This window comes from Bactrocera tryoni, chromosome 5 (genome assembly GCF_016617805.1).
Source record: "Bactrocera tryoni isolate S06 chromosome 5, CSIRO_BtryS06_freeze2, whole genome shotgun sequence".
Lineage (NCBI taxonomy): Eukaryota > Metazoa > Arthropoda > Insecta > Diptera > Tephritidae > Bactrocera > Bactrocera tryoni.
This window is the reverse complement of record NC_052503.1, coordinates 2,067,285-2,211,463: the sequence shown is the minus strand read 5'-3', so window position 1 is coordinate 2,211,463 and position 144,179 is coordinate 2,067,285. Positions and strand designations below refer to the sequence as shown.

General features: G+C 36.0%; 1 protein-coding gene across 3 annotated transcripts; it reads right to left on the bottom strand.

Annotated features, from left to right (window-relative positions):
• Positions 1-39,216: 39,216 nt before the first annotated feature.
• LOC120778481 (connectin) lies at positions 39,217-125,447 on the bottom strand. 3 transcript variants are annotated; one of them, XM_040110297.1, is made up of 5 exons: positions 125,344-125,447; positions 122,849-123,336; positions 79,946-81,113; positions 76,556-76,772; positions 39,217-41,251 (listed from the first exon to the last, which is right to left on the bottom strand). In XM_040110297.1, the coding sequence occupies exons 3-5, from the start codon at positions 80,894-80,896 to the stop codon at positions 40,260-40,262; spliced, it is 2,160 nt and encodes a 719-aa protein (XP_039966231.1). In that variant the 5' UTR covers positions 80,897-81,113; positions 122,849-123,336; positions 125,344-125,447; the 3' UTR covers positions 39,217-40,259. The 3 variants fall into 3 exon arrangements, with proteins under 3 accessions (XP_039966231.1, XP_039966232.1, XP_039966233.1); XM_040110298.1 differs by lacking the exon at positions 125,344-125,447 and adding an exon at positions 125,076-125,104; XM_040110299.1 differs by lacking the exons at positions 122,849-123,336; positions 125,344-125,447 and adding an exon at positions 81,428-81,462.
• Between the last annotated feature and the right edge of the window lie 18,732 nt (positions 125,448-144,179).

Here is a 144,179-nt window from a genome sequence, read left to right as displayed (position 1 = left end):
CTAATATCGGTCGGTTTTCTATATCTATAATCCCTTTTCGGTTTGTATGTCTGACAATAAATGCACAAAACTGGAAATGATGGATATCCACTCCATCGTCGTCGGCAGAACAATCAGCATTCAATTTAGAAGAGTGAATATCTAAGTTGACGACACATGAATTGTACCCACTATTGCTTAATTCACATTCAAAACGCATATCAATGTTGAGTATTGCAGTTTGGTGAAGCAACATGGGGGTTATTGGTCTTGAACGGTAAGGTAATTACAATTGCTGGAACATGTTAATCACTGGATTGAAAATGATGTTCGCACACTTTTCGCGATAAACATTTCGATATCTGTCGTTAAATCCACGTCAATAATTATTAGAAATGTTTCAATTCCGGTTGATACTTCCGGTGGTTTGATATCAATTTCATCTGCCGTTTATCAACTCACGAAAGATGAACTCAGCACGAATGTTCGGACATTGGACAAATTATCGTAACTATGATTCCTTAAGTGCACGCGCAATGTTAGCTGACAAAAATACCGAAGTTGTTGACTTAAACTTAAAGAATCAAAGTCAAATTCTGGGAGACTTGCGCTCATACAAATCGATTGATCGTCTTGACATTGGAAAGGCTTGGTGTGCCACCGCATCATTTCTGTCTCAAAGTACGATCTGTCGTTATTATTATAGTTCACAATCTTCATGCGCCGAAACTGTGTAATGGAGCCCGACGAAGGAAGCAGAATGGTTGATTCTACGAATTTCCTAGAGTTCTAACGATTGGCCATTTCAGTTCAAAGGTATTTCGTTTCCAGTGAAAATTGAATTTGAGATGACAATCAACAGGACACAAGGATAGTCGCATAGTGTGTGGCATATATTTGGAAACGCCATGTTTTTCACACGGCCAGATATACGAGGTATGTTCACGGGTTGGAAAACCATCTTTTCTGTACACAGGAACAGAAACCAAAAAATGTTTTTATCAAGCTGCGTTACATTGAAAAAAAAAAATGAAATGATAAATTCAACTTTAGTTTCATTTCAAAACATATAATTCACGCAGAACAACGGCTGCGGGGCCAGCTAGTATTAAATATAAACGCTAAATACACTTATATATTGAAAACTGGTTTGACAGCTATACCAGCAGGACATTCTACACTTCTAAACGAATACATATCTAATAGGTATATATGGCACATGTACAAGTTAATGCTGCGAAATCTACAAGTTTTATCGGTTTTAGAATGACCACTTCTAAAGCTGATATATAGGCACAGATACTCGTATACTTCCATATAAATATACATACTTATTTGTTGAAACAAAAACACGTTGAAATGAGCGATTTCAATTAAATCAGCACTGCTTTGTCGTGTCGCTCGTTGGCATGAGTATTCGCATGAAAAGCAAAAGTTGCAAGCCATTAGTCATTCCACATAGATACTATGTATACAGTGCATGTGTGGGGATGTGTACTGCAAAATTAAATATAACAACAAGAAGAACAAATCCAAACAAAAAACCGCATAAGTCAATAACACCGTTGGTATGTGTGGGTGTTGGAGCACACACCTATTTGTTGTACGAAATTTCACCACACCGAACGAACGTGCAAACTATGCCTGTTGCAAGCGTCCTTATTTGTATTGTCACGGCCGATAAATATTTGCTTCCAGCACCAATTGGCAATTAAATAATGGCAAATAAAATGGACAAATTGAAATAATGGGAAATCTGTGAAATGCAATTGATTTTACCACGTAATTGCTTTGGGATTGCATGATGAGTGTGAAAAAGTAACAAAAATGATAGGCGAAATGCTCAATTTCGCTTCACCAATGCAAATATGTTTGAACGCATATATATATGAGTATTTGGTATTTGTAATGGAATAAGGATCATATGTACATATATTCATTTGGTTAGATAGCACAAATGTCTCAATAATCGAACGGTATTCGGTTTCGCTGTAACAATTTGAGTGAACATTCGGCTATTTGTCAGAGATCAGCATTAGCGTCATACACGGGCGTTTGGTCAATGTCGCTAACCTAAGAGTACCATGTGTTAAAAATCTAAAAATAGTGTAGTTGTATTGTAATTTAGACTATGTAGATGATCTTCTCTCTTTCAAAATTTTTCTCTCTTCAAAAATTTAATTAATTTTTTCAAAGTCAGATTTTTCTCCTTTACTTGCTGTAATTCTTCTGACAGTAAACAAGTACCTCCAATCTCATTCGTGTTCTCTCACAAATATTGTCGACGCTTGCACTCATCCGTTGTAAATCACCCATCCAAAAGATATTTCAAAGCAATAAATCTGGGCATTCATTTGCAAATTGAATTCGAAAGTCAGTAACGCATAAATTACCTAACTAAGTAAGTAAGCAACTGTTTACATTTCAATTAAACTTTTGACAAACTCAACCTACGGACCATGTACGCGCAGCGGGGTCTGTCTGTCGGCAGAAAATCGGAAAATTCCACAGTACTCTGGGAGACGAAGCGAAGCGATGCGCAACTTTTGTCATCACTCATTCGCACCCAGCGTAGGACAATGGCGGCCTCGTTGCAGGTATGGATGGCAGCGGAAGGGCGCACGCCTTCAAAAGTACGCAAAGTATGCCTCTCTGTGTATATGCGTGTGTGTGTGCCTGCAAGATTTTCGTTAGTTTTGCATTTTTAACTTTTAACTTTAACATAATTTCAGTCACTAATTGTCTTTGTACTCCACTAACGCGCCACAAGCTTGTTATGCGAGCACAAGCGCCAGGCGCTGCCAGACAGACAATGTCCCGATGAAAGACGCCAAGAAGTTGCTTCCTCCGTGTAAGAAAAATGAAAACAGCAAAAATTGGAATCTCAGTTTGTTCGCAACAAGAATTTCTATTGTCATTGGCTTATTTGTCAAAAGCGTTCCAGTGTTGATGTTGGTCGTACTAGCTGTTGGCGTGAACAATAAATATTGTGCAACAATTTGTTGCTCGTTAACTTAAGTTAAAGTAAAGTTTCCGTCTTGTTTTCGTGTGGCAGGTAACGGTGACGATTAAGGTAGAATTTTCAGGTGAAGCGATAGTGATTTAAAGTTAAACTTTTTAATTGACTGGAAGGGATGACAGCCATTTGTCGACGTTTTTTGTCCGAATAGAAGAGTGAGGCGTTGTACCTGCAAGTAGTTAATAAGCTTAAAGGTGTTGAATTTAGCAAATGACTAGAAACTCAATTGTCTTCCGCATTCTCAACCGTAAGGTTTGTCGGCATGAGCTTCTTTTTATAAGAAATTTTCATGATCTGCTATCTTCTTTGCTTAAGGATCAAGAAAAGATTTAGAAACGTTTTTTTTTTTTAATATGATTTAAAGAGAAGAAATCGGCACAAGAGCACAATAAGTAAGAAATTAGTTAAAATATTGAAAATATCATTTTAATATTTATACTTACTCTCATAAAAATTTTTAAAATAATGCCAATTAGAAATGAAATTGTGTTTATCGGTCAGATCAAGATATCATGAAACCAAAGCAGGAAAGCAACTACAGCACTTTAGACGTGTAAAAGGATGGTGGGGCCCAATTGTAAGGCCGGGTATGACTTATGGTATATTGGTATGGTGGCCAAGAGCAGCTACTATGTGCATGAGAAGAACTATTGGATATTTTTGGTAATAGAGAAGCAGACGAAATAAGTAAAGCAAGTACCACTATATTATTAGACTCCGATTAAGAGGGAGAATTTAAGACTCTGGTTACTTGTAGATATTTAATCGGCCAACATGATAAAGTTATTGCTAAGACTTGGTGGATACAATCTCTAGCTTGCTCAACAAGTAGCCAAACGTTGCATAAATGGAATATAGACCGCACATGTCGGGTTTTATAATATAAAAGGAGTGATATACACCCTGTCCAGAAAGCATCGGGAATTCTTCATTTAAATCTCCTGCTTAAGCGGGATACTTTCTTGATAGGGTGTATGAACTGTAGAGTGCTAACAGTCCACTGTATTATTGTAAAAGCTGTCAAGAGGTAGAAGACGAAGAAACTATTTAACATCTTCAATGCGAATGCAATGTTTTATACTGGCAACTGTCGATCGAGGGTTTCTTGGCGATACCTTAAAAGTCTTAGTTTACAAATAAAACTTTTTGTATTGACGCACTTCATCTGACAAACAGGATGAGTCACAGAGGAAGAGGTAGTTTTAGTCCCGTTGGCTTCTCCTTAGGGCCTATAGCGGCTCCATATCCGCGGTTTTGACAAATGAGTTGCTTTTTGAGGAGAAAGAGACATGTGGGAAATTTTAGATATCTCAAAAACTTGCAACTATACACCTTTTAAAAAATAATACGGAATAATATCAAAACATGTGCTGTTAGTTAAGCCTTCTGAAAAGCAATCGAGCTCTAATTTAAGTGAAAATTGAAGTTGTGTTATTGAAAGTATCATTTTTAGCATTCTTTCTATAAAAATATCTATTTGAGAAAATAGTAAATTTATAGCACTATCTTTAGCTTTCGCGCATTGGATCTTAATTTCCACCACTCACACAATTTGTCGCAAAAAATTTTTAACATTATGTCATCTAAGATTCCGGCTGGTGAAGGCGCTAGCGAAGACAGTAATCCTATAGATTTTTGCATTCTACCGTGCACCCGCATAAAAGCTTTTTACACTTTATTGCTTCGATGCGCACGAAAATATGCCGCGGCTTGCACGCATAATATTATGCCATTTTTTCGGGATACTAACAAACTCGATGCGTTGCTTCCTTCAGCACATTTCTCTGTAAAGCTTTTCCTACTAAATTTCATTATTGAAGCCATTATGCGCGCTCAGTGTCACGGACAAACTAAATTTGGAATAAAAAGTTGGCAACACACACACGGATTCTTGTATTTACGTGTGCGTTAGCAGTGGTAGATTGTGGGTGTGTGTCAGTCATCTGAAAGGCGCGTCGTGGCCGCTGTCGGTTTTGAGTTATTGCTTTGTAGATATTAGTTTGTCGCAGGCAGCTTAGAAGACTGCTGCAGGCACATATCTCTAACTGTTTCATATGTAAATACGCAAGTGTATACTTCTAGGCGTTTATCAGTGTCTTCCATTGTGGCGCCTTTGCGCTTAGGCGTTAATAAAATAAAATAAAAACCACTCACAAACACAAACAAACCGTGGCTGATTTGCCATTTTCCTTTGCCTTTGACGCTGGCAAACAGGCTTGTCGCTTGTCGCTTGCCTCAAAGCCTGCTGCGCAGTTGTGCTGTTAATTCAAGTGGCATAAATTGTTGACAATGCATGAAGAATGAACAGCAGCGCAAGAGAAAATAATATTAACAAGAAAGTGTATGCATGTGTGTGTGTGGCAGTAGAGGCGGAAAGTGTGCACATTTTTCTTACTTCGCTGCAGATTGCGTATAATCACAAGTTTGCACAGCGCTGGGGAGAATATGCTTACGCACTCCAATACATGCACATATGCCATGCGTATGTACAAATGTATATGTTAGTGACATGTTTGAATACAATAAAATATGCGCGGTTTTTTGTGAAATTTTTTTTTCTCGCAACTATGGCTGCTTGTAATATGAGCGCATGTAAGCTTTATGGATAGCCCTCAGCGCAGCATTTAACACACCAGCACTTTGATAATAATATCCTGTGTACGTCACAGAAACATATACAAATGGTATATATGTGTGTCTGATATTTGAAAGAAGTAAATTTAACCTCACATATATAGGCAAAAAAATTATTTTTAGAAATGTGCACAATTATTTGGCGCTCTTTGGGCTCGCGAAGGTGTAAGAAATACGTAATAGACACAGAGATGTTCAGATATACATATCGCGCTTAACTTCTTTATAATTTTGTGTATTTTTTCTTTCATTCGAATACCTTCACGATATTGGCGGAAAATAATTTTTCACTTCATAATTTAAAAAATATATTTAAAAAACTTTGGAATTCGTCTATACTAAGAAATCTGCTCAGCGCTTATTTCTTTTTAACTACTTTAAAAGTATCAGAATGCTATTTTTGTTATACAGAAGAATTAGCTGTAATATATACTCGTATATATGTACTCGTAAATATAGTATATAATCCAACAAGAAAATATCAAGGCCAATGGATTTGACAAATAAAAATGGACGTCTGCTAGAAAGAAACCATTATTTTCCCAATAAATGCCTTTAGTACTCCATGTCTTGCGTTGTGTAAGAGCAATTGGATAACGCTATATGGCATTAGAAAGATAAGTCTATGTGGCAGAAAAGCTTTTCAGACAACTTTGTGATTGCTTGATTCAGTATTATTTAAGCACGAAACGAAGATGTGGACACCAGGGAGGAGAAAATTCGATATATTTTAGAGCTTTTTTCGCTAAGGAGAAAATTTCAAGCCAGATGGCTGAAAATGTATATATTGTTTATGTTTCCGAATAACAGTCAAATGTTATATTAGCTATCGTGATAAATAAATTAGTGGAAATTGTCAAGCCCTCGGACATATAAGTGATGCTTCGATTGCCTACGAACCAGGATATAAAACAATAAGAACTTGGAACCATTTAAATGAGAATGAATACAAAAAGTTCTCGATGTAAAGATGACACACGAGTAAATGCGAAAAAATCTCAAAAGCTCCGCAAATATGCCATGCAAATAGCAGCTGAGTTGCAACTGAATCAATTTCTGAAGGGAGTGGTTCCAAGAATCATTCACTTAAAATGGCCATAGCCGTGGTCGAATAGCGGTGAGCCGGAGCCAGTAGTGACCAAGACTGCTGTTGGGTGTGATTGCCAAGGAATGATCTTTTATGAGATGCTCCTCTTCGGCCGAACTCTAAATTTAGACGTGTGCCGTCAACAATTGGACCTACTGAATTAAGTAAATGCCCAGAAGCGGTGAGATTTGGCCAAAAGCAGAGAATTGTATTGCATCAGAAGCTTTATTTAGTTTAGAAGTTCCTATACATCCACGTTATACACCGGAACTGGCACCAAGTAGTACATCTTAATACAACTTATCCGATTTTGTTATATTCATATGCACGACTTTATATAAAAATCAGTTTTAACCAAAACCATAATTATGTATTTCTTAAATTACTAAGTTACCTCTGAATATTCAGAGCTGGTCGGTGAATTCTTAGCCCATCGTTTGAAGTTGTAATGCTCAGACCCAGAAGAAGCCGTTATTGTAGAAGCGCTAAGCTCTAAGTGCAAAGCGGTACAATATTTTAGACTTTAGGTTGTGTGGCTATGGAGTAGTAACTACAGCATAATCGCTCCGATATATTTCAGAGAATATATGTTAATTTAATGTTAAATTTTGTAGTACTTACTAAGGAATATTTTGAAATTTTCTGAGTTCTAGCGTCTAATATAAACTGAAATGTGACTTATTCTGCTAATAGTTTACTTTAATATTTGGCACTTTTATATACAAAACTTTTAACCCGATAAAGCCGAATAAAAAGAGAAAGTCGTCCATTCCTCGAAATTCTGTATTTTTTACACTTCAATGGTAACGAAATAAACTCCGCGGAATACCATAAACTGCCGCGCCCTCATCAATCTGCCAGATATGGAAAAAAGAAGACTACAATCAAATCTGCCAACCTGCTGCCACTTTTCACAAGCCAACCCGCTGTTCGGGCAACAAAAATTTCTGCGTGCAACCCGCCGAACACAGCCGTTACATCTTTTAATTGAATTTCTTGCTGTTTGATGTGGTGAGAAGTACAGACGAACCCGCTACAAACACACACACGCTGACATGCATACAATCAACGACACAACAAAATGAATCTGCATTGATTGTCAGGGAGATTTATTGAGATTGGCCATTGAAACAACAACGGTGGCGGCGTCTAACTGGCTGACACGGCTGACATTTTTAAACGCAGGCAAAGGCGAAACCGTTGGGGGAAAAAATTCATAACTCAATGTGTTGAAGGCGTGGCACATGGCTCCAACACACGCTTAACAACCTATAATCGAGACAATCGATGGGCGTGTAAAAACAACAGCGAGGCAAACAACGCCTCGCAGTGATACCATCAAGCGTTTGCCACACACAACGCTACATGCTACAGGGGCTCTACGGCTCAGCAGGCGGTAGCGCGATTCGTAAGCAACCGTTGGTAGAGTCTATGGACTCTAGTTAATAAGCAGTGGCTGAAAGTGCAGCACTTTTGGATTAAATCAAAATTTTGAAACAAGTTTTGAGCTGGCATGTAAACTCAGAACAGCTTTTTAAGGCCTTATGAGTATTTTTTAATTTAAAATAATAACCGTTAAAGTAGAATTGCCTGCGATTACTTTAAGATATTGTCAACTATTTTGAATATGTTATGGTCTAAGGTTTTGAGTATGGGTTTCTAGAAGTAAATTGGTTAAAATTTGAGATATATACCTGAAGATGTTTATTATTGCACTCCGCACAGATTTGTGAGCAAAATTTTTTAGCGGATTTGGGGCAACAAGATGTTGAGGAACGATGATAGTGAAGGCACGAAGGAGCTACAAACTATGTTTAGAATATATAGTCATATGCTTTGTTGATTTGAAAGAGCAGGTCATTTAGCATTGTTGCCTCTGGTTCCTTTAAATTAATTCCCTCTACAAAAGACTACATTTTTTTTCTGTCCATATCCATAATACCTTATAGAGGTTCAGTAGTTCGCCCAACATTGGTGAAGTTTCGAGATCTGAGGTAAATGTTTTGGTACTGTTTCCTTCACCAGCTTTTGGAGGAGGTAAATGATGTCGGACATCTTGTATTGACTACGTCCACTTCAGAGCTTTCTTATGGTCACCTCCTATTTTTTGCTTTAATAACCTTACGAAATAATTTTTCGTTTTTTAGAGAAAACGGCTTTAGAAGTCTATTGTGTACATATCTACAAGAAAACTAGCGATACGGAAGATACGCTTTGGTGCTCCTGGTTTACTTCTGATCTCAGCCGGAAGGTCTTTCCACATTTCGATCTATCCATCCACTAGCAATCAATATAATATAATATGTCATACCATATAGTGTATGAAATGTGAGATTTTAAGCTTCATTTAACCAAAAAAATTAAATTCGGGGAATTTGATATTTTTAAATCAAAAAGAGAAAAGTGCCACGCAATGAAATTTGTGAAGTTTACGGATACGATGCTGTATCAGTTCGTGTAGCACAACAATGGTTCGCTCGCTTCCGTTCTCAAAAAGATCATGGTCGAAGCGTGGTGAAGCAAACAAGTTATGCTGAGTGTTTTGTGGGATTTGAAAGGAATCATCCATTTTGAGCTGATCCAGCCTGGTCGAGCGATTGCTTCTACATTTTAGTATCAAAAACTGATGAGAAAGGAACTACGGACTACAATCTGTTGCGGTCAATGCAGAACTCTCTTAATGGAGTAAAGTTGGCTTCAATAGAAGCCAAATGTAAATTACATCTCGCAACTTTTTGCGGAGAAACCAGAAAAGTGGTCGATCAAAATGGTAAAAATTATGTTCCTTAAAGTTCATTATACATAAATATAAAAATTTAAGTTGAACTTTGATTAGAAAGACTTTTTGACTATCACACAAGACTCACAATATAAACGAAAAATTTCCATTTCTGCTCCATTTTAACTCATAATTGATGAAAAAGAAAACTCTTTCGATCTGTTGTAAGCATCCATTAAACACTAATTTTATTTATATTTTATTGCATTGAAAATAAATTGCCACCATCATTGCACCACACTCTTCCTCTCACCCAACTCAACTTTGTGTGTGCTGCGCGTGTGGCATGAGTGCGACTACAAATATTGCAAATTAATTCAAAGCTTTGTTATATCAGCGGAACTTCTCACATTTTCCGCTCGCCGTCAGTTCCTATACGACTACCGTTATTCCCTCCCACCGCTATTTTTGTCATTTGCTACGCGCTCGAAGTCGTTTGAGAATATTACTGCCACACTTATTGTTGTTTGCCGTGCGTTTCATGGATATTTTTATTATTATTATAATTCTTCTTTGCATACACGCATATGCACATATGGCAGTCTCGCTGCCCTGCACTCTCCACGTTGTTGAGTGGTAGCTGGTTGAGATTATGCGGCGGCACATACTCGTACCGCAGCAATGACGCTGTGAGTACACAATGGCGGCAGCACATGTGAAATGGTTCACTTATTGGAAATACATACACTTAGTGGGCATATATATTTACCGTTACGAGCTTTACTTTTATAATGCTGATTTACTTTCTCACCCTTCCATTTCTTTTTGACCTCACCTGTCTTTATGTCTTGTAAGCAATAAAATATTTATGTTTCCCCGTCCCAGTAAGAGTACGGCTTTTCATATATGTATATATCGCTCTGTATGTGCACTTACTAAATATATCATGCTTATGTAAATTTGTATTTGTCTGCTTACGTCTCAGTAAATATGTGTACAAGAGTTCTTTTTAAACTGCTGATATGTTCAAAAGTGATAGTAAGAATATTTTATGTGTATGCACATTGGTTATAATATCTCCAGTATTGTTTATTTCTCTGTTATAAACATTTTCTCTACGACGAGCATTGGCTTGCAGACGCAGACTTTGTTCTTTCGATGTTTCTCTTTGGTTGTGGCATTTTTGCAACCATTACATGGTGTCTCTTAAATAATTGAATATTAACTGTGTAATTTTATGAGTTTGTATTGTGTGCTTCACAGTTATAACGTTGCTTTCAGAAATATTACTCATACGCCGTGGTTGTCATGCTAGTAAGCTGTTGTATCTTATAGGCACATACATAGTTCTGCATGCCGGCTTCCAAGAGTATAAAGACGTTAGGTATTTTTACCACTGGCAAAAATTTAATAATACTGTTACTATTATTCATCCCTTATGTAATTTTTCTTTGCTTCGATATTTGTGTTCTTTCCCGTCAGATATTTAAGTGAATATTGCTTGTTAAAAAAAGTACTTAAAATTGGTAAGGAAATATAAAGCTCGGAAGCAGCCGAAAATTATTCTAAGGTACATGAGTTCACTTAGCTCAGGTTATATTTGGTTAGATGGCTAATTGCTCCAGATGGAGCGGGGTAACACATAGACTGCTATGTACAGTGCCCTTTGAAAAACACTCCTGCAGTTGGATATCAGCTACTGATAAAGTGCCTGGAACATAACACAAATCTGCTAAGCAGCTTTACTTCTATTTCTGCTTATTTACCTGGAAGGCTAAAAGTAAGCGATCACAGGTAAGTGCAGATTATTGTATCTCAAAATATTATTCTCGAACAAAAAAAAGAAATAAATCGCAAACATTTCCGCACGATTTTTTTTTAATTTTCGACTTGAACTTGCTCAGCAACAATGCGTAGATCAACTTAATTCACATTTTCACGATGAAGCTCCATCAAGGACCAATGTTTATCTATGATAGGTTTGTATCGATTGGTCATAAGAAATGTTAACAAAATGCTGCAGCGATGCTTCGAAAAACGTCTATGACATAGTGGTAGCTGATGAATCGTGAATTTACGCGTTTGAGCGCGAAAGTAAACAGCAGTAGACTGTATGGGTGCTTAAAGATGAGCCGAATCCAGCAAAAATACTTCCAAGCAAATGGTTGTCTGTTTTTTTTTTGTTTTAAAAACTGAACATGTTGCTACAATACCATTTGGACAACGCATAAAAATAAATTTGAAGTAGTACACAACCTTTTGTTTGCCAGTTATCTGAGGAAATGAGGAAAACAAACAAGTACCGAAAACGGGTCACTCTTCACCACGACAAAGCGAGCTCTCACACATCGACTGAAAGAAATGTGTTTTTGAGCACACAAAATATCGATTTGTTGAGTATTTGTTTTGGAGATACCTCAATCAAAGTGACGAAAGTGATTCAATAATTAGTTAAATCGCATGCAAGAGTGTATAGATATTAACGGAGAGTATTAAGTCATACGTTTTTGGAAAATCTAATGTCTCTGCAGTTGTTCTCTGGGGATTATGGTGTTTCTTGTTATTACTCAATTCCCCTTTCTTTAATGATGAGAAGACAGGTGCCCCCTTGTTTGGTTGACCTAACTTTTGCTTGAGGTTTTGTTTCTTTTATTTTCCATACCTCTGAACTCTTGCAGATCTGAAAAAAACTGTGAAAGCAAGTATTTTAAAGACTTTGTTTCCTTTTTGGTATCTTTCGAATAATGCTCAAGGTAGTTTTTTATCAAGTATTTAGTATAAACTCGAATATCTAAGATCGTATCTTATTGCATGAAGACACTTACCTCAGTGTAATTGTTCATCATACAATGGGCACGTCCTGTCATTGAAAGATTCTAATTCTTGAACCTAATACACCGTACTGTTATGGCTAGACTCTTACCTGTGATAATTCGGGACAAAAGTGGATTGGGGTGGATAGTATTTTGGGAGGAGTCCCCAGTTACGGATGAAAACAAAAAAAAAGCGGAAAGTCCCGCTTTAAATCCGGCTTATCTCGCTGGTGTTAAAAGTTCTCAAAAAAACATTTATTGGATAAAAATATATCGCTTTAGTGTGTACAAAGTGCTGTCGGCTTACTGACTGGCGCCTGGTAGCGCTAAATAGCCGTCTTAATGTGTTAATTGCGCACACAGCAATATCGGCAACATAAGCCATCACCAGCTATGGCATACACACAAACAAACATAAAGACGCGATTGAAAGTTTAAAATGCAGATTCAGCAAAAAAGATTGAAAACACGAAGAATGTCACCAAATAACTGTTGCAACAAGAAGAGCAACAAAACGCGAATTGTGTGATGGCCGTAAATTTGCGACGCCGCTGGTGGCACGCCATAAAATCGTACTCAAAAAGCCATAAATATAAATTAAAATAAACACGGCGACAAAAAACTTTATCTATGAGCCAGCACAGGAAGGTGAGAGGAAGCTGGAGCAAGCAGGGCAGGCAGAATTGGCAGAGGGAAAAGGCAGCATGAAAGTAAATTTTCAGCGGCAAGTATGAAGTAAAATAAATATACAAAAATAAGAAACTAATTTAATAAATTAAATGGCACCATCAATGATGTTAACGAGACACTGAAACCGGCCACGCTGGCACCGTTTACTGTGGACTGCCAAGAACGCCACAGCAGCGAGAGCAGACGCAATGCTCGACACAATAAGAGCAACAGCAGTGAGAGTGTGTAGGTACCCATGTACTCACACACACACATGCCCACATAGTATAAGTTGTTTTGTTGTTGTTGTATGTCCTTGTGTGTGTGCATGTGTTGGTGGTATGGGTAAAATTTAAAATGGCGCGTTGATCGTAAACAAACTAAAATAGCACTCACTTCCGGATAACGGTTACACCACGGTTGCACCATATTATTGACGACAATGTCACTTACCTCTTATGATGACCTGCCTGCGCCTGCTGCCTGCCTGCCTGTTGCCGACTGCCTTGGCTGCAATTCCATGCGGAGCCTCCGTTGTCTGCCGCGCGGCTTGAGTGCCTCGAATGGCTTGTGTTGGCGTTATTATTGTTGTAAACATTTATTTTTTCTCCGCCTCAACTGAACGAGTTGTGTTGGCAGCGTATTCAATTCGATTTTATTGTAAATAACAACAGCAAACAGCCAACAACAGCAGCTGCAAAAAATGTAATAATATATCGATACATATACATATATATATACATACGAGTATACACACATATATGCATACATATATGGAGCAGAACAGCGTGGGAGTGGGCGGCAGCAGCAACGTCAGGGCAAGGACCTTTGTGGCACCGTCGGCCATTGCTAGTCAGCCTTAAAATTAAAAACTCTCTAGCGATGAGCAAAGGAAGAAATGAACATATCCACCACATATTCATACATATGCGCACATTTTATCGTGCCGCACAATATGACTCCGATGGCCGCTGGCGTTTATTTGTGCCACGGTTGAGCAGTTAATGCGCAGCGACGGCCACACTATGCCGCCTCGTTTCGTTCGATATTTTTGCAATGTGGCGCTTGTTGCTGCCAGCGTAACCATCAACGTTTTATGTATGTACGCATTCACATAGCCACGCACCCACACCACCACACTCACCTTAAGTCTGCCACCTTGCAACAGTTGGCTGACATAGGCCACTCGATTTGTCCACATCGTAATGTGCCACAATGCTGCCTTTACGAGTTTTCTTCTTTTTGCTATTGTAATCTTTGTCGCTGTTGCTGTTGCTGTTGTTGGTATTATTATTGGTTGACCAGCGAGCCGTTCAACCATTGGGCAGGTTAGTGCGTTATTTATTTTATTAGAAATTACTTTGCGCAACTGATTGCGTGGGCGTTATGCAACAGCTTTGTCAGGCTCTTACAATTTTTCAACCATCTTTATGGCATTTCCGTCGGCTGGAGCAGCAGGCAGAATATGGGGAAAGTGGTAGAAGAAGCGCAGAATACAGTTAGGTATTCGGTGTTTGTGGTAGTGGGTTGATTTTTTTATAGGCTTAAGGGCTTACTTCTCAGCTTCCAGGTATTTTATGTTACTTTAGTATGCTTGCTTACGTTAAAAAGTCTTTGAGAGACAATTATGGAAGCGGCTTTGCTTTTTAAAGCCGATCCTTTCGGATATAATTTATATGTGTAGTTATTAATTTATATGTGTAGGTATGTCCTGCAAGCCAGCTTATCTATATAAAAATGATCTCACGATTAATTAAAAAAAATAAATTCGCATTAACGCCTGATGTTCTTTTCATTAAACTTTGATTTTAAGCAAATTGAGCCATCAATAACTTTTTCACAAAAAGAATTTTGATTTCCTTACCTACTTAAATTCCACCTAGTTCTATGTAAGCACAAGCCTCATTACTACCAAATAAATAAAATGTTTTACAATTTAAAAATATTCTAAAACCCGATTCCCACATTTCTGTTTAGGGCTCTTGAATTAAGTTGAAGTCCTTACCTGGAGAAGTAAAGCCAATTGCAGAATGAAAAAAATCAAACAGAGGCTTTAATTTTTGTTGATTATTTTTATCCTGATAGTATCGCATATCACACCTCGTTGATTGATTGATAAGTATAGAAGGGATGCGGAGGAATTCCTGACTGCAGGCAGCGGCATTGAAGTCATCAGCAGCCCATTGAGCTTTCAAATGAAACTTAATTAAGGTAAGTTCAGTAATTAAGTAGAAAGGAATTGTGGAAGAACCGTTTCAATCAGCATTCATGAACTATTCTGTCGTCTCATCAACCAGTACATTCTCTGCTTTCTGCCGACTCAAGTTTCTCAAAGTGGAATTTAAGGGGCAGATGGTCTTTGATGACACCCAGCCTTGTTTCTTAGTTTGATCTCCCCTAAAAGCAGAAGCTTTTGTGTTTGTTGACCGTCAACACTACTCCAAAGTACTGTGTTCCAAAGATAGAGGTGTAAAACAGAAACCTCCGAGGCGAGTTCTGCTATTCAGAATCTGGCGAGTACAGAAATGGCCCCCATTTAGTTTTTATACAAGTAGATGATACTTCTAGAACCCAAAAACTCTATTTGCTCATAAATATTAAATATTAAATATTGAGGTCTAAGCTTAGAATATAGGGGTAATGCTAGATAGTCGCTTCAATTGTGTTATCAATGGGCTTATTATGCATACTCCTATTAATATCAGCTCAATAATTTTAAAAGCTATTACGTTAACAAACGTCCCCTGACAACTGCATTTATTGCTGAAATGCTAATACTCGTATGTTCCTAAGAACTGCTAAACGCATGAAGTGTTGGAAAACAATTGTTCCAGGTTGTTCACATGACTTCAAATCATTTATTTATAAATAACATTAATCCAATTACTCACCCGCACGGCAATTTACTTAAACATATTAACAACGGTATCATTAAATATTTAGAATTAGAATTATTCAATTTTCTTCTCCCTCCATTCGTCGTTTTTATCTCTCTTGGCAGCAACGCTATATTTACAGTTATAAACATATCAAATCAATATGTGCGCTTTATAGACAACACACGCATATATGTATGAAACACCGTTATTTTTCTAAACATAGATGTATGTATATGTATATGTTGCAGCAAGTTTTAATAACTTTATTGCATTTGATATTCATGCATAACTCACCCATCTACCCACTTATCCACCTGTCGGCTGTAAAGCTCAAAGCGTACAAAATGCTTAAAAACGACCACGTCATGCCAAGCGTTTCAATCGGACGCCAAACAAACAACCTCCTGAGTGCCGGTGACACATGCAACAGCGGCAGCCTGCCATATTAGTTGTAAATGTAAAAACTTTGATATTTTCATGGGGTCATGCACATGCACACCCACACATGCTTACACAAGTGTACGGTTATGCCAACCAACACACACACATTTACATTCTCGCATAAATATTCATATGAGAGGACTGTATGTGACGCTTGTCCAACATAGGCTACAGTGCACAACGGTTTTTAAAAGTTTATCAATGAATTTCAGCCGCTTCACATACACACATACATATAAAGAATATGCTTTTTTGTCGGCGATTCCTATGAAAAGTACAAAGCCAAAGGACACTAATTTCTGATGCAGTTTTGCGCAAATTTCATATGCCGACAAAATAGAGCGCTCTCAAAGAAAAATCTCTGCTTTCGAGAGAATTAAGGCAAAGAGCCAATAGTTATTTACTTGCCTTTAAAATGCTTAGGTTTCAAATTCTCCATTTATTTATGAAAATTTCCAAGAAATATGTGTGCAAAGTTAACATTTCAATATTTTTACTAAAATGTTTTTCATACTTACATACATACACGTGTGTGCACTCTATTGGTAGTTATGAGCTAAGTGCCTTTAAATAATGCGAGAAAATTCAAATGAATGATACATGTTTCACTTTCAGTGAAACTTGAACCCATAATACGTATGGAGGAAGGCTACTATTTACTGTTTCAAGTACGACAAGAATGTTGAGCTGGTTTAATATCAAAATTCTTTGATCCCTCAGAAAAATATGTTTTTAGAAATCGGTTAATTAAGTTTCCATTGCGGCAATGTTTTGTCGTTCGACAGTTTTTTTATATCCTGCATCCCGATGTTAGTAAGGTAGGTAGGTGGTAGGAGAGCAGCCCTGTTATCTATCGGGCTCAATTAGCACTTGATATGCTATTTTGATACACTATTCGTAGAACCTCCTGTATCTGCTATTACGTTTCACCTTCTCTCTCAAACCATTTTGAGGTTTCAGTGAAACTACTTACATATGTCTGATATGCCTTTAGTGGAAATCAATTCAAGGTTTGGTGCTTGATGTATTCCAAGTTCGCAGAGAAAGTGGAAAATTGTTTCCCTGTTCCCTGCTACTCCGCAGCCTCGGCAGATGTCGTTTTAGGGCATACCCATTTTGTACGCATGTTCCCCAAATGGCCAGTGCCCTGTTGTTGTAGCTGTTACTCTGTAGATACCTTTTCTTGATCTATTTAATAAGTCGTTGGTTCTTTTCCTGTCGTATGTTGGCCATAATTGTTTAGTTATGACGCATTTTGCAATGTTTTTCCACCAGTTATTTGCAACTGGTTGAAATTGTATATTTATCTCTCCTTTGATCGATCCTAGCGGGCTTGGTATTAGCTCCGCCTCGGGTTCGCTGAGGAAAGCTCCTGCCTTTGCCAACTCGTCTGCTTTTTCGTTACAGAAAATGTTCCTGTGGCCGGGAACCCAGATAAAGTCTAGTTGGAGCTTGTCTTTTATTGAACTTAGTGCTCTCTTGCAGTTGTGAACTATACTGGAATTTGTCATGGGTCAGGCCAGGAGCGCTGCCTGGCTATTTGTAAATATAGTTGGCTTATGTATATTCTCGTGGTTTTCTAATAGAACTTCGCAGGCTTTTTCTATGACTAGTACTTCTGCTTGGAAGATGCTAGCCGAGTTTGGTAGACGTATAGAGAGAGATATGCCTAGATCAGAGGAGAATACCCCCATGCCTACTTCGCAGTTCATTTTGGATCCGTCGGTATAGACTGAGATGGTATCCTCCTCTCCTATTGAACCTCCATTCTCGTCTAGATGGTATCCTCACCTGGAAGTGTCTATTGAAATCTAGCTTTGGGAGAATGTAGTCTGATTTATTAATGGTGAGGTTGTTTAGGATTACACTATGTCCGTAGTTCTACTGTTCCCAACCTCCCAATTCTTTTATTTTTATCGCTGCAATAGCTGCTGTTTTCTGAATAAAAATGTCCATGGGTAGTTGATGCAGGATCACATTGAGCGCTTCAGTCGGACATGACCTGATTGCACCAGTAACACCCGCACATGCTGCACTTTGTATTCCATTTAATTTTTTAACGTTGTATTGTTTGTTTAGCGCTGACCATCATACCAGAGCTCCATATGTATGTAAGTATAGGTCTTATGGCAGCCGTATACATCCACATTATTATACTTGGTTTGAGGCCCCAATTCTTGCTGAAGATTCTCTTACAAATATAGTAGGCCATGTATGCTTTATTTATTCTTTTTTCTATATTTATTTTCCAGGACAGTTTGGTGTCAATCTCCACCCCCAAATATTTAGCTGTGGGCGTCCTTGAGGCGTCCCTCTACTCACATAACTTGTTTGTGTTGCAGCGCCGTTTGAAGCTATAATCTTCCTATTCTCAAGCATCGATAGTATCCATCTGCACACAGTGTCATCTATGCCACCATGTGCCAGAGAATTAATTATAGCATTTACTTCTATGTTATTGAAGGCGCCCTCTATATCCAGAAAAGCAGTATTGTTTGTGGTGTAGTGATTTTTCAATTACACTTATCACCTCGTGAAGGGCAGTTTCGGTTGATCGGCCCTTTATGTACGCATGTTGGTTCTTACGTGTAAATCTATCAGCCTTTCTAGTACCTTCAGCATAAAGGAAGTAAGGTTTATAGGTCTAAAATCCTTGGCATTCTTCTGCCTGGTTTTGGAAGGAACACAACTTTACTTCATTTCCAACTTCTTGGGATGTAAGATAGTTGAATGCTAGCTTTGTATATATTTTCAAGCCTTTCAGCCAGTGGTTCTACCAGTTTTCGCAGCATTATGGGCATAATCCCGTCAGGACCTGCCGCTTTAAATGGTGCAAAACTATTTACGGCATATTTGATTTTGCTTTTGTCTACTATTTGGCTTCGATAATCAGCTGCGTTTAACGGTGGTTCTGGTTGAACCCTCGTTGAAAGTGTGTGCTGACTCCCGGGGAAGTGCGTTGTAATTAGTACCTCCAGAGACTCTTTTGCCGAGGAGGTCCAATCTCTTCTCTCCGCCCTAATGTAGGCAGTATTAATATGATCTTTGGAGAGCCTTTTGCTCAGCCTTGCGGTTTCTCTGCAACTTTCTATCGATTTGCAGAAAAATCGCCATTAGTCGTTTTTAGCTTTCCTGACTGCTTTTTTGTATCTTTTTATAATATCTTTATATGGCTGCCAGATTTTGGTTCTGAAACTCTCATTAAAAGCTTTTCTTATTTGTGTTCTCAAATTCTTGAGTTCACTGCTCCGCCAACGAAGAGACTTTCTCTTTTTCAGAACTGTTAGCGGAGTGGATTTATTGAAAGTTGTGGTTAAGATTTTTTCTAACTTCTCTATTTCTGAATCTAGTTGCTGAGGATTTCTAATTCTCTTATTGCCTCCCTTTTCAAGGCGTTTTGTTGCTATACTGGTAAATTTTTCCCACGCTGTTCTTCTAGGATTCCGATATGTGAGAGGAGCACTGTATTTTTCGCGGATGCAGAAGAGTATCCAGGAGTGATCCGACATGGAAGGCTCATCGGATACCCTCCAGTTATCCACAACGAGACTGTCTGTGTCTGTTGATTGCGTGAGGTCAAGCACAAAAGTTGGCTTATCGCCCTTGTTGCATATACTTAGATTACTATTCAGAATATACTTGCACGAGTGACTCACCTCTGGTGTTTATATTGGAGCTACCCCAGTGTGCCTTGCGTTTGCATCACACTCTATTAGGACATCTTCCTTCCTGTTCTCCTCTACTAGTCTGGTGAGCGGGGCCGGTGGAATAGTATCTGTACGCATCTTAAGTTATTGGGCATCTCGGGTTTTTTCGATGGTCTCTTCTAGAGGGTCTGATTGCTTCCTTTTCAGGTAGGCTATCTTTCCTAGTATGAAAACTGCCCTCTGGTACCGGTTTTCCTCACGGTTCCTCCTGACTCTGAGATTTCTTGCGCTTCTTTTTTTTCTCCTTTAGTCGCCAGTGCACTTTGATTGGTGCTCATGACAGCTTTGGAGGTGGACGCTTCCTCCCTTAAATTTGCTGTTTTCACTGCTGTATCTACCGGTATACTTTGGTTGGTATGTCCGGCAGTACTCTTACTCGTCTCCTGGCTGTAGGCGAGTAATTCCTCCTCTTCGGGTTCTGTAATGGGATTCCTGTAATTAATGTCCTTAGTCGTCGTTGTTGTCGTCAATTTGGTTGTTGATGTGGTTGAGTTATTGTTTTTGCTCATTTTTGGTCCCACGAGTAAGCCGGAAAGGGTTGGTCACTCAGAGAAGGCTTTTTTACCTCCGACCTCGCCTGGGAATCGGAGTGGATCGTTCGCGATCAGCTATTTATTACCCCCCGCTGACCATTCAGCTCATACTTACACAATAGGAGATGGACGTAAAACCTAGGGTTTATTCATCCATATCACTATTGTGGGAATTATGAGGTGCCCCTCTTTGTTCGTAAGATTAGAGTGCGTTTCCTTTGGGATGCACGCTTTAATCTTACTTAAGCCCCTTCGCCACGACAAGGCGACCAACTTCAAAGAGGCCGAGAGGTTAGTAAAATCGAAAAAGAATCTTGGGAGACCCTAAGTGGTATATAGTTTATCTAATTGTGACGAGTTGGCCGTCAGTTTCTGAGACATCGAACTGAAATTTAGCATACGTTCTTTTTTTTTTTGACAAAAGCTTTTCATTTGTTAGAACCACCGATATTGGTATAGTATATGGCTGCCATAAAAACTGAACCATAGAAATCAAGTGCTTGCAGTTATTAGGAATAATTGATATAAAAACTTTATGATTGTGCTTAAATTATCTAATCCTAATATCGATGTATGTAGAAAATATCATTATCTAGCATGGCAAGACCTAAAAATTTGGCTTGAGTATATCATGTGAGCCTGAGCTTTTTATGGATACGTGTCCTAAACATGTTCGAAGAATATTCTTTATCTAGAGAGTCTGGTATATCTGGGGAATCTAGCAAGAAAAATATTGATAGAAAATTTAAGAAAAAACCATCGGCTTGTTGGACAACCGCCAATAAGACGATCAGCTTTAAAAACTAAGTTTTTATCGGCAATTAGTAACAGACTCTCTAATTAATAACTAATATGCGAGTATTGTAGCAACAAGATGAAACTGCAAATGTGTTTACGAAGCAGTTGTTAGACATTGTTCCAGGATAGTTAGTTTCAGTTAACAATCCAAATAATAATTAATTTCTACAACCAATTGCTTGATTTTGGTTTCCAAAAAAGCAGTTAATTATTTCGCGATTGTTTGTGAAGTTCGGCTTACACTATTTATCAATGGCAACTAATTTAAATATGATAAATGCGGAAAAAGTTAATGTTTTTTATAATTATTCATTAAGGGCACTTCAGCTGCAGATGCTCGACTTAATGTGCAATTGAGCGGTCAAAACTATGTTTTTCATTCGATTTCGTGGCGTTCACATCGCGCAAACGCAAAAGAAAGTCAACAAGCTGTATCAAAAATAAATGCATAAGCATAAAAAATGAATGTAGTCAGAAAGTTTTGCACGTTATTGCCTTGTTTATACAGATGTACACACACAAACACACATACATATGCTGTCAAGCGCCATTGAGCACACTAGCTTTGTGAATTTATGTTTTCCAATATGAAATTTATCCATTCGCCGTCTATTTTGCATTGTGACGCAAAGTTTATTTAACATACCAGCGCTTATATAATACATACACTTACATGTGTGCGTGTGTGTGAGTTGAGACTTTTTCGTCACTTTTTACAGCTTTCAAATAGCTACTTTGTACTCCTACTACGCGCCGGGAGCGATGTGAACCATCGTTAAGTGGGTTAGGGCGCCTCTCGAACGAGTGACCAAATGCCTATGCATGTTGCTGTAAGCATTGTTGCATTTGCGCTTGCCTGTATGTGTTTCTATATGCGTTATGGCAGAAGCTATGCAACGCTGTTAATTGGCTTAAACTCGATTTTTTATGCATGGCCATGTCTACTCGCACAGAAAAGTAAATACATGGTGTTTTCGAAGGAGGAAGCACAATTTTTTTAAATTAGGTTTAAGAAAATTCCTTTTTGTGTAGTTTTACAGAAGTAAAAAGTAAGGAAGTGATAATAATAACCGATTAGCGACTGATACGCTAAGGGGTGTGTGGGATCTTTGAGGTATGCTGATTACAAATTTGAGTACAAAATTTTCCTCCTAATAGCCTCTAACATCACAGCCGCAGAATGTCTGTAAACTAGTGCAATAGAAGCATTTTTAATCGGATATTTGCTTGTCCACAAAAGCCTCCATATCACTTCGAAAGGCACCCTGTATCTGCATGTATGCAGCGGATTTCTATCACAAACAAATGAGCTGTAGCAACAGCATGCGAACAGTATTGCCACCAACAGCGGCAGCCAAAGCTGTAGCACAACAATAAAACAAAATCAGCCCAGCGCCGACATCAATAACAGCAGCCAGAATCATCGATATAGTCAGCAACGACATTTGAGTAACTACATTCGCATTTCTATCGTCGTCCTTTTTTGTATTCTCCGCGCTCGCCGTGGAATAATGCAATTTTTTCGACCGCTCGCCGAGCAATCGCTTCGCTGAGCGCCTATCAGCCTGTTGCAGATATGCAATCAACGCGCACATACACTCCTACACATACATATGTGTGTGTGGTGGTGTGGTAAATGCTTGTTTGAGTGTTGTTATGAAAAAATGCAGCGCTGCATGCTTCCCTAGCACCTATCATTTGCACTTGAGGACTCGTTTTTCGCTTCCTCGTTTATGAATACTGATGTGCATGTTAAATCAATTTGCCCACACACACAAACATACATGCGCAGCGACCGGTGACTCGCTGCCTTAGCTTTCAGCCTGTTGCTATGTCCAGCTGCTCGCATTAATTTGAATTGAAAAAAGTGAATTAAACGAAAACGCCTGGTACGAATCAGCTCCACATCCGCCATCGAATGGTAACACGGATTGCAGTTTGTATATTTTTCAAAACGCACTTACAAAGTATGAAATCAGTTACACACGTTGTTATTGTTATTTCTTAGCAGGATATTTGTGAAAAATATGCATTTAATGGAATTCTGAAAATTTCGATGCGAATGATATTCCGAAATCCTGTTACCTCATATATTACATTTGAATTTATATATTCGAGTGTATAAATGCACAGGTCTAATTATTTGGAAAATTCTAATATTTCTGGATTTCAAATGCATTCCGGTAAATATTTTCCGTAAACTTATACATGGCAACATGGCTTTCCCCATGTTTGCGCAGAGAAAAGACGAATTGAAGGATAAATTCCACTTCAAGATATCCAAATCACTTCAGTACCAACTCTTTCAACTTGCAGCGGAGCTTTAACAAGTTTGAATAAAATATCAGTTTTCGGAACCAATAGTTATTGTTTCGCACGCACCTTTTTCAGACACACAGAGCTTTCAGCTTTAAAAGTTGATAGCGATTAGATACACTTTTTAGCATTTCCAATAATTTGAAAGCTTTAACCATTGCTCAGAAGGTCCAAATCGCCTGAGAATATATCATAAAGGAAACCCCAGAGGACGACGTGAAAAGTTCTTGATGAGAGGAAGCTTTAAATGATGAATAGCTCAAATACGAACGAAATGATCAGATTGAACGGCAAGGATGATCTTCAACTCCAAGGCAACTGTTTAAAATGAAGATAGATTAATCCGACAAGGATGGAATTCTGTGAAAAAAAAATCATTAAGGAACCCTCACTGTTGAATTTTAAATCGGCCAGATCATAAATAAGCAAAAAATTTAAGTAAAAAAAAACATCTGTTTATATAAGTAAATGATAATGTGATTTCATTACGGTTGGCCAAGATGCTATATACATATCATTCTTCTTTTAGCTCACCAGCAATCTCTAAGTGGAAATAGCAAGCATTAAGTGGGTTCGGTTTAAGGATTTTACTTATAAATATAAAACATATTTGCAAAGTAATTAATGTTCACTTATCTGACTATAATTTCCGCGCGGCATCGCTCGCTTGGCCTTGAAAGACGTATTTTAAAACAATCACAACCTTTTTAGGTATAACACCCAAAATGATAGCAGACTGTTGACTTTTCTGGCGCCAGCCGTCATGCGCTAACTCATTCAATACTGATGGTACACGTAGGCTGGATTTCCTACTTCAGTTTGACATTTTGCATGGTATTCATACTCAGAACTTTTTGACATATGAGCGTTATTTCATTCGTTTACAGTAAGTTAAAATATTCATTTCGGCCAAAAATACAATTAAATCTCAAATTTCGAATTGGATTAACTCAGCAAAATTGTATCGATGAACTTAATTAATTTTTTTTTGAATTTTTAAAGATAAACTCCGCCAAGGTCCAGTATTTATCGAGGGTAAACTGAATGCAATCGAGGTCACTCTAAAACGAATTTCGGGAATATCTTCCAAAATCATTTGTTGTTCCGGAAACTGTTAATGCTGTGCGCGAACTGACATTTCATGATCATCATGTGACCTATCGTAGGAAAGAGACGACTATGTGCATTAGTGTGACAAGCTTACAATAAATATAGCATAAACATTTGACTGGTAAGAAAATTTGTTTACGTTGGATCCCACTCTCGGCTATAATCGCATAAGCGGTGTCTACGCCAATTAAGAAGAAGGAGAAGAAATATGAATATAAGTTCCTGAGTTATTTAGATTCATTTGAAAGTAGGCGGTGTCATGTCAACATATTCTACTGGGTTTTATGCTGTCAATTTCAGTTTTTACCATGCAACAAATGTCGTGATTATTGCAGTGTTGTCCAAGTTGTAGAAAAGATATTGGAGGGCACACCGTGATCGTTGAGGCTCAAGCGTCATAACTAGAAAATAGTTTCCAGCTCATTCCTTAATTTATTGCTGTTTTTAGTTTTGATAACAGGAAGTAATTTAAATATTTAAATCATTTGAAAATCAAAAATCCACAAGCACACTCTTCAAATTCAATCGAAACTTAAACAAACAACAATGGAGTTATAGTGCCTACGCCCATTAGTGTATGCTTAAAATACGAGCACATCGAAATAAAATATTCAATTACTGAAAAACAAAAGAGATTTCATTTCGAAATCATTCGAAATTTATGCTCGCACAGTACAACAAGAGTAACCAGCAACAACTGATTCGCAATCTGCAATTACTCGCCCACACACACACACATGCGATTATGTGCATACATTTAAATATGCACATTCTGCATAGCTGAGTGCTTAATTAGGCTGGTCAGTGATTACAAGCTATTGTGATGCTGTTGTTTGCCGCTTTATTGACTTATTGTTGTTGTTGTTATTGTTGGTGTTGCTGCTGTTATGGCTTTCAGTGCTGTTTTGAGCTGTTTGAGTATCAGTGTCGACATGGCGCAATAAACGATAATGCCACAAATAATAACATTGTAATCAGTTTTATAATTAATGCTAATTCCGCTTGCCAAATCCTATCAACTCACATAATTTTTAGGCGGATTATGCGCGTGAGTTAACATTCTGACAATTTGGCAATTTTCCGAACAAGCGAGATTAATTTATGCGCGCACCAATAAATAGGCGGTGGGAGTGAGAACGAAAATGTGCCCTGGAGTGGTGTGTGAGGTTGTATGTGGGGGCGAACAAGCTAAGTGCTATAACTAAGTAGTAAAACGTGTTCGACAACGCCCGCACCGCTTCATTGCTTTACATATGTACGCGCATATACAAGTATTTAGTTGCGTTGACCAGCAATAAAACAAAGTGGCTAGTCGGGCGCAAACAATGTGATTTGGCAGCTTATATTAAGTATTTGCGCTTACGTGTGTGAGTGTGTGTGTGTGCGTGCGCTTGTTTGCAAACAGAATCTGTAATTAAACAATCCAGCTAAATGCAATGAGCCGTTGAATTATGTTTGCATACAAGTGTATGCGTGAGTGTATGTATGTATGCGTGTGCCAATTTCTTTCCGGACAATCGACACAGGAATTGAGCAAAAACAATTAGCCGAGAGTTCATTCAAGAAATGTATTGTGATTTTAGGATTTTTCCAGCTTTCAATGCTGCCAATATGCAGAAGTTTATATGCCAATTTGCAACGCAATTTTATACCCTGAACAGTAAGTTTGTCACGAAGTTTGTAACACCCAGAAGAAAGCGTCGGAGACCCTATAAAGTATATACATAAGTGATCAGTATGTTGATCTGAGTCGATTTATCCATGTCCGTCCGTCTGTCTGTATATATACGAACTAGTCCCTCAGTTTTTAAGATATCGTTTTGAAATTTTGCAAAAGTCATTTTCTCTTCAAGAAGCTGCTCATTTGTCGGAACGGCCGATATCGGGCCACTATAACATATAGCTGCCATACACACTGAATGATCGGAATCAAGGGCTTGTATGAAAAACTTTCGCATATGACGTGGTATTTTCACGAAATTTGGCATGGATTACTGTTTAAGGTAATAATATAATCTCCGAAAAAATTGTTCAGATCGGATTAGTTTAGCATATAGCTTCCATACTGAACATACTGAACACATATGTAATTACTAAAATAAATGCACCTGTGAAGGGTATATTAGCTTCGGTGCAGCCGAAGTTAACGTTTTTTCTTATTTTTTTTTTATAAATTTAAGGATAAATAGAACAAAATTTGAGAGGAGCATATTTCGTTTTGTAGCATATAACGGTATTTTTAAAAACTACTAAAAGCGCCATAAATTAATAACTAAATACAAAAGAGACATAAAATTTTACTCCCGAGATATTATGAGATAGCCCTAAAGGAGCCGGGGTAAAAATTGTACGACGAGCGTGGCATCGTCTTTTTTTGCTGAAATCACATATATCGAAAAAGAGTCGCTCCAGTAGCCTTTTTTCAATATATTTAGTGTATACATATACTCTAAACTCGACCATATAGACAATTCTCCATCGATCGAAATAAATTGTTGTATGGGAAAGTCTTGAACTCAATTCATATGGCACTTAATGTCCTTGCTTTTGAATGCATCCGGTTACTTTTAAACTTTTTGAAATGGCTGCCAATATTCGCCAACTCCTCGTCTTCAAACTTTTCTGATCGCCAATGACTTCTTTCATCTTCCATGCCACACTCACCACATTAAAATCGTACAAACCACTTTTAGCACATCTTCTTCTTCTTCTTAATTGGCGTAGAAACCGCTTACGCGATTATAGCCAAGCGTAGCCAGGTCGTTCTCCACCTGGTCCTTCCAACGGAGTGGAGGTCTTCCTCTTCCTCTGCTTCCCCCGGCGGGTACTGCGTCGAATACTTTCAGAGCTGGAGTGTTTTCGTCCATCCGGACAACATGACCTAGCCAGCGTAGCCGCTGTCTTTTAATTCGCTGAACTATGTCGATGTCGTCGTATATCTCGTACAGCTCATCGTTCCATCGAAGGCGATATTCGCCGTGGCCAACGCGCAAAGGACCATAAATCTTTCGCAGAACTTTTCTCTCGAAAACTCGCAACGTCGACTCATCAGTTGTTGACATCGTCCAAGCCTCTGCACCATATACATAGCAGGACGGGAATTATGAGTGACTTATAGAGTTTGGTTTTTGTTTCTCGAGAGAGGACTTTGCTTCTCAATTGCCTACTCAGTCCGAAGTAGCACCTGTTGGCAAGAGTTATCCTGCGTTGGATTTCTAGGCTAACGTTGTTGGTGGTGTTTACGCTGGTTCCAAGATAGACGAAATTATCTACGACTTCAAAATTATGACTGTCAACAGTGACGTGAGTGCCAAGTCGCGAATGCGACGACTGTTTGTTTGATGACAGGAGATATTTCGTCTTGCCCTCGTTCACTGCCAGACCCATTTTTTTTGCTTCCTTGTCCAGTCTGGAGAAAGCAGAACTAACGGCGCGGGTGTTGAGGCCGATGATATCAATATCATACACTCTTATAAAAGATGGTACCTTCTCTATTTATTTCTGCAGCTCGAACTATTTTCTCCAGAAGGAGGTTGAAGAAATCGCACGATAGGGAATCACCTTGTCTGAAACCTCGTTTGGTATCGAACGGCTCGGAGAGGTCCTTCCCGATTCTGACGGAGCTTTTCGTGTTACTCAACGTCAGTTTACAGCCGTATTAGTTTTGCGGGGATACCAAATTCAGACATCGCGGCATAAAGCAGCTCAGCAGCCTTTCGTGCTGTCGAAAGCAGCTTTGAAATCGACGAAGAGGTGGTGTGTGTCGATTCTTCTTTCATGTGTCTTTTCCAAGATTTGGCGCATGGTGAATATCTGGTCGGTTGTTGATTTTCCAGGTTTGAAGCCACACTGATAAGGTCCAATCAGTTTGTTGACGGTGGGCTTTAATCTTTCACACAATACGCTCGATAGAACCTTATATGGGATGTTGAGGAGGCTAATAACACGGTAGTTGGCGCAGATTGTAGGGTCTCCTTTTTTATGGATTGGGCATAGCACACTTAAATTCCAATCGTTGGGCATGCTTTCGTCCGACCATATTTTACAAAGAAGCTGATGCATGCTTCTTATCAGTTCTTCGCCGCCGTGTTTGAATAGCTCGGCCGGCAATCCGTCGGCCCCTGCCGCTTTGTTGTTTTTCAGGCGGGCGATTGCTATTCGAACTTCTTCATGGGGGGTTCTACAAGAGTATGCTCCGGTCTTGAAACCTTCTGTAAGCCGCCGCATTTTTTCGTAGAATTTTCGAGCATTACCCTTGTCGGCCAGCTTATCAAGCTCAACGTACTCACGCATTTCGGCCTCTTTCTTCTTGTGTCTACAAATGCGTCTCGCTTCCCTCTTCAACTCTCGGTATCTATCCCATCCCGCACGTGTAGTGGTCGATCGTAACATTGCGAGGTAGGCAGCCTGTTTTCTCTCCGCTGCGACACGGCACTCCTCGTCGTACCAGCTGTTCTTTTGCACTTTTCGAAAGCCAGTGGTTTCGGTTGCAGCTGTACGTAAGGAGTTTGAAATTCCGTCCCACAGTTCCCTTATACCGAGTTGTTGAAGAGTGGTCTCAGAGAGCAGGAGTGCAATCCGAGTAGAGAATCGTTCGGCTGTCTGTAGTGATTGCAGCTTCTCGACGTCGAACCTTCCTTGTGTTTGTTGGCGTGCGTTTTTTGCTGCACAGAGGCGGGTGCGAGTCTTAGCTGCAACAAGATAGTGGTCCGAGTCGATGTTAAGACCTCGGAGCGCACGCACATCTAAAACACTGGATACGTGTCTTTCGTCTATCACAACATGATTGATATGGTTGGTAGTTTTTCGATCCGAAGACAGCCAGGTAGCTTGATGAATCTTCTTATGCTGGAATCTAGTACTACAGATAACCATATTTCGGGCTCCGGCGAAGTCGATCAGCCTCAACTCATTTGGGGATGTTTCATCGTGGAGGTTGAATTTACCGACCGTAGTGCCAAAGATACCTTCTTTGCCCACCCTGGCGGTAAAATCGCCAAGCACGATTTTGACATCGTGGCGGGGGCAGCTCTCATAAGTGCGCTCCAAACACTCATAAAAGGCATCTTTGGTCACATCGTCCTTCTCTTCCATCGGGGCGTGGGCGCAAATCGGCGATATGTTGAAGAACCTCGCTTTGATGCGGATTGTGGCTAGAAGTTCATTCACCGGAGTGAATGATAGTACTCGGCGACGAAGTCTCTCTCCCCCCACGAATCCCACACCAAACTTGCGCTCCTTTATATGTCCACTGTAGTAAATGCCACAAGGACCTACTCGTCTTTGTCCTTGTCCCGTCCATCGCATTTCTTGGACGGCGGTGATGTCAGCCTTTATTTTCACGAGGACATCAATCAGCTGGGCAGCGGCACCTTACCAATTAATGGACCGGACATTCCAGGTGCATGCCCTTAAATCATAGTCCTTATTTCGTTTGCCGTGGTCGTCATCAAAAGGGGGGTCTCTTATCCGAGGCTGGTTGTTACTGTTCATTGGGGTTGTTTTTTTACGTGGCGGGTCCCAAACCCAGCGCACAACCCTATGTAGGGGATATTTCGCCTTCTCACTTTAGCTCGCCTTCAAACGGATGTTCTTAGGCTACCCAGAGGATACTTGGTCAAAGACCGGAAGTAGTGAGCTGCTTGAGTCATATGTAAAATAATCGTTTCTGGCCACTCCCAAGTGAATGGCGATCAGAGAAATTTCCTCACTTGCGTGAACTTCTACACATGACTCCATCCTCCTTTTGGTACATCCGTTGAGCTAAAATATGTTCTGCGCAATATTCCATCAAAATACGCTGACTCTCGGCTGAGGTGTTCTTCATATTAAAGTTTTGAAGAAGAAACCCTCAATACCATTTTCTAAGGCGCAAAATTATTCGAAAAATTATCACTGTTTACGTTTGAATCGAGTGACCTTTACATACTGGAAACACCTCCCAAGGGCACAAGTTTTCCAATGCGAGTTCAGAATTTTGGAATAATGGTATAGTCATTAAGTTAGCCAACTCCTACCAAACCGCATGACTATAGTTATGTGTTCATAAGTAATATTAACGCCATTTGGCAACCCTGTTGAAATTTTAATTATTACATATATTATTTATTAATAATGGGACACTGATGATGCATTGTACTACATCATAAACTTGTTAGATAAAACTTTTCAAAGCCTCAATTTCAAACTCATTTTTTGCTGCAATCAAGCATCAATTTTAAACAAATACTCAATGTGTCATTGTGCTGCCGTAAGTGACTTTGCTGGTAGACAATATTTCATTAGCATATTAACCGACTACACGCATAGAAGCATAGAAGCATCGAAGGAGGCACGGCCTATGCACTCACCGGCAAAAAAAATGTAGTTTTTAATTAGGCAGACACAAAGGTTTTATTTCATAGAAAAAATGTTGTACGCTAGTATTTTAATGACTTTACATATGATATTTGCACACACATGCATACAAAGGCACTTGCATGTTATGTTATTAAAAGCAATCATGCCATAAGAGTCATTTGCCTGCGTGTGGGTTTTAATTATGTTGTCAGAGATAGACAGTCGACATGCGTTGCAGGTGTGTGTATGTGTGCGTGCTGTGGGTGTGTGAGTGCGGAAATGGATTTATTGTGTACGCTGGTGAATTCAAAAATAGCTAAATGTCATTTCCTTTACACGCATTTTAAAACAAAACTCCATTCTCATTCTGCTACTTTACCACTTTTTTTAATTACACTATTTTAAATACTCTAATGGTTAGATGGAGTTGGCGCAGGAGAGTTCCGCTATAATGCCTGTTAATAGCAGGCATTTAAACTATTAGTGTCAGCATTTTTAAGCGAACTAAGCATAAAAAAGCACCATTTTATTTGCTGTATAATGAAATATAATCATGCCGAACGATTAAAGTCTATTACCGTTTGTAAAAGAAGTGCCGCAAAGCCTTTTATGGAAGTTAATATTGCTATTGCATGCAAATATATTTACCAGCAATATTACATATTTCTAAAAATGAGAAATTTTTTTTGGAATTTTTATAAATGTGCTATTTATGTTATGTGTTCTTAGAAAGTAAGAATATTTCAATATTTCGCTATGTTTATTAAAAAGAAAAAAAATAAAATAACTAGTTATAACTTCTTGTACCTTCCTCCGAATTAAAAAAGTTTTCAATGCAAAACCTTAATTTTTTCGATCAGGTTATATACATAGCTCCTATATCCAGTAGTTATCCGATATCGGCAGTTTCGGTGATTTAGAATCTTCCTGTAGAGTAAACTAGGTCGATGCAATTTCAGTTTGTTATCTCAAAACTCGGAGGGACTAGTTCTATGTATAAAAGCAGACGGACGGACAGTCAGACGAAGATGGCAAAATCGACTCAGCTCGTAGCGCTAATCATTTATATTTAAACTGTATACGGTCTTCCAATTTTCCTGCTGAGTATTAAAAATTTCAAGTAAGCGAGTGTAAACATTTTTTGTTACTCATACGACGTGTTGACCGTAATTCCACCTCTTATTGAAATATGGAATTTGTTACACTGTGCAAAGTTTATATATATGTATATCAGTCTTTCGTAATGATGGAGTAACCACTTATAATAAGTATGAAATATATATATCCGATACCGTCTACTTGTACCACTTCTAGGCACAGCGTGCACAATATCAAAAAATTTATGGAAACATCGATCTGAAATTTCATACACGTCCTTTCCTCCGAAAGAAGCTGATCATTTGCCAAAAATTGCCGAGAAAAAGATATACTTAAGATTTAGTAGTTCTGAATCAAATACATGATTTTACTTACCAAACTGCATTTACCTTTGCTATAAACCATCTACACCATAAATCCATAGAAAGAAAACGAAATATTTTACATTAAATATATTCACGTGTATATTATTTATTTATTTTTCGACATTTGACTTCCATCAATTACATTTCGGTAGAATTAATCCATATTCCATGTACGCTGTCTTTGCGTATACTTACATATAACTGTATATAAGTGTGTGTAATGTTGTCTGTGACTTTGTTGATCTTGCATGGATTTTCTTTTACAATATGTATATCTTCTGTCATTATATATGTATTTGAAACTTAGGAGTTGGTTGCATTCTGGGCAAATGTGTGGCGGGCCAAAATTATCGTTTTTATTTATTTTTTCTTTGCCATTTATTGTACGGGTTTCGTTGAAGAAAAATGCGCAAAATTATTATTTTTAATTAGTATTGAGAGCTATCAGCGTTTTTCAATTTTTGTTCGTAATTTAAATTTGTTTACAGGAACGAAATCATTGTTAATAGAGTGTGGTGTAAAAGCAGGCTACTTTTAAAAATATTTTGTTTGTCAAATATAAAAAAAAACAGGTTATTTAGTTTTTAATATTTCGAAAAAAGTAATTTTTACTTTAATATTGTATATTTAAGGCATACAAAAAAATATTCGGTTATCGTTTGAAATTGAAAAATATGAGTTGTGTCTTTGTAAACTTGTTGCAGTGAAAAACGTGGTCGATTTTGTGTATGCACCCGCATCATTAAATATTTATTTGACATTATTGTTTTTTTGTTTTTTTTTTCAGTATGCGAAAACTATTGCTGCCACGCTTTATCATTAAATATAAATAAATAAACTGTTTTTCGCTAATAGCTAATAATTACTCATGTATATATAATCTTCTTTCTTACTTAATTAATTTTTTTATTTTTGCTACAAAGCCGTTTTATTTTACCTAAATTATAGTAAAAGCATTTTGTATCTGTTTTGGTTGCTGCATACAAATAAACAGCTGTAATTATTACAATGCCGTCTTTGTAAGTAATGCAATTTTCTTTATTCTCTTAATATATATTATCAATAGAAAATAAAAATAATTTTTTAAACGCCTAATGGCAAAAGACTTAAACGTTTTCTAGTATGCGCACTTAGAGTTAGCTGCTATGTGAGCTGTAAATCTATATATCTGTGTATATATACTTATATACTAATATATATATAAATTTAACATTAATTTTAATTAATTTTTCATCAGTTTAAATTTAATTGATTATTCTTTTTTTTGCGTTTTCTTAATTAAATCTTTTTCCGTAAATTTTTTTGTTCAGTTGCCTTTTGCTCTAATTTGGCTTCAATATATTTATCGTACATACATATAATTGTATATGTATTTAAATATGCACAATACCTATATATATATATGTATATATAAATTTTTGCCCGCTTATACTTACATACACTTATACGCCTACGTATAGCTAATCTTATATCTTCTTAGCACTTAAAACTTATAGATTTCTTATTTTTACGCTTCAATCGCTTTATTTATTGAACATTTCATATCTTTCGGAATTTTTTTCTTGCTTTCGCAAATACTTTCAATTACTATTTGTGCTTTTTAATAAATTAATTCATCAAGTCCTATGGCGCTACATTTGTTTCCTTTTTAACTATTACCCACCAATTTAGTACAATAACAGCATATACTATACGTTCGAGTGTATCGTGTGTGTGAGTAGGTTGACTGCAGCCACAATTTATTTTCGTCCAGCCACTGTTAATTTTACCTTGGAAATATGCTTTCATGCACCGTTTCAACATTGATTCTGCTGAATCTCACTAGCTCTAAACTACTGGGATGCCACTTTTGTGTATGGGTGTGTAGTTGTGTGCTTAGCTGGCAGTTCATTTTATTTATTTGGCGCAAATTACTATTTTATTGATGCCATCAATCAATTATTGGTTAACAAATTGGCTGTGAATTCAATTTCTGGAAATTTATTTTTTTGTGCCAAAATTAAATGAAATGTTGTTTTTGTAACACGAAGCTAATGGATTCTCGGAATACACACCTACATATACATATAGTATGAATCTATAAATGCACAAGTAGAATTGCAAGTAAAAGTGCATAAATTTACATTTTATTTAAAAATATACATTCCACTACACAGTACTGCGATCAATTGAGTTAAATATGCATTAGACCGAAATACAATTTGAATACTTTGAAACAAGCAGCCGAACCGTGTGGGTGATCACTATGAATTATATCAGTGCATTGCAGCTATTTTTGTGTTAAAAACACTTCTGGTATAAAGTGTATGTATGAAGTGCAAAATATTGGCACCGAGCACTTTTGGAACTTCTAAAAGCGATCGACAATAAGCGAATTTGACAAGTACTTTTAATGAATATTTACAAAAGTGAACTCAGCAGAAGTCGGATGTACCAAGTACTCATAAAACTCGAAACCGCTTGAGGAATATTGAAGATGTCAGTAAATTTTGAAAATAATAGCGACAAATTATCAGTCAGACAGATGGACATGACTGAATCAACTCAGCTCACCATGCTGATTATTTATATATAGAATACATTTTATATGATTTCCGATGTTTATGTCTAGGTGTTACAAATATCGCGGCAAACTTAATATAATCTATTTAGAGTAGAAAAACTTTTAGGTTAGGCACTGAATTTTAATCTTTTTTTACACGAAATAATAATAGTTATTTGCAGCTTTATAAAGGAGTTAAGGACTTGTCAATAGTGTATTGTATAGTTAGCGCTGGTCTGCGGTGTGAATATTTAGGCGAATCAGTGTGTGAGCTCAATAAAATGGTTTCGTTCAACTTATTTCCCGTGTCTTCAGCTCCTTGATTGTCAGCTAAAAGTAGTATTATTTGCTATTCACTTAGCAAATTTTAATGTTTTTTAATTCTATATAGTTTTGAAGTTGGTTTAGTACTATTGAACAAAGCATTACGCTTTTAAATATTTTTAAAATCAAATATTTTTTTAAAAGTAACGAAATTGATACAAAATTTTTTTTCATGCATCATTTTTTTTGTTGATTCTGTTTAAAAACTTATCAAGTTTGAAACAGCAAGAAACTGAAGACTTTAAAAAATTTTACGCTCAACGCTTGTTCACAAATATTTTATGGAAAGGGCTTTCACTTATTAAGAAAAGGCCTTACAATAAGTAAGAACTTGTATGTTGTTTCCCCCAGAGTTGTTATTATGTTTTTTAATAGTCCAATTAGGTTTGTTTTAAAATTCATTTTAGGTTTCTATAACCGAGTGCACTTACATATATACATATACATACATGTACATGCATGTATATTTGTAGCTGCTGCTTGTAGCTTCTCATCGATCTCACATTTATTACCATTTTTTACAAGTATTATGCTCTGCATTTCTCATATTTTGATTTATAAATATGACATTTTCATATTGATACCTGACAGTTCTTTCTACACTTACATACGCATATTTCTATATACCTCTGACTATATTCAAATATGCAAATCCACATATATTTTTTACATATATCCTTTGCTTTAATGGCTTTAGCTTTCCCCATTACTAATCATTACTATTTCATAGACCTAATATTACTATTAAAGACTTTTTTGTTTTTGACCTTTTTTTCTTTATACATTATCGCATTATCAGTCTTAGGCTATAAAAAAAGTTTCGCAATTTACTTAACCAATAATTCAATTGATACGAAAATATTTTGATGAACATTAATCGTATTTATGTATAATTGCAAAAATAACTCAAGCAAGAAAAACTAAGTGACAAGAATGAAAAAAGTGTGGTTGTGTCCTCATTTGCACACATACTTCCTAAGAATCTTTTTTGAATTGCAAAAATAAAAATGCAAAAAATATATTTATTAATTAATTAATTGTTCTAAATAAAAATTTTATTCTGAAAAATAAAATAAAAAAATATTTATTAATTATTAACAACAAAATTTCTATTCTATAAAAATTTAAGCAGCAAATGTTATACAGCTTTTAAGCATTTTGTCAATTTCGCGACAATCGAATGCTTACAGTGTCTGTTTCAGTTTCCCTAGTGAACTACCACTAACCCTACGAGTCTCTAACTGCACTATAGAGTTTACAATATTCATGGCAATTTACATATACTTAATATATAATACTTACAAATATCATGTATATATATGCATGTATATATTACAAGCGCGTCGTTTATGTAGCCGTCTCTTAAGCATCTATGGTAGTTGATAAAGTCAAGGCATAGAGGTTTTGGTTAAATCAGGCATCTTTGAAAGGGTAATTTTATAAATTGAATATTAATTTAATAAGATAAATAGAAGAAATGTAAAATATTGATCAAGAGTAATAGTTTAACTAATATAAATTTACTTTTTATAGAATAGAATAAATAGTCTGATAAATAATAGAAACTATCACTAAAGATGCAGTTGAAAATTACTGATGAATTTTAGACTCACTTTAAAGAAACCTTTCATTGCATCAGTTAAAAAATTCTAAACAAAATTTTCAGGACTATCTTTAGTATATTAGTCTATTTCAGAACCAGTTTGCTATTAAACACTTAAACCCAATAAAATTTAACAATAGAGACTCCAAACTATTCGAAACAATGTTAGAATCTCCGCGGCATTGCCGAACTGCTCTAAGACTTAGTTCGTAGTGTAATATTCTGAACGATCATCGTCTCATAATAATCCGTTTCTGAAGTAAAAGAGTCGAGTTTTTATATCGATATATGTATATATGGATTCACGGTAATGAATGGAATTTTGATAGTGAGTGTAGAGCTGAATAAGTTCTGAATTAATTTACCAAGTCGACTATATGTATATCCCAAATTTTATTTGCATAAAATATTTCGTGTCTGGTGAAAACTGCTTAGAAATATAGCAAATATGGTCAATATGTGATATTTGCCTCCAATATATTTTTATGGAATAAGAACTGTTACACACCAGCATAAAGGGCGAAAGCAAAACAAACCAAAACATAAAAAACAATATTTACAAAAATACATATAAATAACGGTAACAAAAGTGGAAAAAAATATTTGAAAAGAATTAACAAGTTCAATGTTTTTTGTATACTTTTTATGTTATTGTAAATTCTGCAACCACTACGACGCATCTGAAAGTTGCCACATTTTTTAGCAGCAGCACTATAAAAACCTTTAAACACAATTCTTTTTAGCTATTTTCCATTCTAGCACTTAATATACTCTTTATTTGTTTCCAGTTTCGCTTTTTATGACTTCGGCCACTTTTTCTATCATTTATTATTTATTTAGTTTTAATATGTCCATTCACTTTGTGGTTTTTTGTAGTTGAAAATGAAACACCAGTACATCGGAGGTTTTTTGCTTTGTAAATTCGCACATTTTTGTGCGTGCGTGAGTGTCTATTTGTTAGTGTGACATGCCGGCAAATGTATTTTTAAGAGTTTTAGCGATTATTGTGTTTATATAAATATTTCAATTAAATGTTTTTTCGCACTTAGAACTTATATGTGTTCTTGTGTAAGTTTCTTCAATTCTGGCGGTGAAATTCAATTCGCTCGACCGAGCCGAATGAACTGCATATTTACATACATATATAATTATTTTTAACCGAATATTAATATTCTATAGAAAATGATTTTGTGTTTTTTAGAAAGCAATATTTTATATTTATTTACAACGGGATTTCATAAAGCGCCTTAAAAACGTCAATAAAATTAAAACCTTAACCTTTTTCTTGTTTTTTTGCAATTTTTCTTTTTTAATTGTCTGTAAGTACATAAGTTGACCTTTGATAGCTCGAAAATGAACGAAAAAGTTTAAAATTCGTTTGAGAAGTTATTAAAATTAATAAAATAATTTTTTGAACTCAGTGTGAATATATATATATTTGCTTTTCAAAGCTGGCAAATTAATAGTATTTATAATGACAAAATATCTTAGTTAGCTCTTTCATCATATGGTAAGCTCTTTCCTATATTTCAATTGTCCAGTAGATTTTTCTGTAGTATAATCCTTTGCCTTTGTTGGTCATATCGATCATTCATGACGAAAATGTTGCTTACTTTTCGCCGCAAAACTGAAATAAATTCGTTAACAAATGCTTCCACTTTCAGCCTAGTTCTCTTAAAGAAATTAGCTAAAAAATGCTTTCTATAATAATAATTTTTAACAACAAAAATCTTTTAGATTAAGCAGACCTTTTAGCCCAATTAAATAAAAAAACGAAAATAATTGTTTTTTATATTTTTAAAATCTTATCATTTTTTCTCTTGCAACCAAGATTACCACTAAATATCTCTGATTTGGCTGAAATCAAAACAATTTTGAGGAACCTGTTAAATTTTGAATAAATAGTCTCGTTATTTAAAATTTTTGTAATTTTTTTATTAAAGAAATAAAGCAAGCACAAGTCGTTGTTCTTTAGCTATTTTATATACTTAAAACTAATTAGTAAAATTAAGTTATATTTGGGCATCAGGAAAGCACAAAAAACATTTATTTCTCAAAAAAGTACGAAATTTTATATAGCAAATGGTGGTAACAAGCCGATCATTCTTTTCTTGCAAACACATGGAAAAATACGAAATTATAAAAATTGTTGATATTATAAATAAAATAAACATTAATAAATTAAAAATACATTTTTAGTTAAACATAAAATTTTCTCAATAAAAAATTGTAACTGTAAAATAAGCAGCGTATTTTATTAATTTTAATGCATTAATTATTTTTACACTTAACTAATTAGTTTTGTATAAATACAATTACCATTTATATAGCAATATACATATATATGTATCTAATTTAAGTTTTTTATTCTCTCATTAGGCGCTAATTCCTAGCTTTAATGTTTAATTGTCGCCGCTTGACAGGCGAAAGAATTCATTTTGAGTTGCTTAAAGCTAAGTGCTTTACCATTTGCTTTCAATTCTACATCTTACACTTAATTATAATATAAAGTATATTTAAATTTAACTTTTTTTTATGTGGCTTTGTATGATTCCTATAGCAAAAAAAGCATACAGTTAATTGAAGCTCGTCTTCAAGTTTCTTATGGTTTTTGTGTTCAAACTTATTAAGCGTCTATTCTTTAACTGCTTAATAATATTTTGTTAATGAACATTACAGCTTGGGTTTGTTTATTCAATAAGAATTATTATTATAATTATTATTATTTTTTTGTTTTATTAATTTTTTTTTATTGATATTTACAATCATAAGCTAACTACAAATTATGTATGCCCAGTTTTATGCCAGTTTGCTTAAGCTGGCCGCCAGAAGCTGTTCAAGTAGGCATTCAAATGTGGTTCTTGTTATTTTTTCATTTTAAGATTTTTCGCTTGTGTTTAATGGTTTTTAATATGTACAGTGTTTGCTAAAAGTTCTGTATTTACGCTGTCCAATGCGTTGGCGCACGCAAGAGATCGTTTCATAATAAATATGCTGACACGTGTATCTAAGTATGTGTGTGAATTGTTACAAATTATTTGTAATAAAAAAACACCTAAAAATAGTTGCATTAAATTCTATTTAAAATTTTTCAATTCACTTCAAAATAGTCAAAGAAAATTATTAAATCATTATTTTTTTATAAATTATTGTTGCAAATTACCAGTGTATTTCCCATATTGGCAATTGTCTACACACATATATTTTCGCAGTATTCTTAAACGCAGACACACAGTTTAATAGAATTACTGTTACCTATTACACCCGCGCGCCATCATTACTCTTTAACCGCTGCGCCGTCTGCTGCTGAAGCGCAACATTATCGCCGCCACGCCCACCAGAGTCGTCGTTGCCATTGACAGAGCGCTGCCGGCCGAAGACATATTGCTCTGCGCCTGATTGCTGCGCACATCCATGAGATCGCGCGACAATGGCAACTCTGTCGGATCGCTGAGCTCGTCGTGACACGGCAGACGCTCGGGTTTCAACAAGAACAGACACACCTTGATGCCCAGCGGCTGTGGCTTGCTAGCGCCGTGCTCGTTGATTGTATTGGTCATGCCAATCACATCGTTGGTTTGCTGATTGTACAAAGCATTCTGTTTGAGCGCGTCCAAGCCTTCGCCCAGTTCGATTTGTTGTGCCAACAGCAGGCCATGCGGCGCAGCAGCGCCACCGCCTAAGCCGGCTGCTTCGTCGTAGTAGTCATCTCTTAGTTTTGCGGGCAATACGGATTTCTTCTTCTTCTCACCAACAATATTGGCGGTGGCGACGTCTGGTATACCTGAAGCTGCCAAGAGTGCGTCCTTGTACACTTCCGGCTGACTGCTGGCGACAACAGTGAGCTCACTGCCGTCGGCCAACGAGCGCTTGCTTAGCGACAGCACGTGTTCACCGTGTTCGGGTGTCAGTGCAACGGCGGCGGCATCGATCACGTCGACATTCTCATCGACGTTTAGCTGCATTTGTCCCAGACGTTGTCCATTGCCGCCGACACCGCGCTGTGTGCCGCCATTTTGTCGTGACTTGGAGAAGCGTTTGCGTCCGCTATTGTTGCCACCGAGGTGTAGTTCGGCGCTGTTGGCGCCATTGTAGCTGCTGCCGATGTTAAGCAGATCTAAAATGTGATTTGGTACGGGCTCAACAAAGTTGGCAATTTTCGGATCATGCAGTGTGCAGACGAAAGTCTCAAGCGCCTCACGCAATGCCGTGTAGCGCGTACGATTTTTCAGCTCAAACAGCCATTGAAGACGACAGTCGCAAACGAAGTTATTATCTGCAATGAAAAACGAGAGGAAAGGAGAAATGTTAACAATGTTACAAGTGTGCGATTGCTGAGGTCGTACTAAGACCATATGCAGATATGTGGGCGCCACAATGGAACAAATCATTTTTGCAAGAACAATACAATGTGCGGCCTACTAGGCAATGCAAAGCACATTCGAGTACAAATAGAAGAAACACTGTTTGATTGACAAGCTGAAAATTGCTTAGCAGTTCGTCAGCTTCGATGCATTGCGACCACATATGTTGGGTTCGAAGGAGTGAAGCGCAAAATATTGCCAATTTTATGACATAGTTGCTCCGATAGATACCCTTCAAGACTAAATTAGCTGATTTGTTTTTAGAACCCTCTGACATGCTTAAGTTCATTGCTTGGATATGATGGTTCTGCAAACAGAGACTAATGCCCGGTTTCACAGTCCATACTTAAGTTGTGCCTAAATAAAATCTTAGCTAAGTATTGTTGCAAACTGAGTGGTCGTTTGCGTTTCACAGTCAATGCTCAATTTCTATAAAATTTTATTATGATATATGGCAACGTTATGGGCAACATATGTTTTACAAATGTCATTCATGAAAATATGTTTGAAATATTTAAATTATAACAGACAATACATAAATTTGCGAGGAAAATTATATCAAAAATTGATGAAAACAACAAAAGAACCCCAAATTTCATCACTAGCGAGTAAAGCAAATTCAAAACAAAAATCAGCTGTTATTAAGTATGCACTGTGAAACCGGGCATAAGTTTTGCTAGATGGAGAAAGAGTTAAGCGGACCACCATACCATACAAATATCATCTGACCAAATTTTACACAGACTGACTGATAAAACGTACATTTTTCCGAATTTTAATACAAATCTTTATAATTGCGTTCAAAATAGGTCAAAGTTTAATCCAATTTTCAAAACATTTTTTGTAAGCTTCGCTGAGATGGCCTTCAGTGCTTTCAGCGAATGTAGTTCTTCCGGTGTGGACACAATTTGGAGCACCATTCGTTAAATTGTTGAAGAGTTTCAACGTCGGATTCATAAATATACGTGCCGTCAATACGAGTGATGTTTTTGGTGAGTGAAAAGTTCTCAGGTCTTTTGGCACAAATCTAGTAGTGATGAGCTTCATATCCAAAGCATCAAGCGAAATGAGTTGATTCGATTCGGAACAGATGACTGGAATCTCTCTGATACCAACACTGCGATTTTCAAGCACTATTAGTCGTGGAACAGTTTGTTATCGATTCGATTTGTACGCGCAGTATAATGGATCAGTCCGGATCAAATTTGATAAGATGTTATATGATAATCATATCTCGAAATAATTTTGAAAACGGATCTTAAATGTTGCATATTCGAAAGTTTCAGGACGACGTGTATTCAATATTATTAGGAATTACTTGCAGTTTAAAAAAAGCTTTCCTGAAACTGAGAACCACCATAATGTAAACATTCAAAATCGCATGTTTTCGTGCCCATTTCCCCCTATCTTTAGCAACTTATGTACTAAACGGATTTCCTCTGAATGTTCTCCATACTTCTTGCTGTCATAAAGGGTATAAGCCTTCATCCTAATTTCCGTAAACTGCATTTCCTTGACTTTCAAGCGAATGAATCTACACGTTGTGCACAGTTCAATGCGTTCAACCTGTGGAATGCAACAATACGCGCACTGAATACAGTGTCCAATGCTTTTGTGTTTTGCTACATCTTCTCGTTTGCTTTTGCTCTTGCTTTCGCAACTCTTTTGTTTTGGCTGTGTTCTCTGCCTTTAACTAAAAGCGCAGCAGCGCTGTCAAGCGTTTCAATTACGTGCTCAATTATTAGCCTTCACGCCCGGATCGAAGACAAAGGTCACCGACACACACACACACATACAGGCGGGTGGAACGATGAGCAAAGTATGCACTGCCTTGCAAGCATCTAAAGCTCTACAATGATTGCTAAAATGTATGCGCTCATCTTACCAACTACCGTTTTTTGCAGACACACGCACACACATACTTGCATAAATAAAGACTTTAAAAAGCGTGCAGCAACGGCGTTTGTCTTTTCAGTTGCTCAGAAGCTGGCTGAACGGCCAAAGTGTGGCTTTTGTTTGCTCTTCGCATTCAAATATGCAGCCACTTGTCTCTTTGACCGCTCGCCAGCACTCCGTTATCCGTCGATCTATTCAACTATCTGTCACCCATCCACTTTCCGTCACGTTTACCAATTTCTATTTCGAATTGAAATTCGTAGTCCGTCTCACCAGAATACACTCTCTCACATACATACACACACTTGCGTACATGGAGATACATTTTTTTGCTTGGTAACACATTGTCTTGCCTCGCCTTGCCCGCCCCTTTGTTAACGTATGTCGCCTGCCGGTATTTTGTTTCGTTCGAATTGCCACCCAATTGAGTTGTCGCTGTCAATTTATAGAGTTGTTGCCGTCCGAATCTCAGTCGCATTGTGACTTGACGTTAAATTTCCGAAAATTTCAAATTTCATTGCTTTTTGTCTGGCTACTCGGTCGCTCCTGACTTCCCGAGCTGCATTTTATTTCATTGCAGTTGACTTGAGTTTGCACTTTGTTGTTTTTGTTTTACTCGTCTTTCTTCTTCGACCTAAGCAATTGGCAGAACAATTAAAAGATTTTGACTGCAGTGTTGACGCTGTCGGTTTCGATTACCTTCAAGGCATACTGGAATCCCAGTCAAGCTGCCATTGACGTTATCAATAATAGACAGTTTGTGACAATATTTGTTTAAAACTTTGCACCGTTAATTCAGTATTGATTTCCGGAATTACAAATACATTGGTTTCGATAGTTTCACTTTCTCGACAATTTTATGCAGTAATAGCAGATGTTGAAGACAGGTTTGAGGTTAATCTAGTTATGGAAAAGTTGAGTAGGCAAAGCACTGAAATCGAAGTAATAAAGTTTAATTATTAAGTTTTTAGGCTTAAAATTTATTTTTTTTCACTTCGAACAAGGCATATTAAATTCAACACGAAGTTTGCCACAAGCTGAAGGAAACGGGAGACCTTATAAAACGCACATATAAACTTGACTAGCTGTGTCTGAAATTTTTCGCTATCTTCATTTTGGATAAAATGGACTCTTCAAAATACATTTTTAAAGATTTCATCTTAGTAATTCTAACGAGTGTGTAAAATAATTTTATTTTAATTTTTTAATTTATTTTCGAATAAAAATCATCAGGTGAAAGCACCAAGGTTTTAAGACTATCATTTTTTGTTTGTACAGAGAAGTTCTGCCAGTTATGTGCATCCTCACGGTGCACGGTGGTTCCTCCCATACGACAAAAATAAAAAAGTCTATGTTTATATATTGGGCTTGTAGCTAAATAAATAGTTGCATATGCCATTAAATTTATGTATTTTGAGTTTGTTTTGATTATTTCTAACGGAACTTCTTGAGTGAAAGCAACATATGTACGGCCTTGCACAGAAGTAAATAGTTGACAAAAATAAAAGCGAAAGCAACGTGTACATTCAACTGCAAAAGTTTAATTTAAAAAAGTATCTAAATAAAAATACTGAAAATGGAAATTAAAGTAGATGGTAATAGTATTATTTTTAAGTAATAAAAATTTTTTAAATTGTGCTGTTGTTTTTAGAATAACAAATTTTAATGAAGTGTCTTTTTGATTCAGTTTTGTTGTTCTTTGTTAAATGTATTTGGAGATTTAGTAACTTTGTCAACCGAATGCAGTGACCGGATTAGTGTGTAAATGTTAATACAAGTATATAGTTTAAAATAATATTAAGTTCATGTGCAGGGATTTGCAGGTTTCTAAATAAAGTTCATTAAACTAACCTAACTTTTTAGTTTCACAGTGTATTTTGTACATCAAATGTGCGTGTTATAGCATTGGTTTTTGCAAGTAATGTCAATAAACAAATGTAGAATTAGTTGTTGTTGCGTCACTCTCTCTCTCTGAGATTTTTATTTTTTAAATTTCTTATCGTATTAACGTCTAATCAATGCATAGTTTCGCGCTCCTATATTTTTGAAATTTGGTGCTCCAAAAATGGATCAAATACGACGAAAGATCAGGAAGTTTTTGAAGAAGTTTTTGAAGATATAGTCAGAAAAACAGGTTTTGAAGGTGACGAACATCCGTTTGATGATATACTGAAATGTGTAAAATATTTATGCAGACGCATTGGGGTGATGTGGAAACAAAACCATCGCGTAAAGTCAGACGTTATAAGAAACTACTCGGATTGGATCTCTTACAAAGAGATTGTTACCTTAAGTCTCGAAACTCTATCTTTGCCATCTGAAAAAGAAGAAGCAAAAGCGAGTAAACGTGGTCGCCCAACTGCTGATTTCTCTGCATGCTCCTAACGGACTAAGCAACGTAGAATAGCAAAATTGGCAGAAATTGATAAAATGGCAAATTAGGTCGGCAGAAGATAAAACTCAATTCATGGAAAAAAAAATTCAAATAAGTTTAGATCAGAAATGGGTTTAATAGTGGACATGCCAAAAACAGGAGGTAGTGGGACGTCAAACGTTGGCAACACGGCTAGACACATTTTTAATAATGCTGGTTTGGTTTCTCAAATAGCGGGCGTTGACGAAGAGCTCATACTAAGATGTGCAGCATTACTGCAAGCTATGTCATCAGGATATAAATAAACGCGGACAAATTTAAGCAATTCGCACTTGAAACTGCTAAAGGGCTTGTAGAGAAGTACCCTTGGTTCTATCTTCCACCTTCAGTTCACAAAATCCTAGTGCATGGTTCCGAAGTCATCGAGAGTGCAATAATATCCATTGGAGAACTATCAGAGGAAGCTGCGGAAGCCAAAAACAAGGATATTAAGAGGTATGAGCTTCAACATACGAGGAAAACTTCTCGAATTGCAACAAATATGGATTTACTAAATATGTTTTTGTTGAGCTTAGATCCATTTATTACAGGTCAACGAAAATTGCCATACAAAAAGAAAAGCGCATTTTTAAAATCTACAATAAAATTGTTGGAAGACTAATTACGTAAAGGAATTTTTTATTGAGGTTGACAACGTCCTTATCTTTCTTGTAAATTAATAAAATTTTTATTTGAACTGTAAAAAATAAATTGTTTAATTTTATAAAATTAAATGGCACATCCGTTTTTCTTTCTATTCATTAATAATAAATCCGGGAATTGGAACAAAATTTATCACATGCTCAGGTATTTTAACGTTAGAATTATATATGTAGAATATGAAAAGTGGGCGTTATACAATTGCGATTTTTTCAGAATATCGTACTTGCATGAACAGAAATATGCTGTGTATATTGCAGGTCAGTATCTCTATTCTAACTATTTTTGTCGCTATCCTCCATACAAATGGAACCACTGTGCGGTGTTTACTGAGAAATTTCATGGAAAAATATGCAGAAGGTTTTCGTGCGGATAAAATATTGGCCTAAAAATATAGTGAAAATTGTACAATTTTTTCGTAACTTAATAAATAAAGATAAACAGTCACAGTGATAAACTGTCGTAAGACATTTTTTGTGTATGTCCTACATTAAAACGTTACTAAAGCGCATATCATGCCGCTTCGACCAAGCTGCTGAAGGTTATGCCTCCAGCGTTACGTAAATGGAAAAATCTCACGACTGTCTTTCCAACAAAATTAGTACTGACAAAGTATATCCATATGTCTGCATAAACATGCATACGAATATATCAAAAATATTCGCATTTACATAAATATTTAAAGTTTTAATTTCGTAAGTCAAATTGCTATTAAAATGACATGAATATATGAACGTGTATATGTGTGTGTAAATGCATGGCAAGACCACATCAAGTCAAGGGTAAACTAACTAACCACTAACGGACTGAGTGGCAAAGTGACTTGGCCTCAAACCGCATCCCACTCAACTAACGGTCAAGCGTTCGTAAACTAATTTAAAACTAACTAAACACAATTCACTGTAACCCGAAATGCACTTAGCAATTCCAGGCAACAGCTGTACAGTACTCACACACACACCATTGGGAAATAAGCAATGAAGGCAACAAATTTGGCGTAAATGTGGCGGAAAGAGGCGACTTTGACGCTTCAAGTGCCGGCATGGCTTGTGGCATTTCGACACATTTCTGAAACGAAAGTTTTCGGGAAAGTGCGCGTGTATGTGTTCGAGCCGCGTATGTGTGGGTGAGTTGCTCAAATGATCACCGCAATAAAATCTAATGAAGTGAAGAATACACACATTATTATACATGAATTTATTGTAAAGCTAGCTCGGCGGAAGTCTAAGGAAGAAATGGTCATTTGAAATAAGTGCGAATGCTTTCACAAATGTTGTCACAACTATGAAATGTCACTTAACTCGATGTAAGTGTAGAAATACTTTTAAGATATGTAAAATATGAAATGTCTTATATTAATGAATATGTGTAGAAATTCATAAAAGTTTGTGTTTTAGTAAGAAGGAATTGACTGGCATATTTTTATGTAAAAACGAAACTTGACTTTTTTTATATTCTAGATTGACATATTTCAGTTGTTCTGCTATATCACTATCTCAGCCAGACATATTAAAAATGGCTAAAATGGCACTTAGAAGTCATATCATCCCTATTGGAAAACCTGGTGTATATCTCAATGAAAAAGAAAAAGTAATAACAGGCAAATGTGTTTCCAAATATAACTCAAAACCAACACAAAGGAAAATATGACATAAACCAAAAATTGGCGTGAAAAACGAAAGGAAGTAACTGGAAAATACCCGCTTGTCTGCTAAAATACTCCTAACAACGCTAACAATGTTGCAACAACATGTCAAGCTAATTTGTCGAGTTGACGCTCATGTAAGTTAAGCGCATACAATGGGGACACATTTAGGCTTTAATAGAAAAAACAAGGAATTGACAAAAACTACCCGCGTCCACACTATCTCGCTCGGTGGGAGGTGTGTACTCGGCAACAGTGACGAGTTCGGCTGTTGGCGTGTGGCAGTGTTGCCAAATTCTGCACGCTTCGAAATGCAGAATATGGGACATTTTCACTAAAAAGCATGAAAATGCTGTCATAATCGCCTGTCGCCTAATTGTAGCAACATTCCATACTTCAAAAGGCTTGCCCATTTCGGTTGTTGTTGCCTTTCAGTTTTTCCCTGTTTTTATTTTACTTGGCTTACCCATTAGCTCTCTGGTTATCCTGCTGTTTCGTACAACTACAACAAAATAGACGTGGTCTGTTATCGTCAGCGCCATTGCAGTTGTTGTTGTCATTGTCTATTTCCATAGCCAGTGGCTACAACATTGGCCTTTGGGACGTACAATTCACCAACGTCGACATGAATATTAGTTTTATCTATGAAAAGCTCCGAAAAGATAAATTTTGTCGGTGTTTTGGTAATTTGTTTTTGCTTTTTTGGGTCTGATGTGTGCTTTTGGCAAAATAACGGGCAAACCATTACACACACACATGCGCATTTGTGTTAAATAGTTGTTAGTAGTTAGTATGCTGGTTCCGCTCTCCTCCCCAGAGTGCAGTCTTGTAAATATTCCAGTAGTTTATTACACACAATATGAATGTAATAAAGAGAATCATCAACAGAGTTTTCAAATTTGAAGTTCCTTTTGCTTTTTGAGTAGTTTCAGTTGTCACTTGATGTGCGGATGTAGGCGGGGGTGTGGGCGCAACACAAGTATGATGAATTCGAGTATGCAAAATCCACTTTACTTATTGCTTTAAGAATATTTTTCTGCAAAATTATATTTCATATATTGGATCTGATTGAGTTGAAAATATATATTCCTCAGTATGTGTGAAATATTAATATAAAGATATTTTACTAGCTATGAGCTGCAAATATTCCAAAGTTCTGTTTTAATTATATGCCACCAAAGACTGCAAGAGCTTACAGTTTTCAAGACAATATTTAAAAAATATATATGTACATAATTCTCTCATCAGTAACTTTGAGGATATGAAAAATTTAATATTTTTGATGAATATTGACAGCAAATAACAAATCGTAAACTAAGAGTATAGAGAAAATTCAGTTATTTGTCGCTTCTCTAATAAAAAATTTATATTTTCAATGAAAATTTACGAGACGCTCATAGATTTTAAGGGTTGAAAGGTGTTCGTAAAAATTCTATAATGAAAGCAAGCAATATTTTCGTTTCAGCCAAATAAACTCTATTAGAAGTCATTTATAGGAACGTTTTTAGCACCTCATCAGAAAATGCTCCTTTCATGTTGATTTTCAGTTTCGGAAGCAGAAAACAGTCACATGGTGATAGGTAGGGAGAGTGGTTGACTGACACCTTGGTGTGGACTCCACCGAATCAGAGCTATATTTGTATTTAAAATTTCTTTACCGGAGTCTTCTTCATCTTCTTCACAGTCATCAATAATATCCCCATGTTTTTCTTTAGTTTGCAGTGGTATGGTAATCGGAAGCCGATCCAGCTATTTAATTTTGCTGAAAAGACACTACCACACACTCGATTATCTACTTTGGAGATTCTTATGCTTGTGTGTGAAAGGAAGGCAATATTGGGGAACGAACTAAAGTTTAATTTTATAGAATGTCGAAAGTAATGGCTAAAAATGAAAAGTTGCTTGATCTAGAATGTTCCTTACTACAGACGACTAATAGGTTTCTTACAGAACAAGTCTGTTGGCAGTAAATGTGAAATAATAAGGACATACGTACGGAGTGTGGGTGGTGAAGGAAATCCCATTTGGGTCTTCATTATATTTATGTAATTCTAAACGCGTCCAGACCTTTGCTTTACTCAAGTCTTCAGATAAAATTTTACAAATGGTCTTTTTACTCCTGTATAACCTTTACGAAACATTCTCTTAGTAACATTTGTATCGATACCAAATTTTTGCATCTCTACAGCACGACTGTCTAGGGCTTTGGTCCTCACGACCATTTTTAAATCGTGTGATCACGTATAAGCACGAGAACGTCTCAAACATCCAACCATCACCTTAATTTTTTTTTTTGCACAATTCGTGTGTTTTACCCAATACTATTTTTATTTGCTCTGTTTAAAAGTGAAAAAATTTCACACTTTTTTCTTCTACTGAAATGTCTGTAATGGTGAAATTTCTTCTTTACATGAATTTAGGTGCGTTTGAATGATAACTCTGTATGTTGTATGGTTGATGTGAAGTTCGGTTATGTTTGGGATATGATTATATACTATATCAATTGAAACTTAGATGAGTTATACTGATCTTTTGCATATTTTCATGTTCATATTAAGAGTTAGAAAAGATCATGGTTTTTCTCCACTCCTAAAAGAGTCTCTACAAATAAGAGAATTTCTTTATCAGTACTTTGTTATTTCCTGGTTTTATTTTATATAAATTGTTATCAGGTAGTGTAGCTTAAGAGCACTCTGCCACTGGATACACTCATATTATCAAAGCTTGAACAGATTGTGGGTCTATATGTAGTGAAAAACAAATGCTTTACACTTATTTGAAATATTCAGTTACATTAAGCATGGAAAATATAAAAATGATTATATAAAAACATTATCGTTAGATAATTTTGCTATTTTCTGTTAGGACCCAAACCAAGAGTCGAATTGTAACTTGGCTAATTATTTTTGTAGCAATAATATTAAGAAAGAAAATGCGTTTGTTTATAATTTGTTTTAATTACTTTAAATTTTAATAAATATTAAAGCAATTAGTTATACGCTTTCTACACAAATTGTTAATTACAAAGTCTGCGCTTTATGTCTTGTTGGCCTTTATCCTTGTCTCCTGCTTTAGGCTTCAGTGGACACATTTGTTGCCAAATATTGTATGCCATTTAATATAAGTTATCAAAGAAAATAAATGTTTGCTTATCTAAGTGCATTTATATAAATTGCAAAGGCATGTTTGTTGTATTTGCGAAACTGGCAATTTATTACACTCTATTAGGAAGCCATTAAAATGCCAAAATAAACATTTGACCCAACAATAAAAACGACAAATTGCATTGTAACACGCGCTTAAATTGACTTTCAAGTGCAAGAAACGCTTATCAACATATATGTGTATGTATGTGTGTATGTAGCTTGAGTTAAGGGGGTACTCTCATGTGAACGCATACATTTTACCACTTTTTAGGAACATTTTTTTTATGCGACAGCAAAACTCAATAATTTTAATTTTTTAATATATGTATTTTTTTTTTGTATTTTCAAATGTACAAAAAAATTTTTTTTTCGTTTTTTACATTTTTAATATATTTTTTTTTTAAATCAAAGTATTCCCCAACAAAAAAAAAGTAGTTCACTGGTCATGGTGATAGCGGCTGTTCATGTCGTCTGAAATAAAAAAATCGAATGGAATATTATTCAGTGGTTCTGCGGCTATCGTCCCTACCAAATATAATCAATTTCATTAAAAAAATGTCGAATTTAAAAAAAAGTCACGAAAATCTTTTTTTTCGTTAAAAATTGTTTAAAAAAATATGAAAATATTTTCGAAAATAAACAATTCTGGTAGGGACGATAACTATAAATGAGTAGAAGAACATATGTAAATTTTAAAGTAATCGGTTGAATACTTTTTTTTAGGACCATGACAGTTTCAGAAAATGATGATTCGAGAGAAATGTAGACTTGTCATGGCGCCTGGTAGACAGTCGCTTACGACACGTCGGCGACTATGAGCTGTAACTTATCAAATACTATGAATTTCGGTCTGAATTTTTCACAGCATGCTTTCAATAGGTTTTACTGTCAAAAAAAAAAAGAAATCGAATTTTCGAAGTGATTATATGAGAATACCCCCTTAAGATGAAAATAACATGCTTGCGAAACAGTTAGTTGGTTAAAAGGAAATCGACTAAGTGTAGCCGTAAAGAACATTTGTTCGGCATATTGATTGTGGGCCATAATTTAGAAATATCTTTAGGTGCATATGTGTATGTGTGATTGGGTATGTGTGTATATATGTATGCCCCTGAAAGGGATATAAATCTAGTGCAATGCAATGATTTGTGGCTTCCAGAACAAAAACAAATGACAGAAAGGCTCAAACATGCACATGCACTTATGTATATATATCTATATATATATATATAAATATATATGTATTGTTTTATTTAATCTACCGACTTTAGATATATATGAATGTGTTATAAATAAGTATTTGCACATGTGCCACTTACGCACGATTAGCTTTCTATCGAACACGATAACACACGCACACATATAGATATATATATACTACCATATATATTCACTGAAACGGATATGGCTGAGGCATGCATGAGCCCACACGATGGGAAATGAGCTGCTCTCACAGGAATGCCATATACACGCACATACTGTTTTCGATCAATTAACTGCATATATGCAGATTAACTTATTTGGTTGAGCTAGCGTTCAGCATTACAATAAAGCAATTTCTAATATTTATGTGCAAATATATTATTTTACAATTATAGATAAATATTTATCAGCGATTTGTGTGCATGCGGTTGCATCGTGGTATTTGCTTAAACTCATATATAATACCGCCGGGTTTGTGTTTTCCGAAGATTAGCTTTTTTCTGCTGGTCTACCGCTTGCTAAATCACCTAAGCTTCCTCGACCATCGAATTATCTTCGACGCATAACTCATTGCGAATGCCTAAATCATCTCTAAAGCTCTGAAGTCAGTTGATTTAAATTAGTTATTCGAATATTGTGCAATCACGCATTTACATATGCAAATATTTGCTGCCAAGTAATTTGGCAACGCATTAGATGTGACTTTAACACCAGCAGGACGATAGAGACCCTGTAGGAAAAACGATGAGGTAAAATAAGAAACTTTTGATCATATTGGGTGCAAATTTAATTAGAGTCAACAAGAAAAAATTAAATGATCAGAATACGTTGCCTACAATATTTGATACTAATTTTCTGGCAGAGAAATGTTACATACTTTCATACAAATGAAAAATTTTGTTTTGTTGTTCGGTTTGACTCGGAAGCAAAATACATGATTAAAAGGTTAGACATTTAGTAGGTTAGTTTTTTTTCCAAAAAAATTGCTTGAACTGGACGACTACATCGTATAGCTGCCATATAAACTCACCGATGGAAACTAAGATAAAGATATAATGTAAAGATGATTTTATAATCAATTATGCAATAAAAAGGATTGAGGATTAGTATAGCCTCGGTACAGCCAAATTTTACGTTATTCTTTTTAATATTTAGAATATAAAGTCCTTTCCTTCCATTATGTTTAAAATTAAATTGTGGTTTTGGAAATCAGCGCGTGCACGAATTTCCAGACAGCATTACATAATATTGACAAACTACCGCCAAATTATGTCAAATAAATTCAAATGTGTGTTGCAACTAACTTGAGACACGCCTGAATTGACTTTTATTGAAATTAAGTGACTCAAGTTCATGTCACACGATTCCCAGTGGGCTAAGCAGGGTACTGACGCTGACACGCGCACATGCCTACATACGCAAGCGATGCTTTTGCTTGATTAAAGCGCACAAGGAAAGCACAGACACACACCTAACTGTACACATACACGCACACAGACCCATACGAGTATGGAAATATTTGCTGACATATTAAATAAACTACAGTCGCGTTTAATCTCAAGTGACTGTTGCCGTGTCTATAAATTTTAAACATTTAATTTCCGTTAGGATATAGTATGGCAAGCGACTACAGCCACAGGGTTTCTCAGAAGACGTCTGGCATACTTGTATTTTTTAAATTTGTTCGGAAAAAATTCGCAGCTTTTGACAAGCGAAGTAAAACGAATTATATTTGTAATTTCACCAGTATATGCAAACATATACGCTCTGGTATGCTTTTTATAAAAGCAGCTGTGCTCAAGGGTGGTTCTCTGTCACTAAAAGATTTTTGTTACTCATACGCCACCGCCAACTCAACCGCATTACGCTTGTAATGAGACTTGTAGTTAACTTAGCGAAAAATTTGCTTAAGAATTTGATACTAAAATGTAGCGGAATTCGCGTGTTTGTATGTTGTTTTGCCACTTATATTTTAACATCCGCAGAGAAGATGCTCAACTGACTTCTTTCTTTCTGCTAAATGCTTCTACTGTGTGTCTTTGTGTGCTTAAACCAGTTGAACCGACTCCCTCAATATTCTTAGTAGCTTGCTGTTGTTCTTGTTTTCTGTGCATTTTTATAAATTTAACTTTTTGTTTGCGCCGAATTTTTCAAAGCTTTTACGCTACTGCTGTCTCCGGTAGAGACGCTCCAATTTATTTTATTTCATTTAATTTCATTGCACTCGCATTTTTTTTGCTCAACCTCCTTTATCTACAGCACTTTTCAGCTTTCCGGCTGCGCTTGTCTGCTTGTGGATATTTTGAAAATTTCTCTTTATGCATTTCGCTTTCACTTAAATTACTTGTAGAAATTTAATGAGTTTCGCTATTTATTTTGTGTTGTTGTTTTATGCTTTGATTGCGCTTTTCTTTCCAAGGCTATTTGCTGTTTATATTCGTATACATATATATACATGTAAGCATGTTTACTTGCATGCTTACGCACATTTACAGCAAATTAAATTTGATTTTTATTCAAATTTGGCCTAAAGTAACTTCAATAATTTTTTTTTGGAATTTTCCTTTTCATGCTGTCAATTTCGCTGAATATTTTCTGGACGATGAAAACTTGAAAAAAAGCGAAAATCTACAAATAAAAGAAATAAAGTAGTATCTAGTAAAGTGCTAATTGGTTTTAGCAGACGTATTTCATGAGCTTTTACTTCTGTTTTTGGAAGAGAAATACAGTTTTCTTGTTATGATTTTAACCTTAAAATCCACTTGTTTTAGTTTACGGAGGAAATGAAATGAAAAATCTGTTGAGCCTACATTATTTTTTAAGGTGGTTCCAAAATTGTATTAAATATTAGCTAGTATAAACACATCATAAAGAATATCAGTATTAAAGAACAAATACACGGTGATTTCCAAAGTATACAGGACTTTAAAGTAAAACAGAACAAATGGGTTTTTCGGCAAAATCAATTTATTTTATTCAAAATAGTCTCCATCTGCTTCAATACTTCAATACAGCTTTTTGCATGGTGTAAAAGCATGTCGAACGAGTGCTTAGCTCGTTGGCCGGTGTGGCCGCCAGTATGCCGGTACAAGCCTTTTGTATGGCCTCTACGTCTGCATAACGCTTTCCTTTCATGGACAAATGCATTTTCCGAAAAGAAAGAAGTCGCACAGTGCCATATCAGGTGAATACGTGGAGTGGTTAATGGTTAAAATATGATTTTGATCTCTTTAATGATGTCCTTTGATTGCTGGATTCTGAGCAATTTTTGGCAACTTTCGTAAGCCCAAATGTTTGATCAAAATGCGATAAATCGATGTTTTGGAGATGTTCAATTCCATTACCATGTATTTTAATGATGATTTCGGTGAATTTTAACGAATTCACGCACAGTTTCGATGGAATTTCCGGTGATCACGGATTTGGATTGGCCCACATGTTGATCGTCATTTATGTCCTCACGACCACTTTGAAAACGTTGAAACCACTCGTGCACTCTGCTACGGGATAGGCACTCAATTCCAGAAACTTGTTTCATCAATTGAAAGGTTTCGGTAAAAGTTTTACCAATTTTAAAACAAAATTTAATGTTGGCTCTTTGTTCAAATCTCATTTTCGCACCGATAACACAAACATACTGACACTTAAACCGCAATAACTTCACTACCAATCTATGGAATGTCATGAAATTCTAACTGGACAATCGATAAACCGCGTTCCAAGTTATTTATTTTTTCAGATGTGACTTGAAACCTAAACGTAGGCAACGTTTCATCGTTTGCGAGGTAGCAGTATAATCCCAGAGAGCAATGCCTACATTTAGGTGCTTCATTTTTATATGTAATTAAATATAAATAACTGAGAAATTGATTTTACAATTATTTGAGAATATGCTTTTTTTGAGAATATCGAGGATGTTGATAAGAAATTTTTATTAAATAAAGTACTTAATTTTTTGAAATACAACTAATATTTTTGCCTACAATTAAGCACTTTGTTCAAGTATACGTATAGCTACCTAAGTAGAAATCCATGCCCACAATTAAGCGGATTTGTAAATTATCATCAGCAGCTTCATTTACTAAAAAATATTTAAGAGTTATATTGAATAATCTAAACTAAAAATATTTGCAATCAAAGGTACTGCCAGCAATCCAAACAAAAGTAAGAAAATGTATTTCTTTCTTGGAAATTTAATTCCAAATTTTCGATAATTATTAAAAATTATATTTATAACCTTATTTTTATTGAAATATTTTAATAAACATACATGAATATGTTTGTATCTTCATGTTCCCTCGCCAGGCCCTGTATCTTAAGTAGCTTTCGGCAGCTCACTCATACATTACGGGTTAATTATTCTGCATATTTTATACCATACACTCAAGTATGGCAAACTTTGTATACTCTTATATGCGTATGTATACACATAACGGTACGCGCGTGCGTCTGTATTGAGCGGCAGCATCATTGAGATGAATAAATTATGAAGCATCAGCTATGCATGAGCAGCTATTAGCACGCTACAAGTGCGCCACCGGATGTGTGCCTCTGCAACCGAAGCTAATTATTACTCGGATTGTTGCCATAGGTGTACAACAAGAAAAAAAACAACGCTTGACTCTCAACCAACACTCACGCAACCACAAATGAGTTTTCTTTATTGTTCAAACAGCGAAGTTGCACAGCGCAACCTTAAAACCACAACAACAACTACGAAATGAGTGCGAGATACACACATATGTTAGACCGGTAAATACCTTGGCTTCGTTAGTTTTCTCTTTGCGTTCCGGTGCTGCGTTGCATTGTGTTGCCGGCCAATAAAGCGCTTTAATGTTAATCATCAATGCGTGCGGCATATCTAAACAGGCAGGCGACCAGCCTTTATACTGAAAGCGTTCTATATCACACATATATACATGCATAGATGTATGCGCTGTTCATATTCACTATCACAAACATGGCTCATATTACTCGCTGGGAGTACTGAATATGTAAATGAAGTCAATGCGTGTCAGCTGACGCCGGAGTTTATGACTTCGCAGCCGCCGCTCGCAGGTTTTCTGATAAACAGTGGTCGGCATTTAACTCACACTTTCACAAGCCATGAGGTGACAGTTTATGCTCTCTTGTTACAACAGCAAATATAATGACTGCCAAAATTATTTGTGTTGGCACTGGCTTCAAAATGTAATTATGAGTGGTTTTTCGGGTATGGCAATACTTTAAGTGTTTATTTTAGGTGCTTATACGATTGGGTTACATAAACATCTATTTCACTAACACACTTTTTGTGTTGTTACTCGAAATCTTATTCCGAATTCACTAGCTTACGTATTATGTAATGTTACTCTTACGTTAATATATAGGTTATAGTACAGGTATTAAATGTATAGTAAAGTTGCCTCATTCAGACGACTACCTTTTCTTTCCAAACCTCCGTTGTAGGCTTTTTATTTTACCAACTGAGTCAAATAGGAATTTTTCCCGTATATTTTTGGTTTTCCTGAAGAGTTCATGAGGTTTCAGATACCGAATGAATTTACAGAATCATTTTCATAGAAAAACCCGTTCATATAATACATAAATTATATCCTGAATTCAGGTAAAAATAGTGGGATGTCTTGGTTCAGCTTTTCGCGTCAACATCAGAAAGTTTATCTATAATTTTAAACTCTGAAGCCTTCAGTATTACAAAACTGCTTTATCAATGAGAAGGTAGCCTTAAGAACAACTCCAACAACTTGAATTAGAACTTAATTTTGGCGATCTGAACAGAATCATAGCTATGGAGGCGAAATGCGTGCAAAGCAATATATCAGAAATATAGAAAGTTCCTACTCACTCCTGATAAAAAGAACTGAAGGAACATGATTGGCATATTGACTGGTCTGTTGGCAGAATACATTTTCAGGAAGGGGCTGACAGGATCGAGAAGACTGCAAGAAATGCCGAAAGCCACTTTCTACTTTTTTTTTAAATGCCTATAACACATTCTTGTGTGAAATTCATTTGCTCAAATATTGTCAAAAATTACAACTTTTGCAAAAAAAAAATTAACAATATCCACCACCATCTTATTCAATTGTTCTTCAATTGTTCTTTAACTTTCCTACGCTTATTTATTAAGTATTAATATACAAACAATTTCGTTCGTTTATAATAAACATCACTGCTTCAGCCACTTTTACTGTTTATTTATTTCGGTTGTAATAGTTTTGTTAAGCAGGTTTCATCTCTTCCCTATCACTGAAGTACTTACTTGCTAATACTCCAATTCCACATATAATAAACATAATAGCAAGAAAGTATACACATTTGACATTATATCCCATATTACACAGTCACATATAAACTTAAGCACCCATATATTACCTTGGCAAAACAGTTCTAATCCATCTTCATAAACAAGAAACTTTTCGAAAACAAATGCCGTTAAGCATCTGCTTTACTCGCGCACTTCTCCTCTGCGCTGTGCTAATGTCCCAATACTTGCAACTAGCATATGCTGCGCACGGATTCGTCTCGTCAGCTTAAAGCTCAAGTTCACTTTGCTTTAAAGCACTTCAAATTCAGATTGCTGAACTTTGTTGAGTTTGTACACAAATCACATGTAGTTGTGGGTGGTATGTGGAAGAGCTCATGATATATACATATATATATAATGGTATATATACTTATATAGTAATGGTACTGGCTTAACTTATTATATTCAGATGTCAACTGTTGTGGTGTTTGTGTACATGTTTATAGTTTATCTGTCGCAACCTCACAATACGAGTGACAAATTTAATCCTATAGCAACTACCACATACGTAGCTATCTATCGATGCTCTTGACTAGATGAAGGCTTTTCCCGCTAAAGGTGGCATGCTGAACAAGCGTCGTTCGAAGTATTGACGTCACCAATATACGTATGTATGTGTGTCTATACCTCCTTAGTAGCTGTAATATTTCATTGGGTTGAATGTGTGTGTGTTTGTTTGGCATTTTCAACACATTAATTAGTTGATATTTCAAGGATTACTTTACGAAACAAATATTGTGATGCTTTGGCTTTGTTAACGTTGGCAGATGCAAAATTTTCCTAAAATAATAACTTGAATATACTAATAATAAATAAGGAAAATATTTTAGTCTGGTGGATTGTGAATTATTTTGGGTGTGACTTCTTTGCCTCCTCATCTTAATAATGAAACCAGAGAGCAATTTTGTGGATGAGGAATTGATTACACACAAAATAAGACAACATATTTGCTCCTATAACAACAGAATTTTTAGCTTAGAATATGACACCTTATGCTACCTACATCTCAGTTGTCTAAAGGCCATATGTACAAGTATGAACTTACCGGCGATATATTCAAAGTAAGTTTTTTTTTTAATTTTCTGGCAACAAAACTCAATTTAATATTAAGTCTCGCCGCGTTAGATCATGCAAGACGGCAATAAATAGACTCAGTGGGAAACTCGGTAAATATCATTTGATAGAAATAGGAATAGAATGAAACGAAACCCAGACAAGTTAGCTTGGAAAAAGCCAGGAATATAATATCCCCAAGCTCCTACAACTTCTGTTTGGAGAAAAAGGACTCTAGAGGAACACTTAAGTTCTTGGAAAATCAGGGACACAAGGCATGCCACAAAGGTACCTTGGTGTTATGTTAATGGTGGACAGAACCAAAAGCTTCTAATTCTAGGCAAATGAGAACTTAGTAACAATGAAGAGGTGATCACAGGGCACCTGCCATTAAGAATCCACATTCAGAATATGGGTAGAGAGGATCGGAGGAATGCGGAGTAACACGCGCACAGCAATGAATATTAAATTTGCGAATTTCCAGCCTTCAGTCGGCTGAGACTGGACATCTTCCACGGTTCTCAATGCTTCAACTGATGAAACATTGATCAGCTGGGGTGGAAAAAAATCTGGTTATTTACCAAATGTACTGAGTTTCTGGCTAAGGCTTAATTGGCGACTCTCGGAAGCACAACAGACGTAATGATAGCCTAAGGCTGCCGCGCCTCCCTTTTCAATCGCCTAATAGCTATTATAAAGCATCAAAAAATACTATTGTGTTAACATAAAAAGAAGTATAATTTATTTTTATATTTTAAAGGTTTGGTATTTATTTTAAAGATTTTTTTCAAGCCATTTTTTAGGTAAAAAATATTTGTCTTTTTGGTAAAGTTTCTGCTAAAATAAATATCTTTTATTAAATAGAAAAGATTCATTTAAAAATAGTATTTGAATCGTGCACAAAAATTTTCTCATAAATTACACCAAAAACTCATAAAAATAATGCAAAGAACTTGCAGCCTAAGGCAGATAGCACAAAATCACCCAAAACTCGCACAACAACAAAAATTGTGATGGCTTTGATGTCCGCTAAGCGCAGCGCGGCCGAGAAAAGCAAATATAATACGCTCGACATCATTTAGAATTCCGATTTCAATAAAAGCAAAATTCACCATTTATTATTGCCTTCAACATTTAATCTACTGACACTTTCGCCACTTTGCATTGTCTTTCACAGTTGATGTGCTTTGAGATCATTTTTTACAAGCCCCCTTTATTATTATTACTGCTTTACAGAGCACATTGGACCGATGGGGCTGAGCGGTCGACCATTACAAGAGGGTAGGCAGCAAAAAGCTAAGCCGTGGGAGAAATGCTGTCAAAGTCCATGAAATATCCATAGTCCACAGCAAATGTGCCAATACATTTCAATCAATAAGAAAACAATTGCATCATTAAAATGTAATATCAGCTGGCGCTTGGGCGACCCTGAACCACCACTAACACACCCCCACACTCGCATACACAGTGAAGCGCGGCGATATCAGTGACACACATCGGCGCTGCGACGAGCTTGAAGTGTTGTGTAATGAAGTGATTTGGGCATTAGGCGAAAGAATGGCCAAACACCCGCTTAGATTTCAGCGCGCTGCAAATGCATACAAATGTGTGTTTGTGTGCGTAGAAGTGCCAGCAGGAGCGTTGCAATAACGTATTTAATATTAATTTGCAAAATGTAATGGAATTGCAAATCACAATTTCCCCTCTGCCTCGCACAAACAAAATATAATAGTAATAAAAAGCAGTGAATGAAGAAAGTAATGAAAGTGTCTTCACACCCCAAATTTCGGTCGGCATATGTGCTGCCAACACCACCAAGCACCCTTCCACGCACCGCTGTCAGAAAGTATTTGAATTTCCGTTTACTGGCAATTTCGTTTGCGCTCATCCGCCTAAGCAGCCAACCACCCGAACACCCAAGCGCCCGACCACTGTTAACGGTCATAACTTTCAGCTCATCGAAGATTGTTTGATTTCCACATTGATTTGTTTGGATATTTTCATAAAAATGTTTATCCCCAAGCGTAATATTTATTCGTCGGTAATGCTAAATCGTTTGCAATGACTTCTTTGGCGGTCGGCCTGCCGGCGTAAGACTGTTCCCATTCCTCCCTTCGGTTTGTTAGACTGACTCTTTATCTGTTTGCCGTTTGGCTTGTTTGCTTGCAGCGCTTGTGTTTGTATTTGCGTTTGTGTTTGAGCCTGTGCGGGCTTTTCGCAGCTTTCTTTATTTGCCTCGCACACAGCGCTTTGATAGCGCACTTCCCCTCCGCCATATATTGCCAACAAAAAAGTGGGAAACAACTTTGCGCCAAACTTTTTTGCTTATTTAATATTTCTGCCATCATTGTTTGTTGTTGTGGCGGGTTTTTCGTGTGTTTTTGTCTTTCGGTTAGAGGGGCGTTGAACTGTTTGATCTTTTGCTTTTCGCTTGGTAGATTGCATCAAATAATTTGATAAAAAGTAAGCCGGCGAATTATTGTGTGAGTGGTGAGTGAGCCAGCGCTTTCTGATGTACATACATACGCACATAAACAGTTAGGAATATTGTTGTTGGTGTTATTGTTGTGGTGGCGAGAGTAACGTTTACTGATGCTGATTGAAAATTGAAATCGTTTTGCGTTTAGTTTATTGCGAAATTCTTATTATTAAATTTTCGTTGATAATAATATGGCAACGTTTCGCGGAAATGCTTTTGTATGGATGTGTGTGTAAATTTTCACGTGTCCGTTGAAGTGTAAGGAAATGCGTTTTTTCGGTGTAGATTGCTTTTAATATATTAATACTTTTTCTGCTTGATTGGTGAAGTTTCACCGAAATCGCGCATATCTATTTTGATTGCCTTTGGAAGTGAAATATTATTAATATCCTTTTTCCAAGCGGCACAGGCGGCGCTCAAGAAATTGGATTTTGATTAATTTATATCATGGCTGGCATGCAAGATTTTGAAAAGCAAGAAAAAGTTAATTTCGGTTGCGCAGGAGCTGTAATACCCTCACAAAAAATTTTTTCGTATGAGTACTTGGTTATTATTGGTCAGTAAGTATGGCAGCTAAATGTTTAGTTGTCCAATGCAAACAATTTTTTCAAAGATTGCATCGTTGCCTTGGACAAAAATGTATGCCATATTCTGAAAAGATATCTCATCTATTACAAAAAATTGTCATAAAGGGACCTGATCCCGATCGTTGATTGTCTCATTCAGTTTGTGTGGCAAATGTATTCTATGTTGGTTCGATTACATCACTTCCAGCAAATGTACAGCTCCTTAAGTGTAAAGGACGAGTGCGAAATTTAAATCGATATCTCAAAAACTGAGAGAGATATCACAGATAGATGAAAGTATAATTTCTGGAAATACATGAAAAGTTATCGAAACTGTGAAATGTCCATCATAGCGAATGAGTTGGACGCATATCCTTTCTTAATGGAAATCGAGTCTTTGAAACAGTCGTTCTGTATATTCTGTTGATATATTACATCTTCATAACCAAATTGGCATTGAATGCTCCTTGTTGAAGTTTTCTTCTAGACACTGAAGGAAATGATCTAAATATTAGCATAGTGTGCTCTACGATATTATTTGTATCATAGATTTTGTCTGTTTAATACGGTCGTCGGAGGTAAAATAAAACTCAAGAGTTAAAACATGAAAAGAGGACGAGGTTACTATTTGATCAAATTTGAAGCAAATTACAATTTCACACAGTCTTTATTATCGCCTTAAATTTAATTTCTGAGCCAATAAAAGCTAGCCAAAGCTTATTTAAATTTTCCTCATACGATATATAATTCTAGCGAATTTTATTTTTTCGTTATCATCTCATTTTTAGAGCATCATTCGCTAGATTGTTGGACAGTTTCGTTATCATACTCTTAAACATACGATTAGCTACCATAAATTATGTGTTAGAATAATGTAGGGGTTTCGAGCATCTCTTTTTCGATCTCTACTCAACGTCGTGTTTGCAAAGGCTACTGTCATTTAGTAAGAGTCTAGCAGAGACACGCTTCATTCCCACTATGTCTCTGATGCCAACACGACTACTTACAAGCATGGCTTCTTCAACTTTTGCAATGCTGTCATGGCATCAATCAATTTCGATGACTCCACGACTGCAGTTTATATGGATATATTCGTGTAAATTTTGATCAGATTGTAAATATAAATAAACATTCTAGTCTTAGTCAATTTAACTTCATAAATAAGCAATCAAAGAAGGCAAGGTTTTTTAAAAAATTACATACTTACATTTATGCTTATAAATCTGCAAATTATATTATATATTTTTTTTTACTTTTAGTTTTTTGTATTTGGTAGGCAATTGTAGAGCGAAAAATAGGTTTATTATGCCAAATGGTGCCTTAGCACATATGTAATAGAATTTAAATAGAACGAGCAGGAACTTATTATGTAGAACAATCAAGAGTAAGAATTTCAAGAAGAAACTATATCACTAAGCAAACCCGAAAAGTGAACCACTGCGGCCAATATGTAAGACTCTACCATACACAGCATCTAATACGTATACATATGTACTTATGTATAAATATAAGTAAGATGTCGCGCACATAGACAACACTTATAGGTCAATTTGAGACGACCGAAGAAAGTCTCCAAAAGACAACAACAAACATGTTGCGAAGCAGCAGCCGCTGATAACCGTCACCTAAGTAGGCGCAGCATGGCGGAAGCTTGAAGACGAAGCAAGTATGTCTGAAGCACACATATATGCACTCCTGTGTAGGTGTGTGTGTATGTATCTGAACTATAGCGGAGTCGTAATGCTGCGAACTTAATTTGCATACATAAGACTCTTGAGGCATGCAATAAAAATGATAAAACCCTCGAGAGGACAACCAACTGCCCTAGGAAGCCTAGCAGAGGAAGAAGCCGGTTCCGGCGATGGCGCGGAGGAGCTCTCGTTTAGCACAAAGCCAACACTGCTCGGTTTAAACATGTACAAGGTGTGCTCTTTAGCGCATAAGTACACTAGTGGTGCTATACACTTATACATACATTTATAGTGTGTGTGTGTGCATGTGGATGAGCGTAGTGGAAGCGTCTGTGTTCTGTGAGCGCAAGAATCAACAGTACATGAACATTTACAACGCTCACCGAAAATAAAAGTTAGCAGACTAAAACTAGGCCATCTAGTTTATTGTTGCTCTATTTTGGGTTGCCTTGCTGTTGTTTTTTTTTTCATCGGAAAAAATGGTGAATATCGCTTTCGCTTTTGGCAATTCGCTTTTCCTGCAAATGCCCCTTTTAGTGTTGGGTTTGTTGGCTGCGCGGTTGCTCGGTTGATGGTGAGCGTTTCTCTCGCCCACCAAAAAGGCTCGAATTACTGTTTGTGTAAGAACGGTTTTATTCATTTTTAGATTACATAGACCACGGCTCGTTGGCGCTTTGATGGCCTGCCTTGGTGGGGATTGCCTGCTTTTTTGCTGTATTTCTAGTGTTGCTTTGGCCGATGGAGCTAATTTTTGTTACGTTATTTTTTGCGTTCTTTTTCATTGTTTTAAAGCAGTTCCGCGGTCATGAGAGTGCACGAACTGTCGACATTCCGTTTTGCAAATAGAGCTGCAGACCACTGCATACCTAAAACCAGAGCGTTGCAATTGCCAGGCGCTACGCTATTTCTCTCATCAAGAAGTCGAATGAAAATAAAGAAATGGTCTTTGAACTTTGCTAAAACGACGGCGCGCTAAGGCAATCAGAAGTAATTTAACATTTTTAAGTTAAGTCTCTTTTACATCAAAGTGTAGAGTGATTATTGGGCAATCTTACTCAGCTGATTGATGCTCAGGAGACAATTAGGGCGAATGTTTTATAGCAATGAAAGAATATTTGATTTAAATATATTTCTCAATTCGCATGTTGTGAGTGTTGCCACTGAATTTTTTTTGATGATTTCTGATTTTGCTTTTATAGGTTATGTTAATTTAACTAAGTACTAAAATTTTGTGAAGTATTAAAAATTTATGTGAAATTAATTCTAAGTAATTAATTTTGACAATTCTTTTAGAATCCACACTTATTGTTTATACTCCAGAGGCCATCCCTAAAGTTCGGTTCAAAATATCCATTTTGATTTTTCAAAGAAAAACCCACAAATATTTTACGATTAACTTAAATATTTTCTTATGTATGTTTACACAGAAGTTATGTAAAATACTTATGTATACAGTTTATAGTTGGATGCAAATATGTATGATATTATCCTAAATATCCAAATAGTCATGAACATATGGGAGGAACGATATTAAAGGCCACAAATCAACCAAAAGGGTATTCATGTAAATGTGTGTGGTTAAAATATGTATGTACATATGTCAATATACGCTTGGTCATATGAGTCATATGAGTGGACACCTAAATAAGTGTTTTCTAATAGCTAACCCAAATAAATATAGACAAACTTGTTTAAAAGGTTAACCGGTCTTGTTTTTTGTTTTAACGATTATAGAATTCTTCAAAACTTTCATACACATGTGCATACACATATACATACACATATGCACACACTATAACACAATCAACCTTTCATATGTTTTAAAAGATTTTTGTATGCTCACATAGCTCAGGCAATTGTAAGTTAGAAATAAATCATACCGAAGCGTTTAACATAATATTTAACACATTTTGATGGTCAGTAATGCTCTTGACTGATTTTTCTTGTTATATCGCTGACATATATTTTTTGATTTGTAAAATTTACTAGAAATAACTGATTTTATATAAATTTCTATATCCGTATGATAAAATAAAATAATCAGTAGAGTGATTGCATCTAATCAGAAAGATTTATTTCTCTACATAAACAGCTTTATTTCAAACTGAGTATTTCTTTCAGGGGTGATTATAATATAATTGCTAAAGGTAATCAGATAAGGAATAAGAAGGTATTGCTCTAACTGCTTATATATTTTTTTCTAAGGCTTGTATAGCTTTGATTTTGCCTGCGCCATCTACTTTAAAGAAAAGATATTCTCATTGAAATGAAAATTATAAGGCGAAGTGCGATTTAAATAATTTAAAAAGTATGTAAGACGATATTATTGGGTCGTTCACTAAGCAATATCGCGATAACTCATAAAAGTTTGATGACTTGACAAAAGCTTTTTCAGTTTGAATAAGATGCGCTACCACACCCACTATATTCTTCATACTTGGCTCCTTCGGACTTTTATGTTTAGGTCTCTGAAATATTTTTGGATGGGAGAACTCTCTCCTCAAACCAGGTTGTCAAAAACTACTACAACAAACTGATTGCCTGCAAATATCAAATATTTTATGAGCGTATAAGCAAAAACTTTCCCGAAAGGTAGCAAAATAGAAACTACATAATTTCATACAATCTTTTACGCAATGAAAAATCGTGTTCAAATTGCACTAAAAAAAGAAATTATTTAGTGAAGGACTTAATATGATACTAAGATACTCTTAAACATTTAACAAATCTTGTTCATATTTTTTCATTGCTTTCATATATGGAAATCTGAGATAGAAGTTCATAGTGATATGCATGTCAGATCTACTTATAACAAAACAAAACTCATAGTTATGTTAATAAATATATTGAACATTTCGTGATCGAATACAAATACTTTTAAGAACCGACAATCAAGCAAATTAAGGTTAGCTTTAGTTTCTTTACTTAATAAAATACAAATTTTTACCACACAAATATACCAATCGAGCAGATTTTTTATTTTTAACAAAATTATTATTTTTTGCTTATTTTATTTACGTTTTTTAAAACTGCCTATTTTATCGACAGCAGTTGCCAATGATTTATTGAGAAAAAACTGCCTTGCAAAAGCATCTTATGGCTCCCATCGGTGCTGCACATCATGACAGCTGTCAACTTGCCGCACACACACGCAGCAGAAACACTCAATAATAACAAAAAGTGAAACATATTTTTGTTTATGCGCGATTTTACTTCTAGGAATCGAATTTTATAGACTTTTTATACTCACACTCGCCATGGCACAGCTGTCAGTTGGCAAAATAACAACATAAAATTGTCGAATGTGAAATTTATTGCCAGGTCGTGTGAGCGGCAACAGCCGTGTAGAAATGTGGAAGTGGTCAGTCACATGCATCAAATGAAAATAAACAAGCCGCATAAAGTAGCACCGTACGTGCTGCAAGCGTCGAGTGGATGCACATATACATATGTATACGGTATTTAACGGCACCGCTGTGGAGTGAAGTCGCAAAAGCTTCGAGCGCGCGTTCCGAAATGCTTCTTCACATGCTTCGTTTGTACATTTATGCGGAACAATTTTACAAGTAAATACGCTGGTATTGGCTTATACTGCGCGCATTTATTTGCCATTCGACAGCCTTTAGTTTTTTGTTGTAGTGCAAAGAACTGTTGTGTCGCCCAAGCGCTGTTTTCTCTCGCGCTTAGTCACTCATACGCCGCGTTGTCCAACACTATTTCTCAAATACTTCTAAGCGCACAGCTCATACCACATATAGACGCAACGTTTTGTTGTAGCAGTGCATGAGTCTCGTGATAAAAACACAACGCTGTTGTTGTAAATTGAAATTTTGGCTTGTTGTTAGTTATCAATGTACTTGACTGTAAAGTTTGAGGCGTTCAGTGGGTTGTTTAAATATTGGTTTCTTTGAAATTAACGTATATTTTTCGACTTTTAAGTTGTATACACTTAAAAAAGTGATATTTGAGAGTTTTTTCATAAGAAAATTATTGTTTTAAATTAATTAATATATGGAGGAGATATTTATACATAGTTAACGAAAATACTTCCAAAATTTAGAGAAAAATATTTGTTTTTTTAACAAATTATTCGCTCTTTCCCAATTTGCCAACAAAAAGTATTCTATTGCTGCAACAACTGCTCCTGAGGGTCAAAATATGAAGTGCAATTTTGTTTTTTAAAATTTTACATAAGAGATGCCGCTCAATGTTCCTTCATAGCTTTAATAAAAAATAAAATAGTTAAATTTCACAGTTAAGTTTTATAAATACTTACTCATCCTTAACACTCCTTGGTTTCTCTGGCTTATTCTATAACTGAAAGTCTCTCTTGATGGCCATGTAGGACTTTTAATAAGTCTACACATTTTTGTAATAAATAATATATCAAAATATTATATTTAAAACAGAAAAAAATGATTTAAGATATTAGTTCCTCTCAAGAAAATTTGTTTCGATATTTAAGGTCTTAGCTAACCCACCCAGATTTCGTTATTGGCCAATGTGTTTGTTAATAAAATTTTACTTGGTGTTTTATGACGATTACAAAGGGCAGATATCAAGAAAAGCTCTTCTCACTATAAAATATATAAGTAGATTTAAAATATAGATTTAAAAATCTCCACTATCACAATTTGCGCCACTGTCACATTCTAAAATTGTTAACAAAGCGCAAATTTTCCAATCCAAAAATTGCGTTCACAGTTTAATGCTCAAGCAAAACTAAAAAAGCTCTGTTACGGCTTCTATTTCAGTTCAATTCAGGCTGTCACCGCTTTCTACGCTGCTGTTGCACATAACAAATGTTTATTATTGCTCCGCACCGGCCGCTGCTTGCCATGCAACATAGTGTTTTGTTGGTCATCGGAGTGTTGTAAAGCCACATGGAGTGTCCGCAGTTTTGTTCCACCGAGTGCCTGTGCATTGTGTTAGTTTTGGTGCAGGCTGAAACCAATTTTTTCCCACAATAAATTTCCAATGTTCTTGTGCAACACCAGCTGCGCTTGATCATGCCACTATGTGCACCACTGTGTGTGTGTATTTGTGATTGTAAGTGGACCTATGACAAATATTGCTTCGCATGTTGCATTTTGTTCTGGTACCTCTGTGAGAGAATCGAATGGAAGAGGTATTAAAACTATTCGGCTTTTTTCGTTATTTCTGGGCATTCAATTGCCCGGCTCCGCTATGGTGAAACTATCACTTGTGTAACGATTAGAAGTGCATGTGTTTACATATTTATAAATATTGATGTGGTGAGCTCTTGAACAATCTGCTTGAGCTAGTCAGGTAGGATTCCACTGCATGAAAGCAGGAACAGTAAGTTGCTCAGGTCTGGGATAAGAATATAAATGGAAATGCTTCAAAAATATTCTAATGTAATATCATCCCCCGACCATGTCATGTCTCTAGGTGAAGATATCTTAAGTTGCTTATAATGAAAAGCAAGCAACATTTAAAAAGAAAAGTAAAAGGTAGGTTCTGTGAAGTGTTTTGCATAGGATCGTGCCACCATTTGATATTATGAAAAATACTTCTATATTTAAGCGCATTGCTGATTGCTCTTTTATATGTTTATACATATATTTGCGATCATCATAGAAAATATATAGAATATTTTGGAACAATTTGTGAATCTAGCGTAGGTTGCTAGCACTTTCCACACCAGAAACCTCAAATTCTTTGAAAAAGCACATCCACCTTTCAAAAACATAAAGACCGTCCTTATTTTCGACTAATTAAAAAATCTAATTTTCCTCATTTATGTACTCGAAGCTGAATTATTGAATATAGCAGTGAAATGTGAACCCATTTTGACCAATTATTTAAAAAATTGCCAAAACATAAATAAAACTCAAAATTTGTGCAAAATAAAGTCGAAGATTGCACTTTTCCAAATATATTGAAATTGAACACCATTCGATGTCACCTTTCAAGTCGCTGTAATCACCATACACACAAACGTACACACAAGCATCGTGAGCATAGAGCCAAATGTCTGGCGTGTCAAAATGCACATAAAATTCGATGTGTTGCCATAAACTAAGTAAAAACACTCGAGCGCCATTGAAACACTTTCAATCCATTAAGTTTTCGACGCGTACCAACACAGCAACTACATGCACTACGAAAAGCGGCAAGCGTGGCAAAAGATGCGCACACTTGTTGCTGTTGTTGTTGCCTTCACGGTTGACAGTGTTGAATGTGACATATAAAAAATGCATGAACATTGAGGCAATGGGACACGCGGAAATGCACTGTGACATCACCAACAAGCTGGTAAGAGTCACTTAACAACAACAATAGCAACAACGCTTGCAACAACTACTATAAGCGCTACTAAGAGCAGTCAATAACTGCAAATAGCGGTGGTAAAGGAAAATCGCAACTTGCACACAGACACCACACCACGCCCCACCTACCGCGAGCAGCTGTTGAGGCGCGGCGACATCATCAATCCGTTGACATTTTGAATGCTTTCAAAATATTTAGCGCATCATTGCAACACTTTGCTGTCGGCAACAATATAACGGTGAAAAGTGCCGTTGTTAACAGCAACACCAACAACGTATAAAGCGCGTTGCTCTTAAGCAAAGATGCCGCTGGTGTTGCATATGTTGCATATGCTTATAGCAACAATAAGAACAACAAGCCACATTGCTGCTAACAGCTGATGTAAATGGATGCTGTTATCATGTCGTTGGTGGTGTTGTTTGTATGTCGCTTTTAACGCCACACCAACCGCTTGTTTAACTACTGACTTATGGCACAAAGTAAGCGCCGACGCGCTGCCACGCACAGCTGTTGTGCACTGTGAAATAGTGCGGCGCAAAGTGCATCGACCAACCGCCGCAGCAATAAAAATTGAGCAAACAACACTTAGAAGTAAAATCGTGAGCATTTTACATAGAATAAGTGGCGGCAGTCGCATGCGACAAACGATTTTCCTTTGATGTTCAAATATCGAAATTCGTGGCAATCGAGCGTGCAACAGGCAAATATTGCGCATACCTTGGCATAAGCACACCGAACACAACAACAACATCTAGATGTAGCAGCACTTTCCGTTTATCAGCCAGTCACACTTTTAGTTGGACAAACAGTAAAAGCGCAGCGCAAAGCAAAATGGAGACGGGTATATTTGTTCTTGGCTACCACTGCCGCTGCTGAGGAGCGTGGAGACGCAGATGGCAATAACGAAATGTCTTTTATGCACTAATGGAATCCATCACTTGAAAGTGGTTATTACACACATACACATTGATAGATAGATAGATATACATACATGAACACATAGTGTAGGTTTGTATTTGTGTGACCGTGTGCATGCCTGATTGCCCTTTTTTCGAAACATTTCTTTGAATTGAACTTTCGCTACAGTTTGACATCTTGCTTTCGATTGCTTCTCGGTTTTGCCAATGTCTGTTCACTTCCATCAGTTACTTCAGCCTGTTTTTGCCTTACTTCTGCTGCCAGCCCAGCGTTACTTGAACTCACTGCATTTTTTTTATCTTTCCGATTTTTTTTTTCGTGACTTTCGCCACCAGAGTCATGCAGGCAGTCAGCCACTCAATTGCTCAATTAGTTAGTATGACAAATATAAGCGCCTTCATAGCTCTCCTCGTAAATATTTTCAGGGATTCTGAAGCAAAACAGAGAGAAATGTGCAAATGCGGCGTAAAAAGTTCAGAAATGCTCACTGATTTCAAACTAAATGACGAATTTTCGAGACTCGAATGGACTTAGCTGGCATTCAGGAGTGTTTAGCTTTAAGTTGAAAACAAGTTGCTTTAAGGTCCAATAAGAATAATTAGTTTAAAAAATCGGATTTTGCTGTTCGAGTTTTATGTCTCTTGTGGCTAAGGATTAGATTACATAAAGCTAGCTTACATTCATCAAACGACGTACGGACTACAATCGATTTCCTCTTTTTGAGGAACTGAAGTTTTTGTATAACTGAAATTTTACCGTTGTTCTAGGACGATGTAATGCTCTATAGTATCGAGTTTGAAAAAAGGAAAATAAACTTAATCATCAAGAGCAGGGGCAAGGGAGATTGGCATTAAGAACTAATTCATCTAACAAAAAGATTATTATTATCTCCATATCTCTGAATAAAGAAAATACGATAAATTTTAAGGTATACTGTTACCAGAAAGTATTCCAGCAAATAATAGGAAGTGAATACTACAATTTTTGCATTGGAACAACAAAATTTGAAAACGACAAAGTCCTCTTATGTTACTTATAGGCTGAACTTGCCTTTTAAATTCCGTGTTCATATAATTTTTTAGAAGAATGTTTTTATGCTGAAAGCTAAGCAGATGCCTTTTGAGGAACTCTTTAAGGTAAAAAGTACCTCATATTAAATATTTTTGAAAATTAAAATGTTTTAGTCGTGGCTTAAACTGAAAATAAAAATTGCTTGTTTAGGTAGGATCACTTTGTGTGCGGAGCAAGTAAAACTTCAAGGACGCCAGCAAAAATAATTTAACTTGGATACCGACGGACAATCTAATGTCTATGTATATACAAAAGTTTTAAGAAAAGTAACACTGTTAATGTATTTGCAATGCATTTGCCGAACTAAATCATATAATCAAACCATTCCTTATGAAGGCGAATAAAACTGCAGAGCGAATGTGCTTGTCTCCGTCATTACCGAAATTATAGCGTATATAATATTTCTAAATTGTGGCATCATTCACTTATTGCGAAAAGCACTTCGTATAATGATAAATCGCTACAAAAACAAATGTATTTTGATTTCTAACTGTTTTCGGCGTGGTTATGCGCTGGTGTGTGCCTACACACATGCACACTTATGCGTGCATGAAGTATGAATAGGCATAATCAATGTGTGTAAGTGAATTAAAAACTTATGCGCAAGCATCTGGCAACGCACACCAGCACCACGAGCCATAAAAATAAAGTTAAACGAATGTTTTCAAGTAATTTTCAGTCATTTGGAGGCAATTTACCGCCGCTTACCCATTAGCAAATGCAATTACAGCACCCAACAGCAAATATATTTAAATATGCATAAGAGTGCTTGTGTGTGAGTTTCATGCAATACGCTAATTTCATACACTACCAACACATACTCAATCAGCACAGCCTTCAAACACACACACACAAAGACCCAATTAACTGGCAACTGTGCGCTGTTATAAAATGCAAATGAATATGTATACCGTTATACACGTATGCATATGTGTATGAGTACCAGCGATTTATCAGTGTGCAAGCACACACACACATATTCATATATATTTTTGTATGTGTGTTGGTGCCTCTGTCGGGCTTTTTGCATGTGTAAATAAGTTACTAAATGGCTGCCATTAGCTTCAATTCAGTTTTGTAAAGCTTTCACAGCGTCGCCGGTATCGTGGTAGACCTCATTCTCGACAAGGCGAAACGGGTCCACGTTGCGGCTGGTCGATCGGTCGGACGGCATTGACAAAACCGAAGTGCCGAAACAAAGCAAAAACCATTGAACTATTTTTCAACACTAAGGTGCTAATTAAGCAGAGTGTTAAAGGTTAAAGGGAGGCGAGGCGGAAGCGCCACTAAACACACACACACATACAAGTAGTTTTAGGACACTTTTCGCTTGAAGGCTAAGGGCGGGTGCGCGCCGCACGGATGAAAAATTGAAATACTTCGACAATTAGGCAGACAATTTAGCTACTACAAACACACCCAAGTGCCATACGCACACACAGATATAGATGTGCTAGCATGCAAGCTGGTGAGCCGTGTGTGCGCAGGTTCGTATGAATTCACATTTAATTTTATGAAAATTGCTTGGGGCCCATGTGTAGGCGCCAGACATGAATTTGGAAAATTACAAAACGTTTAGCAAAATTATTTCTATTCGTATGCATGTGTGTGTGTGTGTGTGCACGCGTATGTTGGCCTACTCTGACAATTTCAGTTGATTGGAAATTTTGTGTGAAAAGTGGCAGCTGCAAGCACCGGGTGCCTGCCACTGCCAGTAATTTGTTGCTACTCTTTGTGTGTGCAAATAAAATAAAATTTTAGGTGATTATTATTAATTCACTTCAAATTCTCTATTAATATTCCAAACAGTCAATCAGCTGCATATGCAATCATAGTCAAATAAAAGTCACTGTTATAATATTTGCCATTTATCACCTTCGACACCTTCAACTGTGGCAAATTATAGTGGCAGCAAAGGACATTAACGAGTTAGATGTAACGATATGTTTGTTTGTATGCATGGTTGCATGTGGTTTACTGCCACATTTTTTATTTGTTTTTTTGTTTTTGTTGGTTTCTAGTCTTTTCCCACTCACATTGGCACTGGCGGAGTTCAGCACTGGTCACTGCACCGTGCCACATGAAACTGCCGTAAGTGGAATGTGGCAAGCGGCAGGCGGCAGGCAGCAAATGTCAACGGAAATGCTCACTCTAGCAGTGACGATTTAACATTTCCTTAATGAGTGCAATTCTCGCCGTCACGTCGAACTAGTTCACATAAACGCCGAGCAACGAAGTGTTGAGATGTGTGTAGCTATGTGAGAAAATTTTTTATGACCTCATAGTCACATATAGCATATATTATAGATACACACATACATAGACATGTTCTTGTTTAATATATTGTTTGGCAGATGCTTTTCAGGGTGCAGTGCAGGAAAATGCGAGCGTTACTAATAATATTTATTGTAATTTTAATAAAAACAAAAAAATATATTAACTTCGGAAATACCGAACTATAATACCCTTTAAAGATGCATTTCTTATGCACGAAAGAGTATAAAAAGCTCATAAGCTTCATTTTGATCGATCACTTTGTAAAGCATCTATAGCATGTATGATCCGATCTGAGCATATGTCCGCATTTTATAGCTTTATTATAAAAGCACTTAATTTCGATCGCTTTCAGTCTATAATCATATTCTAGTGCACTTTAGAAGAGCTTTTTTAAAACTTTCAGAACTCTTCCATTAGTAATTTTTCAAAGCTTTCTCAAAGCTTTCGCACTACTTTTGATAGCGCTAAGCCTAAAAAAATTATTTAAGAAGGGAAGGGTCTGTAACGAATATATTTTTTCAAAGCTATTTAAAAGCTTTCAAACCTATAAAACACTAGCTTTTTAAAAGATCTCTAAACCCTTACAATAATAAGTTAAGTCTTAAATATTTTCATAGCTTTCAAAAGCGTTGAGAACACTTTCAGTAGAGACTAAATCTTAATAATTTATTGAAGAAGCCAAAAGTATTCAGCAAATAAATGTTTCGAAGTATTTTTTTATAATCTTTCAAAACTCTGTTAATACTAATTAAACTCAGTTCAAAGCTTTTGAAAGCTTTACAACATCCATTAATTGAAAATCTATTTAGAAATCGAAAAATAATCAAAAAAATATATTTTCCAAAGCTTTTTAAGAGCGTCCAAAACTCTTTTAATAGGGATTAAATCTTAAAAGTCTAATTAAGATGCCAGAAATGTTTAAAAAATATTAAAGTTAGAAATATTTTTGAAAATTGATATTAATAATGTTCTAGTCTAAGCCTAAAGTCTAATCTTTTAACCATGAAGTATTTAATTCCTAGTGACCTTAACAAGTTCATAGACTTACATATACTTTTTCAGCCGACTGATTTCTATAAAAAAGCGCTTGATTTGTTGGTTTTAATTTTAAAATAGTAAATATACATACATCACACCCACACACACACCCGCAATCTAGCTTACTCAGCTATTCTTTCAGTAACTGCAGAAACATTACCGTCGCTTTCGCATGCAAAACACGTAGGACAGTTGGCTGAAAAGAAATTTGCAAATAGCCGACATTCAAGCGTCGGTCATCACGGACACGTACTACAGTCGCGTGGAGGGAGAGCCTGGCCGACGACAAGTGAGTGTAATTAGCAAAGAACAGCGAATATAACACACACACATACATATCTACATGACGCAGCCATATCGACAAATTTACAAATGACACGTCAGCAGTTCGCCATAGGAACATACATATAGTATGCCCACACATACACACATACGCTTATTATAATGCAAATATTTGCGAACGTCGGCTTTAGTAACTGACTGTGCGATAATTTAATGGCAGAACTTGCGGATTGTTTGACCAAGAAGCAATGCGGACTGTCTGCTAGTTGAAACTCACCTGACAGCAGCAGTTCACTTGTGCTGTTGACCAAATTATCCATAATTGGCTGGAATGTATAAAATGTCAAAGTCTCCAACTCGTTGCTCTGCACATTGATATTGAGGAGTGCGGGTGTGCCACGTAGTAGTCCGTTGTCGAGTTTCTTCAGCTTGTTATTGCGAAGATTCAGCGTTTTTAGCGTATTCAAGCCATCGAGAGCACGTTCCGAAATGCGCTGTAATTAAGCCAATTAAAGGGATTTAATAGACGTTTCTTTACACACAAGTTTAGCATATGCGCAAACTAACTTACTAGACTAAAATGGGCTAATATTATCATAGCAGAATTTTATGAATGACAGGTAGAAAGTAGTATAAAATAGTATGTCATGTTTGTGCTAGATTTCAATATTTGTACTAATATATTATGAAATTTAAAAAATATTTTCATGATGGATGAATATCAGGAAAATATATGTATATAATGTAATAAATGTAAATTTAGTTAATTTTCATGGCGATACTATTACTGTCCTCTACCATATTATTCGCTTGAACAAGGTATTACATTCTTCATTCCTACTTATTGCTCTGTTTGGTCCGAAACTAGCTCTTTCGTTGTTGTATACAGCGAATATTTTTTGTTTTTCTTCAGACCTTCAAACATTGTTAGGCGCACACTTTCTGTACTTTTTTTTAGTTAAGACGCAAACCGTCAGTATGATTTCCAAACCCATTTGGTATTTATGATACACAAAATGACTTCTGAAAGATAATATATTAAAAAAACAAGTTTGCTCCGAAATTTGTAATTCCCAAACGGAAACGTCAGAAACCCTATAATGTATATATATAACTAAGTGATTAACGTGAGGAGCAGTGTAAATTTAGCTAACTGCAAACCATTCCTTCAGTTTCATGCTTTCCAAGAAACTGCTTATTTGTCGGAATTGCCGATATCAGATCTATATGGCATATAGCTATCATACAAACTAAAACAGCGGAATAAAATGCTTGTATGGTAAGCTCTTTCATTTGACCAGGTATACTCATTAAATTTGGTATGGGTTATTGCTAAGGAAAAAGTCACTACAGTCACTAAGGCATGAGCTGCTATTTGTTAAGAGTATTATAGCTTCGGGGCAACCAAAGTTAACGTTTTTTATGGTTTTTTTCTCCTGCAAAAGCTATTTTTCGTCAATTCATAATATTTTAAGTTGAAAGCTTTCCTTTAAAAAGATTTTTTTTTTTAATTTTTGTGCTTCTTCAACAGTTATATTCATATAGTTGCAATTAAATTTAATAAGCACTCAAAAAGGACTGAGCTTTCATAAAATAATTTTCGAGAGGAATTAAAATCACAGCTTTACGTTTATGATACTTATTTAATAAAGCATAAAAACTAATATTTTTCGGCAATAAAAAGTTACAGCCACTCCTCTTATTGCCTACGTACACCAGCATAAATGTGTATATTAGTGGCTTAATGCTTATATGTGTGAGAATATTGCTGCCCTTGAGTCCATGTGGCTTCCTAAACGGTTAGGTTGGCATGAAATTACTACTCACTTCAGCGCCATTTACGATCTTTGGCGCACACAAAGAGCACGTCTGCGAGTCATTAAATTATTTAATTGCTGGCCAAAAGTGTAAATTTTCGCCTTTTATTTCTGCTTTAATTCCAGCCAAACAAAGCTATTAAGTAACTTAATCACTCACTCGCTCGCGCTCACTCAGCTACTCAGCTACTGAGTATACCCATTACGGCCATTTTAGCATTCTATTCAAGTCTCTTTCAGCCGTTAAGGCATTTTTAATGTGAACTAATTATTTCCTGATTAGCTCTGGACATGAACTGACTCATTTATTCTTACCGGACATAGCCGTTAAAGTGTGCAAGTAGCGGAATGTTTGAGCCGAAAGTGATGTTCGCCGGTCTTTATTAACTGTCAGGTGGCATGTCTAACCCACATTAGCCGGCACATTTCTGCACCGAATACTCGTTATATATGTATACCTTTATTTATATGTATTTTAGGGGAGTCCTTTTTTAGAGGCTTGTTACTGCTGGCCTGAAGGGGCCACCCTAGCTTAGTAGGATAATTACTTTCGATCTATCTTTGGAATGATCAGAAAGCGAACGAATAATATTCTAATAGTTTTACTTCTGGCATAAGTTGTCAACAATTTTGAAATTAAGCTTTTAAGTACACTTATAATCCCATAATTCGATTGTCTTCAAATAAATATTTTATATACAAGTTTGACTTTATTAAAGGGAAACTAAAAATAAGCAGTGCAATTTAGTTGAAACAAAACTCGCCAGACAGACACTCTTGCAAAGTCTGGGTGCAACAGTGCGTATAAGCAACAAGAATTTGTACTTGACTAAAGTTTTACGCTTGTGTGAAAGTGTGTGTGCGCACTTATGCTGCCACTTGACGTGCTTGATCCACTACTCTGCTGTGAAGTGTTAGAAAGCTACTGACACATATTTATGTGCGACGCTTTCAGTCGTGGTTGAGTTCGAAATTCGTATTCACTTGCGAGGGTACATATGACCGTATGCAAGAATATTCTTATTTATGATGGATATATGGATGTAAATTTGAGTGACTATAGAGAAGTGCAAGTTTTATATATTCAAGTGGAAAATTGTTATGCTAAAGAAAGAGCAGCACCTTGTTCTTATTGTATTTTCTAATCAAGTATACATATATTATACGATATATTTTGACCAATGCTCACTTCATAAATTTGGATTCCAGAACACTCAGTGATGATCACTGAAGTTTTCAAACACCAAAACTCGCAGAAACATCATAAATTTCAATGCTGATGAAGTCAGAATATTATTTCCTCTAGTTTACAAATGTTGAAATCACTCTCAAAAGTAATATATAATGAGTATATACTATAAACAAAGAACTATAAAATCTCTTGATTAATTATTTATTTTCCAAAGATTTTTAGAAGCTTTCAATGCTTTTTAAGAGCTTCTACATTTTTAAAGAGATTTTAAAACTTCTTAAGAGCTTTCAAAGCTTTTTAAAATTTTTTAAATCTTGAGTTCTTAAATAAATTAATAAATCTTCAGCAGAAGTTGACAATTGTTCTTTAATTTAAGACCTTAGGAGAGGATAACTATTTCTGGTGTTAGCAGAAGTGATGCTTTAAATATTTAGCTAATTCAATCGTGTTGGACAAAGAATTTCAAATATTAGTTCCTTTGACAAATAGTAAAATTAGATTTTCTATTATGACTCTGAAAAATATTACAAAAGCGAGATAGCATATTTTGAGGTCAAAATCCGATTTTAGTTCAATTATTGAATAAATAGAACCTTAACTATTACATTTATGCCTACATCCTTTCAAATTATTTATATCGCATATTAGTGCAACTAACCTCAATCTTGTTGTCATCCAACTCCAATTCCGACAAGATCCACAACTCAGCAAACACAGTATCACCGATAAAATTGATGTTATTATTCGACAGCTTCAGCACGTTCAAATTACCCAGACCTTTGAAGATGTCGCTGGTCAGCACTGATATCTGATTATGTGCCAAATTCAAATACACCAAGTGTGGCATCTCCACAAAAAGGCTGTCATGCAAGTTAGAGATATTGTTGTTGTTTAAGAAAAGCTTCTCGCATTGTGGTAGGTTATGAAAAGCGTGGCGATCGATCTCAAATATCTGATTGTGCTCCAAATTCAACTCACGCAAGCGTATGTGATTAGCGAATGCGTCCTGAGCCAAAGCCGCTATATGATTATTGGTCAAGATGATACGCTCCAAATATGGTAGATTGGCAAAAGCATTGCTCTTCACCACATCCACCTGCGAGTACTCAATAATAATGGTGGTCAAATTCTTTAACGATTCAAACACTAGCGTTGGTATATAGTCCAGGCGACCATGATTTTGTATGACAAATTTCAATTCACGCAAGCGCTTCTGCTGAAAGAAACGCGTCCAGGTTGTATCGTTCTGTGGCAAGATATCTGAGAATACCCAACACTCCGCCTTTAGCACGGGCACGTGATTCTCGTCCGGTGTGCAGTAGCACATGAGCTTCATATCGCGACGGCGCACACAAAAGCCGGTCGTGTCCATGGGACCCGTATACGAACTGGTGGCCGAGGAAGGTATGCTCGCATAGTTGCTGTTCACACTGCCGCTGCTGGCGTAGTACGTGGACGAGGCGGAGGTGGAAGAGGCGGCTGAGAGGCGATCGCTGCGACGACGCCCTTCTTTGTCACGCGAGCGGGACGCTGCGGGCGCAATGAGGCAGGCAAAGCAGACGAGCACGATGGCGAGCAGTGTGCGCCGCTGACAGTTAGACGGCCACATTTTGCTGGTTTTTTGGGAGTTTGTTGGTTGGTGTTTGTGGTAAGAATGTGTAAATTTTTCGTCGAATGAGTGGAGATTGTTTGTTGGGTATAAGTTTCAGCTTAAGTTACGCTTTTGTGGGATTTTAGGTGGGTTGGTTGTTCAATTTATTGATCGGCTCTTCTTTTTAAAATGCGTTCGACAAATACGAAAAATCGTTTCAGCTCCTAATGTTAATCTGCAATTAGAACAAAGGAAAAAAAAATTTATTGAGTTATTATTTATTAATATTTGAAAAAGCAGTATATACATGTCTGCCTGACCAATTATTATTATTTTGGCTAAATTTTTTTGGTTGCCCAGTAAACCGTTTTATTTAAGCAAAATAAATAGCAATAATTGCACAAAATATATAAAATTTCACGCAGTGGCAACCACTGATTGTTTGCTTTACACTCTATTACCGCTAAAACTATTACATATAAATATGTAAGTATCTTTGCATATCTCACAAAATCAACCATAACGTTCAGCGCATAACACTTGACTTACAACACAGACAGTAACAACCAGTCGCGCTACCCTGTCCTCCACCCTCTCCAACATGAAGTGGGAACATCACACTATCAACTGACTGCCTTTCAACACCCTCAGTAGCCAATAAACCTTGCAATTTTATTTAAAAAGCTTGCAATTGTATTTATTTGCAACATAACTTTTATTTATTTTATGTCGCCTGCTCGCAATGCAATGTAGTGCTGTAGCCGCCGAGCAGCGGCAAGAATACAACAACACAATCGCTGATTTCGCTTTGCTGCCCTAACTACAGTGGCATTGTGCCGCCGTGACGTTCATTTGGCTTCCTCCTGCCCTTCGCCCACTCCGTGACCCTTTGCACTTAACTTTGTCTGCTTTGTGCTCGGCATTTGTGTTCTTTTTTAAATTGCTTAAAATTGTTTCCTTTTTCATAGATTTATGACACTCATAAATTATAACAACAGCACGAGTAACAGTGCAACAATAATGCCATTATGAGAAAGGAAAAAAGTAGAATTAGAGAAAAAGGCAAAACGCATGGACAGGAAAAAATTATTTTACACAGCATCTAGTATTTTAAAATGCGAAAAATATTGAGTTTAAAAAATGAGATCTTGTGGAAATATATCTTGTTGATTTTTAATTGAAATATATTTTTTTAATAAAAATATGGTCGTAGAAATTAATTCTAATTTATTTTTATTTTAACTGATTTATCAATGTTTATTTCTATTCAGGTTCTAAAAACATACTGAATATAATTCTGATCACCTCCTAAAGATTTTTATCGAAATAAGACATTGGTAAGGGAGGAGAATAGAGTTAACAACGGGCCCGTAATAGACTGTGGAGAAGAGCCGAGTGTATACCTCAATGATCTTGACACCTGACTCTCTATTCGCCTACCAAATTCAGTTAGCATCTTCTAAGCGGAGTAACTAGTGACGGGATTTATAGTTATATTCAATATCCTGGCGACATTGGCTTTGTCGACGCCAAATATAAATGCCAGCATAGTCAAAAATGGCAGGAAGGCCTTAAGATCACTGGCAGGTCAACTCCACTTATTCATAATTTGGGTTCTCGATCGCTGGAACATTTTCGAGTTGGTCGCACTAGGAGCCTCTCTAGAAAAATGCGAGGCTGAGTTAATACCATTCGCTACAAATGTTCAAAAGAGAGCTTTATACGCTTTTTAACAAATAGTCTAGAACAACCAACTACGTGATAACGAAGTAATTATGCCCCACGTATGACAAGATTAGGATTAAGGACTTATAGAATAGGTACATATGTATATGTATTGTTAAAGACAAACTGAAATGCACCTCTTCTGCATCTTCTTAAGGAATCTATTCTCTTAGAACTGAAGGAGGTTTTATAAAAAAAATATATTTATAAGAAAATTCTTAGTTTCCAGATACATTATTTTAATTTAGTTTTAGTTGTTTATTTAACTTTAATAATATCAAAGTCTTCTTACTATTTTTTGCCTTCAGTATATGCATTTTAACATACATACATATGCGATATTAAAAGGATCACAGCACACCAAGAAATATTTTCAATTCTTTGTACTTCAAAAGAATTCAAGCAAAGCTCGAAAAACAAAAGCTTTATTGAAGCCCAGAGATACACAATGCAAATATGACAACGAAATCCCACAATAATCTGTTATGCTTGCACATCTGTTTGTATGCGAGAAGAGCACATAAATAAAATATTAAAGACAGACAGCAAAACGACAAAAAGATATTGAAATGAAGCAGATTATTTGCATGCATGTGGGAGCATATGAGTTTACTGTTATATACTATATACAACTGCGTATAGGTGAGCAAGCAAACTGACAGATTGGATGTGCTTATAAGATATTTGATCTTATATTTTTGCTTTCACAATCATACGGGGTATATAAATCATATATATGAATTCGCATTTTAAAACTGATTGCAAAAGTACTTCCTTTCGAACAGAAACTAGTCCAAAAGTTACTATTGAATGGACGTATCTTTCCACACTTGGAGCGAAAAAAATATTTATTATAGAGGTCTTTTGATTATAAGAGTATAAGTATTCAAGATTTTGAATATGTTGGTATGCATGCAGAAAATTATTCTACCTTTGACACCAAGAGACAAAAGCTTCAACAAAAAGGCATTCTAGCTTTATGACCCAAACAGAGCAGAGCTCCAGACTATCAATATACATATTTGGTTGCTGCTTCCTGTGAGCACAACTATTCAATTATATATATAGCATATATGTATATACTATATGTACAAATATTGTATATACTTACACATGTCTGTGTGGCAAGTTTCAGCAGTATTTTGCATTGTCTTACACATACCTTTGCATGTGAATGTATGTGCGGGCTTGTGTACGATTTGTTGGTGAGTTTGTTGTGCTCAGCATGACTTATGAAACTGCAGCGAAAAGCAATTTGTCTTTCTTCAATAATTTCGATTAAACTTTTGCACAACATAATGCCACACAATACAAAGTAAATATGCAGCCACATTGCTTAGTACACAAATGCTGCTAGAATGGGATGCAATCACACACGAGTGTCACACTATACTGTCGTCATAAAATTTTGCAAATCGATGTATGTATGTGTGCCGACGTTTTATGCTACACACTGGCAATACTTACGAACTATGCTCATAAACATTGAAAAGTGCTGAAAGAGTAACATACTTTCGTTCATGGTAGCGAAGTCAAAAGTCTAACACAATACATATGGAGAGATGAGTAATTGACGGGAGTTTACTTTCTTGTCCTTATGGTATGCATATATATGACAAATATGTATGTATATACAGATTCACTGCAAGTAATGTGTGCTTGCCACAGCGCGTGTGTTGTCGAAGAGTGGGTTGCAGCTTCTTAAATCTCTGCATAACTCTTTTGATTTTAGCAATTTTTATGAAGTCCAATATATTCTTTGCTTCTTGAGAGCGTTTGTTGCTCTCAAATAGTATTGTTTTTGTATTCAGTCACCTAGAAACAATATGCTATTGAGTTCGAAGTAGACATGTTATATTTTATTGAAAGAGGCTTATTATGAATATATGTATGTATAACTATGAACAAATATAAGATGGCGAAAATTACTCCAAAATAAAATATTTTAGGATCTTTGTTTATAGATGAAAATGAAGTTTTGTTTAATTTAAACGAAGATAGACGATAGTGGAAGAACAGCCTCAATACATTTGAGATGAGAATTCGAGATAACTTTATGATTTGCAAGTGAATATAAGCTCTTAAGTGTGTCTTCAAAATAATGTATTGTAGATATAATCCCTTATATTCGAAATTCGAGCATTGACTCGGAATGAAATATATTTTTATTAAATACAATTTATATCCCTAGCGTAGAAAAAGTTGAAATTATTGATCATGAGTGAGTGAGCATCGATTTTACGAAATAAATAACAAAATTTCTTTTCCGGAAATTATGAACATTCTTCTCTTAGCACATTATAATCACTTTTGCTTTCATTATTTCTTTTTGACCACTTCAATTTAAAAATAAAGTAACCCCCTTGTGGCTCGATTCGGTGCCTTCAGTGAGCTACCTATATCCAAACACTATTGCTGAAACTCAAAAATTACCAATTGCCTGTGGTCATGGTTAACTTTAGCAGTTTTACTTACACTTCTTTTAATAATTTTACAACAATTAGTTGGTTGATTGAGTTGGGCTAGAAATTGCCCTTGTCGCTACATACGACACAACTTTTAATACAATTTTGAGGCCAACTTCATTTTGAATATTCACTTCGTTGCTTAAACATGACTTCGGAAGTTGTTGCTTTACTTATTATATATGACGCGCTCTCTTCGACAGCCGAAATAAAATGGCGAAATCGTTTGAAATCGCACGACCAACCCAAACAAGATCCAACTAACACAACCAACTTGACAAAATATCAAAAAATTTTGATTTTCATCCAATCAGTTGGTACAACTCATACAACTGCCCCATATACGTAACAATCAGGTGTACAATTCGATGAAATTGGTACAATAATTGATGCGTGTATGCCTTCCATTAAAAGTGATGCTCTTCCTTCTACATTTTTCTTTTGCCTTAAGCTTTAAGATCGAATATCTTAATATACATCACACAGACGTGCACTTCCACATACACAGGCGAGAAAACAGCTTCATGCGCCCAAAAGCAAACAGCAAACATATTTGCGCTTGAGCTTGAAACGTTTAACATTCAATCATGGTCTTTACCAAGGATAAACGCAAAATTGTCGATTGCTTTGATTTCATTTATTGAAACTTCAAGGGAAATTGCTTTATTTATAAAAGCGACTTCCGATATGAAGGCCTAATACCATAGAAATACAACGAAAATCTTCTAAAGAGCAAAACCAGCATTACAAATTGCCTAAGCACATGAGCAAAACCTTTGTAAACACATACGCACACCCAAAATTGTTTAGATTAGTGTAAGCGTCTGTTAGCGTGTGTGTGAGTGTGTGTGCGTAACCCGGAGCACCCGAAACATATGCAAGCATATCGAAACATTTTGCTGACAGGCACGCATATCCTGTTTGTCCATAAATATTTAGTGTGTACATATATGTGAGACGCATGTGTGTATGTGTGCGTGTTGGCTTCTGCTTGAGTTTGGCACACTGTGGCGTATGAGTAATCTGCATGGAAATTGTTTTCAATTTTTGCCATTTGACAAATGGTGACACTTCCGCTGTGGCAAACCTTAAAGTGCGAACAGAGACAGCCCGACGGACGGACAGACTTGCTGACTGACTGCCTGACTAACGGTCTACTAGCAGAGAGTAGACAGTGAAACGAAATAGATGAAGGGATAGACATAACCGGCAGATGAACGGGTACCATACGCACACAAACCGATTTGCCAAACACTCTATCTGCATGTGTGTGTGCGCATGTGCATGTGTACTAAATGTATGCGATTGCCTGGAATGTTGTCAGGCGGACGGATTTCGCCAACAGTTACTGTCAGCAGTCAAAACAAAACCCAACAAAAAATGTAATAAAATAGATGACAAAACGCAACAACAACGACAATAACAACAACATGTCAGCAACATTAACCACAGTGTACTGTGGCAGCCGCTGTATATAGCCGCCACTGTAGATGCAACATCGCAGCTGTTACTGTCTCCTGCCGCTGACGTAGTTGTTGTTGTGGGTGAAGCTTTTGACACATCAAAGCTGTGCGCAAACAGCACAGTTCATCATCTCTCCATCGCAACTGTTGTGCTGTGGCGCTTCTTGTTGTTGTCGTACGTACTCATGTAGTGTGCCATACACATGTAGCTGTGCTTGTATGGGTGCGCATGTGTGCGTTGCCGCCGCCGCTGATGAGTGTGCGATGACGATGATGATGTCGTTGATGGCTGGTCGGGATCTATGGTTGAGCTGCGCATGAAATAAAGCCAAGTGTGCATCATCATCAATCATAATGACACAGTCAGCCAGAGGAGCGGCACACGCACACACATTTACGCATACGCATGTAACGGCGGTTTGCTGCTTTTTTGCTTGATTTTACGACGATTTGTTTTTTCCTTTCGACTTTTTCTCATTTTGTTGTTTTTGTAATTTATAAATATTGTACGCGCATTGCGTTAGTCTGCCAGCAGAACCCAGCCGCCGTGGGATTTATTTTGTCACGGCGTGTACGCACAGGTCGACAGTTAGTTGAGCTGTACGCACGCCGCCAAACACTGACGGTTAGACGTCATAGCTTACGAGGCAGCAGGCAGACTGACAGTCGTGACAGTTAGTTATGGCAGGCGATTTGTAATAAATCGCTGAGCTGTCATGCAATTCAATTCATTTCAATTCAACTGCTTCAACGGGCTTCTGCGCAAAAAAAATTACAACAACTCGTTACAACAAAAATAAATTATGTTTATTTGACATTGAGTTCATTGCTTTGCTTATCAATTATTATTACTTTATATCTTTAATGTGAAGTTTGTGGCAATGAATTCCTATTCATTACTGAGTATTGTCCTAGTTGTAGTCGTATGATCCGTGGATGAGTAAGCTCGAATATTTAATTGTACCGTTAAATAATTTCTTCTTGCTTGAAACTAATTTACGATTTCCTTTTCTCTAAAAGAAAACCATATCATACGCTTTGAAAGGGACTATATTTGCAGCACTGGTAACACTCCAGAAATACATTCGGAATATTTTTACATAGAAATATACATACATATGTATGTATATACATATGTCGGAAGCTTTTGGTATTTGATATTTTAATCTAATCACTCTGTTATTCAATGAAAATAAAAATTTTGTTTTTAATCAAGATTTGCTAAGAAAAAATCTTCAGAATGGTTGCCACATATTAAGAAATATATATGTAATTGTTATATAACTTCAGAGTTTTTAGTTTTAACATAAATAAGATCTTTGCACTTTTAAGAATTTATTAAAGAATTGTGAGAATAAAAATATTTTTTATAGAGTTGCCACCCAGAAAAAATTTTAAAATTAATTTTTAATTAAAGGAGTGTGAAATCCTTAAAATCAAAGGTTTGTGATATATTTCGTTCCACAAAATTTTGTGGATCACACTAGTGTTGCCACCAGTTTTGACTAATATAAAGGAAGAAAACTCCAAATGTTAAAAAAAAATGTATAAGAATAATTTAAGATCCATGGACTGGAAGGACCTTAAGTTCAAGACCAAATTTTCTCTTCTGATTTATGTAAAAAAGGAACAACTTTTTGAATTAAATCGTTGTTTTCTCAAAAGTAGATCATTATCAACTTATGAGCCTTGAGGGAATATTTTTAACATTTTAGTAGCATCAAAAGTTAATAAAAGCTTAAGGTGCGACCATGGTAATCGTGGTGGTCGCTATTGGTCATAGCCCAAAGGTATTTTGAAGCTTCCAATATATTTTCCAACTTGAAAAAGATTTTCATAAAATATAACACCCATTGGCTTTTTGGTTTGAATGCCTTAGGTGGCTGATTGTTAAGTCCTGAAGGTGCCGTTTCGTATATTTGAAATCCTTTCAGTTACATCGAAAATTTTATAATAAATATTTTCTCTAATCAGAATTGTCAAAAATAATTCACATACTTATGTATGTATCTTCCATCGATATTTGACTTATTTTAAAAATTTCTTTATCAACAAGAGATCAACGAATAATGATTTATAACTGGCACAAGTCTCTTCGTGGCGAAAGTGGCACAAATTCAATTCAAAGTATTTGTTTATTGGAGTTCTTAGTTGAAAAGTTATTTCTTGCTTACAACAAATAAGAAAATAAACTAAATCAAATGTGTATGTGTGCCCAGGTATGCCTGTGGCATCAGCGCATAATTCGATATTTCGCATAGGTCTCAGGTAAATCACTACCCCACCAACTGCTGTCAACTCCCGCACAGCCTGACAGCACACGCAGACATAAGTACATGCGCACGAGCGATAGTGACAGCGCCGGCTGGCATCAGCTGCGGCACACTTTCAGATAAGCGAATTCATGGTGTTATACGAGCATACATACATAGTATATATTCACACAGTTGTCACTGCAAAAGTTGTTAACCCCTTCCAAGGCCTCTGTGCTTATCCCACCGCTTTTCATCGAGAGGATTCAGGTGCAAACTTCTCGACGCTGAGACAGTCAGATTGTATGAATATTTCAGCAGCAGATTTACTTAGAAAGCATATCTTATAAATATATGAGCACACACTCAGTATGTGTGTATGTGTGTGTGTAAACAACATTCAGTGAGCCAAAGTTTGTGCAGCATGCATCCACAGACACACTCGCATACAGACTTTAGTCAATTTGTATTTATTTACACCTTGTTGGCATGATTTGGTTGTTATTGTTTTTGGGAATGAAATATGTGCTTTTATTTTGTAGAAAATTGTTTGGCAAATATTTTTGCAATTTCCATAAATTCTGACAATGACAGCTGTAATATAAATAAATATACTTACACTTTAACAGTGGCACACAGCTGACAAACACACACTCTTATTCTCATAAATCTGTATGTGTGATTACATTACTTACATACATATATGAATATAATGTACATTTGTATATGTGTTTGCGCACATTACCAAGGTGGCACGCTCAATACACACACTTATACTCACATACATGCAGACACAGGCGCTCAAGCGCCGAGTTACCATCCAGCTGGCTCGACTCAAGCAGCGTCTGGCGTATTGCCGTTTGAAGTTATGCAAAGACAGCAAAAAAAGTGAATTTAACAAAAGGTGCCTATAATGTAGCTGCTGTTATTGGCAGTCAAAGTTCTGCTTTTCGTTTTCATATTGTCAGGCTTGTGCATGTGACCTTTCGAAATTCCTCGCATATTTCTTGATAAAACAATTTCAGGCAGATGATACAGCCTGCACCTATGAATATAATAATGTAAGCAAAAACAACAACGGCAACAATAAAATTAAATATATGTCGCTACTCAAATGTATAGACAGCAAATGTCTGCAAACTTATTTATTTACTTGCGCACGCATACATAAATAAAATGCGCCTTCCTTGGGTGTGTGTGTGTGTGCGTGTGTGTAACCAAAACGAAACTTTATTACGTTGTGTAGTAAGTAAATAATAGCTACTCTTCATTTTGTCTGAAGTTTATAGACCGTTGCAAGAAATTTTTGAGTGCCGCGTGCGTGCGTTGCACCTTCTCGTCTGTGCCACTATTTGCTCGTGCTGCGAATATGGTGAAAGTGATATGCTCATACATATGTGTGGCTGTGCATGTATTAGTATTTGCTGTCGGCGTTTAAAATTTTTAATTAATTATTTCAGTTCACTTTTGTTTATATTTACCGGGCCTTGAGCTTGTCTATGGAATTCTTTTTCGTTAGGAAAAACTGTGACATTTAACTGGATATATCCAATTATACATACTTACGTATATTATATAATGCGCAATATTCTGGTTTAAGATATCACCATAACCTTTTTAATTAAGTGAAGTAATCCAAATTTCTTGTATGCTTCATCAGCTTTTGATTATTGCGCCAAAATGTAGGCAACGATATGTCAGCATAAAATTAAAACACTGGTGGAAATTTTATATTCAAAACATCGAAAATCTTTGAAACAGAAACTTGGATAGAGCATTCAATCAAGCGGAGAAAAAACTGGAATGCGAAATTTAATTTAAGTTTTCAGAAGTACCAAGAGTTAGCTTTAATAATAGGGCTTCTGGTTATTGTGGATATATCTTTAACATACATACTTATATTAAAATATTTAATTCTGATTAAAATAGTTTTTGAGAAAAAATTACTTTGGAAAAAAATAATATTAGCAATTTCCATTATTCGATTTACTGATATTTCTGTTAGTAAAAAATCACTATGTTCTTAACATATCGCATGTATTTTTAAAGCGTGTTTAAACAAATTTTTTAGCATTTAAAAAATCTATGAAAATTGTAAATAAAACGCAAAATATTTAATTATTCTCCAATATTTAGTTTATCGCCCTTAAAGTACTAGTACATTTAAGCCAATGATTTTTTTTATGGCAATTTCAGTTTTGGGAGCAAGAAAAAATTCCACGGATCCAATTCTTGTGGATGTGTGGGTTTTGGCATTAAATTCGATAGCAAATGTACTATTTTTGAAAAAAAAAATCAGCTTTATCGGAAAGAATCGAGCAAGGTTTCATACCCTAAATATCCATCAAAATCATTCGAATGGAATTGCGAAAGATGGCGAGATCTCTTGCTGACTATTTTCAAGCACCATATACTCTTTTTTTTTAATATTTTCCTCAGCTGAAGAGGTCGAAGGTCGTCTAGAACGAGGCATGTCTTCAATGAACTCTCTACCATCTTCGAAAGATTTGTACCACTTTTAGGTTTGTATTTTTGATAAACCTGAATCACCATAAGCCTTTTCCAACATTCGCAAAGTTTCCGCATATAAAATTTGGTTAGAAATAACAAATTTGAGAACAATTCTTCGTTCGGTATTGTTATCAATTGTAAAATTCGCAACGCACTATTGAGGTGCACCGATTTAAGCATCTGTTTTAACACACTGGTTAACAGATCGCGTTCATATTTAGCAAAGTAATTAAGCTCAGTCCTACCACCTTAGAAAAATACATTTTTTTAGATATCATTTGTTCGGGGAAATACAAATACTAGTTTTTCTTTATCCTATTTCAGCAATAAAACTTTTGTTACTCTAAACAAACACCCTCTACAACTACCCGATTTAGCTATGTTTATACAAGGTCTGTCGCAAAAGAAACAGAACTTTTTAAATATAACTGTTTCTGGTTGCGCCACCCATTGGTGGGTATATGAAATAAAAAGTTTAATCTCTTGTTGACATTTCGTAAAAATTTTAAGACAATTGGATAACTACAATCGATGTTATCGATCAAAAAGTGACAGCAGCTTTTGGTCATCGGTCGTAAAATGCATTTTGAACTTTGCTCTTTGTTTTATTTTTAATTTTGTTTTAAACTTGGGAAAACGTTTACTGAAACATTTCAAATGATGAAAAAAGTTTATGGTGATCAGTGCCTATCTCGTAGTAATATTCATGAGTAGTTTAAGCGATTCCAAGAAGGTCGTGAGGACCTCTGTGACGACCAGAAGTCGGTCGTCTTCAGAAGTCAAAAATAAAGACAATGCTGATTTGTTTTTACGATTCCGAGGGTATTGTACTCCGATAGTTCGTCCCACCTGGCCAAACGATTAATGCTGTGTTTTACCTTGGTGTTATGAAGCGTATTTTGTCACGCATTCATCATGCTCGATCACAATACCGTGAGGCAGAGTCCTGGCGCCTGTTGCACGATAATGCGCCGTGTCATCGGTCGACGCTTGTCACTGATTTTTTGGCAAAAAAACTCCATATTAACCATTAATCACTCACCCTACTCACCTGATCTGGCACCCTGTGATTTTTATCTATTTGGAAAACTTCATTTGTCCATGAAAGGACACTGGTTTCAGGACATTTCAGCTATCCAAAAGGCGACGACCGATATTCTCAAGAGAATTCCGAAAAATGACCTTAAACACTCATTTGAAATGCTAATTGACCGGGCTAAACGCTGTATCGAAGCACAAGGAAACTACTTTAAATAAAAAAATATAACTTTTGAAAAATATTAATTTTTTGTTGTTTTTTTAACAGTCCTGTTTTTTTTGCGACAGACCTTGTACATATGTATGTATATATTTGCATGCACATAAATTTGCTTGTTAAACTAATTGCGTTGAATAGTTTTGTATACAAAACGTGTATTGTGTTGATGCACTCATTCGAAGCTATGGTTTTGATTGGAATAAATTCGCATAAAAAGAGGCATTGAGCGGAATAAGAAAAAATATCTTCGCTAAATTTTTCCGCTTTTTGCCGCGTTCATGCATAGAAATGTAAACACGCGTGTAAACTCCGGCGCCCGCATGCCATAGAGCGCACACCTACAAATAAATAAAAATACTTATGTTTTCAGATGTGTGACAGAATAGCATGAATCCCATGACTTCAAATCAGAATGTGCTTCTCGTACACGCATATTTACATATGTACATTTAGATGTAAATTTATATTTTTAATAACCATGCCAAATATACTGCAGTAACCATTAGAGATTCCCATACAAACAATGAAAGCATCTAAATATACTACGCACACACATATGTATACACCCATACACACATGTGCATACAAATAGTTGAAATGTTTGTTATTATGATGGTGGCGGAGATGTAGCGGCAGATCTGCAAAACTTTTATGGCTGGGGTGAATATATTATATTTTTTACTTCTACGCATACATATGTATATTTAGACTACATGTATAATATTCTCTATAAAATTGTATTTAGCGATGTGCATGTGTGTGTGTGTGAGTCGCTCCTGGCCTTCATATGACATTAACGTTATCAAGAGTAACCCACTTCGCTCATGACTGCCTAAAACACCGACACAGGCTCATACTTTATTTATTTATGCATGTAACGGTGAAGAGCAAAACTGTTATACATGTGTCATGGTAATATGATATGTATTTCAATGCTGTATTTACATGCCCACACACATATTCGTGCTTTTTTAGGAGAAGTCCATGCGCTGGAGCCTTTAGGGAAATGCTTTAGTTACGCAGGCTTGGATTTCTTATGCATTCGTCACTGTAACTTGTTTACTTTCTGATTTGCTTTAAGGTTTCAGTTACTTAAATGGAAATAGTATTATTTAGTCTGCGATTACATGAAGCAACTTTAGTTGCTAATTCTCGAGCGATTCTTTTTTGCTGTCGCCCATTACCTTCACGCGAGCAACTTGTGTTGCGCAACTCTGTTCGAGTTTTTTTCTCATTCTCTTTCACTTTACTTTAACCCATTGTCTACTCTTTACTTTAACCACTTGTCGTTTCTTTTTCCTTATAGGTATTTGGGCCACTCTATCACATATATTAATCAGCTCTGTCAATTAAGAAATACATTTCATTTATTAAAACAAAGATATATCACCCTTTTTACTATCGTCTGAATCAATTTGTATGGCTTCCTCCATACATTTCACAATATTTTTAATTAATTCGATTTTTTCGTCATACTCCATTTTCTAAAATATTTATATTATAACGTCGCAGCGAACTGTTACGAATAAGAACACAAAGCGAGTTGCTGAACACTGGAAACTCGGCGCGATTCCCCTCTCCTCGTCTCCCCCTCGCCTATAAACCAAGAGTTGCCGCAACAAAAGTTGCCTCGTGTAATAGAGCTCTTACTAAACAGAGTAGACATTTTTTTACTGCAGTGTTTAAAATTTTTTGGCTCATTGGCATCATGAGGGAGCTGAGTTGATTATTTGCAGCCTGTCTATCCATTTATCTGAATATATGCGAACCAGTTAGTTCATCAGTTTATGAGATATCTGAAACTGTGAACTCGTCCTTTATCGAAGCCGCCGATCGCTATAAAATACATACTATTTACTATGCTAACATCAAACAAGCTATTTCAAGGACTTCCACGAAGTTTACTTTGATTATCTTCTTGACATGTTATATTTCTGCATCACGGAACCTTCTTATCGCGGTTACTTCTCTACTTTTGAAGGATTTCTACTATGAAGGATTTTTTGGAATGCAAACCCGTTGTTGGAGAGGTGCGATAAGTTTTTTCACGAAAGGGACTGCCATCAAAGCTGCAGTAGATGTATTGCTCTGAAGTGCAGCTTCCTCCACAGAAACAAAAGTATATATATGCATTCGCTCCACTCGGCTATACCGGCTTCGAGCTCGCAGAACACTAATCAGGGAGTACATGATCTAATTAGCAATAACATAAAGTATGAAACTTCCGTATAAAATTTTTATGTAGTATCGTCGAGGGAAAATGCCCTCATGCAAGGATAACAAAATTTCGAGGCACTCAGTAGTCAACAATGAATATTATAAGCACAAGTATTTACGCGCTCAACACACACACACACGCACACATACACGTAAACATGCACACTCCCGCTTCCGCCCGATTCTAGTCAAACAAAGGCCGGCGCAAGGGCTAATAAAGCTCGTGTGTGGTGTGTTTGTGAGCACTTTATATGTACTTGTAGAGCTTTGTTTGAGCATGCACCAATGCCAACGAGCACTTGATTGTAATTAAGTGAGGTAATTTGCATAAAATATATTCAACACTTTTGAAAAGTTAAAAAGCGCATAATTAATTGCAGCCAGCCTCTTTGCCGCCGCTAAATGATTGGGTGCATGTGTGGATGGATATGCACTTCTCTGCTTTGATAATGTGATGGCTTGTCGATGCACGCAAAATTCAAAGGGCGGCATAGTTGCGAAATAAACTTCTAAATAGACAGCAAACTGCATGAATGTCTCGCGTGTGTTTGGGTGAGTGGCTGCGCGGTCGGTTGAGTATGGTGAATCATGAATAAAAATTTGCATGAATATCAAAAGTTGGGCTTATAAAGTTATCATCATTGGAGTGAAAATCACTAAGCATATGAATGTGTGAAGTGTGAGGTTTTTGTATTGCATTAATTGCCTATGCTCACCATATACTTACATATAATTATTTTATATAAACTGAACGATCGGAATCAAGTTCTTGTATGGAAAACTTTCACATTTGACAATGTATCTTCACCAAATTTGGTATAGATTATTTTCTAAGACAACAATGTAATCTCCGAAAAAATTGTTCAGATCGGATTACTATAGCATATAGCTTCCATACAAACTGAACACATAGTTACTGAAAGAAATGCACCTGTAAAGGGTATATTAGCTTCGGTGCAGCCGAAGTTAACGGTTTTTCTTGTTTTATAATTATAATTATTTTTACAAGCTTTTAGGCATAATTACATATATCCACTAAAGATTACTTCAGGTGTTTAAAAGCTTTCATATACACATAGTTGGGATGAAAAACTATCTGAAAAGCGCCTACAACCTTTTGGTGACGCCTCGAAGCCGCTCAATATAAGCTCAACCAAATTAACTGATGTTGTTGGTATTGCATGTATTTACATACATAAGTACATTCACAAACGTTGTATTAATGCAATATGCCCATATAAAAATGCTTGACAATATGCGTTGGAAATAAAAAGAAAATTTAAATTTTTCTGTCACTAATTCTTATTAACCGCAATTTTAAATGTAATTTTAATATTGGGTCGTTCACATTTCTGCAAGAAAATAATCTGTGTACAATACTAAAGAAGTGCAAACACGTATGTACATATGTATGTAAAAGCCCAGACATACGACAGCGCTAATTTGCATTAGCGGGCTTTATTTACATTAATTTGCGCATTTGACCCATGTTAATGCAAGTTAGTAATGCACAAAAATTTCGTGCATTTAGCTGATTTTACTAAATTTGAGTAGGCAAAGCTGCCCAAAAATGGCCAGTTTCTGCCATTGTTTGACAGATGTCGCTTGAATTCTGCCGCCTTGTTTGTGTTTACATCTTCAGAGGTAAAAAGTTTTTATATTGCTAATTAAATTATGTGCAAGTATATTAAAAAAACAAATTTTAATATATTACATGGCAGAAAATTAACAACGTACAGTTTGCTATCCATTTTGCCAATATTCTTAACTTTTTCGCACACTTTTTTCGCGTTACAATCAAGTATTTCTCTTTATTGCACTTTATTATCTTTTAACGTTTTTAATAATAAACGAATTTATTCGTCAAATTCATATTGATTTTCCAAAAATACTAAAATTGCCATTAATAATTTCCTCTTATTCATTTTTATTTCACTTTTTTTTTAATGAATAAACAAATCTCACAATCAGCTGTCTAAATGCAAAATTCTGCCTCCTGTCACCATAAAATTTTAATGCGCATTAGCGTTTCTTAATGCGCATTAATTTTGCTCGTTTGTCAGGGCTATAAGTGTACAATAATTGGCGTAGACGGAGGCAACGAGATTTCCAAAAAAAAAAATATTTTAAAATAAATTTTTAATCACATTTTATAAAAATAAAAAAACGGTTACTTTCTACTTCAAAAAAACCAAAATAAGCTTGAAAATTAAAACTTCATTATGATCAGTCAGTTTGTATGACAATTGACTGTATTTCTTCGAAAAATAATGTGTGCTCAATTTCGTGAGGACATCGTGTCAAATAAAAAAGTTTTCTGCTCAGAAACTTTCAGTTTAGTTTATATGGCAGTTAGACGATAGTAGTGAATCGGATCACTATTCACTTTATTACGAATAAGAACAAAGCCTTAGCTTCGGCTATCATATATATCCAAGTTATAACCAAAATTAATAGTTTGGTTCAATTAAATTTAAACAAATTTCTGGACGCAAAGGAATTCCATAAAATTCGAAGATCGCTTTAAAAAGAAATTTGCAATAAAATAAGTATCTTCATTTAAACTAGAAACATCTTTTTCCTATTTTTTTATTTTTTGCAGTTTTACTGATTTTATCTAAAATATTTCAAATTGTGGGTTTAATTCTATTTTCAAAAATTACATTTTTTACATAAAAATTCCCTAAACTCATTTCTTCACAAAAGTCACTAAAGAAGCGATCCACCTTAATGTTTATAATTGCTGATACGCACGTATGCAATCACATCTGCATATTGGCACGCATATTTCTTCGCGGTTCTCTGCCGTTATTGGCTGCATTTAAAGAGCTTTGCATTGTTTAATTATTTGCAATTTTCGCTCAATTAATTGAAATGATATTTTTTCCTTAAAACATAAATTTTTCACCGCATAAAATTGCTTTGTATGTGCACTTTTATTCGGCATTTGGTGATATGTACATATGTGTGGCAAGTCGCATTATGCAGCGCAAATACGGTCCAACTGATGAAAATTAATGGTGACTTCGTGAGTGGTCATGTAACTGCTTATTCGCATTTATGTGAAAATGGCGATGTGTATGTGTGTATATGTGTATGCGACTACGTGGGCGAGATTAATTTATTTATGCGTATCTCGTAAATAGATTTGCAGTGGCATTAAAATGGGAGAAAGTGACAGGTAGAGAGTCGCATTTAATTTATTTTTGCAAGTTTTAAAGGGAAAAAATTTTAAATGTAAGATATTTGTTAAAAAAAACGAAGATCTTCTCTGAAAAATTCCTGTTAAAGCATGCGTCAAATTTCGATGTCAAAAGCTGCCTTTGCTTAGTGTAAGCATTTAGAGAGCAAAGTTTAGCTGGGGATTCGTATACCCATATAAGTACATACAAAATATGATCAAGACTCCGTGTTGTTGTTGTATTTCGAAAAGTTTGGTGGTTTTTATAATACCAATACTTACAGAAGCAGCAGACGGCATAGCTTCAATTGATATTGGTAAGAAGATTATTATATGCCCTGTGCAGCAAGGTCTGAGACCCTTAAATTATATAAATTATTTAAATTATCAGCGTAACGAGCTAAGTCGATTTAGCCATGTCTGTCTGTCTGTTTTTATTCTGTTTATATACGAATTCTCTCTCACATTTTGAGATGTAGATATGAAGATTTTTCGGAACCAATGATCCAGGACAACTACCGGTACGAAATGAGCATTTAGATTCACACATTTGTTGTGAACGAGCATTAACTTTTATTACTTTTGGTTGGCGTGACATCTATCAAATATATTCAAGAACCTTACAGTCACACACATTGTGTGTTACATCATATTTTTTCATTGTTTTGAAAATGTCAAATTCTGTACCGAAAAGTGATGAATTGCGGAAAGCATACATTCTTTGTTTCCGTTTGCAGAAAAGTGGTTGTCGAGGCATATGTACATATGGTGATCATGCTCTATCAGAAGTAACATGCAAAAGATGGTTTCAACAGTTTAGAGATAATGATTTTGATGTGAGATATGAAGAACGTGGAAGACCACAAAAAAAGTTGGAAGACCCCGAAATACAAGCAATATTGAATAAAGATGATACTTTTAGTCAAAAGCAAATAGCAACCATGCGAAAGTTGCACAACAAACATTTTCAAAGCGTTTGAAAGCTATAGGAAAGATCCAAACGTGTGAAAAATATGTGTCACATGAATTGAATGAAAAGGAAATGGAAAATCAAAAAAATACTTGTGAAAGTTTACTTCAAAGACGAGAAAGATAATCAACAAATGCGAAAACATATCTTAGATCTTCTTATACTTATTAACGCTAACAAAAAATACACCATTATTTATAGCTTCCGTGCAGTCGAAGTAAACTTTTTTCCTTGTTTCTTGAAAGCAGCGACTTATCTTCCTTATATCTCCGGAATTTTGTGGATTAAACTATTTAATATTGATTTTTATTACATTCTTTGAAAACTTTTAAGCTCACGTTGTTTTCAAAATATCGAACCGAGGACCTTATGATTCCAACTTTCTAAGAACTGTTATTCGAAATTTGGTTTTTTTGTTTCAAGCTGAAATGCAAATAAAAAAGCACTGAAAAATGGGTCTAACTTATGAGTCCTTATAATTCAACACAGGCTGCGAAAAGCCTCTCACTAAATATAGTCTATCTGCTTGTTATTCTATCTCAATTCGATTATGCTAGTTCAATTAGTTAGTGACAGTTGATTGTTCGATTCGGTACTCTCTAAAGTTTGGTCACTCAGGGACATATCCTTTGCTTCACAACTTAAATTGCTTCAACCATTTAGACTCAGCAATGCCAATGCATGCCTAACACATACATATGGCGATTATTCCCAGCAATGCATTAAATAATTGCTGCCATTTTTGTAGTTTTATGACTTAATAATAGCAATTATTAGATGCGTTGATGGTAGAAAGCTTTAAAGCGAATAACTACCATCAAACAATTAAAAATACACTACCGTTATAGTGTGCATCAGTTATTTATTCAACTACCCCAACTCGCCGCTTGCGCCCAACTAACGGTATGCTAATTGCACACCGCCCCCTAAAGCTAAGTGGGCGATACAATCGGTAGCGATGATCAGTGTGGATAATATTTTGGTGAAAATGTCCTCGCACACTAGCACAATAAGCGCGTAGCCAACAACAATTATAGCGCGACCAGACAGCTACTGCCACGGCTGAGTGTCAGCGATGTGGAAATAATAACAATGCCGGAAGGAATTGCGCGCTGTTTAACTACGCCTTTCAAGCATATTGTTGTTGTTATTATCTGCTATCGCTGCAGCACATTATATAATGGAAGTAGAATAAAAGCTGAAATGAAGCGTTTGTGAGCAATTGAGTGAATGAATGAATGAAAGAACTACACACACACACACATACAAATATCGCCGCAAATGGTGACATGATATAAAATACTTAACATATGTACATACATATATACATAAGTAAGAAAGAAAAACTTTTTGAAGAAAATTACGCTAAAATGCCAACGCCCACGAGCACATGCCGCCTGTTGGTTCCACGAACGAAAAAAATGGAATATTAATATTATTTCAACAAAACAAAAAACGCGTAAAAGTCTGTAAATAAATAATGCAATTACTTCGTCCATTACCAAAACCAAATTATCGTACTCAGTGTGTCCACATTAATTCACATTCGTTAATATTCAAACGCAGTTATGTAAAACATGTGTATGTGTATGTGTGCGTAAAAGTGTATATTAAGTGGCATATGCACAAACACACCCTGTAATTGGTGTAAATGTGCTGGTGTTTGTATTTAATATTAAATTATGACGTGGTATTCCGTAGGGAAGCTATCCGACTACTGACTCTGCCTGCATGCACGCGCTCACCACGCCGTCTAATGCTCTTCACACCCACATTCGCTCACAAGCCGCCGCACGCTTTCTTCGCATACGATTAACAAATCCGCGCGCTTATACATACATACTTATATGTACTTTGAAATTTAGTCAATATTAGTAGTGTATACGTAATTTAGTGAGTCCCGAAATTAAATCCGGTAATACCGAAATAAAATTTTGTAATCTCGAAATTTCAGGATGATTGAAATTTTGTTAACATTAGTCTTGTGTGCAGTATTTGGTGAATTCCGAAATTAAATCTAGTAATCCCGAAATTCCGGGATTAATCAATATTTTTATTAAATTTGTGCGCAAATAGCTTGATAGCATTATATTTATATTCTGGCAGAATTTTAGACTTATCCCTAAGAATATCACTGTTATAATTGGAAAATTAAAACTATGGATCAGTGGCAAAATTTTTAGACAGTCTAGGCTTAAGAATAATTTTAGTGAAATTCAAGCGAATTTGCTTCAACAGTTACAATAAAAGGTAGACTCTGTATAATATACATTTGAGCTCGTGTTTTTAGGTACATATGCCCTATGTATCCCGAAATTCTCTGGAGATTGCATTAAGTAATTGTGAGAGAGCTGCCACCGGTTTTGTAAATGTAGTTTAATTAATGTGAGTGAAAAAACTAAAATTTTGCTATTTTGATATTTAAAAAAAAATAATGTTTAACAAATAGGGTTGCCACCTGCACAAACTGAACTTTTTATTTTGACGTTATATCGTTTCACATATTGCTCTCTAATAGTTATTTAACAAAGGAAAATAAGAATGTTTAACTTATATTTAATTGCAACAACTTTTCAAAAGGGCTGCCACCTATTCGTATATCGCAAAAGAAATATTAAATTAAGGCATGTCAACAAAAAATTTCTTAGAAAACCAAATTCGTTTTAAAGTGCATATGTGAAAGTATATTTTAACAGGGTGTCCATATACCAACAATTATAACCTCAAACGGTCTATTTATTTAAGACTAAAAATTAATATGTTTTGAAGCACTCAATTACTAAAATTTGATCACCACTTTATAGTCATATATGGTCGGTTTAGAGTTATCACAAATATATAAAATATGTTACCAAGTCAATTTTCTAATATTTGCAGCATACATTTTTCTCTATTTAACTTTTAGAAACTCACAGCTCTAGATTTTACAACTCAAAAATAAATAAATAAACTTTTCGGGTTTCACAACCCTAATTCTGATATGCTCGCTGCAATTGTTTAGCATACACGCAGTTGTGGCATGCCATTGACCCTGCTGTGCATTTGTTGAGTTTTGATATTAGCATGCAAATACATATGTCACCATGTCCATACACTTATCTATGTACATATGTATGATTATTAGTGAGCGCATGTAGGTCGTTTACTTCTGCTGCCGCTGTTGCATACGCGCCCGCTCTTTGACCAATTTCAGTAAGTACCAGCTCAAAAGCGCCGCACACTTACGCATGCTTACTTCTGTATGTGTGTGTTTGTTTAATTATATCGTTATAAATGTGGAATAACTTGTACGCTTGTAGTTAACACCCACATAATTCCCTCATTTACTGCACACAAATACACATGCACTTGTGTGTGTGCATAAAAAAGTGTGTGTTTTCTGTTTGACAGTCCTTAACTTTTTAAGGGGTTAAATATGCATGCACGGCGAAACATCCCCATTTTGAACCGATTTCACGCCAAGCAATTACTTTAAGCATCTAAAATGCCGGCATGGCATTTAATCAAGTCTGTTCTTTTATGTGTACGTGTGTTGGTGGAATATTAAATGAAATTTGTTTAGTGAAGCCGTCAAAGACAAAGGCGGAGAAAAAATAGTTGGACGTTTGTTTTACACTTTTCCAATTTACTGGTGTAAGCTTGATTGTGTATACATATGTCTCTTAATTATTATATAAGAACGCATACATGTGTATTACATACATATATACATATAGGTATCTTGTCAAATAAATAAAGTGTTCTATAGAAATATTTGATTTTCATCGGTCTGTTTGTATAGCAACTGTATCCTAAAGTGGTCCGATGGCGACGATTCCGACAACTGAGCAATTGCTGGAGGAGAAAAGAATGTACGAAAAATGTCTGATCTATATCTCAAAAGCTGAGGACATTGTTCTTGTAGATTAATGCCGACAAACAGCAGGGTAGCGACTCAGCGGGTCAATGTGATTTGGCCTTGAAACATTTTTAGAGAGAGTTGCCATACATATATTATAGGAAACAAAATATGTTTCTATCCTAAAAGTGAAAAATTTGTTTGATTTCCTACTATTTTTCGGTAATGTATCTCTAATTAAGTTATTAAAAACTTTTTGAAAATGAAAAAGTTTATTCTAGCCATAACCTAAATTGACTGGTAGACAGGGCTGTCATTCAAATTGTTTATACTCCCAAATTACAATTTGTTCAGATGGCATGAGGAAAACCACATACAAGTATTTATGTAGTATGTGTCGGAGTCCCGATGCGGAGGCCCAATCACCGCCTTCTTTTAATGCGCCATAATTTCATCAATACGAATGCTTCGAGCAGACAAAAGATTGTTATGACCCCGTTTTTCTGTGTAGGATATGGTTTCATTTCGACACAAATTCCTCCTGCCGAACAAGCGACCTACAAACGTAATAACAACAGCTCGAGCTAATGGGCTGGAATAGCAAAAGCGACACAATGCTGTGACAAAGGCACACAAAAAATTGTCCAAATACGCATATTTTTAATACAATTATGGCTCTGTTTGTTTTCGAGGTCTATCTGCCGGGCTTCACAGTCATTTCTCCATCAATTTTTGATGAGCTCCAACGGCGTTGCGGGGCGCGTCCGAACGGCGCAAACATTACGAAAGTGGGTGTCTATGTGTGAGTGCTTTTACGCTTCAACTGTCCACTGTAGCTACATGTGTTTTGTATGTTTGTTTGTGTATTTGTATTTGTAGATTTTATGGACTGCTTGTTTGCATAAGTTTCGGTAATATTTAGATTTTATGTTGACAGTTATGCGTTAAAGCCCGATGATGAGGGGGTGTGCGAAGTGCGGAGGTGGAACCCATTAAAATCACAGATTTACGTTTTTCTGAATAATTTAATGCGTGCATTAAATGTGAAAGTGAATGCTGGTGAAATGTCGTCGGTGTGCGGTGCGAGTGACGGGTGGAGGGAGAGACGAAGTTGGTGAAGCAATAAGGTTGTAGTTGTTGGTATTGTGACGCATAAAATTGGCTGTGGAAATTGCCGTAAAATGGGCGGAAAATGTGGCGGAAGTGTAACAAACGGCGGGACACACAACGCACTTCGCTGTCATTGCTCGGCGAGAGGCGTGGGAGGGTGTGCTTGGTTGTTGGTTTTTGGTCATATAATTTTGGGCATTTGTCACAGTTTACGACTGTAAAATTTGTTTGCGTCGAGTTGTTTTTGTATATATTTTCATTAAATTCAAATGAAAACTCCCGTGATTTAAGTTTTTCTAAGGAAAGACATTTGTAAAATACGACAAATGTCAAAGAAAATATTCCGCCTTAACTCATCATTCCTACAGAGATTAATGTTGATAGCACGATGTTCCGTTAGTGAATAAAATAAGTAGAAAACATTGACATGACTTCTCGCTAAGTCAGTCTGCTAATAAATTATAGGTTCAAAAGAACTAGTCTTTAAAGAATTAGACAAATCTTCTACACATACAAAGCTACGCAAGCAAGTAAGAACTACGATTTAATACGTAGAGGCTTAAAAATCATGTGAATTAACACGTCCTGAAGCTGAAGCTGAAGACAAATAGTTACTTTTTTCAGTCTACTTCTTCTTATTTGACTCCGCAATCCTGAGTCAGTGTGGGCAGAGAACACAAAACTTTGCCAGTTGCCTCCCTCCTTTGCCAGATTACGCCAGTAGTACATCCTTAGTGCGATAGTCTTCATTGCACATAGTTCTTTCATTCGATACGTGGGCGCCCATGCTTTCGTCTTCCATCGAATCGAGATCGTTGAATTTTTATGTGGCCTTGCGGAGAATAGTTATCTCGAATGATACAAGTGCTTTCTCATCTCAGTCAGTCAGCACAGAATGTAATTTTTGTTCGTTGAGAAAGGGAGCTGCTTCTCAATTGCCTTCTGGTCTCAAGGTATCACACTTTGGAGTTCAAGAGTTATTCTCCAACTGATCTTAAGGCTTAGCCGTTTGGGGTACTTATTTGTCTACATTTGGTCTACAGCGTTTCACTAAAGGTGTTCATTGTATGCAGCTTACACCCCCCAACTTATAATTCTCTTCTTCTTTATTGGCGGTTATAGCCGAATTTCAACTGATAATTGGTAAACAATATACATATGTATATACTCTTAAATGTGTCACTGGTCGTTTTGCTCGTTATTGCCTTGTTTATAATTCGCTGTACAAATATACTTATGTTTTGACTGTCATTGCTGCCAGACCAACGTGTACCAATACTTGAGGAAAATTATTTTTTTAATAATAGACGCAAAGCATGTTTTTCCGTTCCTGTTCGACACGTTGCAACATTGTTTGGCTGACCCCCCCGCCAGGCCTTGAGCTCTCACACAGTTTCTTCAGCACGTTGCGTCACTCCAGCCAACAGGTCTATGACCCAAGCACTCGAGAGTAGTGTAACGAAGTTGCCTATGCAAATAGCCAAGCAAGTTTGATTTTGATTTGGTTGCCACTGCTTTTGGTTGCCACCATTGTTTGTGTATTCATGGCAGTGCAAATAAATTGAATACTATTCTTTTTTAGTATTTAAGCAAACAAGATGGTGAAAAAATATATTTTCCAGTCCTTAGCGCAAATAGTGAAGCGCTGCTAACCTCTAGCAAATATTATATGCTCTTCGTATCCCCTCACCAGTTTGAGTAAAATGTTATTGTTATTGTTGCGCGGCAACTGTGGCAACACGTCGACATTATTAGTCCGGCGCTCGCAGTGCGTTGACTAGTTCTTTTTATTGTTTGTGTGTGAAATTGTCGTCATTGCGTTGGGTTTGACGCCACTGTTTCATGGCATTCGAGGTACTCTTCGTTGGTTATGTAGTGTCATCGGAGAGATGTATTCACTCGCCGCTTTAACCCTCACTACGTGCGTACCGTTATGCCGCACACCCCTTAGCGTTGTAATTTTTGTGGCACGCAACGCATTTTCCTACGGTCTTTAATTTTGCGCTTTCTCTTTTCTTAATTTCGTGTGACACCGTTTACTTTGGCAGCACTCTCCCGCGCTCGTTCCAGAGCACGCTGTTGAACCACTTGAAGAGGGTGAGACATTATCCTCAATATTAATTCTCTTCCCTTTTGCTGTTCAGCCTGTTGCAATTGAATTTATAGTGCGACTTTGTTATCTTTTATTGGTGGGACGTGATCTACTATGTGGTCCTTCAAGACTTAACGGCATGTGTAGTTGCAGCACATATACAAACAATATAAAATATAACACATATTATAACAAAGTGCGTGTATGTGTGCGTGTCGGTCGCCCTTGTTTACGGCCTTCTTGCCGCGTTGTTTATCATTGTTTCGCCAATCATTGTTATTGTTGTGCTTCATCATTTCCTATGCCTTTGCGCAGCTCATTTTTAATGCTTTATTTATTTGCTTTCACTTTTTGAGTTGTTATTTGTTGGGATTAGTGTCGAAATATGTAGCAATATATGTATGTGCTAGCCATACTGAAGGACTAGGGTAAATATTTGCTTAGTCGCAATTTGTGCCCGAAAAATCCTTTTTTAATTTACCTACCATTGAATTTAATTGGCGGAGCTGATTTAATTGGTTGCGGCTTTCATTGAGTTGTTGTTTGTGTTCGTTTTTTTCTCCATGGCATTTAATAAGGGTAAAAGGACCCTAGGCTAGGCACGGTTGATTGTTAAGGAGGCATAGAGTTTCTGGTGGTGGTGGTTTGTGCTGAAATTATGATTAAACAGGCGTTCCGATTGATTAAAACGCTCCTAATAATAGCTGAGTTTTTGTCAATGTCAATGAATTCTATGGTTTTTGATGATTCTAATTTCGAGCACCGTCGCAATCGAGTGATTACGGCGTTGAATAGAAGAAACTTTTAAAATAAATGGTAAAATTTCGCATAGCAAACGGCTATCCGCAAAATTAGATTTGAAGCGGGTTTTCTTGGAATAATCTGAGGAATAGTTCAATCATTTTGAGATTAGTTAATTTCACTTGCCACACTTAAATTATAAATTGTGGTACAGATTAAGCAACTAAACTTTCCCTTATATACATGTATGTAACTAACTTGGAAAGGCTTTTTCTATGTGTTTCCTAAGGAGTTAAGTGGTATTTTCGCAGAGCTGGTCGGAAGCAAATAATCACTCGTTCGACATGCTTTTGGACCGTGCAAAAAGCTGTATTGAAGCATAAGGAGACTGTTTTGAATAAAATAAATTGATTTTGCGAAAAAACCATTTTTCTGTTTTTTTTTGAAAGTCCTGTTTACTTTGCAACGCACCATGTATTGTATATATTTAGGGTCGTAACCTAAGCAGTCATGTGGACTAAAGACTTTTCTTATAATTATAAACTTTCTATAAACTCAGGTTATAGAATAAGTATAAAAGATTTATAGAAACGAAAGAACAACTAAGCCTCAGTGGAACATAATGACCTCTTTAATTCCCTTCACCAAGACCCCCACTCGGCAAGGTGAAAGGTGAATGTAACGAAAAGCTCTAATCAAGCTGGTCACACATAACGCTTCAAATGCAATTTGGTTTTTATGCAAAGCCATTAAATTACTTAATGACATATATTACCTTATCAAATATGTGTAGTAATTACAATGAGTTTACTAAATTCTTAACCAAGGGTAATTAGTACAGGTCCTATACACACATGTACATATGTACATACATATGAAGACCTGAATAGGTAAGGTTACAAGAGTTTAAGTTGTAAATCTGAACTATTTGGTGGGGTCAGTTTTACCGGTAAAGTCATGAAGTAATGGCGTTAATTACACCAGCATTCAGTTCCGATATAAATAAAATATGAAGGTGTCACAATTGGATGGAGCCTATGAAGCCTTAATATTCAAGAGGACAAACATAAAACCAATTAAGCTAATAAAAATTTTAGTGGACGTACTTGTAGCCAATTCCAACTAGAATTTAATGCTACGCTAATATGTCACAACTCATAAAAATGTATTAATATAAACGTATATACATATGTATAAAATGTATATGTTTTGATCAAAGCATATCCTCGAATTTGTATAAAAATAGATGAATTTAAGACCTTTTAATTCTACCATGGGTGACATGAACCCAAACCCACTCGATTTTCCTGCAGGGCAGTTGAAGTGTATTTGAACAATTAACAGACATCATGTGAATATACATACTTGTATGTATGTATGCACATTTCAAGGTTTAAGGGTGACTGTTATACTAAGCGAAACTACACACACCTACATACATATACGTATGTATGTAGAGCATGCAAATATAACAGGTCACTTAAGCATCTTATCCACTGGGATAGTGTGACGATAAAATTCAATACACATACATATGTACATATATGCATATACAAATAGTACATGGGAAACCACACAACTGTCTTCTAACTGGAAAACTAACCGATAAGCAGCTGCTGCTCTTTGCTACCTTTATCCCGTAGAAGAGCTAATGTTCGAAGTAGATAAGACAGTTTGCCATCGCTTGTCGCTAAATGCTGTTTTCTGATCCTTTCCATCCGTAACTCCACGCATGAGGAACATCTAAAAGCACTAAAGTGTCGTATAATTGCAGCTGCATATTGGTGTGGTACTTTTGTGGCATGGCACATGTGTGACTGGCTTACGAAACTCGCTACCGTTTGATAACCGTCTGATAGTGCTATCAACAGCAAGTGAGTTTTGGGAAATGCTTAATTGAATTATTTAATTAGCATTTGCTACCTGGTGAATAATAAAAGGCAGGGTAATTAATTTTTACATTTATAAATAGAGAAGTTTGAGTTTTGTAGGCTCATAAAAGGGGGTTGTACAATAGAGCTATCGAAATATGTATGTTCTTTTTATCCATTTGACTGAAGTAATAGAAATACGAAATATTCGTAAAACCATTGACTGCAACGAGAGTGCGTGGCATCTAAACAGAACAGATGGAGTTAATAGGGATGACACCTGTATTAAAACAGTAAGTACACAAATGAATATGGACCACTATTGTATATATGTATCTAACTCAAGTCTTTGTATATAAAACATTTTTATTTGAAAATATATCTTAACAAAATTTGGCCTACGTTATTATTCGATGCATCGCCACAGTATTCGAAGAAATTACTCAGGTCGGACCACCATAGCAAATAGCTGCCAAATAAACTGACCGTTCAAAAACCAGATAAAGATCTTTTTATACACCTTTATGTTGTAAAAAATGAAACTATGAAGTATGTTTTAACTTCAGTGTATGTAAAGAAAATCAATGTTTAACGAATGCGTCGTGTCTCACACCTCAACAGTGTCTATGACGAATGTAGTTACGTGTACTAAAATTAAATATTCGTCGATTTACGTCAATTAGTACGTCATTATTTGATTTTATTAAAATTATTTACATACAAAAGAACAAAAAACTAAAATAAACAAGAAAAAGCAGAAAAATTAAAGTTAGTAGTTTATTGATTAATAACATGGAGAGTCAATCAATACCTAACAATAGACCAAATTTGTGAAAGTAAACCAAAATTCTTAGCAAGAGTTCGTTGAACAAGAAAAATAAAAACACAGAAATAAAAGAAAAATAGTAATTTGCTCTTAAGGATATATAAAACGTTTTAACTCGATTTTCGCCAAAAGGCGAATATAAGGGATACCAAATCTCACAAATGCATATGTGAGTCTTTCATTTTTATATTTAACACATTTGTTTTTCTTTTCACGGAATTTAGGGTACGTATATATTTTTATGGCTTTTATATCCACCCACTTTGTAATTATTTTATATAAAATATTTATTTTCTCAGCCGAAAAGTCCTTTTATTTTCAAACGAAAAATCTCAGGTGAAAGTATTTATTTAAAAAAAATGTAAGGTCTTTCAACACTGATATCTCAGATTTCTGCTGTTTCAAAAAAACTATGTCATACTACTAGTGTCACACATTGCAGCAGTTGTCCCAACGAGTATTTACAAATGAAATATTACAAATTTAATTCTATGTTGAAAACTGACATAATAAAAAGTTGCCTACATTTAGGCGCAGATTTGTTAAATTGCATTGAAAGTTCGTTTGAAAATGTAATTGCTATTTAATTAATTAATTTGCTTCAACTAAGTAAGTTTTAGTTTTCTCAAATTGTAAATCAATTGTAATAAATACAAGTGTTCATAAAATATTAATTAAAAAGAAAACTAATGTAGTTGGCAACTCTTGGGAACGATTTACTGTCAATAATTCAAATAGAGTAAATGCGCTTTTAAATTTTATTATATAGAAAATAAAATGTTATTTCTACATAAGCATTTATATCCATTAGTCCATTAGAGGGGGTCGCTTTTTTTATCATTCAGAACAACTTTACCTAGTAGAATATGGGTTTGAAACCGGTTTCGAGCATTGTTTCTTCACTTAAGTCTCGACTGCCTCTTTCCGGTGCAAACATTTTGATTGGCCTCTATGCGACATAACCGCGGCAATATACCACACTTAAGCATAATATTGATTTTATTTAATTTATTCAACATTTCTTCAAAAGCCTGAAAGCCAAAGTACCAATCAGTATCAATTTACCAATATCGATTATGCAATTTTATTCTCCACTTTGGCTTTTGCAATGGCAAATTAATTTCATTTTCTTAATTGTAAAATTACACCGTTGTTATTGTTGGTGTTTTTCTTTGTAGAATTTAAATAAAGTGGAAAGCGGTGTAAAACAACCTGTTTGCCGTTGTTGGTGTAACGGCACAGCGTGAGTGTCAATAAAAATTGTTGACGCTTTCTTTAAGGTAATAATGCCGCAACACATTCATACACACGCACGCAAGAACACACACGTACACGTGAGAGCCGACATGTAATTGTGAGCAAATTATACACGCCAACTTAAAACACACTTACATGAGTATATACATATGTATTTATATATAAGTATATATTTCTGTTTATATGCGAGTGTAATTTCATGCACTCATGCAAACAGGCTTTGATATATACATACATACATACATAGATATATGCACGTTGAATGTGACGAGTAATTACAGTTCAATGGCAACGAGAATTACGGTAAGCTGCAATTTTTTTCCACCTGCCGCCATTATTTCTGTCGTGGATTTTCGTTTTTTGCTTTTCGGCAGATGGGAATGCGTTGTGGCAACATTTTATGCTCGCTGCAAAAACAAAAAATCCACCACATACACACAAGCTTTCGCATATCAGTGCATTCGCCGATTTAAACTCATCTGCAGGTGAATTTTGTGTGGCAAGCAACGGCAATGGAGGCAACAAAAACCATTATATGGCGGTGGCCGTCGGCTGATGGCTAACGACAACAACGACAAGGCATAAAATAAAAAAAAAAACCACGCATACACACATATGCTCGAAAAACATGTGAGACGTATGAAGGAAAAATTGAAAGTGCCACTTTGCAGCGCTGCGATAAGCGTATGGGCGTGCGAGGCACTCGAGCTGGGCGGTGTGGGGTTAAAGGTTTCGTCGCTGCCGTAGTCTCGAGCAGTTGAGCGCAGATTGCAAACTATGGTGTGTTGCACATGTTGCACATATGTAGGAGTATATATTAATTTCTCCTTTCAACAATTGCATACAAAAAACAATGGCGGCATTAAAAGCAGTCAACTGAATTGCCTTTTTACCACCGTAATTTGGATCACTGTATTATATGTGCAGGCACACATACAAACACACAAGCAAAAATGTGTATAAATGCACTCACAAGTGTCCAAGTGGGAGTGCGTGTGTGTGCGCTGGTTGTTAGGCGAGTTTTATATATTTTTAAGGTATGATTTTTGGCGCGACAACTGGCGCGACAACAGCACTAATATTCCACTTAATATGGGCTTTCACTTGCATGTAGATATGTGCTTAAATATGTCTGTGGGTAGGGGCGCGTAGCTGTTTTCCGGCCTGCTGTTTATTATAAAGCGAAAAATCTCAGTATTTTTTGCTTGTGTTACGCGCAGGAAGTCAAAAATTTAATTTCATAGCAACACCGCAAAAAATAAAAATAAAAATAATGAAAAAACGCGACAAAAATCAGAAATAAAAAAATGAGTATGATATACATATATATATATATATATAGTATATAATAAAATGTTTACATATGTCATCTTTAAAACCTGTTAAATGTCGCCTGTCACCATTGGTGTTGTTGCCAATAAATTGCCTCCGCCGTCACACAGATGTTCGTCCAACACCAGCAGTTGGCCGAAAACATCAAAAGAGAGCTGAACAGAAGAACAAAAATAACAACAACAAAGCGGTGACGATGACAAAAACAGTGAACGTCCTTATTTCATTACTTGCCATTTGCCATTCGGACTTTATATAGCCCAAGTAAAAATATGGGTAATATACATATACATATATAGTAAAATACATATATAAATAGACTGAGATACATATGTAAATATACATACATATGTACACATGTATGCTCATACATTCTTATGAGAAAAAAGCTTAATGCATGTAGTGTTTAGGTGACAGCACCCTGTCGAAAGTTGAAAAAAAAATTTAATGCTGGCGACAATTAACTTAATTAAATTCTGCCCAAACACAAGTTCTACCAGACGCTTTTTTTCTTTCCAGAAAAGCTCACAACTTTTTTATTCCTACATCAGCTGCGGGGCACCTAAGTAGACACTTCTTTGTAAAGACTTTTGATTAATAAAAGTATTTAACTGATTGTTTGGTGGCAAGTAAGAAACTTTTCAGTTTTTCTGAAAATCGAAGCTCTTTCTGCTGAGGCTGTGGAGAATATACTAAGTCTCTAATGATAAGAAAGTCTTATATCTACTTACAAGCCCGAAAATGGTAATTTTCGGTGAATTTAGTTTGAAGAGGAATTTTATTTACTCAACAAACAAAATTGATGTACATTCGAAGAATATCTTATACTTTTTTATTAATTTGGAAAAATTTACGATTTCGTTGATTCTCTGAAAACTTTGAGTCTTCTTGTTTCCGTAGCCCATCTCCATTCAGACTTCCAACACTGATAGCAGGGAAGACTTTTCTGCTTAAAATGATCTCAAATCCAAACGCAAAAAAAAAAATTATTACCACTAAAGATGAATACAGATAATGACTTCAGAGTAGCTTAAAAAAATCAAAATTATTAACAAAAATATCATTCCTTCCAAAGTTTTCTAAGAAGTTTCTTTTTTCACGAAAATTTTGTTCACCGACCCTGGAAACAGCATTTCATGAAAATCGTCTTTAAGGGTTTTAAGAAGAAAAAATTCTTACAAATATGCTAATATCTCTAAAACTATTTGCCTGCTGAATTTAAAATTTTAGGTGAATGTTTCTAACTACATATATATAAATTCGATATGTATGGAAAATCGATTTTCTGAAATTCACATTTGAATATTATCCCTTAAGGCAGACATAAAAGTTACACCACTCAGCAAATCTGAAAGAAAATTTTGCGACTGATATGGCAAGAAGTCTGAAGGCTATTTAGGGTGTCCTGAGTATGAATTTGAGTTCAAAAAACTTCCATCATTTGTAGCTATTTTTGTATCACTACAAAACAAAAATTCCTATGTGTTAAGAAATTTTTACTATAATTCTCGGTTTTAGCAGTCCAAAATTAGTAGGCAACAGCTTGGAACATGACTGTCGCAACATAACCGTAAATTAGTCTTACTTAATAGAATCTCCGACATTGTCTTTAGAAGCAGGTTTTCGACCGTAGCTAGATCATCACAAAAATGGCAAAAAAAAAATTGTTTTTTTTTTTTTTAATTTTTCAAACAAGTGACAAGGTCATAAAATTATATTTGTCCAAAAAAATATTTTTTACTTCACATATCTAACAATCTTTATCTGAAACGTGTTTTTAACAACGCATTGTGTACTCTTGCTCAACTCTGTTTAGGCCCAGCTTCTTAAAAAAAAATACTTAAGAACATACCACGCTACAGTCGAGAACGGGCCCGGATTTTTATCCGGCGAAGGACTCTCAAACCGACACCATTCCTTTAAATTACTTAGGATTGTTTTCTGCCTCTACAAAAATAACAACAGCTGAACTAAATAAATGAGAGTAACGGTAAGCTAGTTAAAATTATCAGCCTTATCGTAAACTCGGCGTGTATAATTCATTTCCATGTATTTTTATTTTCACGCGAACGAAAAATTCGTATCAAGAATTCCGTGCGAAAAATTCGAATTTCGATTATGTTATTGAGAACTTCGGCAAGCTGTCAAACACTGTTTTAATTTGATTTGGATATTTGGATTTGCGTGAATAAAATATGAAAGACTTTTCCCAGCTGACGTTCACGATAAGCAAAACACAAATTTGTGAATTGTTTCATAGGAAATGATTTTCGTGCAAAGTTTACTACAAGGCTGAACATAATCTCTTGGTGCTAGTGCTTTTTAATTATCACAGTCTGCTTAATTTGAGACTGTGGTAATCAAGAAGCATGGTTTTTCAACTCACATCTTTCATGAAATGAAGCATCATTTAAGTGGTAGCCATTTTGCCAATTCAATCAATGTCTGCCATAAAAACTGATCCAACAACAACACAGCAGCAAGTGATAAGAAACATAGAAAAACTGAAAAAACCTAAAAGTTCAATTGTAAATCGTTACGCTTGAAAGTTCGGCCGCAGAACGTTTACATTTACCACAAACATGTACAGCAGACACCGGAGCTAAACGTAAGCCATAAAACCAGCAGCCCACACACACACACACACACACACATACAGATGCATGCATGCATATTTAGCATGCAACAATTGCTGCAAGCAAAGTAACGATGAGCTTTGTGTAAAGCGGTTAGTTAGTGCTAAACGAAATCCAAAGGAGAAAGAGAAGAAGCAGCAGAAGCAACAAGTAAAAAAGAAGGCGACGTAACTTAGCTTTTTGTCAGGGATATAAATCTAAATTTAATCTTACGCTACTGAAGGCGCACAACAGCACCAAAGAGAGTCCGTCGTCTCGTCTCTAGAAAGCGAAGAAGCAATTCATCGTGCAACAACAACAGGGTGGCAGCATGCGGTGGTGTAGCAGTGGTGACGGTTAAGCTATTGAGTGAAAGTGCAACGGTTGCTGATGCAGAGCGGTGAGGGGCTGGAGGTGTCGCAAACTAATTTGTAACGAGATTAGTAAACGATGCGTTGTGAAGGATGGGAATGGCTACACGTGCGTCTACTCCACACACACACATCCAAAGACACAAACAAACAAGGATATGTATTTGTACAACAAGTTTTTTTATGCAGCGTTGCAAGCATGTAAGCGGGTATAAATTACTGAGACGCTTTATGTGTATGTGTGTGTGTCCCCCACTTAAATGCCAGAGAATGAGAATTTACTCGAAATTGCTGAGATTTGCTGCACAACGAGCGACAAATAAATTCAAATTTGCACAGAGAGGTTGCGCAAATGCAAATACGTGTATACGGGTGTATGTGCAAGGCAAAGACAGTGCACAATTTATGTATTGACGCACACACATACACATACTAATGTGATGTAGACGCAGCTTAAGTCTAGTTAAGCCTTTGTCATGCCCCACAACACTGAGATTTCCAACGCAATCCCTGCTGCCCGTGTATGTCGGTATGCGCTGTCCACACACAAATATGGTAAAGTGTGTGCGCTTCCTTTGACAGTCCACAGTCGGCAAACTCACATTTGCTTTGCAGCAAAGCAGTTTTTTCACTTTAAATGAAAATTGTTTATAATTCCCTCAATAAATGCTGACATCATTTCCGAGTGAGTTGCATGAAAATCAAATTTAAATATTTGCCAAGCGCACACACTCAACAGACGCAGCCAAATACGCACACATTTTCTCTCTATGCATGCCCACAAATATAGTCAATTTATGTTTGTGTGTATGTACATATGTATATGCTCAGACAAGTTTTAAGTTTGCGCACTCATAGTCGCTTACAAGCTCATAAGCTCACTAGAAGTTTCGCACACGCCTTTTTCCTCTGCAAAACCACTGTTTCTTATTTAATTTTGCATGTGCGCCCGCGTTTGTGTGTGTGCGAGTTGTTGCACAAACAGTCGAAAATCTCCCAAGGCACTTGAGCTATTTTCCACTGCGTTGCCACATTTTTGCTATATCAACCAACACGCGCACACATACATATTTATATACATACACACACACGGAATGTTGCAAACTGAAATGAGAATGTGTGCGCAGTGTGACAGCAGCAGCACAGTTAGGGATACAGATTTGCTGCAGCTTGCGCGTAATTGTATGCCATCTGTATGACATGCAGTGCAACGTCAGTTTGGAGGACGAACTAGTCAAAAAATAGACAACAAATAGCAACAGTGACAAAGTGAAGGCAAGCGGTACTACATTGAGTTCGGCATTAGTGACTATTCGGTACCCTAAAAAAATTATAAAATAAATGTTACTTACATTTTCAGCATGAATTATCATTTTTCAGTATTATGAATATATTTTTAACCTATGGTCTTAGTAAAGAAAAAATATGCTTTATGAAACCTTTTTCTTGATTTGATCCATCATCTTATAAGACTCTCACATACTGTAATGTTCCGATTTGATCAATGGGAAGGTAGATTGTAGCGTTGCCTTGGGTGATCTATGTCAAATTTCGTGAAGATATATCGTTCAATAAAAAGTTTTTCATATACATTTTTGTTTGATCGTTAAGTTTGTATGGCAGCTACATATATGATAAGTGGTCCGATCTAGACAATTTCTACGGAGACTGTACTCTTCCTTTAGACAATTACGCAAGCCCAATTTGATAAACATATGTAGTCAAATGCAAATTTTTTCATGCAAGCGTTTGATTCGACCGTTCAGTTTGTTTGGCAGCTATATGCTATAAAGGTGAATGTTTGCAGAATTTCAGATTGATATCTCAAAAAATGAGTGACTAATTCGCGTCAAAAAGACGGAAATACGGACAGGCAAACATGATGATATGGTCAAATCGACTCGGCTCGACTCGCTCACCACCAATAAGGTAATATATGGTAATTTGAAGAGTTTCCTTCTGCTTAAAAAAAAATCTTCAATTTGTCCATCCTAGTGAAGTGGCAAATCGAACATGTAACTGGCATAAATAATGCCTTTTGATATACTGAAATATCGGTGGAATAGCAAGCACATATAACATTCGTGCATTCCTCTATTGAAGTTTGAGCACATTATAAAGGTTTTTAGAATAAAACGGAACTGATATAAATTAGATGAGTTGGTACCGACAGCTTAAACATCATATGACACCTCAGTAGGAATGTACCCTTTTAGAAAACGAATTTTCATGAACTTCTAACTTATTTTCTACTAAAGAAACACTTCTCTATGTTTCGCATCAAATATATGCAAACAACTGCAGGGTACCACAGAGTCTAACAAGCCAATGCAGCGTAACATTTACACCCATATATAGGTAATTACATATTTATGTATATAAACACACAGCTCTTATATGTATGTATTTACTTATATGCTATTTATTTGCCAGCTTTTGCTTTGCCGCACAAACTGTTGATATGCCTACAACAATAACAACGTTGTGGAGTCAAAAACAGCTTTTTGAATAGCAAAAACTTGGAGAAGTTTTACATGGCTTTATGAAGAAAGCGGGCAGCTTTATTTGCTCTCTTCACACGGCTATACACAAATACATGTATATAGTGTGCGCGCTGCAATACAAATTGTTGCAAGTGGCCGCAGTGATTCAGTGGCACTTTCGAAAACATTTCTCTCTGCTACTTATTTATTTGCGACCACTTTGCATATTTCTAAATTTATACGCTGGCTAGTTGTACAATTGTGGCGCGTCTACAAGTGTGCGACGGAGTTTTTGCTGCCGCAACGGCTGCTGTGGCAGCGTAGTGTGTTTGAGTGACTTTTTTGTGTGTCTGTTTATTCTGCCGTTTTATCAACAAGTTATATTCATAACCATTTGCACGCTTATAAGCACATTACTAAGTATATTGGTATTTGTATGAGCAAACACTACTAAGCTCCGTTGCACGCCTTTGCATAGGCTAGGGTTTTTGCAACATTGCTTTGATCGTTTTTCGTAAGCTTTTCTTAATAGTTGCGGTTATCTGCTTCTGGTTGCGTTATTCTAATCAAAATATTTTTCACATATTTTGGGTTTTTGTATAGCAGTTCTTCTTTATTTCTTTCACCAAATGAAAATCGCTATATTCCTCAGATGTCAGCACTTGTAAGTGCATGAAATGAAGGTGAACGGAGGTGTTTAGTCGGCGCAGAATACAAACACAGATCAGATTTCAATTGTGAAAAAGCTGTAATACCTATCACGGTTGCATTTGTAATAAGATGAAAGGATATAAAAAATTCTCTGTCTTGATTTTGATTGTTTGTATGGCAGCTATATTCCGTAGTGTATATAAAAAAATACATTCGGAGATTGTAGCGTTGACTTGAGTAATAATCCATGACAGATTTCGTGAAGATATATTTTCCGGTTTTTTCATGGCTCTCGATTGGGACATAAACAATTTCGTTGAAAATAAAAATTACAAATATGGAATAAATTCTTCTAATTAGCTAAACGTCCTAAGTGTAAAGCAAACACAGTTGGCTGGATTACTGAAAGCGGGAGAGCGCTTTAAGCGTAGGCTCGAAAAGCGGGACTTCTGAGAATGAGGTGCTGAGATGTTTCCTCCTCGACATATATCTTACTATATTGGCAACGTGGCTCAATTTTAAGATTTTCTTTTGGTTCTTATCCCTACATCTAGATATTGTGATATGTCTTAAAATTGTACCAAATTTTCATTACAGAAATTTGTTAAATACCATTCAGCAACTGTGAAGATTAATAGAAATGGCGGCAAATTTAAATCCCAGCGACCCAGAAAGACGATATTAAGAGCGAGCGATCCAGAAAAGGAGAAGCATAAAATGAGAGTATTTTGGTCATTTCAAAGCAGAAAACGTCCTTTCTTAAATAACTTGTAGGTGACTCATGATATACAAACATACATAACAATTAAATATACTTAAATTATTACAGTGCTCCAAAATAAAAATTTCTTTATAGAAATTCGACGTTTCTCAAATTTTACTAGAGCCTTCTAACAATATCAAAACCCTTTAAAAGTGGAACTTTTAGCCCAAGTTCATAGCAATCCTACCTCAAGACAGATCTCTAACCGCAAAGAAGCTTACACTTCATACCAATGTAAATATATATTAATGGCACATATAAGCTGAGGAGCAACTTTGACAAATAACTGCATACCTAATATATTCTAAGCTACAGAGAGAAATGGAAAATTCCACAGAGACAGTGATTTACTTGCAACTTCTTGTTCTCGTTTTGTCTTACTGAGCTCTAACGAGTATGTTTAAGTATACGTATGGAAGTAAAAGTATAAGGGTGGTCGGTAAAAATAAATACCTATTTGAAATTTTTGGTTTGACCTTGGAACGATATGTCTTAACTATTTTTAGTGGAGAGGTTACAAGCTAGAACTGACATCTTCGAATACAACTGTGTCTGTTTTGGGTTTTAAGATATAAAAATAATCTTTACAGAAAAGTTTATATTCAAGTCCACAATCCACCCGTATAAAACATACCCATTAAACACTAAAACTTAAATTGTTAACTTTCAACCAGGATAGTGTCCATTTAGTTTAGAAAATTTACTTCCTCCATTTAAGGGTCATCCTAAAGTGTACTCTTTAGGATGTATGAACATATGCAGATATGAAAATTTGTATGTTGTTGTATTTGTATTCCTCTAGCGTTATTGCTACTGCTATTTTCAAATACTTTTTGCATATATTTCTTTACGCAAGGCTTACACACACCCTTACAAACATACATACATATGTGCATTTATTCATTACTTTGTCTTTGGTTTTTGAAGAATCTAGATGTTAGCAAATCAACTTGAAAACAATTACATTTTTAGTCAATCAATGTATGATATGAATAGATAAAAGTTCTCAGCACATCAACAACAAATGTTTGTATATACATATTTGGAGGTAATAGTAGGCTTTACTCTGCATTTCTAAAAACGAATGTAAACTGGATTGCAGAAACGAAGCTGTGCATTCTTATTTCGGGTAAAGCTTTGGGATTAATACTTGCAAAATTGAAATATGATTTCATAAGGCCTTGGAAATTCCATTTTGAAATCGATTACGAGCACTGAGCAGTGAGTTAACTAGCTTTTTCAGTTGAGTTGGAAAAAACCTGAATTTATTTCTCTTATATTTAGCGGCAGCTGCTAAATACAACTGGTCAGTATACTTTTATTTTATTTTGGACTAAAAATTGAATTTCCAAATACATATGTACTACGTAAATAGTTGTTTTTCGATCTAAAAAAAAATTATTAAAATTTCATTTTATGAAAAGAAGTAAGTAACAACTTCAAAATTTTAAGAAATTATAAATATTAAAATACTTTCGACTAGTTTGGTACATAATTATTTATAAGATTGTGAACCGGCTTAACGGAAATATTTATCATTTATTCTTGGTATATTCAGAGCGTACTTGGTTCTTTTACCGCGAGGGTGAGAGATGTACCTTAACATTGAAAGCCAATAATAAGCTCGAAAAGAAAGAAATGTTAGAAATCTAAGAAATAAACTATGCAAAACAGATCATGGAATCACGGAAACGTTATTTTAACGAATTTTCTGCGGCTTTCGAGTTAAATTTTTTAGCCGGTTACAAGCATTACAAGAAAAGGTTAGACTGAACGATGCTCTCAAATTTTACTGGGAGATCCTGAAGGCTTGGGTAAGCTTCGAAGTAAAGTGAACAATGTCCGTCTCTGTAATTTTTACTGTTGAGTGTAATATTTCTATTACAAAAAACTGCTTTCTAAATATTATATAATATATAAAGCCGCCATTATTATAGCTTACATGCCTGAATTATTTCTTTCCATATTATTAACGCATCTTTACTAGTTTATACTTAACACACGAACTTTTCATTCACATCAGATTTCTCTCGTAATTTTGAAGATGAGTGCTGGAACTGGCTACTAGACTAAATTTCGTAATGGCAGGGGTACTGTGCCCTCTATAAGAAACTAAAGGCAGGGTTCTTAATCACCATATTCAAGACTTGTTGTTTAAGTACGTGGATTTTTAGCTTTACATAAATTTTCCTCAAAATAGTGGACCATATTACATAAAAAATTAAACATTTTTCATCGACAAAATTAGCAATAAATTTTTAATAGAAAAAAGTGGAAATAATATAAAAAAATCATTATTGGTTTTCTCTTTAATGTTATAAAGAAGCTATAGTTACAATTTACGATGATGATGCGAGTACCATCGTCGCCGTACTTGAAACAATTTATATGTGCTGAAGCTGACCGACCCGAACTCTTCGACACCATAGCGGATTGGTCATGGAAGAATTTATTTTCTTAATATTTTATGAATTTAATAACTGTTGTAGAATCCTAAAATTTATGTGTTTCTTTAATCTACGACTGTTCTGAACCCTTAAGTAACTAGTAGCTTCTTATTTAAGGACAGGTGAGCCAATTACAGCTCTACCCTTCAAGCCGGATTATAGCATTAGCTTTTGATGTCAACGCTGTCTGTTCGAAATATACAGAAATTATGCAGCACATCGATACACACACTCACACACAAACACGACCACTCACATAAAACAATGACGATCTGCTGATTTCACAAAGCGATTGCGAATAATTATTTCCAGGCGTGCGCGTCACAATGGACATCAATGTGTTTTTGATGAACACAGTAGCCATGGCGGCGCAGTTGGAGCTGCAAGGTATTTGCGAAAAGCAAATCAACCATGAATACAACAACAATAAGGATTAAATTTACACGCACATACACTGAAGCACAGATACAACCACATATACACAAGAGCTCAGCGGCGCATAAATGTAGTTTAGAAGCAGTCAGTTGGTGATTTACGATTTTCATTTGAAATTTAAATTAACATAATGGTCGCCTGCAGACGCTTGAAGACAACGCAATACATATTTATGCATTAGCGTCAAGCGGTGGCAACCAGCAACTAAAGGTGCGGACCCTACGCAACCAGCAGTCATCAAGGGTGCTCATCAGCACGTCGACAGCCGGCAGCTTGTTGAGGCGTCACGGTCAGGTGGTAAGGGAAGAGCGTGCGACAGGTGAGCGGACAGTGAACGGGGTTGGGGTGGTGAGCTTTATTGCAAAGCTGTGAGTGTGTGAGAATATTTGCTGCGCGGCAGTAGTTTTATGCACAGGTAATTAAGCAGCCGAAGATGAAGGCACAAACTCATTTCAAAACTTGCTTATACAAGTATATATATACATATGTATATAATTCACTGTAAGCACTGGCACATTGAGAATGCTGAAAGTTGCCTAAGCTCTAAAATGTTCGGCTTGCTGTGGCGAAATTTCGTTGCTGATGTTGATTGATGTTTATTTTCGGCACAGCTGCGTTGACAATAACAACACAAAATACGACATAAAAGCAAAGAAATGCGCGGCGAAAGCACGCTGGAGTTGAGCTGAATTCTAAAAATTTCACAAAGATGAAATTCACTGTATTTAAATGCGTTCTTTTGCAAACTACCTTTGCCGCAGGCTCTGGAGAGAAAAAGGCGCTGAAAATTATTTACTAACACATACACATACAAACAGCAATAATTCAAACATAGTTCGCATACATATATATACACAAGCCGCCCATATATGTAGGTGTGTGTGTGTGTGCGTTTGTGAGGATGGCAACTTGCAGTATTTTATGTAGTCGCCAACAACTGCCTAAGCTGTTGCGGATTTGCATACGTAAAACACGACAAAGTAACTGTAGTGCGGCAACGTGCAACATTTTTACTTTCTTTTATTGTAAGTTTTTTTTCGCCTTTGCTTTGGTGGGGAAAAAGGCTCAGTGTAGCGGCACCTTAACGCAGACTTACCCGTACTTGTTGCTTTTCGGCTCTTGGCGGTGCCTGCTTTCCAGCTGTGGGGGTGATGCAGATAAATGCTTTATTTTATTTTACAGTCATTTCGTTTACATTTAGCACTTGTTTGTTTTTTTTGTTTGTTGCGCTTGTAATTTCACTTTTATTTATTTATATACACTCTTTGTAAACAGTTAATGTAATTTGCAGTAACAGATGTCAATCGACATCACAAACACGCTACAAATTCAAATTGAGTTTTATACGCGCTTGTCGTTGTAAGTGTGTGTGTGCGTGTGTATTTCACTGATGTGTATCAATATGCCGGCTCTTGTGTCACTTCAGCACTGCGCTCTTGTCACTTTTACACATTTCAAATTAATTTATGCACATACAAATTTGCAAGATAATTTTTATTTCCGGCAGGAATTTGTTTAGTGAACGTGTGGTTTTGCCTTTCAGTTAATATTTAATGTTTTTCCTTTATTATTATTGCGAATTTGCTGCAAAGGTAAAAATATTTCAAACAAAAATTGTATTGAGAAATTCAAAACTTTTAATTGGTGCATCAATTTTTGATTTTTTATGTTCTAGTATTCACAAAAAATTTTTGCAATTTTTTTTTTGCATGAAATATTAAGTTTATGTCAAATATTTTATTTTGATAAATTTAATTAAATAAATTTCGTTTTTTTAGTATTTGGAGTTCATTGTGCACTGCATTTGTATTGGTCAACACATAAAAATTCTAAACTAAACTTAATAGCAACTATTTTTATTGCAGTGATAATCCAATGCTCAAACACACTTTAATGATAAAGACACCAAACGTTCTTAAACGAGCACTTAACTGCCTTAGGTTGGTGTATAATTTTAAGAAATGCAAATTCGAGCTTATAATATTGAAATTTGTAGTGTGTTGCTAGGTAAAATAATATATTAAATAAATAATTAAGAGAATGTTTTTATTAAGGATGAACCAGATAAGTACTAGGTAGTTAAGGTGGATGTCTGAGGACGAACCAAGGCTTTTGTGAACAATAAAAGACTCCATATTTATAAAAGAGTGTATAGGTTCATTTAAACTTCCATATTCAAATACTGTTGTGAATGAGGAATAAAAAAAAATCAGGAAAAATTAATGTATTCTGAATTTTGTTGCGGAATTTAATTTAATTACTATTTAAATTTTTTGTTTATTTTTTATTTTTTATTTTCATTTTAATTTATTATTAGCTTCAGCTCTTGGCACGATCGAATTTTCCACATAAATTAACAATCTCATAGCATTATTCCTTTGTTTTTAAACTAACGATTATGAAAATGGTCGATATTAACGATATGTACCACAGATAAAATAATGAACAATCAAAATTCTGCTTCGATTTCAATTAAATATTTTATCACGAATTTTTTAAAAATTTTTATAAAATTTCTTTAAAACAAGTCTTTTCAAATTTAGAAGGTTTTCCGAAAAATTTTATTGAAGTAAACAAAATTATTGCTAATTGCAATTTAAATTTGATAATTATACGTTTTTGTTTAAATTAAAAAAAAATGCATTATTAGTTTTATTAAAACTGTCATTTAAGCCGAAACACTTTCATATTATGATTGAAATTTATGACATTTTATCAATTTCACCGAAACTAAGCGATAGGAAATTAAAATTGTAGCATATAAATAGGCGCATAGGCTTAAAAATTTATTTTTTAGGCCTGAGCTTTCAATTGCTGTGTTTAATTTTTAAAACTGGTAAGCACCAGCAGCATGGAAATTGAGTTCAAAAAATTTCAAAACCAAAATATCAGTAATTTTTTAAGCAACTCAATAATCACCCCTAAATTTTTTTTTTTTAAATTACTAAAAACTTAATATTCAGTATGTTCTATTTTCTGGGTTATTTATTTATTTTTTGTTTTGTTATGACAGACTTTGGACTTAACTTGCGTTAATAACTGTAAGAAATTTTACAACTTTATTTATGTTTTGAGGCTCAATGTCTCTCTAGGGTATAAATAAAGTAATTCTAATAAATTTTTTCCCACAACATTTATGAATCTTCATTAAAAAATCAAAGGCAATAGCCTGAAACCGTGTTTATTGCAATTTCAAAAAAAAAAATCAAAACATAAAAAATAAAATAAAAAGAAATTTTATGTCTTCATATTCGCTCTTGCAAACTTTTGTATTTCTCAGCACTCGCTTTTAAAAGCACAACACTTCACAGCTTCGGACTAACAATCAAAACTTGTTGCATTGCAGCCAGGCCAAATTCGTTGCACGCACACTCACGCAAGTGCCACCTCGCAACGTTTATACGTATGTGTGCATGCGATTGTCACGCCAGCAAGCCGCGAAATACTTCGTAGTCAAATTTGCAATTTAAACCTTCATTTAATGTATATTTAAGACTTTTTTAGTTTTCTCCAAAAATAACAGTAATTTTGCACTTTGACACAGTTTCGGTGAATTTTTCTTTTTTCGCACGATTGAACGCCAATACATACACATAAATGCGTTCGCATACGTTCAGCGCACCACACAATTACTGGGTGAACAATATAGAAAATCGTCAAACGTGAAAAACGAGAGGAGCAACACGTTGCTAACACACAGACCGCCCAACGAAGACTAAGCGCACGACAACAACTGTCACAGCAGAATAGTAGCACACGCGCCGCCACAGTCAAAATCGCCGCCGCAGCGCTGGGTGGCCGAACGCACGAGCTACCGAGGGTGGTGAGTGGTGGTGACGACTTGTGTATGCTCGAAGCAGGCCAAGCAACAATTCAATGAAGCAGCACACACAGCGAAGATAACTCCAAGCGACTCCAATTGGAACATCAACAAACGGCTTGTTAGCCGACGTTCGTGTTTGACACTCGCTATTTTGCTCTGTAATCTGAATATGTGTTTGTGTCTGTGTTTTGGTGGTGTCTTTCTCTCATTTCCGTTCTAGTTTTAATAGGATTCTCCTGTATTTCATTTCTATTTGTTTCGCTTCGCTTTCGGAATTGTGGCTCTCACATGCACGAGTAGCCCTCTGTCCGGGCTATTTGTTCGCTGGCTGGCTCTAATGCCAATGCCCTGGTGAGTGTTCGTGAGCGCGAAGTTGGGCGCTCTCGCGTGTCCCGTTTCTGGCGTGTGAGCAGCCGTGAGTGGCGTCTACTCTGTGAATGTTTGAAACCCATTTTGTTTCGGCTGACTGAAAAGCGGAAGTCAGGTGCAACTGTTACTTGTGGCAATGAAACTTGAGACAAATTTAACGAAAGTTTTAACAATATTTTAATATTAAGGACACAACAATAACTAAAGAGAAATTAAAATTAATTAATTAAGGGAAAAAATCAATTAATTAATAAAAAATAAGAATGTATGATGAAGATTTTTGTAAAAAAACATATATTTTTATAAAAGGAATTTGTATTGATTTGGTAAAATATAGTGCAGCAACAGGTTTGTTCAACAACATAATGATCTCTTTGTTTGAAATCAAAATGCATATAATTTAGCGATATTTTGCCATAGAAATATGGAACCATCTTCACAACAACCAATTCTTAGAAAAATTAAAACTGGAGTAAAGACATTATAGTATCTTGATGTAGTACTGAATATCGTTGAGGAAATAGTCTCAAATTTATGTGTACATGTATGTACTTCGATATTTTCATGGATCTCAAAAAATTAATACTGCCGATCATGCATATAAAGTTTATATTTGACAGATATAGCAAAATTCATCGTCGTTTTCACTCACCTTCCTATGAAAATTTTAGCCAACTTGACCTAAGCTTTGCCAAATTGAGAAGAAATGTATATTATAAATATTTGATCATCCCTCTATTGCTTTAGAAGATCATCAAAAAAATGTCAGCTTCGATAGACATGGCGAACCCTAGGAACCAATTTTTTAATATTCCTTCCTTTTCGAGAGTAGTGTATGCAATTGGTAATTAGTGTCATATGTGACCAATATTTTTGAAGCCCAGTACATGAGTAACGCATGTGTGAGTGTAAATAAATACACCCTGGTTCAGAAATAATTGCATATCTTCACAAAATGATTATACATATGTACATATGCATGTACATATCCGTATATTCTAAAATATGGCTCAGCAATTGCAGAGATCATGTTCCGAAATGCTTTAACAGCGCTATGTTAGTAACATATTTGTGCAAAAACTATTGCTAACAGCTGTTCCGTAATTAACAGCAACATAGCAGTGCGGTCGCTCATTTAATAACACGGCGCTCTCAGCTGTATTCCCATAACATTTGCTCTACAGATTCAGAGGACTCAGGCGTACAAACATACGTACATATGTATATATGCTTTCTCACCTCTTATGCAATGTTTGTTTTTATGGTTATTATTTATTGATGTTGTTGATCTGGTTGTACATTACAAGCATATGTACATACAAATTTAGTAGTTGTTGTTCTTGTTATTGTAACCATTTTTGATTATGTTTGTTTTTCTTACTCTATATTTTGTTGTTGTAATTTTTTAGAAACATCAAATGCAGTTAAAGCAAACGCTCGCTGCTGCTGTAATCTCGCTTTATGTTCTCTCTTGCTATTGCTGCTGTTGTTGTTTTTGCATTCGCTAGAGGTTGTTCTATTTTTAACTGGCGTGTGCCATCGACGCACGAACTGCCCCAAACGCACGCAGCCACTTATGCCTATTTATCTGTGTGTACGTGTGTATGAATACGTCTGTATGGTTGTGTGTGTATTTAAATACAATAACACAATAAGTGTTGCATTGTTGTTCTTTTTTCTGTAGCTATCGTTCGTCGTGCATGTTTACGAGTATGCGAGTGCCGCGCTCTGTAGGTGGAGTCAACAGCAACTGCTGGTCATACAATGAGCCTCGTGCAGCACAACGGGTATATATGTATGTATGGATATATGTGTGCATGTGTGGGTGTATAACACTCTGAGTGCTCATATGCCCGAGCGTGTGTGTGTGCTCGCACGCATTTGCTGCTGTTGCATTTCCGGCTCGTTGCACTTGTTTTTCCTGCTTCACGAAGTGCATGTGTGTTTTTATTGCTGTTGCTGCAGCAATTGTTGCTTCAACAGCCAATGATGACTTACATCTACACCGAATCCCCCTCTTACCTTCGCCGCTGTTTATTATTATTGTAGCTGTTGCTGTTATTTTTGTTATTATTGTTGCTGTTGCTGCTATTTTTTGTTTTTGTTGTTACTGCTTCATGAGAATGTGTATTTACATGCGTGTGTGTGTGTTGCCATCGCCGCTGCTATTCGTTGCAACATTTACTTTTCACAATGTTTTTCATTCCTTTGTCGAGCGCGTATAGGTTTTTGGTGTGTCGCTTTTGTTATTATTGTTATTGCATTCACAGCACATGTAAACAATTTTCTTCATCGTGCATTATTATTACATTTCTGTTTACATATTCCTGTTTCTATCAATATTTTCAATGCATACGTAAGCTGTTGCATTCCAGTTGCTGTGATTTTAAGTGGGAAATGTTATTATTTCGCTTTCGCTGTCTATCAGCCATCCATAGTTCGTTCTATGGGTGTGCATTTCAATGCTTTGTTGCTTTTATTGTGATCCGTTTTTACATATGTATGTACCTTTCACAAAATTTTATAAAACATTTTTTTTTGAATTCCTTCGTAATAAAGTTGTTAATGTATGTTGCGTATTTATATTATTTCTTCAGCGAACTGCGAATCCTCGAAAATTATATTTTTCCATAAAGTTTTACGCGTTTGCAATTTTTAGTTTTTTGGGGAATACTTTTTGACTTCTTTGCCTTCAGTGGTGAGTTTTTAGCGCGCAAAATGCACTCAACAGGTCACTTGCTAATTTTTAAGGCAGAAAAACTTGATGATATAAACAGTTATAAGATAAGCAAAATTGCATTTTTTTCAACCATAAAAATCATATTTAACTGAAACAATTTTTTTTTTTCGATTCTTTCTGATGCTTGAACCAAGTGAAAGTAAAATTTAGCAAACATAAAAGACAATAAGTAAAGAACGACTAAGTTTTCTACAATTTTTGGTCATAAGGTGGCATACTTTGAAGAATTATTAGTGCAAAAATTTTATCCCGTTATAGAGGATTACAACTCGTCTCCTCATCCTGATCATTTATATATGCATATGTATCTATCTCGATTAGTTTTAGGTGAAAAATATGTACAACCGTTAGTTGAACGAACTATTATACTCTCTAGCCATATGTTGCAACAGTATAAACTATAGCATATCTAATATTATGTATTGTCTTGCTCTAAGTAGTAGTGTTGACTCGACTTTATACATCTTTGGCACCAGGATACATTAATACCAGGAAAAGACGTTGTCTAAGTTTCACTGCTATATCACACAGAATGACCTAAAAATTGGGTGCTTAAAAAGCTAATGTCCGATTTGACAAGTTTTAGACGGGAGATGGCATACCAATAAGCAACTACATATATATTTGTGCAAAGTTTCATTACAATGTCTTCATTAGGACCTCACTTCTACGAGTATACTGTAAAGTGCAAAACACAGATGGAATTTAAACTTCTGTTATATGAGAAGTAGGCGAGATTATGGTATCAACTATACAAGTAGATGGCAACGCGCAGAAGGCAGATCATGTGGCAAGGCAGACAGGGAAGTCACGGTTAAGAAAACCTAAGTAATGCCAATCGTCGAAGAGCAACTTTCTCTGTTATCGGGAAATATGTTCTTTTCAACACCGGACATGACATCCGTTTATTATCAAGTACCAATGAACGAAGAATTAAAGAAATTCACTGCATTTTTCAAAACTGAGAGATTGTTTGAGCATTTTGGTCTGGTAAACGTTCCTATGGTTTCCCAGAAATTTTGTTAAAGAGTAGAGTATTTTGGCCCGAGTTTGTTTGGAATGAGCGACAAAACGACGCATTTGAAAAACTTAAAAGTCTAAGAACAGCTAAGCCAATCTTAACGATGTACGACCCAACGAAAGCACACCAAGTGCTAACGAACACCAAATCCGCAGAGTTATACCGAGCGCTAATGCAGAACATCGAGGGGTCCGAGTGTATTTTGTTTTAGCAGACAGCGCAATGACACAGAACCTAACAACATCAGTCACGAATAAGAAGTTCTGACGATAGTTGAAACATTGCAACGTTACTGAATGTATTTGATTAGACATAGATTTAAAGTGATGACGCACTGCAACGCCGTGGCGGTCACTAAAGAATTTGGCTTTCAATGATTTTACCGCGAAGGTGCAACTAAAATACGATCTGATGAGTTCAACAGGTGTCCAACGCTCCTAGTTGAACCTACAACGATCGCCAAATCAATATTTCCAGTGGTGCAAATTGACAATGATTGGGTACCGGCGATGCAAAGACAAGGTATGACAATAAACGAAATCATCGAAGTTTTAAACGGCAAAGAAGCATTTAACGCACGTCAACTGAAATACGACTACATAAGGCCAGGTCAGCGGGTATATCGCTAAGTGCTGGAGTGATACTTAGATGCATAAATGTTGACCATCTAGGTCCTTTTATACGAAGTCAACATGGCAATGCATACATAATGTTCATTGTTTGTGTTTTCACTAAAAGTATTACGTAGTACGAAAACAACTCCCATTGTCAGCACACTACGAGATTATATTACAATCTATGAGTGCCATAGGCAAATAGTTTCCGACAGGGGTGCTGCTTTCACATCGAAAAAGTTTCAGAGCTTCATTGACAGGTATGACAACAGGCATGTCAAAGTTACAGCCCTCGCGTCATTGGAGCATAAACTCAGAAAGCAAAGCAAACAAACTCCCAACAGCTTAGTTTTCAACTATAAACTATGCGACGTCACAATGAATCGTTCAATCCAAGCTATCACAGATGACGACGATGGGGAAACTCAACATGAAGATTTCCGACTAAAATCAGTGGCTGAACGATGTAGAAAGGGCTAAATAAAAACAACGATTCAACAACAAACATCGGAAACCGAGAAAGTAAAACGGGGAAGATGTAATTGTAGTCGACTACATACCTCCTCAAATTGGTACATCTCATAAGATTGATTTGGTACACAAAGATTCATATTTGGTAAAGAAGGTATCGTTTAACGATAGTCAGCCAGGCCAAACAGGCGACGCAAGCGTGAGTTGTTTAAAACTCTTTAGTACTTATAATTTTACTTTTATTTTAAAATATCATTCACTTAAACTGTTAAGAAATATGTATGTATGTATTTAGTTATTATGTGAATGCTTTACTTTTATCTTAAATTCATGTTAACAGCCTCTAGTAAAAAATTAGTTAAAATATCTTCAGCGCTGACAAGCAAGCGTCATTATTCCCCACACCCTCACAAATGTGTGCAATAACAGTAAAAGTACATCAGCTGTGCTACAGCATATGCCACTTACTTATAGGTAATCAATATGTCACAAGAGATATAAGAGAACTAAACACACATGCATACATATACACACAAATACAAGCATATATCTACATATATTTGACCTGCAGACATAGCATTACATTTATGGTACACCGCTTGTCGGGATGGAGACTAGCTGAGCTGATGCTGAGTGATAGGCAGACGCTGAAGTGCAAACCGATTTGCCAACATATGTACATGCAAACGTCATGCATACACAATGTACACACATACAATATGGATATTTATGCTTGTATGTACATATGTATACATCGACAGTTAATTTCTGCTCATTGATCAAAACCTAACAAGCTGCCGTAAAGTTTCGCAAAATCTTACTTAGAAGTCGCACATAAATTTACAAACACATATGTATATTTAGATTGACACACATATAGACATATGTGCGTGGGCTCGAGAGTGATTAGCCCTAAGAAAGCTGTGTACACTAACACATGGAAATATACACGTGCGTACGCCATGAGATAAATTGGTTTGCTGCTGGGCATGCATCGCCAGTATTAGCCGACAATATGCTTGAGCGAACGTCTCCGCCGACGAAGAATACGATAAAAGCTGCGCATACAAAAATACATATTTACATACATACATACATATTATAGCTGAATGGGATTACTAAGTTAAGTGCGGAGCTGATATTGTGGGTGTGTTAGGCGCTGCCTGGTGACACCGAGCATTCGGCAAATGTCCGACTTTGTCATTATAATTATCCGTTACATGCTCACCATGGTTGCTTTTGAGTTGTGAGCTTCCATTCTTTCTTTTGCTTCCACTAAGGGATTTGTGACAGAGTTGAACTGGTGGTTAGGGACACCGTTTTTAAGTTGTTGTTGTTGCTCATTATCACTTACAGCAATGACAAGTTTCGTGTAAATGCGCTATTGTTATATTTACACGACGTTCGCTTTCTTGATATTTTTGTATTCTAACAATATAATTTGTTAGGCGCTCATTCACTACTAGTTTTTGTTGTTTGTGTCCACATTTAACGGCTTGTTGTGTCCTGTGGCGAAAATTGACACCCAGCATTACTATGGCGATCAACACTGGTTAAAATTGTCCGCCTATTAAGGCGCTTTCCTTCTTGTACACTCTCCGCACAGGAAGTATATTTATACCCTGAACAGGGTATATTAAGTTTGCCACGAAATTTGTGTCACGCAGAAGGAAGCATCGGGCACCATTTAATATATACAAGGAGTGTTCCAAAGTAAAGAGGACTCTTTGAATCTAGCGCCCCCATCTATTTGTCGACTGCTGCGTTAGAATCTGCTATCTTTGTCGATTGTCCAGTGAGTGCATTTCATGGCACTTCATCGATTGGTAGTGAAGTTATTGCGGTTTAAGTGTCAGTATGTTTGTCTTAACGGTGCGAAAATGAGCTTTGAACAAAGGGCCAACATTAAATTTTGTTTTAAAATTGGTAAAACTTTTACCGAAACGTTTCAATTTTCATCAAGTTCACGGCGGTGATTGCCTATCCCGCAGTAGAATATATGAGTGGTTTCAACGTTTTCAAAGTGGTCGTAAGGACATAAATGACGATCGACATGTGGGCCAATCAAAATCCGTGATCACCGGAAATTCCATCGAACCTGTGCGTGAATTCAACAAAAATCAACCGAAATCATCATTGAAATTCATGGAAATGGAATTGAACATCTCCAAAACATGGACCTATTGCATTTTGACCGAACAATTGGGCTTAGAAAAGGTGTGTGACCGGTTTGTTCCGCACAAATTGACTGACGACCAAAAATTGCTCAGAATCCAACATTAGAGGCCATTCAAAAGGCTTGCACCGGTATACTGGCGCCCATACCGGAAAACGAGCTAAAACACTCGTTCGACATGCTTTTGTACCATGTAAAAGCAGAAGTAGACTATTTTGAATAAAATAAATTGATTTTGACGAAAAAAAACATTTGTTCTGTTTTTTTTTTTTAAATCCTGTTTACTATGGAACGCACCTTGTATACATATGTACATTCATAAATAAGTGATCAACATGACGAGTCTAGTCGACCTTTCCATGTCCATCTGTACGTCTGTCCGTTAGTCTCCATCCCCTATGTTTTTGAGGGGATCTGCTAATTTTTTGGAACCGTCGATATCGAAAGACTGTATATAACAGGCATAGAAATTGAACATTTAAAGTTAAGTTCTTGATCAAGTGCAACGACACGGTCAAAGTGTATATGGGTGTGCAACAGAGGTTTGTAGTACAAACAGCAACCTGTCAGTTTATTTGTTTTCTTGCTTTACGCTACTTTCCTACTTGTCTTCCCGACTCCAACGCCTCGTCGATCCACTGTTGATTATTTGCAGCTCCATCAACGCCTTCATCGTCAGGCAGTTTGGAGTCGTCAGTGTTCTTGTTGCTGTCAGTAGCTAAGCGGCACTCAGTGCTAAAGAAAGTAACTTTGTTGCTAACATCCTGTCACTGTCATGCGAGCGTAGGCTGGCCTGACCTCTTCACTCACACCCTTATGGAGCCGGTCACTCACTGACAAACACACACTCACTCACAGATATACTGTAAGAGTCGTATGCAGTGCAAATGTAGTGCTTTCTACATCCATTATTACATGTCCGTTACAGCGCTGGCGGTGAATGCGCTCATCAGCAGGCACTCAGACACTCATCACCAGCAGGCATCTCTCCATCATGGTCATCATTTGTGCTGATGTGTTGACCATGAATTCCGTTTGCGGCCGACAGCGCATCAAATGGAGCCATCGCAGCAATTGATTTCGACTTTTCTCGCTGCCACACACATCCGCACCCACATACATACAAACTTTAGCTTATCAATGCAAGCAGGGCGGCAAGAGAAGCGGCCTCCCAGATCAGCTACCCTTCGCATAGCGGGTGGGCACTTGATGTATTAGCGTCGCTGCTTCTACTTTTTCCTTCCTTTTATTGTTTTTTGTTACTGCTTTTTTTGTTATGTTTTCGCCTGACATTTCCACAGTCGATTTATGTCCGCTTTATGCCGTTCTGCCTCGACAAAACGCTGCTGTTTCATTTCATTGTCAGTTGGCCATTACTCGGTCGGCTGGTTGATTGCTCGATTCGATGGCAATATTTTCTTTCGCCTTTATCACTGCGGAACTACTACAGTTTGTTTATTTTATGGTGTTGAACAGATCTATTTCTGTCCGCCCAAACAGAAGGCAACGGCGCAAATGAACCCAGTCAAGCGGCACGATTACGATATGTTAGAGGATGAGTGAATGTGTGTGTGAGTGCGTCGGTCTTTCACGCCCACGCCTCAGCGCATAGCCGAGTTGTATGTAAATATTTATTCTTTGTGAATGTTCGATGCCCGAAATCGATGTAATAAAGGCTAATAAGTGAGGTTGTTAAACTGTGCAGGCTGCTTGATGACTTTTCTGTGGAAATGCATTTGCCCACCTCCGTAGGAGGTCGCGGCGTAAGGAAGTTGTTAGTTGGCATAGGTTTTGTTTAGAAATTCGATTTGAGGTGCGCATATATTTATGAATGTGCTGAGTTGGCGTAGTGATTTTATGTGTTTATAATGTGTTTGTAGTTTCGAAATGTTTCGAGTGAAAGAGAAAAGGTTCAAGAGCAGCGGTCAATTACCTGAATCATGGGAGAAGTCACTGACCTATTTAAAGCGGCACGTGCAAGTTTTTTAGTTTTCATAGTCTGTTATTTTTGAGTAAAATGCACAGCTTTATAGAAGTTTATAAGAGTTGTATATAGAAACGGAGCTAAGTGAAACTAAAATAGGGAGCAAATATCAATAAATGCGACCCTGAAGTCTTAACTGAAAGAAATGTGGTTAAACAGTATAAAATTGCAAGGGCGCAACTGTTAAAGATTATGCAAGAACTATCAAAACTTACTAAGCGTGATCTAGAAGTTCCAAATCAAGACGAAGCTTTATATAATGAAGAATAAATAGAAAGGAAGAGAACGCTTTCGTAATGCGCTCAATAAACACAGCAGATAACTGAGAAAAGAACACGACAAACTTCTGTATTCAGCTCAGTTCCACAATGAAATTGAAGTACTATTTTTAATCGTTCTTTTGAGAAATTAAAGAGATCAAAAAAAGTTTCAAAATTTTTTCAATGATTTCATTTGTCGAATATAAACATTTGTTTAAATTTTATTATACTTGATGTCCGATATGAAAACACCGGGGGGCCTAAATCTGGTGTATGCTGCATTCATCAAATCTTGAACATTTCTCGAAAAAGGTTCTCATCGAATATCTTTTGGTCGAAAGTCATGTTGATACCGGGAGCACAAAAGAAATCTTACTGCTCAAAAAATAATTTTGATAATTTAAAATACCACTAAGCAATACCACTGGCAGTGATACTATTGGCTTCTCGGAGATAATCGGAAATGTAGTTTCCAATGAAATAACGCGTCAGCGTCTGATCGCCATATAGGCATTATTTCTCTCTCCAAACCACAGTTAATTGTTAGGATGTTGTCAGCCTCGCAATATAACGCATAAGCGCTTTAAATGTGGTTAGTTTGGACTGAGCAGGTATATAAATAAATCTCTTATCTTTCTGGTTCTAAGAGACAGCGAAGCGCTGCAAACGATTTGTGGCAAATTAATGAACCAATGTGGAATGGTGAATACAAGTATCACAAAACCTAATATATTCAGCTCTACGAGATTATCAAAGTACTCTATCTAGGGAATATCGTTGGAAGGCACACAGATTCATCAGCTCTGAAAGCATTCCATTCTGTAGCAGCAGAGTTTTAGAAAATATTCCTCATGGCTGGTAAGATTATATTTAAATAGAGAGCGGTTTAGGTTAACTTCTAACTGGCGCAAGGTAGGGACCTAAGATCACCCGTGAAGTAATGGATTACATTGGAATTTTTTGAGGGAACTAGTTTTTTACAGGAAAATCCAACTTTTATGCCTATTGATGGAATTCTAACGTTGTTGGCAATTTATAACTCGAAAGAAGTTCTTTAAGTGACAAAATACTCCTCCATGGTCTCATTTCTATAGATTTTTTTATTTATAAGATATTAAATATTGATTTTGCAATAATAATTGACTAGTCGACGTTCAGCCTCTATTCCTATAGAGCTAATTAAACTAACATAACAATAAAAATAAACCCCTTTAATTTTTTGCCACTTAAGCTTTCCAAATACATGAAACGTTTTCTCTAAATCGTTTTCATATTCACCTTTATTTTCCACTTACTCCCACAACTACAAATAATCTACAAATGCACCCCCTGCACTCCTACAACTACCTTTGGGCATTTAAGCTCAAAGCTGACCTCTTGGCCAAAAATGTTTTTTAAACCTTTCGTTTAACGAATTATGCTTTGTCTGCCGGCCAGTCTAACTCAGGTCTGCCCCACTCAAATGCGTTCACTGAAGCAGGCAATGCGGATTAATGTCAAGACGAAAGGATTTCGAACTTCACAACATATTGAGTTGGGCTAATATGACTAACGGTGATGGCAATGCGCCTCTGCAGTTACACTTTTATTTCAAACGCCATTACTTCACTTCCTAATGGATATTTACTTTGTGGTGCTTTGCCTTCTTAAGCTCGCTTATAACTTTCTTTTCCTCTTTTAATACGGCCCATTTGTGTATGGCTGAGCTAGTGACGTATGTACATGCAGTATGTGTCTGACATTTCATTTCACTCTTACCGCTTCGAGGCAGGATTAGTATACCGACCGTTTATCGAAAAGTGTAAAATATATGCTAACTGTGAAGGACAATGGCCACGTTGGATGTATGCGCATACACTGGAAATGTTATTACAAGATTTTTTGTGAGATTAAAACTTCCGAGATTCGCATACATCATTTTGCGTGCGAATATGGTGCGAGCGGTGATTGGGGGAGTTTAAAGCCTGCATCCCTTAAAAATTGCATGTTTGTTGGGGCAATAATCCGCTGGAACAACCTTGCTAATGATGGATAATTGCAAAATGCTTTAAGGTAGATAAAATATTCTTTTGTTTCTTATTTTTCCCATGCCAAGATCTGCGCTGCTTGAGCAGAATCTTTGCCCAGGGCTTGTTGTCATTCGAAACAATTTCTTGCAGTTTTTATACTTTTCATTGTTTCATAATATTTGCATATAGTTTGGGTTAATCCAACAAGATTTTGATACTTTTGCAGTTAGTATAACTAAATCAGACAGTGTGTGGGGATTTAACAACGTTCAAATACTAATTAGTATAACGGTAGTTGATTGAGATATGTACTATAAATGTTTCAATTTCTAAAATGATTTAATACAAAAAATTTCAAAATTTAAAATACTTTTTCTTTTCTCTCACTCAAGGCAAATAATGAAAAAAAAAATATTGAAAACAGTCTACGACACACATACTAAGATAAAAAATGCATTACCCTTGATTACAATGCCGCAGAAGTGAGTGACGTAATCTCGCGCACGCAGTGGCATAATAGATGTAGCGCAAGTAGCAGAACACAGAAGAGTGATGCCAACGCCAGCGTAACGGGAATGAAGTAATAAATATCCACAAGTTGTGAGTTGTATTGTAGGCTAATGGCGAGAGAAGTGCAAGATGGGGAAAGAGTAGCAATAACTCATTTGAGGAAGGAGAAATTTGCTGCACAGTGGGACAAACATGCTGAAAATGTTGACAAATTTATTTTGAAATGACAATTTTTTTCGAATACTACACATTTCAATAGTTTATACTTTTAAAAATAACATCCTAAAATTTTTAAAGAATATTCTAAATATTTCTTACGTTTCAGCCTTGAAAAGTTTACTAGCTCAGTTCAAGATTATACATATTTTCTAAAAACTACATTTTCCAAACTAGAAGGCAATGTTTTCATTAATATAGGCAGGCAAAAATCATGAAATTCGACTTTATTTCAAAGCTTCTAATTTTCTTAAATCTCTTTTTTTTTAACAAATTATATATGTTTAAATGCGAAATACTTCACAGATTTCCATTTCTCTTAGTCTTTGGCTTACACCAATAATCAACAACGAATAATACTAACATATACATATGCATATATATTTAATTCTTTTTTATATTTAATAGTTATACTATGCCAGCAAAGCATTTTAAAATTTCATGAGTTGGTTTTCTTAATAAAAATCATCTTACTTTAGGCGGTTTGAAGTGCTATAAACCTTTTATTTCTTCTCCACTGTAAAATCACCGACAGCATAGGCCACAAAAGCGTTTGGCTATAGTAACTGCTTAGGCGCCTGCAAGTGCGCTCCACTTTATCATTAAGGCAAAACTTAATCGCTTCGGCTGGAAGTGCTGATTGCTTATACAATTTTGACAGCAAAAACAAAAAACCTTAATACGCTTAAATAAAATATTCCGCACAAAAGTGTGAAAAAATAAAAACGGCAAAATTACAACATATCTACATATAAAAGAGAAATAAATATGTGACAAATAAATGTATGTAAAGTGTGAGCAGCCACAAGCAAAGTATCGAGCATAAAGTATTAAGCATTTTGGGGGCTAAGACAAGGCAATTCAGGTGTGGGGCGAATTGGGCAAATCCGCATGTGTATGTGCCACGAAAGCAGATTTCCTTACACGCCCACACTGTTAAAGAGCCCTAATTGCGTATGTAAATGATAGCCGTCACAGCGGAGTCCCGTCACACACTCGCCACTGCGCTTCACGACCGCCTCTAGTTCCTGGTTGCTTAGCGCCCTGCCATGCCATGCATGTGTGGCGACGATAGCGGTAGTCTCCGATGATATTTCACATAATTAGGGTGCTGTGATAAACCAGAATGACGAAAAAACTCGTTGAGTAAATTTGTGTTCACACACAAAGCAAAGAAGAATGTGAAAAAGTCTGGGGAAAACAAGAGCGAAGGCACAAAAAAAATCAATTTGTAACGCAGCATATATGTATGCGTTCGTTCGAAAGATAACTAGATGTGTATATATCTCTTTATCAGCGTGTGCATGCGACAGGCGCCGGAAGCGGATGTTGACATGCTCGCAGACCAACGCCAACAACGACGTCATATATTTATTTACAAATAAAAATGTAAGAAAATATATGCGTACGAGTAGATAATCATTTGATTTTGGCCTTATGGAGATCCTTTGATTTATCTTTGTATGTAGTAGCAAATGTATATTAAAATATTTCTGCAAAGAATCGGCAAATTATATGCACATTATATATTTATATTTATATATATATATATTTGTATAGTGTACTGAAGGCGTTTTATCGAGAAGTAATTGAAAAATTTCTAAAAATTATCTTTTACTGTTTAAGGTTGAACTTTGATCTCGGATAAATTAGCACCAAACATAAAGCTTTTTAGTAGATCGTTAAATTCCCTAAAGGGATAAGCCCTAAGCCCCCAAACAAAATAAAAAAAAAATTGTGTGGGAGACAAAAACGCACAATGCGCCACATGTTAATGTTAATTTTAAGAGCCCAAATTTTGTCACATTTTTTCATAAGTTCGGATGACATTTTTACGGTTTCTAAGCAATTGTTTTGTCCCACTTCTTCTTCTTCTTTATTGGCGCAGATACCGCTTACGCGATTAAAGCCGAGTTAACAACAGAAGAAGAATATTTGTTTGACACATAAGAAGGTAGGTTTACATCAAATTACGTGCTGGATAAAAACAAGTTCTAGATAGAATAAGAATAAAAAACAGAAACTTAGTTATTTGAGCTTTTTACGTACATTTGAGGTTATGTCCAAAAAGCGTTGACATACGAGTTGTAGATCTTTTCATTACCTACAACTTCGTAGAACTCTTAGTTTTACCGGAAATCGAGATACACCGTTTCTGACACTTCCTCTTCTTTTATTTTTTTAAATTAATTTAAATTTAATATTTTTTATTTCCTCTCTCATTTCCAATGGATTTCCCACTACAATTTTTTTATTTCCAAAATTATATAGCCCGTTCTATGTAATATATTTTAAAACAAAACACTTTAATAGCTGAAACCGGAAATAGCGTACCCATTAAGCCAAGAAAATATGTGCAATAAGTAAATTGATAAAGTGTATTTTCAGTTCAACAATTATTGAAAATATGAAAAAATGTTCTCAGAATCATTTTTGTAGTTATCATTAGTTCTTAATGAGTTCGTAGGTCTTTCAAGGTTTATATACATATATAAACCATATTTATGATAAATCCATTTACTATATTACAATATTATGCAATATTGTATTTCGAATTCGCCATGTACGCACAAATGTGCATTTAAACAGGCGAATAATTAAATGATTAATTAATTAATTTCGTTTGGCTTCACTTTGCTACTTTTCTTGCTGTCCTTAGGTATAAATAAAATTATAATATTATCAAAATCTAATCACTAATTTTTTACAACCTAATTACCTAAATATATTCACAGAGTACAAGGAATGATTTCCGAAAAATGTCGCCTATATTTTGTTTTGTTGTATTAGTGATTTTATTCATATAATTTGTATTCAATGGTATTTATCAGGTGTCCTGTTAGGTTAGTATTAAATGAGATGTAACTAAGATTGATTTAGTAATTAGAGTATAACTTTGCAACTGGCAAGGGTTAAATTCAGATAGGCACATTCATATTCTTCTTTCTATTCCCAAAGATGCACTGTTATGGTAAAATACGCTCTCTCAATTCTATAAAGTTAACTCACGTACATATTTGCCAATAAACAACAAAGTCACCCTGAAGCTCGAAAATCTTACATGTGGGCTAAGGAAAGTATAGACCCAATTCTACACATTTGTAGTACAAAGACCAACATTTTCGGTAAAAAGCCAAATATGAGCACGTCGTCCAGACTTTCAATACCTAGTGGCTTGAACAGTTTTCGTTTGATTTGGGCATTTTTAATCGATTCTTGATTTGTTTATTCCAAAGTGAAAGAATCAAGCGAAATCTAAAATTGCGCTATAGGCATAGCTGTGGTCTGATTACGGCCATTTTCATACTGTAACTTAAGAATGTCAGAGGAATGTAATGTTTCACTTAAAAGTGGGCGGTGCCTTACTTATCGACAAGTTTTTATATCAACACCTTTAAAGCCCTCTTATGCCATCTTGGGTTTAGTTATTGATTTATTGCGCTTTTAGTATTTTTTACAGTGCCGTTATTCATTAATTTTCACACTGTCATTAGGAGTTCTTATAGGATTTGTGCTGGCCACATTTTGTCGTTGTAGCTTAAGTGATTTAGGAGATATGCACGTTAAACAAATTAGAGGGCGGGGCCTTCCCACTTTTGCCACACAGGTGCCCCTTCTATTGTGATTTTCTGTGACAAATTACAGTTTCATATCTTAATATAGTGCTTAGTTATCTATCTATTGTATCAAAATTACTAACATAAAGTAGAATACCAAAATTATCTTATTCGAAATTAAGATCGCTCATATGACCTGACATTTTAATATCTTGTTGTGAGGCTTGAATTTTTTGAACACCCAAAGGAACGTATAAACTATGTATATAAATGAGAAAACGATCTGAAATTTGGTCTGCATAGTTTTCTCCACAAGAAATTATTATATCATAACTAACTGCTATACAAACTGATACTTTTTTGTATGAAAACATTTGATGTTTTCCGCAATATCTTCACAAAATTAGACATAAATTATTGTCCAAGGCTAAGTAATGAAATATATATAATATTACCACATAGAGATACATAGTTCGCTCGAACAGCTCCACTTTGGAATTTGAATAGCACCTGAAGTATCAAAGGTTCCTCCTCTATCGTGGCTGAGTGATTACGAACTATAAACCACACGTTGTTGCTGTTTTAATTGACCGCATCTAAATGCAACCTTGTACTCAATTGAGGTTTAAATTACCATACAGGCATGTGATATGGGTACAATATAACCGCCAACGCATTAACATGGTTTCTGCTTTCACTATTATATCATACTATATATTTCCATATATTCCTTCATCTCGACCGATCACTAGCGTTTTATTAATATGCACATAAATGGCGAGTATATTTTTATTAGTACTGTTATATGAAATAAACACATTTATAAACGGCTTTTATAAGCACACACATTTGTTCACATACAGAAGGTCACATATATACTCATATGTGTGTAGTGGTGTGTGTGAGCTTTATGCGATTGCGTCCACTTCCGTTCCTATAAGCAAATTAATTTTGAATACCGTAAAGTTAATTAATATGTGTGCGTTGTGCTGCTGCCGCTTGCATAATACATAAGTGTTAAGTAGGACTCGCCCACCACACCACAAGTAGTGCACATGTATATACATATATCTGTACATGTGTGTGCTTGTGCAGTTCGCCGTCGTGAGGCCAAACAGTATTATTTATTCCATTTTATCGTGGCAAAAGGATTGCGGTGCGTGCAGTTTCATAGACTTGGCGACAAACCCGCTACGCAAAGTGTGGGCTTCTTTGTATGTGCGAGTATATGTGTGCTTATTAACAGTCTTAACAAGCATGCATGCATTACAGACGAGTTCAAGTAAATAAGTGTTTTTATATATGCGCACAGAAGTGAGTCACAACATTTTCTGTAAGCGAGCCAACATCATAAATAATGTATATTCCGCATGCAGACACACATACAAACATACATTTATATGGTACATAGGTGTATACCATACATATTTGCACTGGGTACAAAGGAGTTTGCTAGAACAGCAGGACATTAATCCTTTAGCCGAGCCTACACGGTATGTTGTTGTTGTTAGATCTAATGAGCTTATTTTCAGTTTACAAAACACCAGTATAACCTTTCACAAGGGCCTTGGCAACCGTTTTTCTGAACTATGTGTTATCTGGCACAAATACCATTCATAAATACTAATCGGGAATTGCTATTTTTTGTTTCCGAACATTTTATCATCTTGAACTTTAAGGAACTCAGATCTTGAGTAAGTATTGCAAGAGTCACGCACTAATCTCTATTTCAGCATATTTTGATAAAGTAAAGTTCTAATTCAAAAAATAAAATGGAAGGAGAACGAAAACCATCACTAAATGCCAAGAATTTTATGAATGCCAATGCCAATGAAAGAAGAGAAAACTTATCATTATACGTTTCTTGACAACTCAGTTTTTTTAAATAATGGGATTCATTGCGAGAATGAGAGATTTCATACAGACTGATCCGCTGTGGTTTAATGGTACTCATTTGCACTCATGTCTATTTCACAAATCTGAGAAAGGAAAGCATAATCAATCTATAGTATTTAACCATGCAAACAGAATTCATCTAAACTACGGTACAAGCTTCCTACGCACATAGTTTCCAAAAGACTTCAGGACGGTTGTTTGCCTAATCATAGGTCACAACTTACTGGCGTGACATCCAAGCCGCTTGAGTATTATTAACGAATAGAAAGTAGAGGAAACAAGCCATGAAAGATACTTGAACACTACCTCTGCTTATGTCAGGCCTTATCCCGAAATGGACTTAGCTATCTAGGAGCTTCGTAGGAACTGGATGAACTAGCATGATTAGAACTTAATATCGTATTAATAATGAACCGCCATCAAGCATTACCAAGGGCCAGTAGGTTGTGTATGGCATGTCAGCCAGCCAGTATAGTATAACCTAACCTCACTACTACAATCCTTTCCAAAGAGAGATATAGTAAGAGAGTCTCTATATTCCAAAAATATGGTTTATGATTTAGTTCTCATCAAATTTCTTTAAGCCTACTACATCTTTCAGTAAAAATAAAGAAATACTGCAAAAGACAGCCCTGCTCCAACCACAAATGAAATAGTAGAATAAGTGAAGGAAGCAAGAATGCTTTCAAAGCGCCCGAATGTAGGCCACACTAAAAGTGCAGCCATATAAATGTATACAAGCGAGACTGAGTATCCTGTTTGCAAGCATGCTGTCCCGACA

Excerpts from the sequence above, each read along its gene's own strand:
- LOC120778481 (XM_040110297.1), bottom strand. The coding sequence starts at position 80,896 with ATGTGGCCGTCTAACTGTCAGCGGCGCACACTGCTCGCCATCGTGCTC. Across the intron at positions 76,773-79,945 it reads TGGATGACAACAAGATTGAG|CGCATTTCGGAACGTGCTCT; the intron begins GTTAGTTGCACT and ends GCTTAATTACAG. Across the intron at positions 41,252-76,555 it reads AAGTGAACTGCTGCTGTCAG|ATAATAACTTCGTTTGCGAC; the intron begins GTGAGTTTCAAC and ends TTTTCATTGCAG.